Source organism: Notamacropus eugenii, chromosome 1 (assembly GCF_028372415.1).
Source record: "Notamacropus eugenii isolate mMacEug1 chromosome 1, mMacEug1.pri_v2, whole genome shotgun sequence".
Taxonomy (NCBI): domain Eukaryota; kingdom Metazoa; phylum Chordata; class Mammalia; order Diprotodontia; family Macropodidae; genus Notamacropus; species Notamacropus eugenii.
The window spans coordinates 472,727,480-472,871,658 of record NC_092872.1 but is presented as its reverse complement, the minus strand read 5'-3'; the positions used below and the strand labels follow the sequence as shown (position 1 = coordinate 472,871,658).

Here is a 144,179-nt window from a genome sequence, read left to right as displayed (position 1 = left end):
ATAATTTTCTATGGTCAGATTCTTTTGCTGCTGTTGTTTTTGTTTGCTCATCTTTTTTTTTTTTTTTTTTTTTTTTTTTTGGCCTTTGCCCTTCCTTTTGAATTTGAACCCTATACCCAGGGTACAAATGGCACTATTTCACTCTTTTTGTGACAATGGTGGCAGGTTCTGGCTGTTCACCTGGAGTTTCCCTGTAGACTTTGTACTCTCATATTGAGTAAAGAACTGAGGATCGAGTTGGGGGTAACTGAAACTGCTGGAGGATCTGGTAGCTTACCTGGTGCTGAGCCAGAGTTCTGATGATTTTGCCTGGTATGTGCTGAGGTTGGTTGGGTGTTTCTGTTTTTCTCTGGTGCTATACTGAAGCACATGATGGTCTGCTCGTGGCTACCTGTTTGCTAAGGCACCCATGGGGTTGGCATCTACCTGTTTGCCTGGGGCTACATTGAAGCACGTGGAATCTGTATCCTTGAGGTTGCCTCTTTCCCTGGGCATATACTAAAGTACTGAGATTCTAGTCACTGGAGGTTGCCTCTTTGACCTGGGCTCTGCTGCAGCACTTGGCACTTCTCAAAATTGGAATTTTCCCATTCCCCTGACTATGCTGAGGCACCTGGAAGGTTGTGGTCTTGATATTTGCCTGCTCCACTGCACTGAGACTCTGAATCTCCTGGTGGTTTGCTGACATGGATTTGTTGCTGACTTGTTGGGATGCCTCTTGTCCTAGAGTATGCTCCCCTTTGATGTGAGTGACACAGATCTTTTTTGGTTATATTTCAAGTTTCTTGGGCTAAAAGTTTGTTTCCCCTATCTTTTTTCTGTTTCTCTATTCCAGGATTTGTTCTAGGGAACTATTTCATAGTCACTTAGTGGTGAATATGGGAAAGCTATGGAGATTTACCACTTACTCTACAATCTTGGGTCCTGGAAGTGTTTTTCTTCAACATCGTTTATTACAATATTTCATCATTTTTGCTGATTAGCAGAGTATTAAGTTAAACTTCAGAGGTGTTTTGATTTCAAATTCTTTTATTTGGAGCTTTCCTTCATATTATTGTTAATAATGTTCAATCCTTCTTTTGAGAAATATTTATTCATCTCATTTGACCAACAATTTTGGGTAAATTTTATTATTTATTTTAAGCTTAAATACAAAATGAGAAAAGAAAAGAATATTGCATTGCATACAGGAGATCATATGAGTTAATTCAATATAATACAATAATTAATTCAATATATGTATGCAATTCAACAAAAACAATAAATTTCCATGACAAAAAAACCTATGTAATAAATACTACACATTATTTTTAAAGCTACCCAGCTTTTCTTTGCTTCTTTGTAGATTTGTTTGTTATTCTCTTCTGTGCATTTTTTATTTTATTTTTTCTCTTCCTTTCCCCCTCCCCCTCCAACTTCCCCAAAGAAGGCTACAATTAAGCATGGATACACACATATGCATATACATGTTAGCATATATATGTGTATATATATACACACACACACAGATATATGCATACATATTTCTATGCACACACACACACATATACACACACACATATACACTCATACACATATAGACAAGATCATTCCATACTGATTTCCACTTGTCATCTGTGTATCTGAAGGTGGACAGTATCTTCCTTCATAAGAACAAATTTTCCCATATTTTTCAAAATCAACCATCTCATCTTTTCCTACAGATAGCTATAGGCCCACCCTAATGCATTCTATTTAAGATTGCCTGTGAAAGTCCCCCAGTGCAGTTTTTTGCACTCTTTCTGTTCTTGGCTTCATGGGTTTATACAAGAACATTTTAATTTAGAATAATCAAAGTTATACTTTTTATTCTTCAACAATTCTCTCTCCTTACAATACAGTTTAAGATATGATACTGCTGAATCTCTTCCATTACATCTTTTTTCTCTTGTTTCTTTGAAAGTCCTTACCATTTTTTCTTCCATATGAACTTTGTTATTGCCTTTTCTAGTTCCATAAGACTTTTTTAGGTATTTAATTGAAATGATATTGAATAAATAGATTACTCCTTTGACCACCATTGAAGAATAACTTTTAATTTTTTGTGTATGTCTGTAATAGAAAGAATATTTTTCCCTACTTGTCCTCTTCTTATGCTAGATGCATTATTTTCTGATAATTTAATTCATAGTGAAATTTTAATTTTTCCATAAGATTGGCCAGAAATTGCTGAATTTTTGCTGAAGATACTACCAAAATATCTCAGTAGTTTTTTATGGCTGGGATTTTCTGTTTTTTGTTTGTTTGCTTCTGAAAGAAGAAAAAAAATTCCCATATCTTACCCTGAATTGTGAATGCAATAAAGGGGCAAAAAATCAGGAAAATCAGCTACATCTTTTGGGGGGCACTTCTTTGCCACATGTCAAGTATGGCAATCTGAGCAATGTTTAAGGGATAAGGTTGCTTCTGTGCAAGAGAGGAGTAGATTGGTTGAGTGACTCATCCTTGGACTGAATCAGAGAAAGCTAAATTCAATCAAAAACAATCTCTCATTTTTCATCTCTTTTCTGATGAGAGCTAGATTTAATGTGCTGACACTCCATCCAAAATTTACTCAGATAATTTTTTTTTGCAGAAATCTAATAAGTATACATTCTTATACAAAATTGAGTATTCATATCAGTAAACAGGGCCAAGGTTACTGATGGTACACTTTATATTTAAAGCACACTGAATTTCTCTCTCTCTCCAAGGCACCAAACGTTAGTTCCAAAATGTGGTGCAATTAGAGCCTTTGGGGTCTTCTGGGCAAATTATGATCTTCTGGTTTTACCATTATCTTACTGGTAGTCCTTAAAGAACTCCCCCAATTTCTTGTTATATCTGTTTTATCATCAGCGCAAAATAAATCAAAAGTCTATTATTTTTTATTTTTCACTTTTAACACCATTTGTAGCACATAATACAATTCCAACTTTTGGTCAGGTGATATTCCTTTTGAAGCATTTGCAATAGAGACCACAGAGGGATTTTTTTTTTAACATTAACCAACTGAGATACACACAATAAGTATGTATGCTAACTTCATAAGCCCTTGACATAATTGTCTCCACACTATTAATAAGAATTAAGGGACCCTAACTTATTGTTATTGGTCTAAAGTCCTAAACCCAATAGCTTAATTTTAGACTTGACCTCAGATGTTCCCCTACCAACAGTTTATAATTAAATAGATCTGGTATCAAGCTTACACACCTTTTGACTATAGGAAATTGCCACTAAGAGGAGGGACATTGCAGGGAAACAATATCTCCCTAACTTCATGTCAGTTCCAGGCAGGAGTAGATTGTCAACTTGCGTTCAGTGAGGCTTAGAGTCTCAGGTGTCATTGGAGAAATTGAGTCAAGAGAATCCTACCTCAGCCAGAGCTGAACAGCTGCTCTCCTACCCTTCCCATGAGATCACCTTTTTCAGTTCATACCAGCATCTCACAGGTTTACTGGCATCATAGATTGGAGACTCAGACCACCTTTCTTGCTATCCGTACCTGGAGTTAGACTCAGAAGAACAGTCAGTTAATAGTCCCATAGTGTCTTAAAATAGCAAGTTGCAATAACCAGGTTTCAGATATGACTATAATTTCACATTGACTAAGGAACATCTTTTGAGGCAAGTCTTAAGTCGATTACATGTCTTTCTATACCTGTTCTAGTTCCTGCTTAAATAACAATCATAAAATCAAATTTATCATTAAAACCTTAACTTTTACATCAATGCCAAATTTTACCTGAAGTTACCTGCCTCTAGGAGATTTAAACTAAAATTCATTTCCCCAAACTAAAGATGTCTCTGATTTAGTCTCAGGAATTAATTCACCCAATTGTTTTAATACTAATTGCTTTTACATTACTTTGTAACATGTCCAATTTTTCTCCCCGTCTCTCCCCTCCCCCCACCCCCTAATGCCTTGCATTCCTTCCTTCCCTCAGTGAGCCCTCCCTTCTATCACACTCCACCCTTCCCTTATTCTCATCTTCTCTCTTTTCTTGTAGGTCAACATACATTTCTATACCCCATTTCCTGTGTTTCTTATTTCCTGGTTATATGCAATAATAATTCTTAACATTAATATCTAATCCTTTGAATTTCAACTTCTTTTCCTCCCTCGCTCCATACCTAACCCCACTGAGAAGAGAAGCAATTCAATATAGGGTGTATATGTGTCATTTTTCAAAAGAACTCCACAAAAATCATGTTGTGTAATACTAACTATATTGCCCTCTATCCTACTCTATTCCTCCTTATGTTTTTATTCCCTCATTTGACTTTATCCCTTCCCAAGAGTGTTTCTTTCTAGTTACTCTCTTCTCCCATTTGCCTTCCCTTCTATCATTTCCCTCACCCCACTTGCCACCTCCTCCCCTACTTTCCTGTAGTACAAGATAGATTTTCAAAGCAAATATAGTGAGCATGTTATTCCCTCCTTAAGCCATATGAGGAGAGACTAGCTTCACTTTTTCTCTCTCCCCTTCTCTCTTTTGTCCTCCATTGAACAAGATTTTTCTTTATCTCTTTTATGAGTTATAGCCTGTCCCATTCCATTTCTCCCTTTCTCCTCCCAGTATTTTCTTCCCTCACCTCTTAATTGTATTTTATATCTTTTTTTGTGGATATCATCTCTTCTGATTCAATACAGCCTGTACTCTCTGTCTATTTGTGTGTGTGTGTGTGTGTGTGTGTGTGTTCTTCTCCTCACTGGCTTTTTTTTTTTGCCAATTGCGTTAGAGTCTTTTTAAAGATGCTATTTTCCTCAGCATTTTTTTGGTTCTCCTTTAGCAAGCTGCTAACTTGAACTTTTCAAGCTCTTCTATTACCTGAGTCCAATTTAATTTCACTTTGGAGGCCCTGGAGGCAGGGGTCTTAACTTCCTGTCACAGTAAGTTTTGTTGTTCCTCATCTGAAAGGATGGGAAGAGATATATATTCACCAAGAAAGCAACCTTCTACGGTCTTGTTTTTTTTCCCCTGTTTTGAGCATTTTCCCAGCCAGTTACTTGACTTCTGTTTGGGTGGGAGAAGGGCCATCACTCAGGACTGGGGTTTAGATCAGCTGCTCCCTACCACCAGTGGCTTTAAGCTGAGCTGCCTGAACAATGGATCCAGGTTGCTTTCTGGCTTCTGTAGCTGCCTGTACTCTGCTACCCTGGCCTCTGCTGTCACCTGGGGCTATTGCTGAAGAAACCAACCCCCCCCCCCCCCCCCCCCCCCCCCCCGGTTCCCTCTTGCCCAGCTGGGAAAGCCCTCCCCCACTGACCTTTGGAGTTTTCTTTGTCACTTGTGGGTTGAGGTATCTGGACCTTCCCTGCCAGGAGCTCTGCCTGGAGGTCTGTTCAGCTCGTGCTCCTTCCAGTGCCACGTGGCCAGGGCTATGCTCTGCTCTGCTCAGTATCCCATGAGATAGACCTTTCCTGTTGGCCTTCCGTGTTACCTTTGGCTGGAAACCTCTTTTGCTCTGTTGTTCTGTCACTTCTGTTGCTCCAAATTTTGTTGAGAGTCCTTTTAACAGGTATTTTGTAGGCTGTGGGGGAAACACTAGAGTATATGCATCTTTCTACTCTGCCATCTTGGCTCTGCCAGAAGTCTATTCTTTAGAGAAAAAGAAACCCTCTCATTTATCAAAGAATACTAAGTTCCAATTGGAAGTTCAGTATATATTATATAAGAAGATTGGAAGGAAAGAGAAGATGAAGTGCCTAAACTAAAGAAAGGTAAAATTTACTGATAAAAAGACAGAGTCACTTTGGGAAACAAATAGAAATAATGACAGCATAATAGAAATTACAAGTCATATTTCGCTAGCACTGCAAGGTTCACAAACAAGCTACTTTTGATACCACTCTTTAATAAAGGTGAGGAAAATATTATTACACCTATTACATTGATGAAGAAAGTGCTTATTAGAAAGATTTTAATCATTTATTCACACACATAGAAAATATCAGGGCCAAGATTTGAGTTCAACAAGAAGACTTCAGAGAGGCCTGGAAGGACTTATATGACCTGATGCTGAGTGAAAGGAGCAAAACCAGGAGAACTTTGTGCACAGCAACGACCACAGTGTGTGAGAGTTTTTTCTGGTAGACTTGGATTTTTGTAATAACGCAAGAACTTCTTATAAAAAAAAAAAATCCCAAAGGTGGTTCTCAAGGCAAAATGCCTTCCACACTCAGAGAAAGAAATATGGAAGTCACTCACAAAATGTAGCAGATCATGTTTGTGTATGTGTATGTGTTTGTGTATCATGTTCTGATTTGTTATACGATTTCTTTCATTTATTTTAGTCTGACTACATAGCATGACTATAGTGAAAATATACTCAATAGGAAAGTATATGTAGAATCTATACAGAATTGTATGCAGTCGTGGGGAGGGAGGGGGGTAGTGGGGGATAGGTGGGGGGGATAAAATCTCAATTGTATGGCAGTGATTGTTAAACATTAAAAAATAAAAAAAAAATTAAAAAATAAAATAAAATACAAAAAAAAGATTTGAGTTCAAATCTCTTGATGTGAATCAAAAACTTTGTATTCTCTCTCAATGTATAGTCAGCCTAAAGGAGGAATGATGAAATGGATTTGAACGTCAATTCTGTACCCTTTGTCTTTCTTATGGCATATTCTCACCCCAACAGCCTATTTTTTCATCCTACTCACCATACCTTTCCCAACAAACCTGCATTCTCCAGGTAGTGGTGGCTCAAATATTTTTATGGGGAACTCTGTTTGGCACAGGAAAGATGATGAGTAGAACAAAATAGTCTCCAGTCTTATTCCCCATTTCCTCACAGACCTCAGTTATTCTCCCTAGCTTCCCTCTTGCAGAGGTTGTTTCTTCACCCTCCAGGTTCTTAATATTCTACTCTTCTTGAAATTGATATTGTCTAACACATGTTTAGGTGCTTACTTGCCTATAAACATGATTCACCATTTGGAGAAGCAGGATTTGAATACTAGCTCTGCTGCTACTCCTGGGCTACTGTTGTTATTGTTTGGTCCTTCTTCCTACAAGGGAATAAGACAGCAAGTAGTTTAACCTGTCTAGTTTCCTTATCTATTAAATGAAAAGATTAGACAAGATAGCTAATGAAACTCCTGCTGCTTCAAGACTGATAATTTCATGATGATAATAATAACAATAAATAATAATAAATCTTAATTTATATTTAAGCTCTACTTTTATGTTTGTTTTTGCATGGAATTTGTGATATTTTTACACAATAAAGTGAATTCACTAGTAAAAGAAATTTTAGATGCCTTAAATGAGGAAGTAGGAGAAACTGTAAGCTTTGTAGTTTGTGCTGAATGAACTGTATTCAGTTTATTTGAGAATTACTTATAAAAATCAATGTGATTATGACCAATTTTTAATAGTCCAAAAGGCCTCAAAGGAATTGGAGTGAAAGATAAAATTGTAATCCTCTAAGAATCCAGAAATGTGACAATATTTGAGTTAACTGGTTGTGTGTAATAAATACTCATATTAAAAGTGTGAAAAAAAAATTCACTGGAACGAAATTTAAATTTGTAGGACAGTCCTTGGACACAATTGGGTAAAAAGGGTTAGGGGAATTAAGCAAGAAGGTTTTTGATTTCACTGAAAAAGAAAAAGAATAAAGATGTTGTAGAGAAATGGCTCTGATAAGTGGTATGTCTCCTTTCCCAATCAAAATAAAATCACACAAGAAAGGTAAGACTTTGAAGGGTTAAGTGAAATTCTAACAAATACATATTAAACAAATGATTCATGGAGAAAATATTGTGGTTTCTGTTAGTGTGGTTTAAATAGTTATTCTAAAGACCTTTTAAAGGTTTAAACACCTCTTAAAACATTTAGTAAGTAACTTTTCCTACAGAGTTGCAAATCTCGAAAACTCTGGGTAATAAGAGATTTACCCTTTTTCTGCCCCTTAAAGTACACTAGTGGGGGTTAAAAAACTCATTGACAAATCCTGTCTTGCTTGTCTAGAATAAAATAGTAGCAGCAACAACCAAGCTTAGCACCCAGTTTAAAAAAAGTAGTAAAAATAGAGACAGACGTCTTGGTATAGTACACAGAAGACCAGCCTTTAAGTCAGAAAAGTGTGATTCTTGTTCTTCCCATGACATCCACTGGTTGTGTGACCCTGGGCAAGTGACAACTTATTAGTAATCTTATTGCATTCTCAACTGAAAGTTACTGGATAATTGCTGATTTGCATTTTTCTCATCAGAAGATCCCTATTCTAATTAAATCACAGATTTGTACGAAAGAGTTAAAAGAAGAAACCATCAGAGGGCATATTTCCTCCTTTTGCCTAGCACACTCATCTCCAGTCCTCCTGATGAACATCAGGGCATGGGACCCAGATGGCTCTGGAGAATAAAGTGAGGCTGGTGACCTTGTACGGCTCTTCCTCACTCAAATCAAAGTCAACTGCAAGTCATGTCATCTTCTTGACCTTATGGTTCTCTTTGAGAATGAGGGACAAACACAACCTGTGAGTAGCAGCTCCTCTCCTTGTCTCTCCTTTTTCCTCTCCTCTCCTCTCCTCTTCTCTCCTTCTTTGAATGGGATTCTGTACCCAAGGAAAAGTACACTTACATGGCCAAAAGCTGCCTTCTTCCATTAGTTGCTAGATTTCTTGCTCAAAGACCAAGCCTTAAGCCCAGTTCACTCTGGAGTTCATGGACTGAACATAGATTGTGCCCACCTAGCACAGAATAAATGTAAATTAAAATAGTGAGTGCTTGTCTTTTACCCAGAAACCCTGAGGTCTTCCCCTCATGGTTTGATTTTTTAAAGGGGCCATCTCTTGAGTAACTACTTAAAGAGGCCTACTCATTGAAGTGAGCTGGTGATAAGACTTTAGCCAAAAATGGCAAGGGTCTCCATTGCATCCTGGGACACCTCCAGTCATCTTGAAGAATATCTGGTCACTGAACCCAGATGACTTTGGAGGAGAAAGTGAGGCTGGCAACCTTGCACAGCCCTCCTTCATTCAAATTAAAATCCACTGCAAGTCATGTCATCTCTTGATGTCATGGTCTTCTTTGAGAATGAAGGACAAACAGAACAACACCCCATCTTAGCTCTGCCATGTTTCCCCACCCCTCTCAATGGAGGCTATCTCATCAGTAGTTTCTCATATATCTGTGTATATTTTTTTCCCTTCAGTAGAATGAAAACTTGAAGACTGGGACTGTTTCTTTTTCTCTTCGTATTCCAGGAGCAAGCATAGTGCCTTGTACATAGGTATGGTACCTGTGTATGTAGATACGTAATAAATGCTTGTAGAATGAAGACATGAATGTGCCAGGTTGTGTCCCTTCACTGGGACTTTTACCCCTAGGGTTTCTCCTTCTCTCAATTTGTTCTTAAAATATTAATTTGAGGACATATTTTATGGTACTTACTCCAGGTGACAAAATGGTTCTTTACAGCATAGCTTAAAGAGAAAACCCATTCAGGCTCAGGAAATACCACACAAAGACCAGCTAATGAGATTATAATAAATAAATTTAGAATTCTTTTGAAATCCTTGGTGAGATATTTTCAGTGTTGTTTGTGTACAATCCTGGAATTTAACTTATCAATGAGATCCTCAAATATGTGAAGTCAGTAACATAAGAATCATGAGTTTAGTCAGAAATATGTAGCACACTAGATTATAAAAATCTTGGGAAAACTATAAAGATGGATTATTTTCACCTAGTACCCATCAACTCCCCTGTCTATTCCCTTTCTCTTTGCTCATTTATTTGCATTCTTTTCTTTTCCAAAATCCAGTTTTCTCAGGATCTCCCTCTTTCACCCTATCAAAATCGCCTCTTAGGAAAGCTTATGATAAACATATTCACATGCAAATATTGTCCAAGGAATCTTAGTTTGGGCCTTGCCATGGTCAATAAGGCACACCCAGGAAATTAGATGAAGCCTGATGTCTTGAATCCAGCCAGTGCTGATTGCAAACTTTGGCACAGCTTTTGTTGAGAAGAGTAAATGTCTTCCACAAAAAAGGCAAAAACTGCTGATTAGTACAAGTATGAGGAAATGGGTTTTAGTTGCTTCAAATTTTCCCATGTCTAAGTATGAATGAGTAAAGGTGTTTATAGATTACTATTTCCCACAGGCTGGTTTCACAACTACCCAAAAATCAGGGAAGGTTTGAACATATAGTCACTCAGGATAATTTATACAATGTCAGTGGCCAATCAGATTTAATATATTACTCCTCCAAGGAAAATTTGCATTTTAAATGGGCAACAAATCTTAAGGTAATGAAATATTAATGCTAGAACAACAGAAATTAAATGGTTGGAACCCTTTTGGACTATTCCACAAAAGCCTGGAAATCATGAAGTCCTAGGAACTGTGACTGCATATAGGTCTATATCAGCAGTGTACCCAGATGGTGCTAAGTAAGCTATGGTTGTAATTATAAGATGCTTGGATTAAAGTCAATAGTAAGTCAAATAAGTTCTAGCTAATTCACTGAGTGGTTCAAAATTTAGCCAAAATGGGGAAGCCCACAAGCAACATAGCCATTTCTCACACATTCCCTTTTCATTCCTCTGACACAGCACCTATTGTGGTGTAAGCCCTCATTTCCTTTCACCTAGACTGTTGCAATAGTCTGCTGATTAATTCCCCTGCCACAAGTCTGTCAAAGTGAGTCCTAAAGTACAAGTCTGACCACGTTATACCCTCTCCCTTCCAACTCAATAAACTCCAGTGTCTCTCTGTCACTTTTAGTACAAAATGTAAAATTACTGTTTGGCTGATAAAACCCTCCATTACTAGCCTCACCCCTTTCATTATTTTCTTGCATCTTATAAATCCATTCCTCAAACACTCAGTGAGTCAGGGACAATAGCCTTGCTCTTTATTCCTTGAACAAGATTCTCTGTCATTCAATTCTAGGTATTTTCACTGGCTGTCTCCAATTCCTGGAATGTTATCTCTTTTCATTCCCGCTTCCTGGTTTCCCTGGCTTTGCTCAAGTCCCAGCAAAATTTCAATCTTTCAGAGGAAACCTTCCTATTTATCCTTAATTCTAGTGCCATCCTTTTCTGTATTATTTCTAAGTTATACTATTTATTGCTAATTTCTACATAGTTGTTTTAATATTGTCTCTTCTATTAGACTGCAAGCTTCTGGAGAGCAAAAACTTTGCGTCTTATGTCTTTATTATATCACCAATATAAGCACAGAACTTAATAAATGTATAACAACTGACTGACTGGAGTCATCTTTTTTCAGGAATTGTAAGCCCTCATTATTTTGTCTATTCATTCTCATTCTTTTTGGGGGTCATATAAACCTATTAAATGTGCACTAGATCATTCTGTTTCTGCTTTGTTCACTTTCCATCATTTCATAATGATCTTTCAAGATTTCAATCTACTCCTTAGATTTGTCAATATTAATTGTATTGTAGAATTCCGTTGTATCCCAAGTAATTTTGCATTTACTTGACATACATCTTGAACATATTTTTATGTGTTCAGTCAGTCAGTAGAATTTATTAAGCAGTTATTATATGCCAGGCTCCTTCGGGGTAGGCCCTGTTTTATTTTTGTCTGTGTCCACAGCACCTGACCCATAGAAGGAACTTCATACATTCTAGCTGATTTCCTCATTGACCTCAATTTATTTAATAATATTCCTCTTTCTATTTATCATTTGGTTGTTTCCAGTTTCTTGAAATGTCTAACAATACCATAAAACCTCTGAAAAGTTCTTCTTGTTTGCTTTTGACAATATTTTTAGGGAATATTTTAATAAGAATTATTTGAGTCAAATGCTAGAATTCTATTTGTAACTTGCTACCTACTACCAGATTGTCCTCAAAAACATGTTCCAAAGCACTTATTATAAGATAGATGCAAGGTAAAAGTGTTATGAGATTTCTCCTCAAGTCAAATGAATTCACAAAGATGATGAAAGGAGACAAAAATTTTGAAGGACTGTGTGAAAAAAGGTACATAATGCATTGTTTGTAGAGCTGTGAAGTGATAATTTGGAATAACAGAAGTGACTAAACTGTTCAGTGTCTTTGACCTAGTACTCGCACTCCACTGTATATACACAAAATAAATAAAAATCATGAAAAAGTGTCCAATATATACCAAAATATTAAGAGCAACAATGAATACCTCGAACGAAAATGAGAGACCATCAATTAAAGAATGGCTAAAACAAAATGCTATGTATGCATATGTGCATGAATGCATGTGCATTTATATACACATATGTCTTTATGTATATGTGTATATGTGTGTATATACATATATATGCATACTTATGCATATAACATTATTTGTGAGTGAATATATAGATGTGTGAAATATATAGATGTGTGAAATATATGTGTTTCATACAAATTATCTGAGCCCTCTATGGGGTGAAGGGTTTGTTCAGGGAGGATCAGTTCCTTTGGTGTGATGGCTGTGTAGTGCTTTTGGGGACTCTTTCCACCTTTAGTGTTGACCTGTTCAACCTAACTCTCACCTGTGGCTCCAAGAAGTTACAGCATGTGCAGTGGCCACACCCTGGTAAACTGTTTTGGCAGGCAGGCCAAACCAGGTTGAGGGAAACCAAGGATTCTCAAACTCATTGGTGGGTTAGGGGTTGTCTATCCCAAGCATGTGAAGACTTCCTCTGGTGGATAGGGTGGATAAGAACAATGTGTTCCAAAGGCCATGAAGACAGATTAAGCGGGTGACATAGAGTGCTTAGAGCTTGGTTAGAAACCGAAGACGCCAAGGTCATCTACTGCACCCTGAGCCATCGCCAGCTGTCTTGACTTTGTCCTGCCACTGGACTATGATGACTCTGGAGGAGACAGTGAGGCTGAAGACTTCGTGCAACTCTACGTCACTTAAATCCAATTTATGCATGAATCAAAAGACATCACCCAAAGATATCATATTATTTCACTATTATGCCTCAATGTCCTGTGGTGACAGGCAAGTGATGAAGGAGCAGGTGTGAATACACTGGGAACTGTAGTCACAACCCTGAACACAGGCCGCCCAGGCCATAGATTAATTTCTCACTGGAAGCAGCAGTGGGACTCAGCAGCTCCCTGGGTGTCAGAGCAGCCTTTTAAGGATCGCACTGCTCACCTCCTGTTGTGAGGAAGGGGGCTAGTAAAGGTGCCCTAAACACTGTCTGCTTATCCAACCCTGGTTTGATTACCATGGCAGGTGGGGAATCCCACTATATGGTTGAAACATAAAACAATGTACAAAATGTACAAAAACATCTGCAAAGATGATTCCACTCACCATTGGTACATGAAACGTGCACACAATAATAGATTACACAAAATCCAAGACCTGAAAGAAGAACTGCTCTTTTTGCAAGAGAGCTTAACAGGTATTGCACCCAAATAGGAGCCCTGAGTGAAACAAGATTGGCAAATGAAGGCCAGCTTACTGAAGTTGGAGCTTCATACACCTTTTTCTGGAGTGGGTGTGGTGAAAGGGAGTGCCATGAAGCTCCTGTGGGTTTTGCAATCAAAACTAATCTAATCAATGAGCTGGTATGCCTGCCAAAAGGAGAGAATGACCTACTCATGACAATGTGATTGCCATTCACAGCAAAGTGCCACCAACATCAGTACCTATGCTCCTACCATGACAAACCCTGATGAAGTCAAAGAAAAATTTTATGAAGACCTAGAGACCCTTATCGTCAATGTGCCAAAAGAGGACAAGTTTGTAATTCTGGGCTACTTTAATGCTAGAATAGGCTCACACTACTGGACTTGGCAAGGAGTCCTATGAGGGAGGAATGGAGTTGGAAACAGCAACAGCAATTGTCATTTACTGCTGAAGACTTGTGCATCATCTGATCTTCTCATCATAACACTGTCTTCTGTTTACCTAAATGCAATAAAACTTCAAGGATGCACCCTCCCTGCAAGCATTGGCATCTAATAGACTATGTGATTGTAAGGAGAAGAGACAGATAAGATGTGAGAGTGACAAATGCAATGTGTGGTTCAGAGTGCTGGACTGATCATAGACTTAATGTTTCCAAGTTAAATATTCACATTCATCAAAAGCGATGCCTCCAACACAAAAAGTCTAAGAGAAGAATTAATGTCAACAAATTAGAGCTCTTCTCTGAGTGTTAACAATTTGTTGCTAACTTGGAGGGAAAGTTGAGCCAACACATAGTTGGCAAGAGTGGAGCAGAAAAGGAATGGGCAGTGTTCAGAGATTTGGTGTACAGCACTGCATTTGCTTATCTGGGTCAGAACACTGCAAACACCAAGATTGGTTTGATGAAAATAATGGGGAAATTCAGAAGCTGCTAAATGAAAAATGAAATTCTACAGGATTTACCAGCAGGATAGTTCTTCCACCCCTAAGAAAGCAACATTTAATTCCATCAAAAGCAAAGTACAAGCAAAACTTAGAGAGATGCAGGATTTCTGGCTCAGTAAGAAGATAGATGAAATTCAGTTTTATGCTAGTAGTAACAATCCAAAGCACTTTTACAATTCCCTAAAAGCTATTGATGGACCAAAAACCTATGGTGCATCACAACTACTCAGTGCTGATGGAGGCACATTAATTAGTGCCATAGGACCACACTCTCATCAATCAATACTTGGCCATTGACTGTTTACCTGAAGTTGAAATCCATCCCCTCTTAGCTGAAGTTCCAACTGATGAAGAGGTTTTGAAGGCTATTAGGCTCCTTTCATGTGGCAAAGCACCTAATACTGATTCTATTCCAGCTGAAATTTGTAAGGTAGGGGTACAATTGTTCATACAAAAGCTGACTGAAATTATCCAGGTTATATAACAAGAAGAAGTTATACCCCAGGATTTCAAGGATGCCTCCATTGCCTATCTGCATAAAGGTAAAGGGAATAGATTGTGACAGTCACTGGGGGAATCTCTCTCTTAGTCATTGCTGGCAAAATTCTTGCTAGAGTAATCTTTAATAGGCATCAGCTTATTAAATTAAATTATTAATACTATTGCTTCACCTGGAAGACAGTTATATACCTGAGAGTCAACGTGGCTTCAAGGGGTAGTCATATGGTATTTGCTGCCTGACAACTCCAGGAAAAATATCAATAATAGAACAGAGGTCTGCACACAATGTTTGTAGATCTGACCAAGGCCTTTGACACTATTAGTTGTGAGGCCTTATGGAAAATTATGTCAAAATTTTGTTGCCTGGAGAAGTTCATCAATATTGTAGGCCAATTTCACGATGGGATGTTTGCCCAGATTCTGGATAATGGACAATGGTCTCGTGCTTTCCCAGTCACCAGTGGAGTGAAACAGGGCTGTGTGCTTTTTAACACGATGTTTTCAGCCATGTTGAGAAATGCTTTCAATGAGAATGAACGTGGCATCAAGGTCAACTACCATACCGATTGTAAGTTCTTCAATTTGAAAAGGCTACAAGCCAAGAGCAAAGTGGAGGGAGTGTTGCTGCATGATTTTCTGTTTGCAGATGTTTTTCCACTCAATGCAACTTCTGAAGCTGAGATACAACAAAATATGGATCATTTCTCTGTTGTCTGTGCTAATTTTGGTCAAATAATTAACACCAAAAAACACAGGTGCTCCATCAGCCACCAAAACACCATTCATACATGGAACTATCAGTTAGAACAAATGGAGAAGTTTTGAATGCTGTGGATAAGTTCACTTACCTTGGTAGTGTACTTTCCATGGACATACACGTGGACAATGAGGCTGACATATGTTGCCAGAGCTAGCTCAACGTTTGGGAGGCTCCGAAGAAAAGTTTGAGAGAGAATAGGTATCAGACTGATTACCAAACTGAAGGTCTACAAAGCCATTGTGCTGACCTCATTGTTATATGCTTGTAAAACATGGATAGTCTACCAGCACCATGCCTGAAAAATGAATCACTTCCATTTGAACTGTCTTAGGTAGATTCTGAGGATCACTTGGCAGGATAAGGTACCAGACACTGAAGTCCTTGCACAAGCTGAACCATAGAGTATTCAAACTATATTTCAGAGAGTGCAACTCCAATGGCTTGGCCACGTTGTTCAAATGCAAAATGTGCGCTTGCCAAAAAGACTATTTTATGAAGAACTCGTATGAGGCAGGCGATCACATGGTGGCCAGAAGAAGCGACAAAAAGATACTCTTATGGTCTTTTTCAAGAACTTTGGATTTGACTGTGCAACATGGGAGACACTGGCACAAGACTGCTCAGCATGATGTGCCCACATCAGAAAGGGTGCAGTGCTCTTTCAGCAAAGCAGAATTGAAACAGCACAAAGTAAATGCAAGAGGTGCTAATTAATAAATCCACTGCAAATATTCACTCAGACTATCTGTGACCAACCTGCAGTAGAGCATTCTGAGCTCATATTGGTCTGATTAGCCAGTCAGACACACTGAAGTTTCATGTTATCATGGTGATGTCATTTTGGTCCTATTTGAAGACAAAGGACAACAACCATGCCATCTTAGCCCTCTTGCGAGAGTGCTATGTGAACCTAGGGTCAAAGATTCTAATTTTTCTAAAGGTTTTAAAATTGTTTTTCAGTCATTTTCCATCAGGAATGATTCTTTCTGACCTCATTTTAGTTTTTCTTGACAACCATACTGGAGTGATTTGCAATTTCCTTCTCCAGCCCATTGTAAAGATAAGAAAACTGAGGGAAACAGGGTTAAGTGATTTGCCTGGGGTCACACAGCTACTAAGTGTCTGAAGCCGAATTTGAACTCAGGAAGAGGAGTCTTCCTGATGCCAGGCCCAGAACACTGTCAACTGTGCCACCTAACTGTCCTCTTTCTGAAATGCTATATATACATTTTCTAAAATACTTTACATCTTGAAAGTGATTTATGATAGTCTGTGCAATAACTTTAATCATTTCATCTCAATTTTGCTTAATATTCATTTATAAACAGAAAAGTATACATATATATAGACATATGTATATGTAAGGGAATGTTATTAAGAAATATAAATTCATTAGTATTTGGAGCTCAAAGAAATACAAAGATTGTATATGAACTAATATAGAATGAAATAAGCAGAAATCAGAAAATAATGTGTACAATGTCTGTTATATAAATGGCAAGATTACTAATGAAGTTTGTCTCAGAGTAATAGAAACAGCAGTGGAGGTCCTTGAGAACAGGTGATGAAACATAGCTCCTCCCTCACAGCAATGAGGTAGAAGAGGATAGAGCAGTCTATTGTTTGCATTATCTAATGTATTCACTTGTGCTAATGTTTTTATTTCTCTTTCTAATTTACAGAGGAGGTTGGGGGCAATATGGATGGGAGCATTGAAATGGATAATAAAACTAATAAAACACCTATGAAAAGAAAGTGAAATTATAACACTGCAGGTGTGCCCCAGCACCCCAGTAAAATCATGAAGACACTAGGGAAGAAAGCTGAGCTTGTCTATGGTCTAGCTCAGCAAAGGAGCCTCTGGGGTCTAGACTACTCCTCCCCCACACTTAACAGGCTACCTCTAAGGTAGCTACAGGGAAACCCCAAAATACCTAGCTGGCCTCTGCTTTCAAACACCAGCTACTTCAGCACGATGTAAGCTGCAGCATTTAATTTCTAGCTGAAAGAACCAGAGGCCACAACACACAAAGCCTCAAGTTTTAGGCACAAGAACCATGGGACACAGCTGCCTGTGCCATAGACATAGAGATCCAGCTTAAAAGTCAGGAAATGGGTAATTATCATGAGTAAAAAGCATAACAGACTAGAAAAGACCATAGAATCTTTCTATGGGAACAAGGATCAAAACATAAATACCAAACAAGTCAGCATTGAGACTGTATTCCAATCTGAATCTTCAGAAGGGAATATGAACTGTTTGGAAGAACAAAGAACCTTTTTGGAAGAGCTCTGGAAGGACTTTAAAACTCAAGTTAGAGAAATAGAAGGAAACTGACCAATGTTTTTTTTTAAAAAATATGAAAAAAAAATTCAGTGAAGAGAATAACTCCTTAAAAAGGAAAAATTGGACAAATGGAAAAGGAAGTACAAAACCTAACTGGTGAAAATAAGTCCTTAAAAGGAACAACTGGACAGATGGAAAAGGAGTTGCAAGTTAACTGAAGAAAACAATTTGATAAAAAGTAGAATTGGGCAAGTAGAAGCTAATGAATCTACGAGACATCAAGAATCAGTTAAACAGAATATAAAGAATGAAAAGATAGAAGAAAATGTAAAATATCTAATTGGAAAAACAACTGACCTGAAAAATAGTTCAAGAAGAGAAAATCTAAGGATTATTGATCTACCAGAAATCCATGATAAAAAAATAGCCTGGACAATATCATCCAAGAAATCATCAAGGAAAATTGCCTAGAAGTTCTAGATCCAGGGGGCAAAATAGTCTTTGAAGGAATCCACTATTCACCTCCTGAAAGGGACCCCAAACTAAAAACACCAAGGAATATCATTGCCAAATTCTACAGCTATCAAGTAAAGGAGAAAATACTGCAGGCAGCCAAAAGGAAACAATTCAAATATCGAGGAGGCAGAGTCAGGATCAGACAGGACCTTGCAGCTTCTACATTAAAAGATCAAAGGAATTGAAATATGATATTCCATAAGCGAAAGGAGCTGAGACTACAACCAAGGATTAATTATCCAGCAAAAGTGAGCATAATATTTCAGGCAAGAAGATATACATTCAATGAAAAAAGGGATTTTCAGATCTTTCTGATGAAAAGACCAGAACTCACCAGAAAATTTGATCTTCAAATGAAGATCTCAAGAGAGGCATAAAAAGATAAACTGGAGGAAAAAACTTACACAATATGGACAAACTGTTTACATTCCTACAAGTGAAGGTAATTCTTTTTAACCTTGAGAATTGTATATTTATTATGAAATGCAAAAGGGATATACATAGATAGAGGGAGTGAGCACAAATTAATGATGTGATGATAACAAATGTAATTTAAGGGTGCAAAGCGATTGAAATGGGACATGTGAAAAGAAGGGTGCAGGGAAAAAAATAAACTCCATCACAGGAAGAGGCACAAAAATATGCTATAGTAGAGTGAAAGAGGGGAGAGAGATGAGTATTGTTTGAGATGTACTCTCATCTGATTCGATAAAAGGAACACACAACAAACTCAGTTAAGTATAGAAATACAACTAGCTCTATAGGCAGTAGGAGGGAAAGGGGGAAATGAAAGGGAGGTGAGGATAAAATGAAGGGAAAAAAGTAGTAAGGGAAAAAGGGAATTAAAAGGGAGAGGGAGTGAAAGAAGGGAGGGAAGACTGAGGGAGGAGGTGGTCAAAAATTAAAACTCTATTGAGGAGGGAAAGGGAGAACCAAAAGCACAAAAAAGGTGAATGGGGATGAAGGGAAAGACACAGTAATCATAACTGTGAATGTGAATGGGATGAACTGTCTCATAAAACGGAGATGTATAGCAGCATGGATTAAAAACCATAAACAAATTTGTGGAGCAAGGAATTGTGTATTTATCAGATTTATGGAGAAGGGAACAATTTTTGACTAAAGAAGAGACAGAAAACATTATGAAGTGTAAAATGCATAATTTTGATTACTTTAAATAGAAAAGTTTTTGCACAAACAAACCAAATGCATTCAAGATTAGGAGGGAAGCAGAAAACTGGAAAAGAATTTTTGTAACTAGTGTCTGTGATAAAGGTGTCATTTCTAAAATATATAGAGAACTGAGTCAAGTGTACCAGAATACAAGTCATTCCCCAATTGATAAATGGTCAAATGATATTAACAGGCAGTTTTCAGAGGAAGAAACCAAAGCTATCTATAGTCATATGAAAAAATGCTTTAAATCACTATTGATTAGAGAGATGAAAATCAAAAGAACTCTGAGATACCACATCCTACCTATCAGAATGGCTAACATGACAAAACAGGATAATGAAAAATATTGGAGAAGATGTGGGAGAGTTAGAACTCTAACTTATTGTTGGTGGAGCTGTGAGCTGATCCAGTTATTCTGGAGAGCAATTTGGACCTATGCCTAAAGGGCTACAAAAATGTGCATACCTTTTGACCCAGTGATACCTCTTCTAGGACTGTATACCCAAGAGATCATAAAAATGGTAAATGTCCGACATGCACAAAAATCTTTATAACAGCACTCTTTGTGGTGGCCAAAACCTGGAAATCAAGGGGATGCCAAGCAATTGGAGAATGGCTGAATAAATTGTGATATATAAATGTAATGGAATACTATTATGCTGTAAGAAATAATGAACAGAAAGACTTCAGAGAGACCTGGAAAGACTTATATGAACTGATGCTGAGTGAAAGGAGGAGAACCAGGAGAAATTTATACACAGCAACAACTACAGTGTGCAAAGATTTTTTTCTTGTAGACATAACTTCCTTGCAATGCAAAGACTTCAGCAATTCCCAATGGTTTCTTAAGGTAAAATGCCTTCCACATCCAGAGAAAGAACTATGGAATTCGTTCGCAAATGTAGCAGACCATTTGCTTTTGTATTACGTTTTGATTTGTTTTATGATTTCTCTCTTTAATTTTAATTCTTCTATGCAACATGACTAAAGTGAAAATATATTTAATAGGAATGTATGTGTAGAACCTATACAAAATTGTATGCCAACTTGGGAAAAGAGAGGGGGAGAGAAGAAGGGGAAGGAGGGCAGGGGAAAGAAATCTAAGATATATGGAAGTGATTATAGAACACTGATAACAAATAAAATATTAACAATAAAAATATAGAAAAAATTATATAACTGTAGTCAAACGCTTGTGAGTCTACTTGCCCTGACAAATTTGGGGATTATATTAATACAATTTCTTTTAATCAATTAAACACAGTTTTAAACAATTAAACAAATATTAATTGTTCAGGGACAGACCAAACCAATATAATCCAAATGAAAATTCCACCCAAACTAATTTGCTTATTCAATGGCATACTACTTAAACTAAAAAAAGTATTTTATAGACCTAGAAAAAAATAATAAAATTCATCTGGAATAATAAAAGGCAAAGAATATAAAGAGAATTAATGAAAAAGAAATATGAAGGAAGGTAGCCTACCATTACCAGATGTCAAACTGTATTGCAAAGTGATAACCATGCAAACAATCTGGTAATGTCTAAGAAGTAGAACAGTGAAACAATAGAATAGATAAGGTACATAATACACAGTGGTAAATGATCAGAGTACTATAGTACTCTGTGTTTATCAACTTTGTGTTGATAAACACAAAGATCCAAGTGTTTGGAAAGAAGAACTCACTTTTTGATAAAAACTTCTAGTAAACTTGGACAACAGTTTGCAAAATCTCATACCATATACCAAGGAAATGTCAAAAAGGATATATGATTAAAACATGAAGGGAGATGCCATAAGCAAATTAAGTTATCACAGAATATCTGTCATATCCATGTATAAAGGAAAAATTTGATACAAAGTAGGACATAGAGAGCATTGAAATAGGAAATATAATGGATAATTTTTATTACATTAAATTACAAAAAGATTTTGTACAAAGAAATCCAGTGCAGAGAAGTTGGGAAGTTAAGAAGAAAACTGTTTGTGTGTGTGTGTGTGGGGGGGAGCAGTGCAGGGCTGATTTCAGCAAGTTTCTTTAATAAAAGTCTCATTTCTCAAAAATGTAGAGAACTGAATTAAATCAAAAAGAATAGGAGTCATTCCCAAATTGGCATGGTCAAAGGATATGGACAGTGAGTTTTCAGAAGAAGAAATCAAAGCTATTTATAGTCTTATGAAAAAAATACTCTAACTCACTATTGATTAGAGAAATAGAAATTAAAACAACTCTGAAGTACCTAATATGTCAGAAAAAAGAAATGACAATTGTTGCAGTGGACGTGGAAAAGTTGGGACACTAATGTACTGGTGGAAGAGTTGGGAATTTTATCCAACCATTCTGGAAAGCAATTTTAAACTGTGCCCAAAGGGCTATAAAACTACCCATACACTTTGATCCAGCAACGCCGCTATTAGATCTGTATACCAAAGAGATCATAAAAGGAAAAGTATGCATATGTACTTAAATATTTATAGCAGCTCTCTTTGTGGTGGCAAAGAATTAGAAATTGAGAGGATGCCCGTCAATTGGGGAATGGTTGAACAAATTGTGGCATATGATTGTGATGGAATGCTATTGCTTTATTAGGAATGACAAGCAGGTGGGTTTCAGAAAAACCTGGAAAGACTTCTATGAACTGATACAAACTGAAGTGAACAGAAGGAGAACATTGTACACAGTAAGAGCAATAATGTATGATCAATTGTAAATGACTTAGCTATCCTAAGAAATACTATGACCCAAGGCAGTTCCAAAAGAGTTATGATGAAAAGGTTTATCTATCTCCTGAGAATAAATTGACAGTGTCTGAATGTAGAAGCATACTTCTTTAAACTTCTTTTCTTTTTGTTCAGAGGGGGCTATTTTGATCTGTTTTCTTTTACAACATGGCTTATATGGAAATATGTTTTGCATGACTGCACATGTGTAACCTACATCAAATTGCTTACCTTCTCAAAGAAGGGGAGTAGGGGAAGGGAGAGAGAGAATTTGGAACTCAAATTCTTTTTAAGAATGTTAAAAATTGCTTTTATATGTCACTGGAAAAATATTATTTAAAAAAACCCGAATATGCCCTTACCTGGAGGAGAATTCCTTTTTATCAGGGAGAGAACTTCATAAGTAGGTAGCAACAGAGAGACCAATGGATGACACTGAAGAAACAAAGCTTAGCAAATGATAGCACAGTATATACAGTTCAGCAACCACAAATATGCTGGTAATTCCAGGAAGAGACAACCCTAAGTCCAGCAAAGAGTGGAAACATGATATCCAATACAAACAACGCAGCACCCAACAGACATGCATCATCAAAGAATAAGTTTCTGTCTATCACGTATTGGACATCAGAAACAAATAGTTGATATTCCCAAAGAGATTATGTTGTTTTGGGGAAAGCCATATGTGCACTAAAACCACATGTACACATGTACACTAAATATATACAAAGCAAATAAAATTTTATTTTTGAGTGGTGAAGAGGCATTAGCTGCTCAGGAGATCAAGAAATGTCCGATGTAGGGTGTAGTTTGAGATTTGAAGGAAGCTATATATTGCCTTCATTAAATACTGGCATTCGAGACTCGACAGATTGATTCCATCTGGTCAGGCTTTTCTCAAATTATTCTCATTTATATACTCTCAGTTAAACTCATATGTACTATGTTCTACTTTCTCATCCTGCTTTCTCCTATCTCTATGAAATTACTCATGTCATCCCCCATACCAGGAAAGGATTTTACCACACCCCTTAAATATCTAGTTAAGTGTATCTTTTTCTTTAAGGATCAAAGGAGATGCTAATTTCTTCATAAGTCTTCCCTGTATACTCTTTCCTCTTAGATTCAAAAGGATCTTTCCCTGCTCAAATTTCTCATAGGATATTTACCTACACTTCCCTTTTGTACTTATCTTGTTCTCCCTTGAATCATATTTGTTGCTTTTATTGTTTAGTTGTGTCTTCACAATTCCATTTGTGATTTTCTTGGCAAAGATACTGGAGTGGTTTGCCATTTCCTTCTCTGGCTCATTTTACAGATGAGGAAACTGAAGCAAACATTATTAAGTGACTTACCTGGAGTCAAACCAACTGGATCTGGACTTAGGTCTTACTGATGCTACACCAGGTACTCTATCCATTGCACCACCAGCTGCCCATATATAATAGCTATGTTTTTTTTAGTTTCTCCCACTCCAATTAGATTGTAAACTGCTTGAAAGCAAGATGACTGCCATTTCAACCTTTGTCTACCCCTCCCATCCTGAATCATGCAAATATTAGGTACTTCATTAAATGTTTGTTTATTTGAATTGCATAATTTGTACATATAAAATACTCAATATTTACATTATACTCAAGATTACATTATAGAAGCATCCTGATAGACCCATACACATGCCTGATTCTAGGAAATCAAAGCAGAAAATAGAAATATTCTCTGATAGAGTAAGACCATTACATGCTTTCAGAGCCTCTTAAGAACAGGTGCCCTAAGAATCACTGAATTTCAGAAATGGGGTGTACCAATGACTCTGCTAGTAAGACAAGATTCACATTTCTTGTTGTGTGTTGGTTGAATTACCAGATTCCAAATCTTACTTAAATAACACAAGGATTCCCAGGTTGTATTAAATGGATACCACTAACATGCTTTCAAGGGCCGAGAGGGCCAGTCGATCATGGGTTGAAGCATCACCTATCGTGAACCCCGCTCCATGGATTCATATCATCACCTGAGGAATGAGAAGAAAAAAATGTTTTGGCCAAAGGAATCCAGAGTGGAAAGGAACTTTAGAAAGTGAATTTCTAAATAATTCAGGCCATGTGATCAGTGATCTTTAGGAATGTCGTGAGGTCTCGCTTCCTCTCCAAGAGGCATTGTTAATATCTTTTTGGGACTTACTCTTCCAAGCCTTATAAATTTCAGTATTCTGGAAGCTTACCCTGCCCTAAGACTACTTTTCACATTGGAAGTATGCTACCTGAAGCCTCTCCCACTGATTGGCTTGTTTCTCCTAGGACCTCTACTTTAAGAAGGCTCATACCAACAATGCCTTCTTCTCTTTGCTAAATAACTGACTCATCTTCATAATACTTTTCATACAATGCTCCTCATTGGCACTCCTCACCCTTTTCAGGTGCTTTTGTGTATTGTCATCCTCCCTTGGGATGTAAGTTCCTTGAGGTCAGGGACTACCTTTTTTTCAGTTAGTATTTGTATTCCCTGTAGTTAGTACAATACCTGGCACTTAGTGAACGTGCTTATTCACTTGATTTGCTGATTTGGTATAGTAGAAAGGGAATCAAATGTGGAATTAGGAGTCCTGGGTTATGGATCTAGCTGTACTACTAACTTCTTCTCTGACTTGAAATAAGTTACTTGCTTTCCAAAGCTCTATCTATCTGAAATTGAAAGATTTGGTTTAAATGATACCTGTGATCCATTTCAGCTCTGATTTGTTGATTCTATGATTCCTTTGAGGGAGGTAGGCCCAGAATGAGTAAGAGGAGAAGGAAGGATGATTCAGGTAAATTAAAAGTAGTCATTGTGTTCTCCCTTCAGTCTTTATCCACAACAAATACCTCTGTTCATCATGATAGTATACAACATATTCTCCCCTGATGCATGATCCAGAAATGGTCCTAATTGGCAATTCAGTTAGTCAATCAATTAGAATTTATTTAGTACCACTATGTACCAAGCATTTGGCAACTCACTAGGAATACAGATTTTGTTGTTGTTCAGTTATTTCAGCCATGACTGACTCTTCATGAATTAATTTGAGGTTTTCTTTACAAACATATTGGAGTGATTCATCATTTCCATCTCCAGTTCATGTTACAGATAAGGAAACTGAGGCAAACAAGGTTGTATAATTTGTCCAAAGTCACACATCTATTAAGTGCTTGAGGCCCGATTTGAACTCAGTATTCCTGACTCTAGGCCCTGCACTCTATCCACTGTGTGAACTAGGTGCCCTAGGAATACAAGTAGAAATAAAGGATACCTTGCCTGCAAGGAGCTTACATTTTAATGGGGGAGCGTGCATGAAAATACTAGAATTTTGGACTATCAGAGTCAAGAGGGATCCCAGAAGACATTTAATGTAAATCTTGTACCTGAGCAGGAATCCCTTCAGCAGTATCCCTGATAAGTGGTCACATGTATGACTATTGTTGGTATGAGTATCTATGAATGTGTTCATACAAACACAGCTCATTGAACACTGGCATCACTTAATATTGAATGTATGTGTTTAGATGTAGTTTACAAGAATCAGCCCTATCAGACTCCAGATCACTTCTGTGGCCACCCTGAAAGCTCTTTAGTCTCCATTTTGGACATGTACCCTCTCTCCAGTCTCCCAGAACCTTCTTCAGCTTTAACAAGCCAAGGTTTTGTGTACAATAAAAACTCTGACTTCTGATGTGAAGACTGGTACTGGAGGAAAGGACAATATGTAAAACATGTTCTTCTTTGATTTGTTCAAAGTACACTTCAATGGGGAAAAGGTCCATTCCTTCCAGGAAAACCTGTTACAAAGAACTAGTTAGAAAGCAAATTCAGTGAAAAGCAAAGGCTAATTTGGTCCCATGTTTCATTATCCACTAACCAGCAATTAGGAAAGAAAAGAGAAGAGATGATTGAAGGGTACAGACAGGGCACTATGTTACTCTCAGAGAAGGTGCATATGACTGTGATCTCCTTACTGTCCTTGGGACATTCATCCAGTTTTTGAGTATTAGAGACGCAGAATAAGCAAAAGTGTAAACAAACAAATACTAGCTTTAAAATAAGAAAATCTGGGTTTAAATGTCAGCTTAGGCATTTACTATCTGTGTGACCTTGGGCAACTCACATTCTTCCTCTTGGCCTCAGTTTTCTCATCAGTAAAATCAGGGGATTAGAATGATCTGGATTCTAGTATTACCAGAGTGTGAGCCCAATACTGAAGGATATTAGAGATTTCTCAGGAGATGGATTGGACCATATAGGCCCTAGAGTAAAATAAATCTGTTCCCTCTTAACATATGAAAGAAAGGTGAAAAGTAGATGGGATAGGGAGAAGAAAACTACCAATCTATGGTGGGGAAAGGTAGAGAAAGTCCTGAGTGCAGCATGAAAAGGAATGAGATATGGCTCGTGTGGTATCCTCAAATGAGGCTCTGGGAGAAGCTTTCCAATCACAGGCTGAAAATTCAGGCATAGAGGATACTTCTGATGCATGAATTCCAAGGAAAAAAGGCTTCAAGATGAAAAGCTGGGACAAATGATGCTGCAGGATGGTAGTGGAAGTCTCGAGAGCAGCCCAATTGCTTCTCTGTGCCAATTCTTTTCCTTTATATCACCACTTAGTGGTGTTATAGTTCAAGACTGTTCATTTGAATACTGAGGGGCTGCACCTGGCTTCCAAAACTCCTGAGTGTGGCCCAAACCAGATTAAAATGTAATTGGAAAATGTTTAACAAAATAACAAACTCTAATACAATGTAGTGTTAAGTTGTGGTTGGCTAAATCAATTGGCAGTTGCCACCCCTTTTAATTTAAGTTTGACATCACTGATTTAAAACATCAAAAAGGAAAAAAAGTAACACAGATCTAAATGCTCTCTCAATCCATCTGGCTGATTTGAAGAAGGCAATCTTAATGGTAAGAGAAAATTGTAAGTAATTAAATTTCCCACATTTCTATCAATTGAAGAAGCTAAGGATCTGAAAAGGGTAGGATGGGACATGATAGCTGAATTTGTGTATTAGAAAAGTTGTCATGGAGAAGAGGGATCAGACTTGTTATCTTCAGCCTACAGGGCTACAATAAGAACGAAAAAAGAAGTTTTCAGAAAAATAAATTCCAGATCTATGGAAGAAAACGTTTCCTAACAAATAGAGTTGTTTCTCTGTAAAATGCCCTTGGTTGGTACTGACTTCCCACTCTCTAGAGGTCTTCAAGGAGAAGATGGATGACTATTTTTCTAGTACATTATAGAGAGGATTCTGATGTAGCTATGGGTTAGCTTAGATGACTTCTAAAATCCTTCCAATTTGGCAATAAAGTAGTTAGATTAAATGAGAGAAAACTGGGTCATTAGAGGACTCAACATTCTCCACTTGAGGATTTGTTAAAGGTATGAGATGATTAGCTTAGCAAAGCAGACAGGTGGACCATGGTCACTCTCTTCAGATATCTCCTGGGTTGTCCACAGCTGCTTGGTCCTGATGAACAGAACTGGACACAAAGAAATCTTGAAAGGAGACAGATAGAGGAAGTAATGTTCTTATTTAATAACCTACAGTGGACCAAGTACTGTATAAACAGGCTCAGTAGGCAAAACTAAAAGACTTTCTGAAGTCATATAGTCTGACCCCTGGAGACAAGGGAGGATATCAACCCATTGCTAACCCCTCTAAACCATGGGCTGCTTCCCTGTTGTCTTCTGATATAGATAGAGGAAGGAATCATGACTTATTCACCAGTTCTAAAGTCATAGCCTTAGGCTTCTTACTGGTTAACTTGGTCTTCATTGCCAGGTCAGATGGGGCATAAATATTTAGGTACAAGCAGGCTCCTGAAGATGTCATTGAAAAGCTTTCTTTCCAGACAGAGAAAAGGCTAGAGAATTGTTGTGAAACAATTATATGGGAGGGGGGCACCTGGCCAATAAAACATGTGAAAGTTATTTCTTTTCCCCAGCATCTTAGGAAAGAGTATTTGGGGCCAAATATTCAGCAGTTTTAATCCTGGTACAGCCCTTAGAAATCACCTAGTCAAAGATGTGCATTTTAGAAATAAGGAAACTGAAGTTCAGAGAGGGAAAATATCCTACCAATGGTCATAGAGGAAATAAATACTAGAAACAAAATTACATCTCAGGTCTTATTCCTCTACCCAAGTCACCACCTCACCTTTCCTTGAAGTTTAACTAATTTTTTTCATTTTCTTTCATTTCCTAAATGACCCACTAACTTTTTGTTTGACTTTGCACTTACCCAACCTGGGCCTCAATTTTCTCACCTGTCAAAAATGATATTTATAGTCCCTTTGGGTTCTGTCTCACGGTGAATAAAATACTCATTGGTCTTGGGAACACTGGGGCAGAATTTAAACAGAGAGTCTAAAACATTCATTCTGTCCTGTGAAACATTGCAGTACCTGAAGGGCCATTCAGATTCAGAATTGAGTCTCTAGAGATGCTTGCTCCTTCAGACCTCAAAGAGAATTTGCTTGGCCCTCACTCTCAGTGCCTCCACTCTACCAAAATGCATGTTTCTGGTGTCCCAAACATTTTGTTATAGGTATTAGCTGTGCTACAACAAGAAGCCAGTACCTCATCTCATTTACACACCAAGATTGTGGGGCAAGTAGAGTAGTTTTGTCATCCCCGTGACAGAAATAAGAAAGCAGAGAGGTTGAGTCACAGGCCCAAGATCGCACAGTTCTGAAGTAGCAGAGTTATACTTAGAGCCCTAATTAGAATTCCATGGTTCTTTCCTCCAAATCACCTGCTTTATATGCACCAAACCTTTAATGGCACTAGAGAGCCTACTTTATGACTATGGATGGCCCTGGCATGACTGAGAAATGAAAGCAAAGGGAACTTGCTATCCTTCCAGGTAACGTGTGCCAAGGGATTTATTTAAATAAAAGGAAGTAAAGAAAGTAGTTCAAGCAGCATCTATCCAGGTTTGGTGATGACAGCAGGTCAATTATTTATTAATGGTGCTTGAAGTTCTCCGAATAGCTGAATCACTTCATAGTTCAGGAGCAGCCCACTGTGAAAATCTGAGAGGTTCTGCAACAAATCCTCCAACTTCTGAGAGGGTTTAAGCTAGGGAAATAGAAATATTTTCCAGGGTGGTAGGCATAAAGTGACAGATTCTCAGAGTTTAACTAGAAACTAATCCAAGAACAAGAAGATGCTTCTTCATGTTCTCCATCTTAACCCCCTCCCCCTTTCCAAGAAGAATTTAAGGACTGATTCCTTGCAAGGGTGGGTATGTAGTGGTGTTCTTCATATACTCCCAGGGCTCCAGAGGCTGTGGTCAGGCTACTCTCAAGGGTGCAAGAAGAGATTTGACAAAAGGAATACCCAGAAAAACATGGACAGGTATGCCACATTTTTGCAGTCTCATTTGCCTTGGAGTTTCTCATATTCAGTGTCCTCTACTGGCATTAAAGGCTACTGCTGATGTGTGCCACAATGAGAGAGGGGAACAATGGAGAGTCATCAGAAACAAGTTGAATCACTGTTCTAGGAGTCAGGAGCCCTAAACATCTCTACCCACCTCTACCAAGTTCTAGCAGGACCATCCTGGGCAAATGACTTCAATTCTCTGATCCTCAGGTTTCTTACCTATAAGCTAAGGATAATAATGGAACCATACCAGATTATTTTGTATTTCAAAGGAGAAAATGCACATTAGCAGATAAAACAACAGTAGCAAATAATATTCCTATAAAACTTATCAGTTTACAAGGGACAGCTAGGTGGTGCAGTGGATAGAGCGCTAGTACAAGAGTCAGGAGGACATAAGTTCAAATCTCACCTTAGACACTTAGAACTCACTAGCTGTGTGACCTTGGGCAAGTCACTTAACCCCAATTGCCTCATCCTGGGTCATCTCCAGTCATCCTAATGAATATCTAGTCACTGTATTCAGATGGCTCTGGAGAAGAAGTGAGGCTGGTGACCTGCACAGCCCTCCCTCACTCAAAACAAAGTCAAGTGCAAGTCATGTTATCATTTCTCTGATGGCATGGTCTTCTTCAGCAATGAAGGATGAACACACATCTGTTAATAAAACACTATTCACAGTCCTATAGGGTAATAATATTATTCCAGTTTTACAGAGGGAGAAACCTGGACTCACAGGAGTCAAGCAATCTGTTCAAGGTCACACAAATGTCTTATAAAGACAGATTCTATATATTTTACATCATTCCACTGTTCCTGGCCAAAAAAAATAGTTTCATACTAATACACATATTTCTTTTTCCCTTCTATAGCAAACTTATGCATTTCCCATTTAGTCAACAAGCGTTTATAGAGCATCTACTATAGAGAGTATGTTGTGTTTGGTATTGATGGATACCAGACAAATGGGACTTAGAGACAGATGTCTCTGAACTTTAGGAATGCTGCATTAGACATTCCCAATTGGGGTGATTGGGCCATGTTGGGGCAGGGAGGTAAGAAGCATGAATCCCTATCTGTATAGCTATGTGATACCTTCATTGATACTAAAGCCTGACAAAACTGCTCCTGGGCAGCATATTTTTGTTAAACTAAATTGAAGTGGAATTATATAATAGAAAAGAGGCCATGACCAGTTCTAATAAAGATCATCATGACTGCCTTTAGTCTGTTTTCCCAAACAGATTCTCTGAAGCATGAATTTTATTTCTTCACAGATAACCAATCTCCTGTGTCGTGTTAATGTTAAAACATTAAGGAATGTTCCAAGGGAGAGATGCAAAGTCCACAGAGAGCCCAGGGGGTGACTGTAAAGGGTGTTGTAGATTGTGCTAAAAAGTTCCAGCACTACAAATTATAATACTAAGTTACTTACATCTTCCTCCTGGAACTTTCCTACATACCCTGAAATTATTTGATGCACTTTAGCCTCCCTAGCTTCCTTTTTAAAGATCTGAGGACAGTTTGGTAATAGGAATATTTTGGTGGTCACTTAAGTATCCAGAATGCAGTTTCTGTGCTCTCCTTGGTATCCCAAAACAGGATGACATTGGGCCCAAACATGTGAGTAGGGGTTAAAGGATGTTGGACAGACTCATGTCTTTCCCAGAGGAAATTTATTTCATTCTGAAAAAGTTAAGCACCCACAATGTGTAAGGTATTATTCTGAACACTGGGGATATAAAGACAAAATTAAAACCATCATACCTTGCCCTCAGTACATTGCCTTTCTATTGAGATACAACATACCCACATATAAGTAAATAAATACAATTCATCTATAAAGTTATTGGAGGGAGAGATGTTAATGAGAGTGAATAAAGAAAAAGAACACAAAATAAGACAAGACAGCTATTTGGGATCCAGATCATTTAAGAGTTTTAAATAACAGGATGAAAGTTTTATAACTTATCCTAGTTGCAATATGGAGCCACTAAAGTATTTTGAATGCATCACTGACTATCAGATCAGTGTTTCAAGCATATCAATTTATCAACTACATGGAGGAGATCCATTAGGAGGAAATTTCTGTAGCCTAAGTGAGGGGTAATGAAGGCCCAAACCTGGAAAGGGGTAGCTTATACAGTGAAAGGGGGTAGATGCTAGAAATATCATAAAGACAGATTAGAAAAAAACTTGGAGACCTAGTAGATTTGGATCATGGGTTAATAATGTTAGCAAGGAGTCAAAAATGTTTCCTAGGTTTTGTACTAAGGTGACTAGAAAAGGGTAGCACCCTCAACAAAAATGGGGTTGTTTGGTAGAAGGAGAGATTTTCTGGGGCATAATCTGCTCTCTTTGAACATTTCTCATCTATACTCAGTTATAGATGCTTGTGCAACAACGAAGTAATGATGTGCAATAGGCAAGTATGTCATCGGACTGTGGTTTGGGAGCAAGATAAAGATGAGAGAGAAGAGACAGAGGAAAAAGAGAGAGACAGAGACAGAGAAAAGCAGAGACAGAGACAGAAAGAGAGAAAGAGCAAGAACGAGACAGAGACAGACAGAGACACAGAGAGATACAGAGAGACAGAGACATCCAAGTCTTCTTAATAGACATGAGAATTGAAGGTTGAAACACAAGTATGGGCCCTAGGATAGATTCTTGAAGAATGTTCATGCTTATTACATCGAATGATGATGGGGCAGGAAACTCTAACAAAGGAAACTGAGAAGAAAAGTTATGAAGTTAAGAGAGCTAAAATAATGTGTACAACACACTGTAAAGTTTGAAGGATGATTTAAATGGAATGTATTATTTATTATCTCTTTCTCATCTTTTTTTCCCAATGGAATTCAGGTATAAACAGTACTAAGGAAATCACTATCATACTATTATTTAACTGTATTGAATTTTATGAGGATTATTCCAAAGGTGGATAATTATGACTGCTTCATGTACTTTAAAGGTGTTGGGACATAAGCTCATCTTCTATAGACCCACTGGAAAAATCTTTGGGACATCTTCAAATAGCAAACAGGGTGACAGAGATGATATGTACTTCATTATGTTCCAACACGATTTTGATTTATTCTATGTATTTTATTTCTTTTCTCAATTTTGAACATTTAAATTTGGCAACTTGGAGGTTATGAGTATTTGATATGGTGACATTTATTAAATCATTGTCCTTGATTTTTTATGGATCAGTGTTATGTCCTGGCTAACACTGGCAATAGATTTATGTGTGATAGTGCTTCTTTCTGCACTTTATTTGATTACTTCTCAAGGATATTTTGGTTCTTGTAATTGTAATGAAGGGATGACAATTAGGAGGTCCAAAAGAAATCAGTGTGATTGTGAGCAGGGGATTAACAGTTTCAATGGTGAAGAGTTTAAGTAGGCCTGAAAAAAGGCCAATTGTTAACCTTGGAGAGAGAGATTTCAGTTTAAAGGTGAAATTCACAGATTACAAAGAATTTTTTAAAAGTAGGATAAATAATGGGTACAAAATCATGACACAACCTTGATCCTGGTATCCAGAATGGCTTGTACACCACATGAACATAAAAGGGTCAGTATGTCCCTACACAGAACCACATTGAGAGAAAAGAGAACAATAACCCTTATTATACTGACATAAATGGATATGGCACTTGGCTAACACTATTAAGGTCTCCCAATTGGGGAGATAGCAATGCACTTCATTGTTTGCTGAGGCAGAGACCTTACCAGGGCTCCAGGGTACCTGCCTTTAGATATATGCTTCAATTAGACTCCCAAGCAGTAGCTCCCATTCTTATCAGAACCCTAGTGCATTAGAAGATTAAATAGCCAATAAGCTCTGACAAACACATTAAATAAAGGCAAATCATAAGTATTCAGCAATGGACTAAGGATTAATTATTTGAAAGGAACTTAATATGAAGGAATATCATATAAATAAGTTATGTGTATTGACTGTTTAGAAACCACATTAGTTTCATATTTTCTGCGTGTCTAATAGCAACAAAACAAATATTGTATAGAGGAACAATAGATTCATTGCCCTCATCCAGTGTTTCAAAGGGCAGGTCATCAATGCTTGCTGTTTTCAAAGGAATCAGATTTGTCTGATATTCCATTAGTTTGTGAACCACTGGGACTTAGAGGTTCTTTCAATCATGAGCCACTAGATAGCTACCCAAAGTTAGTTATTTTGTGCGTCATAAAAGTCTTCAAACCATCTAGTTCTGGGGAGTCAAGATGGCAGAGTGATTGGTAGTTACTATCTCCCTCCCTTGACCTTGACAACCCCAGAGAATATGTCCCCCTCACAAACCCTGGAACAGTGGAAGCAGTGGAAGAGCTAAACAGACTCTTAGCCTGTGAGTCTTGGAACATTGCTAAGGTGGGTCCCTCTTGCTGTGGCTGAAGGGGAACAGTGCAGGATCAGAGCTGTCCCAAACAGCCTGACCTTAGGAAACTGGGAGAAGATCCTGAGCTCCAGGGGGGTGAAGCCAGCAACCATCAATCATCAATGCCAGGACCCCAGGCTTGCCTCTGCACCCCAGGGGAATCAGGAAGACGCTACCACAGACAGGATCATCAACTGCTGAGCTTGCCTATACTCTAGCTCAGCAGAGGAGACCTCTTATGGCCAGTTCACCCCTCCCCCACACTTAAAGAGCTAGCTCCAGGGTAACTGCATGGAAACACCAAAAGGACTCACCTAGCTTTGGTTTTTCAACACCAGCCAGCTTAACACCAGGTAAGCTGCAGCATTTTAGTTTCTACAGGAAAGAACTAGAGGCCACAACACACAAAGCCTCAAGTTCTAGTCACAACAACTGTGGGACAGAGCTCCATGTGTCCCAGATGCAGTGATCTACTTTAAAAGACAGGAAAAGGGTGACTATCATGAATAAGAAGCAAAACAGAAAAGAAAAGACCATAGAATCTTTCTATGGTGACAAGGACCAAAACAAAAATACCAAAGAGCTAAGCATTGAGACTGTACTCTCATCTGAAACTTCAAAAAGGAACATGAACTGGTCTGAAACACAAAGAGCCTTTGTGGAAGAGCTCAGTAAGGATGTTAAAAGCCAAATTAGAAAAATAGAAGGAAAACTGACCAATGACTTTAAAAATATGAAAAAAGAAATCCCATAAAAATTTAAAAGGAAAACTGGACAAATGGAAAAGGAAGCACAAAACCTAACAGGAGACAATAACTCCTTAAAAAGAATACTTAGACAGATGGAAAAGGAGATGCAAAAGTTAACCGAAGAAAACAATTTGACAAAAATTAGAATCTGCCAAGTAGAAGTCTCTATGAGACATCATCAATCAGTCAAACAGAATATAATGAATGAAACCATAGAAGAAAATGAAAAATATCTAATTGGAAAAAAACAACTTATCTGGAAAATAGATTCAGGAAAGAAAATGTAAGGATTTTTGGTCCACCAAAAAGCCATGATGAAAAAGAGAGCCCGGATAATATCATCCAAGAAATCATCAAAGAAAATTGCCCCAAATTCCTAGATCCAGAGGAGCAAATAGGCATCGAAAGAATTTACCGTTCACCCCCTGAAAGGGATTCCAAACTAAAAACATCAAAGAATATCTTTGCCAAACTCCAAAACTTTGAAGAGAAGGAGAAAATACTGCAGGCAGACAGAAACAATTGAAATATAGAGGAGCTATAGTCAAGAACACATAAGACCTTGCAGCTTCTACATTTAAAGATCGGAGGAATTAGAATACTATATTCCACAAGGCAAAGGAGCTAGGTTACAACCAAAGATTAATTACCCAGCAAAGTTGAGCACAATAATTCCAGGAAGGGGATTGGACATTCAATGAAATAAGGGATTTCCTGACCATACTGATTAAAAGGCCAGAACTCAATAGAAAATACAATCTTTAAATGCAACTCTCAAGAGAGGCATTAAAAGGTAAATGGGGGGAGGGAGAAACTTGCTACTCAATATAGGCAAACTACGTACATTCTGATAAGGTAAGATGATACTTGTTAATGTTGAGAAATGCATATTTATTATGAAATATAAAAGGGATATACATAGATAGAGGGAGTGGGTATAAATTAAATGATGTGATGACAACAAATGTGATTTAAGGGTGCAAAGGGATTGTAATGGGAGGTGCAAAAGGGAGGAGGAAGAAAAAAAAGAAATTACATCACCAGAAGAGGCACAAAACTATGTCATAGTAGAGGGAAAGAGAGGAGGGAGATGAGCATTGTTTGAGATATACTCTCACCTGATTGGATTCAAGGAGGGTACTGCAAACTCAGTTAAATGTAAAAACACAACTAACTCTATAGGCAGTAGGAGGGGAGGGGGGAAAGAAAAGAGAAGGGGGGTTAAAAGGGAAGCAAATAAGGGGAAAAGGGATTATAAAGGGAAGGGGGTGAAAGAAAGGAGGGAAGACTGAAAGAGGCAATGGTCAAAAATGAAAACTCTGCTGTGGAGGGGAAGAGAGAAGGGAGTTAAATCATAAACAAGGGGAAAGGGAATGGATGGAAAGAAACAGATATTAATCATAACTCTCAACTTGAATTGATGAACTCTTCCATAAAATGCAGATGGATAGCAGAATAGACTGAACCATAATCCAACAATATGTTGTTTTCAAGAAAAACATTTGCAACAGGGGAATACACAAATGGTAAAGGTAAAAAATTGGAGCACAATATTTTTTACTTCAGCTGATGTAAAAAAAGCAGGGTGGCAATCTTAATATCAGACAAAGCAAAAGCATTAATAGATCTTATCAAAACAGATAAGGAAGTAAACTATGTCCTGCTAAAAGGCACCATAGATAACGAAGCAGTTTCATTACTAAACATATATGCTCCAAGTAGTATAGCATCCAAGTCTTAGAGGAGAAGTCAGGGCAGTAACACGAAGAAATAGACAGCAAAACAATACTAGTAGGGGACCTCAACCTCCTCCTCTCCGAACCCGATAAATCTAATCTCAAAATAAACTAGAAAGAAGTTAAGGAGGTGAATAAAACTCTGAATAAGGTAGATATGATAGATCTCTGGAGAAAACTGAATGGGAATAGAAAGGAATATACCTTTTTCACAGTGGTGTATGGCACATGTACAAAAATTGACTGCATACTAGGGCATAAAAACCTCAGAATTCAATGCAGAAAGGCAGAGATATGCATTGAATCCTTCTCAGATCATAATGCAATAAAACTTGTATGTAATCAAGGTCATAAAAATATAAAACAAAAATTAATTGGAAACTAAACAATCTAATTCTAAAGAATGAGTAGGTTAAGTAGCAAAGTATAGAAACAATTGACAATTTCATTTAAGAGAATGACAATAATGAGACAACCTACCAAACCTTATGGAATACTGCAAAAACAGTTCTTTGGGGAAGTTTTATATCTTTGAATGCCTACATGAATAAAATAGAGGAAGATGAGATCAATGAATTGGGCATGCACCTGAAAAAGCTCGAAAATAACAAATTGAAAATCCTCAAATAAATACCAAGTTAGAAATACTGAAAACCAAAGGGGGGATTAATAAAACTGAAATTAAGAAAACTATTGAACTAATAAAACTAAGAGTTGGCTTTATGAAAAAAACCAATAAAAGTAACAAACTTTTGGTCAATTTGATTTTAAAAAGGGAAGAATAAAGCTTAGTTATCCATATCAAAAATGAAGAGGGTGAACTAACCTCCAGTGAGGAGAAAATTTAAACTATAATTAGAAATTACTTTGCCCAACTGTATGCCCATAAATTAGACAATCTAAATGACATGGATGGCTATGTTAAGAAATACAAATTGCCCCGATTAACAGAAGAAGAAGTTAAATACTTAACCCCACCTCAGAAAAGAAATTTCAACAATCCATCAATGAAATCCCTAGTAAAATTCTCCAGGACCAGATGGATTTACAAGTGAATTATAACAATTAAAGAACAGTTAATTCCAATACTACATAGACTATTTGGGAAAATTATAAAAGAAGGAATTCCACCAAATTCTTTTTATGATACAAATATGTTTGTGATACCTAAACCAGGAAGAGCCAGAAGAGAGAAACAAAATTATAGACCTATTACTCTTATGCACACAGATGCAAATATTTTAAATAAGATATTAGCAATAGAATATAGCAACTTCTCACGAGAATAATACATTAAAATCAGGTAGGATTTATACCAGGATTGTTGGACTGGTTTAATATTAGAAAAGCAGGGGCCAGAGCCAAGATGGCGGAGTGAAAGCAATGACTCACCTAAGCTCCTGGAAAAACTCCTCTGGATATCTCCGGGGGCAGAGTCTGACCAGACTTTGGAGGTGTAGAATCCAGTGGGTGACGGACTTTGATGGATTCGGAGCCCAGGCTGGACCGGAGGGTCCACGGGAGGGATCTGTTCCGCGGGGGTAAGACCCCGGCGCACAGCGCAGCGCGGTCAGCGCGGCAGGGCGGAGGGGACCAGAGGAGCCCGAGAGTGGCGGGCGAGACCAGCGGAGCAGGAGATAAGCCAGGCCGAGCCTGTGAGAGCTGCTGAGTGCCAGACATCAGCGCAGCAGCCCTTGAAATCTTCAGCCTGAAGACGGACTTCGGTGGGTCACTACTTGAACTTCCAGGAACTGGGATGGCAGAGTGATCAGTAAGTGCTCTCTCCTCCCCCCTGATGACCGTGAGGGAACCATAAAATTCTTCCCCAGATTAATCCTGGATCAGCGGGAACAGCAGAAGGGGGCGGGTGGTCTCATAACACCAGAGGCTGGAAAAGTGGCAAAGGGGGATTCTTCCTACGGTAGCGGAGACGGCTGGAGGGACAGACGACCCAGGGCAGAGAAAATTCGCACTGAGACCCAGGCAAGCCTCAGAGCCGGGAGACGAGCCCAAGGAGGGGCGGGAACACGCGTTAGCTTCTAGGCGTGCCCCAGCCCTCCAGGGGAAAAGGGAAGACAATAGGGAAGCTGGGATCACCATCCCCTGACCTTGCCTTTGCCTCAAGTCAGCTGAGGAGATATCCTGAGGACAGAACACCCCTCCCACATACCTAACAAGCTAACCCCAGGGTTGATCGGGGAAACAAAAAAAAAGAGCCTGCTTTTAGCCTAGACACACATCAGCTCAACTTAAAGATCTGTACCTTCTGACTGAAAGAACCAAAAGCTACAACACTCAGCCAACATCATGAATCGGAAAAAGCAGATGAAAAGTGAAAAAACCATAGAATCTTTCTATGGGGATAAGGACCAAAACACAAACACCAAAGAGGTTAGAGCTGAGACTGTACTTCCATCTGAAACCTCAGATGGGACTATGAATTTCTCGCAAGCACAACTAGATTACCTGGAACGTCTGAAGAAGGATATAAAAGAAAAACTGGCCAATGATTTTAAAACTACAAAAAAAGAATTCACTGATGAGAACATCACCCTGAAAAAGAAAATGGAAGAAATGGAAAAGGAAGTTCAAAAATTAACTGGAGAGAATAATTCCCTAAAAGGAAGAGCTAATCAAATGGAAAAGGAAACCCAAAACCTAATTGGGAAAATTGATCAGATGGAAAAGGAAACCCAAAACCTTACTGGGAAAATTGGTCGAATGGAAAAAGAAGTACAAAAATTAAATGGAGAAAATAGCTCCTTAAAGGGAAAAATTGGTCAGATGGAAAAGGAGATGGAAAAGCTAACTGAAGAAAACACTACGATGAAGATTAGAATTGGGCAAGTAGAAACTAATGACTCAATGAGGCAACAAGAATCAGTCAAACAAAATCTAAAGAATGAAAAGATAGAAGAAAATGTAAAATATTTAATTGGAAAAACAACTGACCTGGAAAATAGATCCAGGAGAGAAAATTTAAGAATTATTGGCCTGCCAGAAACCCATGATGAAGAAAAGAGTCTGGACAATATCTTCCAGGAAATCATCAAGGAAAACTGTCCAGAAGTACTGGACTCAGAGGGCAAAATAGTCATCGAAAGAATCCACCATTCCCCTCCCGAAAGGGATCCCAAACTCAAAACCCCAAGAAATATCGTTGCCAAATTCCAGAGCTATCAAGTGAAGGAGAAAATACTACAAGCAGCCAGAAAGAAACAATTCAAATATCAAGGACACACAGTCAGGATCACACAGGACCTTGCAGCTTCTACATTAAAAGATCGAAAGAATTGGAACCCAATATTCTGTAAGGCAAAGGAGTTGGGACATCAACCAAGGATCAACTACCCAGCAAAGTTCAGCATAACATTTCAGGCAAGGAGAAAGTCATTCAACGAAATAAGGGATTTCCAGAGCTTCCTGACCAAAACACCAGAACTCAATAGACAATTTGATCTTCAAATGCAGGTCTGCAGAGAATCATAAAAAGGTAAACAGAGGGGAAAAAACAAAAACAAAAACTTGCTACTCAATTAGGGCAAACTGTTTACCTCCCTATAAGAGAAGATGATACCTGTTAATCTTGAGAACTGTGCAGCTATTATGATAAAAGGGATATATGTAGAGGGAATGGGCATAAAGTAAATGATGTCATGTCAAAAATATGATTTAAGTATGAGAAGGGAATGTAATAGGAGGTGTGGAAAGGGGGAAGCAGAAAATGGCAAATTATATCACAGGAAGAAGTAGAAAACTATAATAGAGGGAAGGAGGGGAGGGAGATGAGCATTGTTTGAGAGGTACTCTCATCTGATTTGTTCAAAGGAGGGAACAATAATCTTAAGTAGATAATCCTAACTAGCTCTATAGGTAGTAGGAGGGGAAGGGGGAAGAAAGGGGAGGGTGGCTAAAAGGGAGGAAAGAAGCAATAAGAGTAAAGGGGAGTAAAAGGGAGGGGGGGGCTAAAAGAAGGAGGGGAAGGCTGCAGGAGGAGGGGGAGAAAAGTGAATACTATTGAGGAGGGGAAGGGAGACGGGAGAGCTAAAAGCACAAATGGTGGGAAAGAGGATGGAGGGAAATACACAGATTGTAATCATAACGGTGAATGTGAATGGAATGAACTCTCCCATAAAACGGAGACGGATAGCAGAATGGATTAAAAGCCATAAACCAACAATATGCTGCTTACAAGAAACACATTTGAAACGGGGGGACACACATAGGATAAAGGTCAAAGGATGGAGCAGAATATATTGTGCCTCAGCTCATGTAAGAAAGGCAGGAGTAGCAATCCTAATCTCAGACAAAGCAAAAGCAGAAATAGATCTAATCAAAAGGGATAGGGATGGAAACTATATCCTGCTAAAAGGCACCATAGACAATGAAGCAATATCATTACTAAACATGTATGCTCCAAGTGGTATAGCATCCAGATTCTTAGAGGAGAGGTTGGGGGAGTTGAACGAAGAAATTGATAGCAAAACTATACTAGTGGGGGACCTCAACCTCCCCCTCTCTGAACTCGATAAATCCAACCTCAAAACAAACAAGAAAGAGGTTAAGGAGGTAAATAAAACTCTGGATAAGGTAGATATGATAGATCTTTGGAGAAAATTAAATGGGAATAGAAAGGAATATACTTTTTTCTCAGCGGTACATGGAACATATACAAAAATTGACCATGTACTAGGACATAAAAATCTCACAATCCAGTGCAGAAAGGTAGAGATAATCAATGCATCCTTTTCAGATCATAATGCATTAAAAATTACATGTAATAAAAGGCCATGGAAAGAGAAACCAAAAATCAATTGGAAACTAAATAATCTAATTCTAAAGAAGGGTTGGGTTAAAGAAGAAATCATAGAAACAATCAACAATTTCATTCAAGAGAATGACAATAGTGAGACAACATACCAAATCTCATGGGATACTGCAAAAGCAGTTATTAGGGGAAGTTTTATATCTCTGAATGCTTACATAAATAAAATAGAGAAAGAGGAGATCAATGACTTAGGCTTGCAGTTGAAAAAGCTAGAAAAAGAACAAATTGAAAATCCCCAAGTAAATACCAAATTAGAAATACTGAAAACCAAAGGAGAGATTAATAAAATTGAAATTAAGAAAACTATTGAATTAATAAATAAAACCAATAGTTGGTTTTATGAAAAAACTAATAAAATTGATAAACCTTTGGTCAATCTGATTTAAAAAAAGAAAGAAGAAAACCAAATTACTAATATTAAAAATGAAAGGGGTGAACTCACCTCCAATGAGGAGGAAATTAAAACAATAATTAGAAACTACTTTGCCCAACTTTATGCCCACAAATTCGATAATCTAAATGAGATGGATGAATATTTTAAAAAATACAAATTGCCCAGATTAACAGAAGAGGAAGTTGAATACTTAAACAACCCCATCTCAGAAAAAGAAATTGAACAAGCCATCAATGAACTCCCTAGGAAAAAATCTCCAGGGCCAGATGGATTCACAAGTGAATTCTATCAAACATTTAAAGAACAGTTAATTCCAATACTACATACACTATTCTTGAAAATTGGGGAAGAAGGAGTCCTCCCAAATTCTTTCTATGATACAAATATGGTTTTGATACCCAAACCAGGAAGAGACAAAACAGAGAAAGAAAATTATAGACCAATTTCCCTAATGAATATAGATGCAAAAATTTTAAATAAGATTCTAGCAAAACGAATACAGCATCTTATCACGAGATTAATACAATATGATCAGGTAGGATTCATACCAGGACTACAGGGCTGGTTCAATATTAGGAAAACTATTAGCATTATCGATCACATCAACAACAAAGCTAACAAAAACGACATGATTATCTCAATAGATGCAGAAAAAGCTTTTGACCAAATACAACATCCATTCCTACTAAAAACATTGAAGAATGTAGGAATAAAGGGAACTTTCCATAAAATAATAAGCAGTATCTATCTAAACCCTTCAGCAAGCATTATATGCAATGGGGATAAGCTAGATGCATTCCCAATAAGATCAGGGGTGAAATAAGGTTGTCCATTATCACCACTATTATTTAATATGGTACTAGAAATGTTAGCTGTAGCAATTAGACAAGATAAAGATATCCAAGGAATTAAAATAGCCAAAGAAGAAACTAAGTTATCACTCTTTGCAGATGATATGATGATTTACCTAGAGAATCCCAGAGACTCAAGTAAAAAATTACTAGAATTAATAAACAACTTTGGCAAAGTTGCAGGGTACAAAATAAACCCACACAAATCTTCTGCATTCCTATATATTAGCAACAAAGTCCAACAGCAAGAGATAGAAAGAGAAATCCCATTTAAAGTTAGGGTAGACAGTATAAAATACTTAGGAGTCTACCTGCCAAAACAAACCCAGGGATTATATGAACACAATTACAAGACACTTTTTGCACAAATAAAGTCAGATTTAAGTAAGTGGAAAAACATTAGTTGCTCATGGATAGGCCGTGCTAATATAATAAAAATGACAATTCTACCCAAATTAATATACTTATTTAGTGCCATACCAATTAAACTATCAGACAATTACTTTCTAGAGCTGGTCAAAATAATATCAGAATTCATTTGGAAAAACAAAAGGTCCAGAATATCAAAGGGACTAATGAAAAGAAATGCTTGGGAAGGTGGCCTAGCGCTACCAGACCTCAAACTGTACTATAAAGCAGCAATTATCAAAACCACTTGGTATTGGCCAAGAAACAGAGAGGTAGACAAGTGGAATAGACTTGGCACTCAAGATGCAGTAGACAAGGAATATAGCAACCTTCTGTTTGATAAACCCAAGGACCCCAGCTTCTGGGATAAGAACTCATTGTTTGACAAAAATTGCTGGGAAAACTGGATAACAGTGTGGTGGAAATTAGGCATAGACCCATACCTGACACCGTACACAAGAATAACGTCCAAATGGGTACATGATTTAGCTATAAAGATTGATACCATGAATAAAGTGGAGAAGCAAGGAATAGTGTATTTTTCAGATCTATGGAGAAGGGAAGAATTTTTTACGAAAGGAGAGAGAGAAAGCATTATGAAATGCAAAATGGATAACTTTGATTACATTAAACTGAGAAGTTTTTGCACAACCAAACCCAATGCAACCAAAATCCGGAGGGATGTAGTAAATTGGGAAAGAATTTTTACAGCTAAGCTCGGGGATAAAGGCCTCATTTCTAGAATATATAGAGAACTGATCCAAATGTATAATCATACAAGTCATTCCCCAATTGATAAATGGTCAAAGGATATGAACAGGCAATTTTCAGAGGAAGAGGTTAAGGCTATCTATAATCATATGAAAAAATGCTCTAAATCACTATTGGTTAGAGAGATGCAAACCAAAACAACTCTGAGGTACCACATCACACCTATAAGATTGGCAAACATGACAGAACAAGAAAATGATAAATGCTGGAGAGGATGTGGGAGAGTTGGAACACTAATTCATTGTTGGTGGAGCTGCGAGCGCATCCAACCATTCTGGAGAGCAATATGGAACTATGCCCAAAGGGCTACAAAAAAGTGCATACCCTTTGACCCAGCAATATCGCTACTAGGACTGTATCCCCAAGAGATCATAAAAATGGGAAAGGGTCCCACATGTACAAAAATATTTATAGCAGCACTCTATGTAGTTGTCAAAAACTGGAAGTCAAGGAGATGTCCATCAATTGGGGAATGGCTGAATAAATTATGGTATATGAATGTAATGGAGTACTATTGTGCCATAAGAAATGATGAACAAGAAGACTTCAGAGAGGCCTGGAAGGACTTATATGACCTGATGCTGAGTGAAAGGAGCAGAACCAGGAGAACTTTATGCACAGCAACAACCACAGTGTGTGAGAGTTTTTTCTGGTAGACTTAGATTTTTGTAATAACACAAGAACTTCCTACCAAAAAAAAAAATCCCAGTGGAGGATCTCAAGGCAAAATGCCTGCCACACTCAGAGAGAGAAATATGGAAGTCATTCGCAAAATGTAGCAGATCATGTTTGTGTACGTGTATGTGTTTGTGTATCATGTTCTGATTTGTTATACGATTTCTTTCATTTATCTTAGTCTGACTACATAGCATGACTATAGTGAAAATATACTCAATAGGAAAGTATATGTAGAATCTATACAGAATTGTATGCAGTCGTGGGGAGGGAGGGGTGGGAGCGGGGGGCAGATGGGGGGGATAAAATCACAATTGTATGGCAGTGATTGTTAAACATTACAAAATAAAAAAAAAATTAAAAAAAAAAAGAAAAGCAATTAACATTATTGATCATATCGACAACACAACCAAAAGAAAGCACATGATTATCTCAATAGATGCAGAAAAAGCTTTTGAGAAAAGACAACACCAGTTCTGACTGAAAACACTTGGAAGCATAGCAGTAAATGAAACTTTCCATAAAATAATAAGAAGTATCTACCCAAAACCATCAGCAAGCATTACATGGAAAGGGGACAAGCTAGATGCATTTCCAATAAGATCGGGGTGCAACCATGATGTCCATTATCAGCACTGTTATGCAATATGGTATTAGAAATGCTAGCCAAGAAAAGGGAAGCAGAAGACGGGGAAAGAATTTTGGCAACTGGTGTCTATGATAAAAGCCTCATTTATAAAATTTATAGAGAACTGAGTCAAATGTACAAGAATACAAGTCATTCCCCAACTGATTAATGAACAAAGGATATGAACAGGGAATTTTCAGAGGCAGAGATTAAAGTTATCTCTAATCATAAGAAAAAAATTCTCGAAATCACTATTGATTAGAGAGATGTAAATCAAACCAACTCTGAGGTACCACATCACACCTATCAGTTGGCTGGCATGACAAATCAGGAAGATCATAAATGTTGGAGAAGATGTGGTTATGTTGGAACACTAATTCATTGCTGGTAGACTGCGAGCTGATCCAAACATTCTGGAGAGCAATTTGGAACTATGTTCAAAGGGCTACAAAAATATGCATACACTTTAACCCAGAAATATCTCTTCTGGGACTCTATCCCAAAGAGATCATAGAAATGGGAAAGGGTCCCATGTGTAGAAAAATATTAATAGCAGCTCTCTTTGTGGTTGCCAAAACTGGAAATCAATGGGATGTCCATCAGATGGGAAATAGCTGAACACTTTGTGGTATATGAATGCAATGGAATACTATTGTGCCATGAGAAACAATGAACAGGAGGACTTCAGAGAGTCCTGGAACTGATGCTGAGTGAAGGGAGCAGAACCAGACGAAATTTGTACACAGCAACAACCACAGTGTGTGAGGAATTTTTCTGTTATGCTTAGTACTTCATTGAAATGAAAAGACATAAAACATTTCCAAAGGACTCTTGAGGCAAAATGCCTTCCACATACAGAGGAAGAACTATGGAACTGAATCTCAGATACAAACAGATCGTTTTCTTTTGTATTACGTTTTGTTTTGTTTTATGGTTTTTCCTATTCTTTTTAATTCTTCTATGCAACATGCCTTTAATAGAAATGTATGTGTAGAACCTATACAAGATTGTATGCCATCTCAGAGAGGGCGTGGGGTGGCAGTGGAAAAAAAAAACTAAGATAAATGGAAGTCATTGTAGAACCCTGAAAACAAACAAAATAATTCATGTAAAAAATGTGGACTATGAGTCCAGATTAATCAAATTAATTCTTGAACAAAGAATTCTCCAGTGTACAATAATTAAAAAATTATCATCTATCTTTCTCATGAAGACCTCTAAGTGGGGGGAAAGTATAACTTCACTAAGCAATTCATTTGAATTTGTGGTAGCTCTAATTGATGGTAAGTTATTTGTTTGTTTGTTTTTCTTGATATCAAGCTTAATGCTTATTCTTTTGAATTTTTGCTCACTGCTCCTTCATCTGTTCTCTTGAGGCTAGACTAAGTACATTCTAATTCTTCCATAAAACAATCTTTCATAACACTTGAATATATTTATCATGTTCCTTACAGAATCACCTCTTTTCCAGGTTAAACATCACCAATTCCTTCAATAAATACTCATATGATACAGGAAAAAATAAAAATTAAAAAAAATCTTCATACTTCATGAGTCCCTAAATACATCCATAAACACACACACACACACACACACACACACACACACACACACGCTTTACTCATCAGTCAAAAGATATAATTATTTGGAACTAAAGGCTTTTAATGAAATGACAATAATGAAAAGAACAGAAGAATATGTCTGCCATGAACATAAGACTTATGTCTCTAATGACACATCTCCACTGATGCATCTGGTGACATTGTTCCACAACTCTGTTGAGCCTATTCTCCATGGGAGAAAATCTTCCCCATTGCTAATGTTCTTCATTTATACAAATAATTTTGGGGCCAAATGATAGTTTGCTTATTATCTACTAGGGATCCTTGGTTTAGTAATGTCTCCATTTCCAGGAGCCACAGCTCTGACAATGAATTCTTTCAGCCACCTTGACCTTCCACTGTATCTTTGAAAGTTAGTAAGCCCCTCCACTTCAGGGAAGGGCTTCAGTTCTCTTTAGTCATCAGTTTGAGACCATCACAATAAAGTTCTTAGGTAGGTTGTTCAAAGAAGTTAGGCAGCTGCATGGTCTGAGATCAAATTTATTGTTACTGTTTTGACACTCCTCTTCTATCTTCATTCATTCCCACAGTTCAATTTTCATCTGATATGATGAGAAGCCAATGTTGGTGTTTATTTCTTGTCACATTCCCTTTACTGAAAAAATTATTTCTAGAACTTGCCTTCGATAAATTGAAAGTAATCTGAGTGAAATTGTGGTAAAGCAACTGTTTTTGACCTTTCTATACATTGCTCCTCTATTTTATGTAGATAACATAGGCACAGCTGTTTGGAGAAGGATGAAAACACTGGGAATCTCGACTCTGCTTTCAACAACAAGAAATCATAGCCTAGCCTGTCAATGCATGTACACTAATGATAATAATTTGCAAGTATTACTTTTCATTACTTCCCCTCCCCTCATAGGTGATATTATTTGGAAATCATACAGATATGGTGAGAGGGGCTATCTTCTTTAATATTTTTTGTTTAAATTTGGAGATAAGTTGGATACAGAAGTAAAATTTATAACTTGCTTCTAAAATCATCTCAAGGAAATTTCACTTTCTAAAGCCCTTTTAAAGTCTTTTGTAGTTTTACTTATATTTTATTTATTATTTAAAAGTCATTTTTTTCAAAATTTTTACTGTATTAAAAAGCTATTGTTTGGAACAAAGGAAATTCAAGCCAAATGAGCATTTATAACCAGTGCCCCTTTAATGTGAATGGAAATGAGTCCAAGAACAGGGCAGGTCAGTGACAAAAGATGACATCCATACCACTACAATTTGAAGCCTAGTATATTAGTTCTACTGACCCCTGTTCACATTCTATTGAGGAGCCTTCTCCTGAAACATCATGGCAAGTTGATTTCAGGTGTTTCTAGACTTTTTCATATATATCCTCATAATCATCAATATTAATACCAGTGATGACTTGTGCTGAACTCAATCTCCACCAATAAGGGCCTTGATACAAGGTACAAATGGATTTTTGTGCTAGGGCAATATTTAAGAAAGAAGTATCCGTCTTTCCCAAAATCATTACTATGCCCAGACCTCCTCATTTATGGTCTTTCTCATATATGAAATCACCTCTGGATTGCCAAGCCCAGAGTCACAGACTGCTTTTTCTGAGCCTGTCTTCAATCTCAAATAGATTTGGAACTAAAAATCAAACTCTGTGCAGGACAGATATCATAACTATACATATGGTTGAACTGTCTTTGGCACCACTATCCCCACTGCAATTCCTTGAACAATTGTTTGATGAGACATTATTTTTTTTTCCACATGAGTGCTAGTGTGGTTTGCCTCATGGTAAGCAGATTCTACTCAGGAAAATCAATACTGAGGCCATAGTTTGAGCATTGTCTGGGCAAAAATATTAACATTACTTTCACATTCCAAATTATGCTACTTTCTGCCCTTGCCACTTCCTGGAAAACTACAAGTGCTTATTTCAAGAAAGCAGTCTACCACTTTAGCTGATGACCTCTTTATGACATCAATGTTATTAATCAGCTTCAAGGTGAAAAGGATGCAGAGAAAGGCAAGGAAACAGTATAGATGGTGGGATTTAGGATATTGATAATGCATTTTTTGCTAATTGTTAATGTAATTTTGGTTGTCTTTTATTTGTTTTCAGTGTTCTGTAATCACTTCCATACAACTTAGATTTTTTTCTCCTCCCTCCTCCTTCTTTCCCCCTCTTTCCCTTCTCCTTCCCCACACCCTCCCTTAAGTGGCATACAATTTTATGTAGGTTCTACACATACACTCCTCTTAAATACATTTTCACCTTAGTCATATTGCATAGAAGAATTAAAATAACTGGAAGTAATCATAACACAAACCAAAACATAACACAAATGAAAATAATCTGTTACATTCTGTGATCAAATTCCATAGTTCTTTCTCTGCATGTGGAAGGTATTTTGGCTTAAGAGACCATTAAGAATTTTTTAAGTCCTTGCATTGCAATGAAGTGCTAAGTCTACCAGAAGAAATCCTTGCACACTGTGGTTTTTGCTTTGTAAAAAGTCTCATGGTTATGCTCCTTTCACTCAGGATCAATTCATATAAGTTTTCCAGGCCTCTCTGAAGTCTTCCTGTTTATTATTTCTTACAACACAATAGTATTCCATTATATTCACATAGCACAATTTTTTCATCAGTTCCCCAACTGATGGGCATTCATTTGATTTCCAGTTTTTGGCAACCACAAAGAGAGCTGTTATAAAAAATTTTGTATATGTGGAACCCTTTCCCATTTTTATGATGTCTTGGGGATACAGTCCTAGAAGCAATATTGCTGGGCCAAAGTATGCACATTTTTGTAGCCCTTTGTGTATAGTTCCAAATTGCTCTCCAGAATGGTTGGATCAGCTCAAAGTTACACCAACAACGAATGTATTCCAATTCTTCCACATCTTCTCCACCATTTATCATCATCCCATTTTGTCGTGTTAGCCAATCTGATAGGTGTGGTGTGATATCTCAGAGCTGTTTTGATTTGCATCTCTTTAACCAATAGTGATTTAGAGTATTTTTTCATGTGAGTATAGATAGCTTTAATTTCCTCCTCTGAAAAGTATCTATTCATATCCTTTGACTGCTTATCAGTTGGGGAATGACTGGTATTCTTGTACATTTGACTCACTTTTCTATATATTTTAGAAATGAGGCCTTTATCATAGACACCAGTTGTAAAATTTCTTTCTCAGTTTCCTGCTTCCTTCTCTTATTTTTGTTCTATTGGATACAGTTGTGCAAAAACTTTTCAATTTAATGTAATCATAATTTTCAATTTTGCACTTCATAAGGTTTTCTATATCTTGTTTAGTCAAAAATTCTTTTCTCCATAAATCTGATAAATACACTATTTCTTGTTCCACTAATTTGTTTGCAGAATCAATCTTTACACCTAGATCATGTACCCATTTGGACTTTATTCTTGGGTAAGGCATCAGACCTAGTTTCTGTCACAATGTTACCAAGCTTTCACAGCAATTTTTGTCAAACCATGAGTTCTTATTCCAAAAGCTGGGATCCTTGGGTTTAACTATATATGGCTATATTCATTGACTACTGTGTCTTGAGTATCTAAGCTATTCCACTGGTCTACCCTTCTGTTTCTTAGCCAGTACCAAGTGGCTTTGTTAATTGCTGCTTTATAATCCAATTTGAAACATGGTAGAACTAGGCGACCTTCCCTAGCATTTCTTTTCATTAGTTCCCTTGATATTCTGGACCTTTTGTTTTTCCAGATGAATTTTGATATTATTTTTTCTAGAAGTACAAAATAATTATCTGATAATATGATTGGTATGGCACTGAATAAGTACATTAATTTAAGTAGAATTGTCATTTTTATTATATTGGCTCAACCCACTCATGAGCAACTGATGTTTTTCCACTTACTTAGATCTGACTTTATTTGTGTGAAAAGTGTTTTTTAATTGTGCTCATATAGTCACTGGGTTTGTTTTGCTAGGTAGACTCCCAAATATTTTATAGTGTCCACCTTGGGTTTAAATGGGATTGCTCTTTTTGTCTCTTACTATTGGGCTTTGTTAGTAATCTGTAGAAATGCAGAAGATTTGTGTGGGTTTACTTTGTAAACTTAAACTTTGCCAAAGTTGTTTATTATTTCAAGTAGTTTTTTTTACATGACTGTCTGGGATTCTCTAAGTATATCATCATATCATTTGCAAAGAGTGATAACAGTTTCTTCTTTGCCTCTTCTAATCCTTCAATTTCTTTTCCTTCTCTTGTTTCTGTAGCTAGCATTTCTAATAACATATTGAGTAACAGTGGTGATAATGGACAACCTTGTTTCACCCATGATTGTATTGGGAATGCATCTAGCTTGTCCTCATTGCATATAACGTTTGCTAAAGGTTTTAGGTAGATAATGCTTATATTTTTTTTGAAAGTTCCCTTTATTTCTCTTCTCCTCTGTGTTTTAAATAGGAATGCATGTTGTATTTTGTCAAAAGCTTTTTCAGAATCACTTGAGATAATCACGTGTTTTCTGCTAGTTTTTTTGTTGATGTGATCAATAATGTCAAGAGATTTCTTAATATTGAACCAGTCCTGCATTCCTAGTATAAATCTTACCTGATCATAATGTATTATTGTTTTTTATTTTATTTTATTTTTTGTATTTAAATTTATTTATTTAAGTTTTCAACGTTCATGTCCACAAAATTTTGGATTCCAAATTTTCTCCCCATTTCTTCCCTCCCCCCACCTCAAAACGCCTAGCATTCTAATTGCCCCTATCACTAATCTATCCTTCCCTCTAACATCCCTCCCTTCCCTGATCCCTATCTTCTCTTTTGTCCTGAAGGGCAAGATAAATTTCTATACCCCATTACCTGTATTTCCTATTTCCTAGTTGAAAGAACAATACTCAACAGTTGTTCCTAAAACTTTGAGTTCCAGTTTCTCTTCATCCCTCCCTCCCAACCCATTCCCTTTGGGAAGGCAAGCAATTCAATATAGGCCATACCTGTGTAGTTTTGCAAATGATTTCCATAAGAGTCATGTTGTGTAAGACTAACTATATTTCCCTCCATTTTATCCTGTCCCCCATTTCTCTTATTCTCTCTTTTGATCCTATCCCTCCCCAAGAGTGCTCCCTCCTCCCATTGCCCTCCCTTCCATCATCCCCCCCACCCTGCTTATCCCCTTTTCCCCCACTATTCTGTATTGTAAGATAGCTTTTCATACCAAAATGAGTGTGCATTTTATTCCTTCCTTTACTCAAATGTGATGAGAGTAAGCTTCTGTTTTTTCTCTCACCTCCCCCCTTTTTCCCTCCACTGAAAAGTCTTTTACTTGCCTCTTTTATGAGAGAATTTGCCCCATTCCATTTCTCCCTTTCTTCTCTCAGTATATTTCTCTCTCACTGCTTAATTTCATTATTTTAAGATATGATCCCATCCTATCCAATTCACCCTGTGCTCTCTGTCTCTGTGTGTGTGTGTGTGTGTGTGTGTGTCTGTGTGTCTGTGTATCTCTGTGTGTGTGTAAGCCCATCAACTACCCAGATACTGAAAAAAGTTTCAAGGGTTACAAATATTGTCTTTCCCTGTAGGAATGCAAATAGTTCAACTTTAGTAAGACCCTTATGACTTCTTTTTGCTGTTTACCTTTTCATGCTTCTGATCATTCTAGTGTTTGAAAGTCAAATTTTCTTTTCAATTCTGGTCTTTCCATCAAGAATGCTTGAAAATCCTCTATTTCATTGAAAGACCATTTTTTCCCCTGAAGTAATATACTCAGTTTTGCTGGGTAAGTGATTCTTGGTTTTAATCCTAGTTCCTTTGACTTCTGGAATATCCTTTGATCCCTTAATGTAGAAGCTGCTAGATCTTGTGTTATCCTGATTGTATTTCCACAGTACTTGAATTGTTTCTTTCTAGTTGCTTGCAATATTTTCTCCTTGACCAGGGAACTCTGGAATTTGGCCACAATGTTCCTAGGAGTTTCTCCTTTTGGATCTCTTTCAGGAAGGGATCGATGGATTCTTTGAATATTTATTTTGCCCTCTGGTTCTAGAATATCAGGGAAGTTTTCCTTGATAATTTCGTGAAAGATAATGTCTAGCCTCTTTTTTTGATCAAGGCTTTCTGGTAGTCCCATAATTTTTAAATTGTCTCTCCTGGATCTGTTTTCCAGGTGCGTTGTTTTTCCAGTGAGATATTTCACATTATCTTCAATTTTTTCATTCTTTTGGTTTTGTTTTGTGATTTCTTGGTTTCTCATAAAGTCATTAGCTTCCATCTGTTCCATTCTAATTTTTGAAGAACTATTTTCTTCAGTGAGCTTTGAACCTCCTTTTCCATTTGGCTAATTCTGCTTTTGAAAGCATTCTTCTCCTCATTGGCTTTTTGAACCTCTTTTGCCAATTGAGTTAGCCTATTTTTAAAGGTGTTATTTTCTTCAACATTTTTTTGGGGTCTCCTTTAGCAAGGTGTTGACCTACTTTTCATGCGTTTCTTGCATCTCTCTCATTTCTCTTCCCAATTTTTCCTCCACTTCTCTTACTTGATTTTTGAAATCCTTTTTGAACTCTTCCATGCCCTGAGCCCATTGAATATTTATTTTGGATGTTTAGGATACAGAAGCCTTGACTTTTATGTCTTTCCCTGATGGTAATTATTGTTCTTCCTCATCTGAAAGGATGGAAGAAGATATCTCTTCACCAAAAAGTAACCTTGTATCATCTTATTTTTTTCCCTTTTTTTATTTATTTTTTTCATTTTATTTTTTATTATTTTTTAATGTTTAACAATCACTGCCATACAATTGAGATTTTATGCCCCCCACACCTACCCCCCACTACCCCCCTCCCTCCCCACGACTGCATACAATTCTGTATAGGTTCTACATATACTTTCCTATTGAGTGTATTTTCACTATAGTCATGCTATGTAGTCAGACTAAAATAAATGAAAGAAATCATATAACAAATCAAAACATGATACACAAAAACTTACACATACACAAACATGATCTGCTACATTTTGCGAATGACTTCCATATTTCTTTCTCTGAGTGTGGAAGGCATTTTGCCTTGAGAACCACCATTGGGATGTTTTTTTTTAAGAAGTTCTTGCGTTATTACGAAATTCCAAGTCTACCAGAAAAAAACTCTCGCACACTGTGGTCGTTGCTGTGCACAAAGTTCTCCTGGTTCTGCTCCTTTCACTCAGCATCAGGTCATATAAGTCCTTCCAGGCCTCTCTGACGTCTCCTTCTTCATCATTTCTTATGGCACAATAGTACTCCATTACATTCATATACCATAATTTATTCAGCCATTCCCCAATTGATGGACATCCCCTTGACTTCCAGTTTTTGGCAACTACAAAAAGTGCTGCTATAAATATTTTTGTACATGTGGGACCCTTTCCCATTTTTATGATCTCTTGGGGATACAGTCCTAGTAGCGATATTGCTGGGTCAAAGGGTATGCACTTTTTTGTAGCCCTTTGGGCATAGTTCCTAATTGCTCTCCAGAATGGTTGGATGCGCTCGCAGCTCCACCAACAATAAATTAGTGTTCCAACTCTCCCACATCCTCTCCAGCATTTACCATTTTCTTGTTCTGTCATGTTTGCCAATCTTATAGGTGTGATGTGGTACCTCAGAGTTGTTTTGGTTTGCATCTCTCTAACCAATAGTGATTTAGAGCATTTTTTCATATGATTATAGATAGCCTTAACCTCTTCCTCTGAAAATTGCCTCTTCATATCCTTTGACCATTTATCAATTGGGGAATGACTTGTATGATTATACATTTGGATCAGTTCTCTATATATTCTAGAAATGAGGCCTTTATCCCCGAGCTTAGCTGTAAAAATTCTTTCCCAATTTACTACATCCCTCCGGATTTTGGTTGCATTGGGTTTGGTTGTGCAAAAACTTCTCAGTTTAATGTAATCAAAGTTATCCATTTTGCATTTCATAATGCTTTCTCTCTCTCCTTTCGTAAAAAATTCTTCCCTTCTCCATAGATCTGAAAAATACACTATTCCTTGCTTCTCCACTTTATTCATGGTATCAATCTTTATAGCTAAATCATGTACCCATTTGGACGTTATTCTTGTGTACGGTGTCAGGTATGGGTCTATGCCTAATTTCCGCCACACTGTTATCCAGTTTTCCCAGCAACTTTTGTTAAACAGTGAGTTCTTGTCCCAGAAGCTGGGGTCTTTGGGTTTATCAAACAGAAGGTTGCTATATTCCTTGCCTACTGTTTCTTGAGTGCCAAGTCTATTCCACTTGTCTACCTCTCTGTTTCTTAGCCAATACCAAGTGGTTTTGATAATTGCTGCTTTATAGTACAGTTTGAGGTCTGGTAGCGCTAGGCCACCTTCCCAAGCATTTCTTTTCATTAGTCCCTTTGATATTCTGGACCTTTTGTTTTTCCAAATGAATTCTGATATAATTTTATCCAGCTCAAGAAAGTAATTGTCTGATAGTTTAATTGGTATGGCACTAAATAAGTATATTAATTTAGGTAGAATTGTCATTTTTATTATATTAGCACAGCCTACCCATGAGCAACTACTGTTTTTCCACTTACTTAAATCTGACTTTATTTGCGAAAAAGGTATCTTGTAATTGTGTTCATATAATCCCTGGGTTTGTTTTGGCAGGTAGACTCCTATGTATTTTATACTGTCTACCCTAGCTTTAAATGGGATTTCTCTTTCTATCTCTTGCTGTTGGACTTTGTTGCTAATATGTAGGAATGCAGAAGATTTGTGTGGGTTTATTTTGTACCCTGCAACTTTGCCAAAGTTGTTTATTAATTCAAGTAAATTTTTACTTGAATCTCTGGGATTCTCTAGGTAAATCATCATATCATCTGCAAAGAGTGATAACTTAGTTTCTTCTTTGGTTGTTCTTATTCCTTGAATATCTTTATCTTGTCTAATTGCTACAGCTAACATTTCTAGTACCATATTGAATAATAGTGGTGATAATGGACAACCTTGTTTCTCCCCTGATCTTATTGGGAATGCATCTAGCTTGTCCCCATTGCATATAATGTTTGCTAAAAGTTTTAGGTAGATAATGCTTATATTTTTTTTTGAAAGTTCCCTTTATTTCTCTGCTCCTCTGTGTTTTAAATAGGAATGCGTGTTGTATTTTGTCAAAAGCTTTTTCAGAATCACTTGAGATAATCACGTGTTTTCTGCTAGTTTTTTTGTTGATGTGATCAATAATGTCAAGAGATTTCTTAATATTGAACCAGTCCTGCATTCCTAGTATAAATCTTACCTGATCATAATGTATTATTGTTTTTTATTTTATTTTATTTTTTGTATTTAAATTTATTTATTTAAGTTTTCAACATTCATGTCCACAAAATTTTGGATTCCAAATTTTCTCCCCATTTCTTCCCTCCCCCCACCTCAAAACACCTAGCATTCTAATTGCCCCTATCACTAATCTATCCTTCCCTCTAACATCCCTCCCTTCCCTGATCCCTATCTTCTCTTTTGTCCTGAAGGGCAAGATAAATTTCTATACCCCATTACCTGTATTTCCTATTTCCTAGTTGAAAGAACAATACTCAACAGTTGTTCCTAAAACTTTGAGTTCCAGTTTCTCTTCATCCCTCCCTCCCAACCCATTCCCTTTGGGAAGGCAAGCAATTCAATATAGGCCATACCTGTGTAGTTTTGCAAATGATTTCCATAAGAGTCATGTTGTGTAAGACTAACTATATTTCCCTCCATTTTATCCTGTCCCCCATTTCTCTTATTCTCTCTTTTGATCCTATCCCTCCCCAAGAGTGCTCCCTCCTCCCATTGCCCTCCCTTCCATCATCCCCCCCACCCTGCTTATCCCCTTTTCCCCCACTATTCTGTATTGTAAGATAGCTTTTCATACCAAAATGAGTGTGCATTTTATTCCTTCCTTTACTCAAATGTGATGAGAGTAAGCTTCTGTTTTTTCTCTCACCTCCCCCCTTTTTCCCTCCACTGAAAAGTCTTTTACTTGCCTCTTTTATGAGAGAATTTGCCCCATTCCATTTCTCCCTTTCTTCTCTCAGTATATTTCTCTCTCACTGCTTAATTTCATTATTTTAAGATATGATCCCATCCTATCCAATTCACCCTGTGCTCTCTGTCTCTGTGTGTGTGTGTGTGTGTGTGTGTGTGTCTGTGTGTCTGTGTATCTCTGTGTGTGTGTAAGCCCATCAACTACCCAGATACTGAAAAAAGTTTCAAGGGTTACAAATATTGTCTTTCCCTGTAGGAATGCAAATAGTTCAACTTTAGTAAGACCCTTATGACTTCTTTTTGCTGTTTACCTTTTCATGCTTCTGATCATTCTAGTGTTTGAAAGTCAAATTTTCTTTTCAATTCTGGTCTTTCCATCAAGAATGCTTGAAAATCCTCTATTTCATTGAAAGACCATTTTTTCCCCTGAAGTAATATACTCAGTTTTGCTGGGTAAGTGATTCTTGGTTTTAATCCTAGTTCCTTTGACTTCTGGAATATCCTTTGATCCCTTAATGTAGAAGCTGCTAGATCTTGTGTTATCCTGATTGTATTTCCACAGTACTTGAATTGTTTCTTTCTAGTTGCTTGCAATATTTTCTCCTTGACCAGGGAACTCTGGAATTTGGCCACAATGTTCCTAGGAGTTTCTCCTTTTGGATCTCTTTCAGGAAGGGATCGATGGATTCTTTGAATATTTATTTTGCCCTCTGGTTCTAGAATATCAGGGAAGTTTTCCTTGATAATTTCGTGAAAGATAATGTCTAGCCTCTTTTTTTGATCAAGGCTTTCTGGTAGTCCCATAATTTTTAAATTGTCTCTCCTGGATCTGTTTTCCAGGTGCGTTGTTTTTCCAGTGAGATATTTCACATTATCTTCAATTTTTTCATTCTTTTGGTTTTGTTTTGTGATTTCTTGGTTTCTCATAAAGTCATTAGCTTCCATCTGTTCCATTCTAATTTTTGAAGAACTATTTTCTTCAGTGAGCTTTGAACCTCCTTTTCCATTTGGCTAATTCTGCTTTTGAAAGCATTCTTCTCCTCATTGGCTTTTTGAACCTCTTTTGCCAATTGAGTTAGCCTATTTTTAAAGGTGTTATTTTCTTCAACATTTTTTTGGGGTCTCCTTTAGCAAGGTGTTGACCTACTTTTCATGCGTTTCTTGCATCTCTCTCATTTCTCTTCCCAATTTTTCCTCCACTTCTCTTACTTGATTTTTGAAATCCTTTTTGAACTCTTCCATGCCCTGAGCCCATTGAATATTTATTTTGGATGTTTAGGATACAGAAGCCTTGACTTTTATGTCTTTCCCTGATGGTAATTATTGTTCTTCCTCATCTGAAAGGATGGAAGAAGATATCTCTTCACCAAAAAGTAACCTTGTATCATCTTATTTTTTTCCCTTTTTTTATTTATTTTTTTCATTTTATTTTTTATTATTTTTTAATGTTTAACAATCACTGCCATACAATTGAGATTTTATGCCCCCCACACCTACCCCCCACTACCCCCCTCCCTCCCCACGACTGCATACAATTCTGTATAGGTTCTACATATACTTTCCTATTGAGTGTATTTTCACTATAGTCATGCTATGTAGTCAGACTAAAATAAATGAAAGAAATCATATAACAAATCAAAACATGATACACAAAAACTTACACATACACAAACATGATCTGCTACATTTTGCGAATGACTTCCATATTTCTTTCTCTGAGTGTGGAAGGCATTTTGCCTTGAGAACCACCATTGGGATGTTTTTTTTTAAGAAGTTCTTGCGTTATTACGAAATTCCAAGTCTACCAGAAAAAAACTCTCGCACACTGTGGTCGTTGCTGTGCACAAAGTTCTCCTGGTTCTGCTCCTTTCACTCAGCATCAGGTCATATAAGTCCTTCCAGGCCTCTCTGACGTCTCCTTCTTCATCATTTCTTATGGCACAATAGTACTCCATTACATTCATATACCATAATTTATTCAGCCATTCCCCAATTGATGGACATCCCCTTGACTTCCAGTTTTTGGCAACTACAAAAAGTGCTGCTATAAATATTTTTGTACATGTGGGACCCTTTCCCATTTTTATGATCTCTTGGGGATACAGTCCTAGTAGCGATATTGCTGGGTCAAAGGGTATGCACTTTTTTGTAGCCCTTTGGGCATAGTTCCTAATTGCTCTCCAGAATGGTTGGATGCGCTCGCAGCTCCACCAACAATAAATTAGTGTTCCAACTCTCCCACATCCTCTCCAGCATTTACCATTTTCTTGTTCTGTCATGTTTGCCAATCTTATAGGTGTGATGTGGTACCTCAGAGTTGTTTTGGTTTGCATCTCTCTAACCAATAGTGATTTAGAGCATTTTTTCATATGATTATAGATAGCCTTAACCTCTTCCTCTGAAAATTGCCTCTTCATATCCTTTGACCATTTATCAATTGGGGAATGACTTGTATGATTATACATTTGGATCAGTTCTCTATATATTCTAGAAATGAGGCCTTTATCCCCGAGCTTAGCTGTAAAAATTCTTTCCCAATTTACTACATCCCTCCGGATTTTGGTTGCATTGGGTTTGGTTGTGCAAAAACTTCTCAGTTTAATGTAATCAAAGTTATCCATTTTGCATTTCATAATGCTTTCTCTCTCTCCTTTCGTAAAAAATTCTTCCCTTCTCCATAGATCTGAAAAATACACTATTCCTTGCTTCTCCACTTTATTCATGGTATCAATCTTTATAGCTAAATCATGTACCCATTTGGACGTTATTCTTGTGTACGGTGTCAGGTATGGGTCTATGCCTAATTTCCGCCACACTGTTATCCAGTTTTCCCAGCAACTTTTGTTAAACAGTGAGTTCTTGTCCCAGAAGCTGGGGTCTTTGGGTTTATCAAACAGAAGGTTGCTATATTCCTTGCCTACTGTTTCTTGAGTGCCAAGTCTATTCCACTTGTCTACCTCTCTGTTTCTTAGCCAATACCAAGTGGTTTTGATAATTGCTGCTTTATAGTACAGTTTGAGGTCTGGTAGCGCTAGGCCACCTTCCCAAGCATTTCTTTTCATTAGTCCCTTTGATATTCTGGACCTTTTGTTTTTCCAAATGAATTCTGATATAATTTTATCCAGCTCAAGAAAGTAATTGTCTGATAGTTTAATTGGTATGGCACTAAATAAGTATATTAATTTAGGTAGAATTGTCATTTTTATTATATTAGCACAGCCTACCCATGAGCAACTACTGTTTTTCCACTTACTTAAATCTGACTTTATTTGCGAAAAAGGTATCTTGTAATTGTGTTCATATAATCCCTGGGTTTGTTTTGGCAGGTAGACTCCTATGTATTTTATACTGTCTACCCTAGCTTTAAATGGGATTTCTCTTTCTATCTCTTGCTGTTGGACTTTGTTGCTAATATGTAGGAATGCAGAAGATTTGTGTGGGTTTATTTTGTACCCTGCAACTTTGCCAAAGTTGTTTATTAATTCAAGTAAATTTTTACTTGAATCTCTGGGATTCTCTAGGTAAATCATCATATCATCTGCAAAGAGTGATAACTTAGTTTCTTCTTTGGTTGTTCTTATTCCTTGAATATCTTTATCTTGTCTAATTGCTACAGCTAACATTTCTAGTACCATATTGAATAATAGTGGTGATAATGGACAACCTTGTTTCTCCCCTGATCTTATTGGGAATGCATCTAGCTTGTCCCCATTGCATATAATGTTTGCTAAAAGTGTTAGGTAGATAATGCTTATATTTTTTTTTGAAAGTTCCCTTTATTTCTCTGCTCCTCTGTGTTTTAAATAGGAATGCGTGTTGTATTTTGTCAAAAGCTTTTTCAGAATCACTTGAGATAATCACGTGTTTTCTGCTAGTTTTTTTGTTGATGTGATCAATAATGTCAAGAGATTTCTTAATATTGAACCAGTCCTGCATTCCTAGTATAAATCTTACCTGATCATAATGTATTATTGTTTTTTATTTTATTTTATTTTTTGTATTTAAATTTATTTATTTAAGTTTTCAACATTCATGTCCACAAAATTTTGGATTCCAAATTTTCTCCCCATTTCTTCCCTCCCCCCACCTCAAAACACCTAGCATTCTAATTGCCCCTATCACTAATCTATCCTTCCCTCTAACATCCCTCCCTTCCCTGATCCCTATCTTCTCTTTTGTCCTGAAGGGCAAGATAAATTTCTATACCCCATTACCTGTATTTCCTATTTCCTAGTTGAAAGAACAATACTCAACAGTTGTTCCTAAAACTTTGAGTTCCAGTTTCTCTTCATCCCTCCCTCCCAACCCATTCCCTTTGGGAAGGCAAGCAATTCAATATAGGCCATACCTGTGTAGTTTTGCAAATGATTTCCATAAGAGTCATGTTGTGTAAGACTAACTATATTTCCCTCCATTTTATCCTGTCCCCCATTTCTCTTATTCTCTCTTTTGATCCTATCCCTCCCCAAGAGTGCTCCCTCCTCCCATTGCCCTCCCTTCCATCATCCCCCCCCACCCTGCTTATCCCCTTTTCCCCCACTATTCTGTATTGTAAGATAGCTTTTCATACCAAAATGAGTGTGCATTTTATTCCTTCCTTTACTCAAATGTGATGAGAGTAAGCTTCTGTTTTTTCTCTCACCTCCCCCCTTTTTCCCTCCACTGAAAAGTCTTTTACTTGCCTCTTTTATGAGAGAATTTGCCCCATTCCATTTCTCCCTTTCTTCTCTCAGTATATTTCTCTCTCACTGCTTAATTTCATTATTTTAAGATATGATCCCATCCTATCCAATTCACCCTGTGCTCTCTGTCTCTGTGTGTGTGTGTGTGTGTGTGTGTGTCTGTGTGTCTGTGTATCTCTGTGTGTGTGTAAGCCCATCAACTACCCAGATACTGAAAAAAGTTTCAAGGGTTACAAATATTGTCTTTCCCTGTAGGAATGCAAATAGTTCAACTTTAGTAAGACCCTTATGACTTCTTTTTGCTGTTTACCTTTTCATGCTTCTGATCATTCTAGTGTTTGAAAGTCAAATTTTCTTTTCAATTCTGGTCTTTCCATCAAGAATGCTTGAAAATCCTCTATTTCATTGAAAGACCATTTTTTCCCCTGAAGTAATATACTCAGTTTTGCTGGGTAAGTGATTCTTGGTTTTAATCCTAGTTCCTTTGACTTCTGGAATATCCTTTGATCCCTTAATGTAGAAGCTGCTAGATCTTGTGTTATCCTGATTGTATTTCCACAGTACTTGAATTGTTTCTTTCTAGTTGCTTGCAATATTTTCTCCTTGACCAGGGAACTCTGGAATTTGGCCACAATGTTCCTAGGAGTTTCTCCTTTTGGATCTCTTTCAGGAAGGGATCGATGGATTCTTTGAATATTTATTTTGCCCTCTGGTTCTAGAATATCAGGGAAGTTTTCCTTGATAATTTCATGAAAGATAATGTCTAGCCTCTTTTTTTGATCAAGGCTTTCTGGTAGTCCCATAATTTTTAAATTGTCTCTCCTGGATCTGTTTTCCAGGTGCGTTGTTTTTCCAGTGAGATATTTCACATTATCTTCAATTTTTTCATTCTTTTGGTTTTGTTTTGTGATTTCTTGGTTTCTCATAAAGTCATTAGCTTCCATCTGTTCCATTCTAATTTTTGAAGAACTATTTTCTTCAGTGAGCTTTGAACCTCCTTTTCCATTTGGCTAATTCTGCTTTTGAAAGCATTCTTCTCCTCATTGGCTTTTTGAACCTCTTTTGCCAATTGAGTTAGCCTATTTTTAAAGGTGTTATTTTCTTCAACATTTTTTTGGGGTCTCCTTTAGCAAGGTGTTGACCTACTTTTCATGCGTTTCTTGCATCTCTCTCATTTCTCTTCCCAATTTTTCCTCCACTTCTCTTACTTGATTTTTGAAATCCTTTTTGAACTCTTCCATGCCCTGAGCCCATTGAATATTTATTTTGGATGTTTAGGATACAGAAGCCTTGACTTTTATGTCTTTCCCTGATGGTAATTATTGTTCTTCCTCATCTGAAAGGATGGAAGAAGATATCTCTTCACCAAAAAGTAACCTTGTATCATCTTATTTTTTTCCCTTTTTTTATTTATTTTTTTCATTTTATTTTTTATTATTTTTTAATGTTTAACAATCACTGCCATACAATTGAGATTTTATGCCCCCCACACCTACCCCCCACTACCCCCCCTCCCTCCCCACGACTGCATACAATTCTGTATAGGTTCTACATATACTTTCCTATTGAGTGTATTTTCACTATAGTCATGCTATGTAGTCAGACTAAAATAAATGAAAGAAATCATATAACAAATCAAAACATGATACACAAAAACTTACACATACACAAACATGATCTGCTACATTTTGCGAATGACTTCCATATTTCTTTCTCTGAGTGTGGAAGGCATTTTGCCTTGAGAACCACCATTGGGATGTTTTTTTTTAAGAAGTTCTTGCGTTATTACGAAATTCCAAGTCTACCAGAAAAAAACTCTCGCACACTGTGGTCGTTGCTGTGCACAAAGTTCTCCTGGTTCTGCTCCTTTCACTCAGCATCAGGTCATATAAGTCCTTCCAGGCCTCTCTGACGTCTCCTTCTTCATCATTTCTTATGGCACAATAGTACTCCATTACATTCATATACCATAATTTATTCAGCCATTCCCCAATTGATGGACATCCCCTTGACTTCCAGTTTTTGGCAACTACAAAAAGTGCTGCTATAAATATTTTTGTACATGTGGGACCCTTTCCCATTTTTATGATCTCTTGGGGATACAGTCCTAGTAGCGATATTGCTGGGTCAAAGGGTATGCACTTTTTTGTAGCCCTTTGGGCATAGTTCCTAATTGCTCTCCAGAATGGTTGGATGCGCTCGCAGCTCCACCAACAATAAATTAGTGTTCCAACTCTCCCACATCCTCTCCAGCATTTACCATTTTCTTGTTCTGTCATGTTTGCCAATCTTATAGGTGTGATGTGGTACCTCAGAGTTGTTTTGGTTTGCATCTCTCTAACCAATAGTGATTTAGAGCATTTTTTCATATGATTATAGATAGCCTTAACCTCTTCCTCTGAAAATTGCCTCTTCATATCCTTTGACCATTTATCAATTGGGGAATGACTTGTATGATTATACATTTGGATCAGTTCTCTATATATTCTAGAAATGAGGCCTTTATCCCCGAGCTTAGCTGTAAAAATTCTTTCCCAATTTACTACATCCCTCCGGATTTTGGTTGCATTGGGTTTGGTTGTGCAAAAACTTCTCAGTTTAATGTAATCAAAGTTATCCATTTTGCATTTCATAATGCTTTCTCTCTCTCCTTTCGTAAAAAATTCTTCCCTTCTCCATAGATCTGAAAAATACACTATTCCTTGCTTCTCCACTTTATTCATGGTATCAATCTTTATAGCTAAATCATGTACCCATTTGGACGTTATTCTTGTGTACGGTGTCAGGTATGGGTCTATGCCTAATTTCCGCCACACTGTTATCCAGTTTTCCCAGCAACTTTTGTTAAACAGTGAGTTCTTGTCCCAGAAGCTGGGGTCTTTGGGTTTATCAAACAGAAGGTTGCTATATTCCTTGCCTACTGTTTCTTGAGTGCCAAGTCTATTCCACTTGTCTACCTCTCTGTTTCTTAGCCAATACCAAGTGGTTTTGGTAATTGCTGCTTTATAGTACAGTTTGAGGTCTGGTAGCGCTAGGCCACCTTCCCAAGCATTTCTTTTCATTAGTCCCTTTGATATTCTGGACCTTTTGTTTTTCCAAATGAATTCTGATATAATTTTATCCAGCTCAAGAAAGTAATTGTCTGATAGTTTAATTGGTATGGCACTAAATAAGTATATTAATTTAGGTAGAATTGTCATTTTTATTATATTAGCACAGCCTACCCATGAGCAACTACTGTTTTTCCACTTACTTAAATCTGACTTTATTTGCGAAAAAGGTATCTTGTAATTGTGTTCATATAATCCCTGGGTTTGTTTTGGCAGGTAGACTCCTATGTATTTTATACTGTCTACCCTAGCTTTAAATGGGATTTCTCTTTCTATCTCTTGCTGTTGGACTTTGTTGCTAATATGTAGGAATGCAGAAGATTTGTGTGGGTTTATTTTGTACCCTGCAACTTTGCCAAAGTTGTTTATTAATTCAAGTAAATTTTTACTTGAATCTCTGGGATTCTCTAGGTAAATCATCATATCATCTGCAAAGAGTGATAACTTAGTTTCTTCTTTGGTTGTTCTTATTCCTTGAATATCTTTATCTTGTCTAATTGCTACAGCTAACATTTCTAGTACCATATTGAATAATAGTGGTGATAATGGACAACCTTGTTTCACCCCTGATCTTATTGGGAATGCATCTAGCTTATCCCCATTGCATATAATGCTTGCTGAAGGGTTTAGATAGATACTGCTTATTATTTTATGGAAAGTTCCCTTTATTCCTACGTTCTCCAGTGTTTTCAGTAGGAATGGGTGTTGTATTTTGTCAAAAGCTTTTTCTGCATCTATTGAAATAAACATGTGGTTTTTGTTAGCGTTGTTGTTGATGTGATCGATAATGCTAATAGTTTTCCTAATATTGAACCAGCCCTGTAATCCTGGTATGAATCCTACCTGATCATAATGTATTAATCTCGTGATAAGATGCTGTATTCGTTTTGCTAAAATCTTATTTAAAATGTTTGCATCTATATTCATTAGGGAAATTGGTCTATAATTTTCTTTCTCTGTTTTGTCTCTTCCTGGTTTGGGTATCAAAACCATATTTGTATCATAGAAAGAATTTGGGAGGACTCTTTCTTCCCCAGTTTTCAAAAATACTATATGTAGTATTGGAATTAACTGTTCTTGAAATGTTTGCTAGAATTCACTTGTGAATCCATCTGGCCCTTGAGATTTTTTCCTAGGGAGTTCATTGACGGCTTGTTCAATTTCTTTTTCTGAGATGGGGTTGTTTAAGTATTCAACTTCCTCTTCTGTTAATCTGGGCAATTTGCATTTTTTAAAATATTCATCCATCTCCTTTAGATTATCGAATTTGTGCTCATAAAGTTGAGCAAAGTAGTTTCTAATTATTGTTTTAATTTCCTCCTCATTGGAGGTGAGTTCACCCCTTTCATTTTTAATATTAGTAATTCGATTTTCTTCTTTCTTTTTTTAATCAGATTCACCAAAGTTTTATCAATTTTATTAGTTTTTTCATAAAACCAACTATTGGTTTTATTTATTAATTCAATAGTTTTCCTAATTTCAATTTTATTAATCTCTCCTTTGGTTTTCAGTATTTCTAATTTGGTATTTACTTGGGGATTTTCAATTTGTTCTTTTTCTACCTTTTTCAACTGCAAGCCCAAGTCATTGGTCTCCTCTCTCTATATTTTATTTATGCAAGCATTCAAAGATATAAAACTTCCCCTAATAACTGCTTTTGCAGTATCCCATAAGATTTGGTATGTTGTCTCACTATTGTCATTCTCTTTAATGAAATTGTTGATTGTTTCTATGATTTCTTCTTTAACCCAACCCTTCTTTAGAATTAGATTATTTAGTTTCCAATTGATTTTTTGTTTATCTTTCCATGGCCTTTTATTACATGTAATTTTTAATGCATTATGATCTGAGAAGGATGCATTGATTATCTGTACCTTTCTGCACTGGATTGTGAGATATTTATGTCCTAGTACATGGTCAATTTTTGTAAATGTTCCATGTACCGCTTAGAAAAAGGTGTATCCCTTTCTATTCCCATTTAATTTTCTCCAAAGATCTATCATATCTACCTTATCCAGAGTTTTATTTACCTCCTTAACCTCTTTCTTGTTTATTTTGAGGTTAGATTTATTGAGTTCAGAGAGGGGGAGTTTGAGGTCCCCCACTAGTATAGTTTTGTTGTCAATTTCTTCCTTCAACTCCCCCAACCTCTCCTCTAAGAATGTGAATGCTATACCCCTTGGAGCATACATGTTTAGTAATGATATTGCTTCATTTTCTATGGTGCCTTTTAGCAGAATATAGTTTCCATCTTTATCCCTTTTGATTAGATCTATTTTTGCTTTTGCTTTGTCTGAGATTAGGATTGCTACTCCTGCATTTATTACATGAGCTGAGGCACAATATATTCTGCTCCATCCTTTGACCTTTATCCTATGTGTATCCCCCGTTTCAAATGTGTTTCTTGTAAGCAGCATATTGTTGGATTATGGCTTTTAATCCATTCTGCTATCCGTCTCCGTTTTATGGGAGAGTTCATTCCATTCACATTCACCGTTATGATTACAATCTGTGTATTTCCCTCCATCCTCTTTCCCACCATTTGTGCTTTTAGCTCTCCCGTCTCCCTTCCCCTCCTCAATAGTATTCACTTTTCTCCCCCTCCTCCTGCAGCCTTCCCCTCCTTCTTTTAGCCCCCCCTCCCTTTTACTCCCCTTTACTCTTATTGCTTCTTCCCTCCCTTTTAGCCTCCCTCCCCTTTATTCCCCCTTCCCCTCCTACTACCTTACATAGCTAGTTAGGATTATCTACTTAAGATTATTGTTCCCTCCTTTAAACAAATCAGATGAGACTACCTCTCAAACAATGCTCATCTCCCTCCCCTCCTTCCCTCTACTATAATTTTGTACTTCTTCCTGTGATGTAATTTGCCATTTTTCTGCTTCCTCCTTTTCACACCTCCTATTACAATCCCTTCTCATAGTTAAATCATATTTTTGACATGACATCATTTAGTTTATACCTATTCCCTCTACGTATATCCCTTTTATCATAATAGCTGCACAGTTCTCAAGATTAACAGGTATCATCTTCCCTTATAGGGAGGTAAGCAGTTTGCCCTAATTGAGTAGCAAATTTTTGTTTTTGTTTGTTCCCCCCTGTTTACCTTTTTATGATTATCTTGAGACTTGCATTTGAAGATCAAATTGTCTATTGAGTTCTGGTGTTTTGGTCAGGAAGCTCTGGAATTCCCTTATTTCGTTGAGTGACTTTCTCCTTACCTGAAATGTTATGGTGAACTTTGCTGGGTAGTTGATCCTTGGTTGCAGTCCCATCTCCTTTGCCTTACAGAATATTGGGTTCCAGTTCTTTCGATCTTTTAATGTAGAAGCTGCAAGGTCCTGTGTGATCTTGACTGTATGTCCTCGATATTTGAATTGTTTCTTTCTGGCTGCTTGTAGTATTTTCTCCTTCACTTGATAGCTCTGGAATTTGGCAACGATATTTCTTGGGGTTTTGAGTTTGGGATCCCTTTCGGGAGGGGAACCGTGGATTCTTTCGATGACTATTTTGCCCTCTGAGTCTAGTACTTCTGGGCAGTTTTCCTTGATGATTTCCTGGAAGATATTGTCCAGACTCTTTTCTTCATCATGGGTTTCTGGCAGGCCAATAATTCTTAAATTTTCTCTCCTGGATCTATTTTCCAGGTCAGTTGTTTTTCCAATGAAATATTTTACATTTTCTTCTATCTTTTCATTCTTTAGATTTTCTTTGACTGATTCTTGTTGCCTCATTGAGTCATTAGTTTCTACTTGCCCAATTCTAATCTTCATTGTATTGTTTTCTTCAGTTAACTTTTGCATCTCCTTTTCCATCTGACCAATTTTTCCCTTTAAGGAGCTATTTTCTCCATTTAATTTTTGTACTTCTTTTTCCATTCGACCAATTTTCCCAGTTAGGTTTTGTGTTTCCTTTTCCATTTGATTAATTTTCCCAATTAGATTTTGTGTTTCCTTTTCCGTTTGATTAACTCTTCCTTTTAGGGAATTATTTTCTCCAGTTAATTTTTGAACTTCCTTTTCCATTTTTTCAATTTTCCTTTTCAAAGTGATGTTCTCATCAGTGAATTCTTTTTTTATAATTTCAAAATCATTGGCCAGTTTTTCTTCTATTCCCTTCTTCAGCTGTTCCAGGTAAGCTAGTTGTGCTTGCGAGAAATTCATAGTCCCTTCTGAAGTTTCAGATGAAAGTACAGTCTCAGCTCTGACCTCTTTGGTGTTTGTGTTTTGGTCCTTATCCCCATAGAAAGATTCTATGGTTTTTTCACTTTTTGTCTGCTTTTTCCTATTCATGATGTTGGCTGAGTGTTGTAGCTTCTGGTTCTTTCAGTCAGAAGGTACAGAACTTTGTGTTGAGCTGATGTGTGAAGAAGCTAAAAGCAGGTTTTTGTTTTTTGTTTCCCAGATCAACCCTGGGGTTAGCTTGTTAAGTGTGTGGGAGGTGTGGTCTGGTCACAGGAGATCTCCTCAGCTGAACTGAGGCAAAGGCAAGGTCAGGGGATGGTGATCCCAGCTTCCCTATTGTCTTCCCTTTTCCCTTGGAGGGCTGAGGCACGCCTAGATGCTAAGGTGTGTTCCCACCCCTCCTGGAGCTTGTCTCCTGGCGCTGAGGCTTGCCTGGGTCTCAGTGCAAATTTTCTCTGCCGTGGTTCCTCTGTCTTTCCGGATTGCCTCCACCACAGTAGGAAGAATCCCTCTTTGCTATTTTCCTAGCCTCTGGTGTTATGAGACTATTTGCCTCCTTCTGCTCTTCCTGCTCATCCAGGATTTTTCTGGGGAAATATTTTATGGTTCTTTCACGGTCATCAGGGGGGAGGAGAGAGAATTTACTGATCACTCTGCCATCCTGGCTCCCGGAAGTTCAAGTAGGTGACTTACTGAAGTTTAGTCTTCAGGCTGAAGGTTTCAAGGTCTGCTGCGCTGATATCTGGCGCTCAGCAGCTCTCACCAGTTCAGTTTGGCTTGTCTCCTGGTCCGCTGGTTTCGCCCACCACTCTCGGACTTCTCAGGTCCCTTCCGCCCTGCTGCGCTGACCACGCTGTGCTGTGTGCTGGGGCTCACCCTGCAGAACAGATGCTTCCCGCGGACCTTCCAGTCTAACCTGGGCTCTGAATCTGTCAAAGTCTGTCACCCACTGGATTCCACACCTCCAAAGTTTGGTCAGATTCTCCTTTCAGAGATATCCAGAGGAATTTGTCCAGGAGCTTAGGTGAGTCGTTGCTTTCACTCCACCCTTTTTTTCCCTTTTTTGAGCATTTTTCCCAACCAGTTACTTGACTTCTGGGTCCTTTGTGAAGAGTAAGGTATACTCTTGGAATCTGTAAGATCTCAGTTCCTCCAAGGTGGCACATTCAAACATGTACTGGTCTGGGTGCAGAGAGGGAATTTTTGCCCAAAATCTTAGCAGTTACCTCTCCACAGCCACCTGGCCTCCAGTTCCTCCAAGTCAGCACTGGGGGCTGATTTTCAGATAAGATGGATGGGCAGTGCCACCATTCAGTGTGAGACAAAACCAGCTCCCCCAGGGCTTCCACATAGGACCAAGGAAAGAATCAGCTCCTCAGTGCTCCCAGGGTTTTTATGCTCCCACAATGGATCTGGCTGCCCATGTGGCCTCTGCAGTGGCTGCCTAAGGCCAGAGCTATGGAAGGCCCTTCTCCCTTCCTGGCCAGCTGAAAAAATCCCGTCACTGACCTTTGGTGCCTGTGGGTTGAGGGATCTGCGAACCCACTGCTGCTGGGACTGGGGCTTCCACGACTGGAGATTCCACCCCCAAGGGCTAGTCACGAGCTGGGAGCCACTGTGTGGCCAAGACTGGACTGGGCTCTGCTCTGTGTCTGGTGCAACAGATGTTTCCTGAAGACGTTTCAGGTCACCCTGGGCTGGAAATCTCCTCCACTCTGTTGTTCTCCACTTCTGCTGCTCCAGAATTTGTTGAGAGTCCTTTTCTACAGGTATTTTATGGGCTGTGTGTGGAGACCCTGAATGTGTGTGTCTTTCTACTCCTCCATCTTGGCTCTGCCCCTCGTAATGTATTATTGTTATGATTTGTTGCTGTATTCTTTTTGCTACAATCTTATTTCTCCAATGAGCATAGATGCAAAAATTTTAACATTATTGATCACATCAACAGGAAAACTAACAGACTACTTGAAATAAGAAGCTAATGACTTTATGAGAAACCAAGAAATTATGAAAGAAAAGGAAAAAAATGAAAAAGTAAAAGACAATGTGAAATATCTCATTGGAAAAGAACTGACCTGGAAAATAGGTTCAGGAAAGATAGTTTTAAAATTATTGGCCTACCTGAAAAACATGATAAAAAAAAAGAGCTTAGACATCATCAGGAAAATTGCACTAATATTCTAGAATCAGGGGGTGAAATAGAAATGGAAAGAATTCACTGGTCACTTCCTGAAATAAATCTCAAAAGGAAAACTCCTAGAAATACTGTCCTCAAATTCCAGAGTTCCCACATCAAGGAGAAAATATTGCAAGTAGCCAGAAAGAAACAATTCAAGTGTTGTAGAAACACAATCAGGATAACACAGGATTTAGCAGCTTCTACATTAAGGGAAGAGAAGGCTTTGAGTATGATATTCAAAGTTTTAAGGAGATTGAATTAAAACAAAGAATCACCTAGTCAGCAAAATTGAGTATAATAGTTCAGAGGAAGCAATGGAAGTTCAATGAAATAGAGTACTTCCAAACATTCTTGTTGAAAAGAGCAGAGCTGAATAGAAATTTGACTTTCAAGTACAAGAATCAAGAGAAGCATGAAAAAGTAAAGAGGAAAGAGAAACCATGATGCACTTATTGAAGCTGAACTGTTAATACTTGTACAGAGAAAGATGATATTTGTAACTCATGATACCTTTCACAGTATTAGGATTGTTGGAGGGAAAATATATGTATACATGTATGTATATATACATGTACATTTGTGCATGTATATGTTTGTATTTGTTCATGTGTATGTGTGTATGTATGTATATGCATACATACATACATACACACACACATAGAGAGAGAGACTGAGGCAGAAAGACACACACACAGAGACAGAGGGAGACAGGCAAGAGAGTTAGAGAGAGGAGGAGGGAGAGAGAGAGAGAGAGAGAGAGAGAGAGAGAGAGAGAGAGAGAGAGAGAGAGAGAGAGAGCGCACAGGGTGAGCTGAATTATGAAGAGATGTTATCTAAAAAAGAATATTAAACTTTGAGAGAAATGTACTAGGAGAAAGAGAAAGGGAGAGGTACAATGCAGTAAAAAATTTCACATAAAAGAGGCAAGAATAAGCTTTTATAATGGAGGAGAAGAAGGTGAAGGGGAGAGCAAATAAGTGAGCCTTCTTTTCATTGGATTTGGCTTCAGGAGGAATAACATACACACTCAACTGGGTTTGGAAGTCTATCTTATCCTATAGGAAAGCATGGAGGAACCAGATAAGATAGGGTGGAATATAAAAGGGGTAGTAGATTAGGGGAACACATAATCAGAAGGAAAAACTTTGATGGAGGGCCCGGGTGAAAGGAGAGAATAGAATAAATGGAGGGTGGGACAGGATAGAGGAAAATATAGTTGGTCTTTCATAACATAACTGTTATTGAATTGTTTTACATGACTACACATGTATAACTTTTATGGAATTGTTTGCCTTCTCAATGAAGGTGGGTGGAGAAAGGGCAAGGGAGTTATTGTGGAACTCAGAGCTTTAGAAATGAGTGTTGTTGGTTGTTGTACATGTAACTAGGAAATAGGATATACAGGCAATGGAGTGTAGAAATCTATCTTGCCCCACATTAAAAAGATGGGAAAGGAATAGGGGGGAGATAGAAGAGAGTGCAGATTAGAGGAAAGGGCAATCACAATACATGCTGTCATGAGGTGGGGGTTGGGGTGAGATAGGAAGAGAATTTGAACTTCAATATCTTGTGGAAGTGAATTTTGAAAACTGAAAATAAATAAATATATATGAAAGAAAAAAGGGGAGCCAAGATGGCAGAGTCATTGGTAACTGCTATCTCTCTCCCCTTGATGACCTTGCCTGGCCCAGTGATTTTTTCCCCAGAAAACACACTGAAACAGTGGAAGTAAAAGAAAGGGTAAACAGACTCTCAGCACAGGAGGCTAGAAAGATCACTAAGGAGGGTTCCTCTTGCTGTGGCCAAAGGTGACCAGTGCAGGATCAGAACTGGCCCAGGTGAAGATCCTGAATCCCAGGGGGGTGAAGCCAGCAGCTGCTAACATCAGGACTGCTGGTGTGCCTCAGCAATCCAGTGGAATCTGAAAGACACTAGCTCAGAAAGTGAGCTTGCCTCTGCTGTAGTTCAACAGAGGAGCCTGCTGTGTGCAGACTACCCCTTCCCAACACTTATTGGGCTAACTACACGGTAACTTCAGGGAAACCCAAAAAGACCTAACCAGCCACTGCTTTTAAACACTAGCCAGCTCATCAGCAGGTAAGCTGCACCTTTTAATTTCTAGCCGAAAGAACCAGAGGCCACAACAGAAAAAGCCTCGAATTTTAGGCGCAAGACTGTGGGACAGAGCTGCCTGTGCCACAGATGTGGAGACCTACCTAAAAGCCAGGAAAAGGGTTATTATCATGAGTACAAAGCAAAGCATAAAAGAAAAGACCATAGAATCTTTCTGTGGGGAAAAGGATCAAAACATACATACCTAAGACGTCAACATTGAGACTGTACTCCTATCTGAAACTTCAGTAGGTGATATGAATTGGTCAGAAGAACAAAGAGCCTTCTTGGAAGAGCTCTGGAAGGATTTTAAAACCCATATTGGAGAAACACAATAAAAACTGACCAACGATTTTAAAAATTTGAAAAAAGAATTCGCTGAAGAGAACGTCCTTAAAAAAGAAAACTGGAGAAATAGAAAAGGAAAATCTAACTGATGAAAATATCTCCTTAAAAGGAACAATTGGACAGATGGAAAAGGAGATGCAAAAGTTAACTGAACAAAACAATTTGATAAAAAAATAGAACTGGGCAAATAAAAGTTAATGAATCTATGAGATATCAAGAGTTAATCAAACAGAACCTAAAGATTGAAAAGACAGAAGAAAATGTAAAATATCTAATTGGAAAATAAAAAAAAAAGATGCACTTAGTTTCATTCATAGAGCCATAGGATTTATGCTGAGAAGAGACATTAGAGGCATGTGATTTTTAAAGTGGAGAGGATAATAAAGGTGAGGGTTGTGACTTGGCACACAGGAATTAACAAGAGATAGGATTCAGACTGGAAAAGGACAATAGAGGGCACTTATATCATTAAAAAATATAACAAAAGGGATGCAAGAGTAATTGGGCACACAGAAAGTATGAGGGAGTATTAGGATTTCAGGTTAGGTCTTCTAAGTCTCAATTCAGCATTTTTTTTTTTTTCGGAATTCAATGCATTATTTTACGATCAAGAATATGGAGATTTAGTTGTAGCTCTTTTGCCAGGATAGCAGATAGCAGATAACCTCCTTTTTAATTCGTTACAGAAAATCAAAGGTTTTGCTGGCTGCAAAACAACTATTTCAGTCATTATGATGCATTGTGTTCAGCCAAAACCAAAATCCCCAAAAAACAAAACAAAGGAGGAACTCACAGACATTGTCCTAAAAATCATATGTAGCCTTAGTGTTCTTCTACAGCATGCCTTTAGTTGTTTATTTTTCCTTCATTTTCTCTACTTCCCTCTAGCAATCCAGGTAGTCTTCCATAGCTGAATAGCTTCAATCAGGAAAAAAATTATTAATGCTTTTCAGGATAAAACAGAGGTATTACTAGTAGTTGTTGCACCTGGGACAATAAGTATTAAATGATCTCTCAAATATCAACAAACAACATTTAATAATCAAGATGCATAGAATATCAGTATGTATGTGTACATATGTACATGTACATGTAAACCATGTAGACAACATATAAATAATTAAGATCTGCTTATATTTCCTCTTCTATAAAATGGGGATAGTAATACCTATAACACAGGGCTGAAGATCAAATGAGATCACTGGTAAAGCACTTAGCACATAGTAAGTACTGTATGAAATAAGTAATTATTATTCTTACTAAATTAAAAGACACTTGTAATGTGCTCTGTAAATCATGTAAGTTAGCAACCAGATTACCAACTCCTAAGAAAACTTATTTCTTAAGGGATTGACAATAGCTATGATTTAATGAGTAAGTGAAACTCCTAGTTTCATAAAAATCAACAAGCGCTTAACGAAGTGCCTATTATTAGGTTTTTGGCAGAGGTGGTGGTAATAATGGATAAGGCCAACTTTGACTGAATTGTGGTCCTGGGTAAATGACTTAACCTCTCAAAGCTCTAGGTTAGTGACTCAAAAGGAACTGGGCCACTCAACTATAGATAGTGGGCACCTATATACTTAGAAAACCACATTATCTGTGTTTTATTGTATTTTCATTTATTCTTGTCAAATATTTCCCAGTTACATTTTAATCTACTTTGGCTCAAATTTGTATTCAGTTGTTTTTTTTCAGGAAAGATTGTTTTGAACACATTCCTCTCTGGCTAATCTGAGGTTAGAACTGAACCACTATTTAGTCTTGATGACTTCCTAAAATTTAACATTAAAAAAAGCCCCATGATTCACTAAAAAACCCTTCCTCCATTCTATCTTCCAAGTAGCTGTGAAAACATGGATATAGCATCTTTGACTCAGAGTTTCTTCATCTATAAAATTAATTTTCATATATTAAATATATACACACATTACAAACACACACACACACACACACACACACACACACACACACACACACACACACACATATATATATATATATATATATATATATATATATATATATATATATATATATATATGAATGTGTGTATATACACACATGTGTACCAAATGTGCGGTGTAGTGTGTGTTCAGGGAGGACTAGTACCTTTGGTGTGATGGCTGCCAGGCCCTTTTTGGGGCGCTTTCCACCTTTGTTGACCACCTGTTTCACCCAACTCTCACCTGTGGCTCTAAGAAGCTACAGTATGTGCAGTGGTCCCAACCCAGTAAATCTTTTGGCCAGATAGACCAAACAAGGTTAAGAGTAACCAAGGGGTCTCAAACCCATTGGGGAGTTAGGGGTATGTCTGCCCCAAGGGTGTGAAGACTTCATCTGGTGGGATGGGTAGATGAGAACAATTTTTTTCCAATGGCCACGAAGGCAGATGAAGCAGGTGATGTGGAGTGCTTAGAGCTTGGTTATATACCAAAGACGCCAAGGCAATCCACTGCATACTGAGCCATCACCAGCAATCTTGACTCTGTCCTTCCACTGTACTATGATGAATCCAGAGGAGAGAGGAATGCCAGGAGCAGAACAGTGGTCTGTACACAAGGTTTGTAGATCTGACCATGGCCTTTGACATTGTTAGTTGTGAGAGCTTATGGAAAATTATGTCAAAATTTGGTTGCTCAGAGAAGTTCATCAGTATTGCACGTCAATTTCATGATGATGTGTTCGCCTGGGTTCTGGATAGTGGACAATGCTCTCGTGCCTTCCCAGTCACTAATGAAGTGAAACATGCTTTTTAGCATAATGTTTTCACCCATGCTGTCAAATGCTTAAAATGGAGATGAACATGTTATCAAGGTCATCTACCATACTGGTGATAAGTTCTTCAATTTGAAAAGGCTAAAAGCCAAGACCAAAGTGGAAGCAGTGTTGATGTTTGATTTTCTGTTTGCAGATGATCATGCACTCAATGCAGCCTCTGAAACTGAAAAGCAAAAAAGAATGGATCAATCCTTTGCTGCCTATACTAATTTTAACCTAATAACTAACGCTAAGAAAACATAGATGCTCCATCAGCCACCACCACATCATCCATATGTGGAACCATCGGTTACAACAAATGGAGTTTTGAATGCTGTGGATAAGTTCACTTACCTTGGTGAATTTGGTACTTTCCAAGGACGTACACATTGAAAATGAGGTTGATGCATGCATTGCTAGAGCTTGCTAAGTGTTTGGGAGGCTCTGAAGAAAAGTTTGGGAGAAAAGAGGCATTAGACTGACTAGCAAACTGAAGGTCTACAGACCCATTGTGTTGACCTCATTGTTGTATGCCTGTGAAACATGGACAGTCTACCAGTGCCATGCCAGGAAACCCAACTGTTTCCATTTGAACTGTCTTAAGAAGATTCTGAGGATCATCTGACAGGATAAGTTACCAGACACTGAAGTCTTTGCTCAAACTGAACTTCAAATTATGTTTCAGTGAGGGCAACTCCCACGGGCTGGCCACGTTGTTCAAATGCAAAATGTATACTTGCCAAAAAGACTATTTTATGGAGAAGTCACATGGCGCAAGCAATCACATGATGGTCAGAAGAAGCAAAACAAGGTCAATCTCAAGGCCTCTCTCAAGAACTTTGGATTTGACTATGCAACATGGGAGACACTGACACAAGACCACTCAGCATAGTGTGCCCACATCAGAAAGAGTGCTGTGCTCTATAAGCAAAACAGAATTGAGACAGCACAAAGGAAACATAGAATCCACAAATTTAGAGTATCCACCCCAAATATTCACGTAGTCTATCTGTGCCCAGCCTGTGGTAGAGCATTCTGAGTTCATATTGTTCTGATCAGCCATAGCCAGATACACTGAATTTTCACATTATCATGGCAATGTTATTTTGGTCCTCTTCTAGAATGAAGGACAACAACCAACCATAGACAACATATTAACATTAAATTGTGCATGTAAATATATGTAAGCACACTATTAATTACTAAATATTTTCATCACTAAAATACATACATGTATATATTTATATACCTGTGATAATTATATGCACATGATATGATAATTATAAGCACATGTATGTGTGATTACATTAAATATGTATTATATGATACATAATATACATAAACACATATACAAATATATAACATATATTTTGCATAATATGTCATCTATCTATAACCCTATCTATAAACATATGTGTGTGTGTGTGTGTGTGTGTGTGTGTGTGTGTGTGTACAACCAGGAGCCTTTCCCTACTACATAAGTTGTCAAAATAAAAAATATTATATATGAACAAAATGATTACCAAAAAATTAAAAGTTCTTGTCAATCTTTTGAGAGAATCCTCAAATTATTAATGATAAAAGAGACACAAATCAAAGTAGCTCAAGAGTTTCATCTTATCCTTCCAAACTGCTAAGGATGACAAAAAATGAAGGAATAAACAATGTTGGAGAGGCTGTGGAAAGATAGAGTAGTATATTGGAGTTGCGGTTGGAGGTATTCGTTATTTAAAATATTGATTGAAAAGATATAGAAAGCAGGCAAATAAAATGACTGAAATGTCTATGATCTTTTATTCAGTCAATAACTATTTATCAAGCCCAATTTAACTTGTGCTAAGCAGACATCATACTGTTTAATGCATATATAGCAAGAAAGTTGGTTTATATGTGTCAATAAAAGTGAAGTCTTCATAAACAGAAAAATACTTATGATTTTTCTTTGAAAAGTAGCAAAAAAACTAAAAGAAAATTGTGATACATAATAATAACCATAATATTAGTGTGCTGGAAGAAATGCCGAATAAGATTAATGCAGGGAAGGACTTAGATGAACTGATGGAAAATAAAATAAGTAGAGTAAAAAAAAAATGCAATGACTAAAACATAAATGGAAAGAAACATGACAATTAAAAGCAATGTCACAAAATTATACACAGTGATTTTGAACTCAGTCTATATGCATATATATACACATATAAATGTGTGTGTGTGTTTGTGGTGTGTGTATGTGTGTGTGTCTTTATGTGTGTGTATATATGTAGCCATGATTTAGCCAAGATAAGAAGTCTATAGGTGTAGAATATTGAATACATTTCTGGTTCAATCTTATCGATATTTTTTCTTCTTCTTTATCTTTAGTCTATCTTCATTTCTGGAAAAAAAATAACACCTCTCCCCACAAATATTTTGTACTGGTATTTATATAGCTACTGTGTGTCTTATTAGTTAGACTCCCTAATATTTTACATATTTGTGTAGCTGTTTTAAATGGAATTTCTCTTGGTTTTTTTTCTGTTGGGTTTTGTTGGAAATATGCGGAAATGGTAATGATGTGTGTGGATTTGTTTTGCTTCCTACAACTTTGCTAAAATTTTCAAATATAATTAAATTGTATTTGACTCTAGGATTCTCTATGATTTCATTTCCTACTTGCCTGTGTTTATTCCCTGTCATTATTATAACAAGCATTTCTAGAACCATATCACAATAGTCGAAATAGCGAACATCCTTGTTTTTACCTTTCATCTTAATGGAAAGGGTTGTATTTATTTGCATTTCATTTAATTCTGTACTTACATACTACTTAGTATATTAAATAAATGTTTGTTTATTCATCTTTTATGGTGTTTATGGTAGGAGTAAGCATTATGTCTTCTCTGAAACTGTTAATATGGTAATATGATTTTTCTTATTCTTGTTTCTGATATACGCTTTTGGTATAAAACTCAAGTAAAGCATACTGCATAATCTTTTTGGATATATTGTGGTATTCTTTTTGCTAACATGTCTAAAATTTGTGAATAAATATTTGTTAGTTATATTGTCCTATAATTGTACTAAGTTTTGATTCTCTCTGGTTTAAGTATGAAGGCCATATTTGTATTACTGAAAGAATTAGGTAGCATTTTTTTTCTTCCTATTTTTCAAATTCCTTATGAAATACTAGAATTAATTATTTTTGAATGATATTAGAATATACTTGTTAATCTATCTGATTCTAGGGGTTGCTTATCTTTAATAGTTCATTTATTCATTTTTCTATTACAAAAATCTATTTTCCCTTCTTCATCTCTTCCCCCACAAAGCAACAGCAGCAACTATGGCCACTACCAACAAAACAATACAAAACAAAACCCGTGGAATAAATGTGCATATTGAAAGAAAATAAAGTACTGCAGTGTCCAAACCCAATATGTGTATGACTCATTTCATACTCTGAGGGAATTAGGAGGTGGGTAGCATACTTCCTCATCTGTTTCTCCAGAATCATGGATAATGATTGCATTAGTCACATTTCTTAAATCTTTCAATTTTTAAAATGTTTTTGTTATTGCATAAGCACTTCTGCTTTGCCCTTATTTTCTTTCTGTATGTGTTTATCTCAAGAATAAAAGATTTTGAGCAGTGAGAGATAAAAAGAGCAATTCCATTTAAAGTAACTATAGACAATATAAATTATTTGGGAGTTTACCTGCCAAGATAAACCCTGAAACTATATGAACACAACAACAAAAATCTTTTCACACAAATGATGTCAGATCTAAATAATTGGAAAAATATGTAAGTTGCTCATGGGTGGTCCAAGCTAATACAATAAAATGACAACATTACCAAAATTAATTTACTTATTCAGTGATGTACCAATCAAACTACCAAACAATAACTTTATAGAGGTAGAAAAATAATAACAAAATTAATCTGGAAGAACAAAAAGTCTAGAATATCAAGGGAATTAATGAAAAGAAATGCAAGGTAAGGTAGCCTAGCAATAACAGATGTAAAACCGTATTATAAAGCAGCAATCACCAAAACCACTTTGTATTGGCTAAGAAAATTGAACGGTGGATCACTGGAATGGGATAGGTATACATGACACAGTAGTCAATGACTATAGTAATTTACTATTTTGTAAACCCCCAAATTCCTGCTTCTGGAATAAGAACTCACAATATGACTGACAAAATATTCTGAGAAAGCTGGAAAATAGTATGGTAAAAACTAGGCATAGACCAACATCTTACACCATATACCAAGACAAGTTCTTATTCTAGAACTCGCTATTTGGCAAAATCTTCTGGGAAAACTGGAAAATAGTATGGTAAAACTAGGTATAGGCCAGTATCTTACACCATATACCAAGATAAGTACTTATTCCAGAACTCATGATTTGATAAAAACTTCTGGGAAAACTGGAAAATAGTATGGTAAAACTAGGTATAGGCTAGTATCTTACACCATATACCAAGATAAGGTCAAAATGGATACATGACTTAGACATAAAGGGAGAGAGCATAAGCAAATTAGTTGATCAAAGAATAGTTTACCTGTCAGATCTATGGAGAATGTAAAAATTTATGACCAAACAAAATGTAGAGAACATTATGAAATGCAATATGGATAACTTTGATTACGTTAAATTAAAAAGGTTTTATAAAAACAATGCCAGTGGAGCCAAGATGAGAAGAGAAGCACAATGCTCTGAAACAATTTCTACAGTTAGTATGTCTCAGCCACATCTCTAAAATATATAGAAAACTGACTCAAATGTATAAGAATACAATTCATTCTCAAATTGGTAAATGGTCAAAGGATATGACCACACAGTTTTCAGTAAAAGAAATTAAACTACCTATAGTCATGTACAAATACTTCAAATCACTATTGATTTGTTAAAAAAATAAAGTTAAAAAAACTCCGGTGTACCACATGACATCTATAAAATTCACTAACGTCACAAAACAGGGAAATGATCCATGCTGAAAAAACATGGAAAAATTGGAACACTCATGCATTATTGGTGGCATTGTAAATTGATCTTACCATTCTGGAGAGCAATTTGGAACTCTGCCCAAAGGGCTATAAAACTGTGCATACCCTTTGACCCAGCAACACCACTTCTAGGTCTGTATCCCAAAGAGATCATAAAAACAGAAAAAAGATCCACATGTACAAAAATACTATTTATATGGTCACCAAAAATTGGAAATTGAGGAAAACTCATCAAGCAGGAAATGGCTGAACCAACTGCAGTGCACGAATGTAATACAATACTATTGTGCTATAAGAGATGATGAACAGATGGATTTCAGAAAAATCTGGAAGGCTGGCATGAACCGATGCTGAATGGAATGAGCAGAATGAGAAGAACACTATATACAATAACAAAAATTTTCCATCACGACCAAGTTTGATAGACTTAGCTCTTCTCAGCATTGCACGTATCTAAGGCAACTCCAAAAGACTCATGATGCAAAATGCTATGCACATTTAGAGAAACAATTATGGGAGTCTGAAAGCAGATCAACATACACTGTTCTCTCCCTCTCTCTCTTTTTTTCTTCCTAACAGTTTCCCTCTTTTATTCTGATTCTTTGTCCACAACAGGATTAATGCAGAAATATTTAATATAAAAAAAGAAAGAAAACTCTTTAAATTCCATGGTCCTGTACTATAAAGGTTTTGTTGAAAGTTATGATACAGAAATACAGAGCCAAATAAAAAAACAGAGAAGGGCATTCAAAAATATTTATATAGCTTAATTTTTAAGCTCCAATAACTATATGTCTATATTTATTATTTAAATATGAGCATAATAAATTTAAAAAATAATATTAATGTCACCTTAGAATAATAATTCCTACATTTCCTAGGAGTAAGAATCACAGATATCATATTTAGATTGAGACTTTCAATGCTGCATGCATAAAACTTTTATTATATCAGAAAGCATGACTTAGTCTAGTACTTAACATATTGCTCTTAACTTTATAGTTGTTTCCTAAAGTAGTTTTGAATGTTTAATAGGTTTATTTTTAAATCAGTCTGTATAATTATTAATAAGTACAGGTTCCATAAGTATCAGAGAAATGAGCAAATTAGCTATATGCTTTTAACTCAGACTTGTCCAATATTCCTCTTCTCTGTTTTAAGTGGTCTCTTGGGGAAGTACAATGAAACTTTCTTTTTTTCTTTTATCTTTGGAGGAGGGAGTCAAGAAAATTGGGGTTAAGTGACCTGCTCACATATGTCACACAGCTAGTAAGTGTCAATTATCTGAGGCCAGATTTGAACTCAGGTCCTCTTGAGTCCAGGGTTGATGGTCTTAACAATAAAGCTTTCAATCCCTGATCACATGGGTTAATTTTGGAGGTAATTGTATGCTCAGTGTCTCTCTTTAGACAAGCTTTATATTCTCTGTTCCTACCCTTCCTTACAGTTTAATAGGATTTAGAGCTGGAAGTGACCTTGGAGATTCTATAGAACAGTTCTCTTCATTTTAAAAATGAGGTTGTTGAGGCTTAAAGACGTAAAAAAACAAAAACAAACAAACAAAAAAAACTTCCCTATTGTCAAATTGAAAGGAAGTAGCAGAGCCCCGATTCAAATTTGGGACCTACGAGTCCAGAACAAGTGCCCTTCACCACACTATAGCACTTGAATTGGGACAATAGCAAATGAACTCCAATTGTTGAAGCACAGAAGTGCATTCCTGAGATCTTCAATGCTCAGGAAAACCCTGTTCCCCTTTCCAGAGTTCATCAACTACTTCTCCCTTTTAGTGTTCCTATATTCCCTTCCTTCCCTAAAACAGTTTCCTTTGGATATATAGTCAGGGGTCCAGAAAGGAAATATACAGTTTTGTTTTGTTTTGTTTTTTACTTTTTGAAGCATGTGGTCCCCTATAGTGCTGATTTTTCTTCCTTTTGTGTCAATACAGATAATGGAGCTTGTCAGACTCTCTTTAAATCCTGGTGGAGTTAGTTGTCTCCTTCCTTCAATCAATCAAATTTCTTCTTTCTTCCTCCAACTGAGGATATGCCTATCCTTACATGTGTCTATATGAGAACAGAGCCTAGATGCATGTAATTTCCTGTACAGCGTATGTATAGGGCTATACAAGCTGCTCTCTAGGCACTCAAACACATATAACCCAACATTTCTGTGTCCTTATCCATCTCTCAGTCTAGATCTACTTTGTGTATGTGCGTGTGTATGTGTGTGTGTGTGTGTGTGTGTGTGTGTTGTGTACATATGTATATGTTTCTGATTTTCTTATATATCTACCTGAAACGTCTGTGTTTGCCTTTTGGTGGATCATACCTTTTTATTTTTAAATCAGAATCCAGAACATATGACCAGTCAGATGGAAAAGCTGCTTCTTTCAGCAACTTGAAAAGTCAGAAAAATAATTTTTCTGCTAGATATAGGGAAATTGAATGGAATCTACAAAACAAAAGGCAGAAACACCACCTAAGGTGAAAACCACATGAAACCACATCAGTGAACTTAAAATACTTAAATCTCCCACTCAGGCATCTCTACCTCCAGCTCATTCTATATGTCCAGTACATGAATTCAAGGAAACTCTCAAGCTCATGATTTATTCATTCCTCCCTGCTCTCCTCATGGATGTGACTCAGGCTGAAATTCATTCTCTTATTTTATAAGAGTTGGTGGACACTTATTCTGCCCAGTCACAGGAAGAAAATATAAAGCAACGGGAAAAGGAGGGCTAGAGGAAGGCCAGAAGATGTAATCTGCATGGAACACAGAATCATCCAAAGGGGACAAAAAGATAAAAAAAACCTGAAGGGAAGGAGTGGAAACTCAGCTGGAGACAGTCTTCTTCTTCCTGAACTTACTCCACAAAGTTACCTGGCCAGAACCTCCCTTGCGCACCGCGCACCGCCCCCCCTTCTGCCCCACATTCTACAACTCACAAAGGATAAAGACAAAAAGCAAACTCTGCCTATGGGGTGCATACAGTAGGAGAAGGGAAGTGGGTATCAATGAATGAGGTGGAAAAATCAAAGACAAGTGCCTGGGAATACAAGAAAAAAGTGAAAAATCAAAAGCTTAAGAGAATGTGTAGTAAAGTCTAGCTCATAAGCACATTAACAGAAAGGATATACAGAAGGATGCCTAAGTAAAACATAAAGATACTCCAAAACACCATGAAAATGTTATCTCATGAAGGAAAATGAACCAAAATTATTTGATGGAAAAGAATCCTGTAGACACCTCAGAGCCATGCAACAGAAGTAGGACTTGTGGTTTGTTCCAGCCATACTGGAAACCAATTTGGAGTATGCCCAAAGCCTCTGAACTGTATATATCTTTTGATCCAATCAGGGAAGCTAAGTGGTACAGTGGATAGAGCACCAGTGCAGGAGTCAGGAGGTCCTGAGTCCAAATCTCACCTCAGACACTTGACACTCACTAGCTGTCTGACCTTGGCAAGTCACTTAACCCCAATTGCCTCATCCTGGGTCATTTCCAGTCATTCTGATGAATATCTGGTCACTGGATTCAGGTGGCTCTGGAGGAGAAGTGAGGCTGGTGACCTATGCAGTCCTCACTCACTCAAAACAAAGTCAAGGGCAAGTCATGTAATTACTTCTCTGGTGGCATGGTCTTCTTCAGCAATGAAGGACGAACACACCTTTTGATCCAGGGTTAAGCTCTACTAAGCTTATACCTCAAAAAAATGAAGTGGTCAAGGTTTCATATATACAAAAAATATTTATATTAATGTATTCTTTGGCATATAAGATTCAAAACTAATGGGTATCCCTTAATTGAGGAATGGCTGAAGAAATCATGATATATGAATGTAACAGAGTAATACTGTACTGAAAGAAACATACAAGAAACACTTTCAGATAGAAAAGGGGGACATTTGAGTGTAGTCAGGGGAATAATTTATACAATTAAAACAATATTGTAAGTAATGACTTAAAAGCTAATCAATGTAATGACATGATTATTCCAGAACAGTGAGGAAATATACTAACCACTTCCTGAGAGTAAGGGAATGAACTCAAAGTATATAATGAAATATATTTTTCAAAATAGCCAATGTAGATTTGTTTTCTTTAACTGTGTATTTGATACAGGCATTTGTTTTCTTCTTTTCCATTTGGGGATTGGGGACCTACAGAGTAAGGGTATTAACGATGGAGTTAGCAAAATGGGGGACAAAGAAGAAAAGAAGCTCATTGATGCATTTTCAAAATCATAGAGGAGAATATAAGTACAGGGAGAAGGGATCATTTGAACCATTCTGGGAACTTTGAAGATGCTTATTAAATTTACTGTATACCTTAAAATTTACAACAAGTTATGGATGGAGGTTGCATGTGCAATTTTTTTTTTCTATCCTGCTTTCTAGATCAAATGCTCATCTTATTTGGTATTTGTTAAGTTCAGTTTAATGGAACTTTGGTGCATGTGCATGTTACCTAAAATGGCATTGCCTGCATGGGAAGTGCTGGAGACATGTTTCCAGGAGTTTGGAGGATTGAAGTGAGTATGGACATTCTGTAGTAACCTACGATATGGTTGTGTGATTTTTCCTATTGTCCACATAACTGGAAAAGTTATCATTTTTAATGTGGCCTAAGTTAGCAGTTCAGATGGCTAATTCTGAATTCCCATTTGAAGGTGAAGGACTCCTCCACTCTTATCATAGGTTAACATTATATGATACCGTAATGTCATATGAGGAGGTTCTGGGGGCTATTTTCTTCTTATTCATCCCATTTATTCCAAGTGGCTCAAAGAAATTATTAGAGGGTTTTATTCTTTCCTGCATCCTTTTCCATTATGTGTACAAGGAGTGGAATCTCCAACCCAGGAGCTAGAGTCATGGGTTTATAAGAATACAAGTTTTGTGTTACAGCCATCCCAAAAGGAATTGGTAAGAACTAAGGGTACTAGCACAACAAAACTTTGAACATGAATTTGGTGGAATTAATACTGTGAAGGAATTCATTTAAAATACACATACTCTCTCTTCCACAGAAACTTAGTGGAAAGCCTAGGAAGCATTATGTCTCCAAGGTTTTGAGGAAAATGTTTGTACATTATTGCTATACTTTTGCAGTAAATATTCCTTTAAAAATGAATATAATGTTGAATAGCTAAATGAAACTGAGATGATAGTCACTTAACTTCTAAAAGTGTGTATGGGGATACAATCAGTAGAATTTGATATAATGGCAGAGAAAAGATTCTCCAACTACCTTCAGGCTATCAGAGAACATTAGGGAGGGGTAATAAAGGGAGTGTCCGCACAATATAGAAGGCCCATCCCTCAAAAAAGATAGCCAGAATTAACCACAAAAACATGGCTAATAATAAAAATTATTTATAAGCATTACTTTAGAGAAATGTAAATTATTATTCTTTTTATGTTGTATTTTTATTTTCTTTTACAGATGTGACTGTCTTTCCCCTATACATTTTAACTACCTTGAGGACAGCGGTATGTCCTTTTTGTCTTTACTGTTTACCCATAATTTACTCAGCCTTTTCATTACAAATATCAGTATTTCCCCAAAGGACTCTTATTCTTTGAAGAGAAAAGAAAAGTGAGAAATTAGGAAAATTCTTAAAGGTCACTTGGCCAGGAAGAAGGAGTGGAATTTTTTTTCATGAAGATAAGTTTTTGAGACAGTTAAAAATATATAATCATTTTCCTGTGACTTTCCATGGGAAGATGTGTGTGTGTGTGTATGTGTGTGTGTGTGTGTGTGTGTGCGCGTGCATGTGCATGCACGCGTGTGTGTGTGTTTTAATGCAGGACCAGCAGGAAACTGACCCAAGCTGACAGATAACCTACTTGCAACAATCTCAAGTGATTCTGTTTCTTTGTTTTGTTTGGTTTTAAGTGTAGTGAAGAGGTGCTTAAATGCAAGTCTGTAAACTGTTTTTTAAAATATTTCAATAATTTTGTTTCAGTATATTTGACTTTCTTTGCAATTCTGTACATTTTATTTGTACATTTAAAAACATTCTTATTAGAACAGTTTCACCTTTACCAGATTGCCTAAGTGGTCCAGGACATGAAACACTTAATATCCCATAGTCTATAAAATACCCTGCGTAATGAATCGCTCAAAATAACACAATAGTCCTTATTTACCATAAACATAATGAGATCCTGGTGGCAAAAAACAAGTTGAAACAACTACCTACGAAATGCAAGACAAACAGAAAACAAAAACACCTTTATTTCACTTAAATTGCATAGTCCATGTTCTGTTATGTCAGAGTTTGATGGAACATTAGAAAAACTTTTTTTCAATACTCCCATTCTGCAGTGCAAGCTGAGGTCAGAGAGAAGGACAATTCAGTTGCAGAGACTGGACTGGAAACCAGGTGGTTTGTCTCATAGTCTTTTCATTGTTCTTCCATGCTACCTCTCAGCAGAAGCTATTTTAAAGTTATACCTTTTGGCTGTCCTCCTAATGGAGTTGTAATGCTCAACTAGTAAAGAAATAGTGAGCTGAAAGACATGGAGTCCTGCTGACTTAGGCCAAAGAGTCCAGAGCAAAGAGAGAATAGGTCTTAGCAGAAAGGAGGGGAGGAGTTTGTGAAAGACCTGGAGGAGGTTTCTTCTGCTAAACAATACATGCTGTCTCATGGGCAAAATGACTGGCTTAGAGTCAGAATTGTATGGGAACAGAAAATTTAGGAAGTGAGTGCAGACAACTTGTAGAACTAAAACTTCCTGGATGCATTAATCATGTGGGAAAGTAACAAAATGAAGCAACTTCCTATTATTAAAAATAAGTCTGCAATTTGCTTACCTGGGTATTATTGTTTTTGCATTATCTAATTAATTCAGTTCTTATTAGAGGTTTCAATTCCCTGTTAATTATGTCCCTTCATCTTTTCCAATCTGAGGATCATTGTTGTGGGCAGAGAAATCAAGAAAAATTTAAGAATTTAGTAGTTTTACCTTCTTCATATAGTCTATGATTGTCATTACACCCACACTGAGCAATACACCTATCTCTGCTTTCATATAAATCTTTTTTCCAGTATCACTCAAAAAGTCCTTTGTGCTCTTGAATGTGTACTTTATTATTTAATTGGACATTTAGCACAAATCCAGGGATAGAGTTATTATAATATTTTTACCTACAGACAAATAGTCCTAGAAATGTCAAATGATTTAATAAGTCAAATAACTACTTAGAGGAAGAGCAGACCATGAGCTATGGTATCCTTACAATTAGTTATTTAATTTTTTCCCACTTCATCACCACTAGTTTGAAGCAAGATTCCTCTTCCTTCTCAAAAGGCCAGTCTTACCCTGCTAAGCTGTATTTGATTACTTTTATCATTTTTGGTTTTTGCTTCTACATGCGTATTACTAATTGACTGGCTCCATTAGACATTTTTGTTATGTAATCTAAAATAAGTCCTTACTGCAGTGAAGCTCTCTTTTTAAATCTAGTCTAGCTCTGTAGCTTCTTGGTAGAGAAGAAAAACCTAAAGTGAAGGTCTCCTTATATTTAAGTATTATTTTCCCTCAACTAGTGCACCACTCATCTGAAGCAAGACACCTCTCCCCACATAAATGTAGGAAGACATACTAGTAGTATGCATAGAATGTCAAACATATAGTCAAAACTACCTGGGTTCAGAGTTTGGGGCTAACATTTTATAGCTGTGTGACCATAAGCAAATCATTTAACCCCCTTGAGACTTAGGAAGCATTCCAAAAGTGCAAATTAAAAATTGTATTGATTTACTATGCATTTGGGGGAGAAATATTCCAAACAGGAGAAATATGCCACAGGACAGCAGATAGGTGGAGAGTGGGACAGAAGAAGAAGAAGAAGATGAAGAAGAAGATGATGATGATGATGAAGAAAGAGGAGGAGGAAGGGGAGGAGTGGGAGGTGGAGGAGGAGGATAGGGAGGGGAAGTGGGGGAGGAGGAGAAGAAAGAAAGAAAAAAGAAAGGAAGAAAGGAAAAAGGAGGGGAAAGAAAATGGCAGAAGAAGTATCAGAGGAAGAGAAGAGGAGAGAAGAGAAGAGAAGAGAAGAGAAGAGAAGAGAAGAGAAGAGAAGAGAAGAGAAGAGAAGAGAAGAGAAGAGAAGGGAAGAGAAGAGAGGAGAAGACAAGAGAGGAGAAGACAAGAGAGGAGAAGAGAGAAGAGAGGGAAGAAAGAGACAGAAGAAGGGAGACAGATGAGAAAGGGGGAGAGTGAGAGTGAAAGATCAAGATGAAGGAACAGGTGAGGGAGAGATAGAGAAAGGCAGAAAGAGAAGCAAAGCCTCCTTAATATTAGGTAACCCAATACTTATATTTTTCTACTCATTCATTGCCAAACTATCTTCTCACCAGTGCTCAATTACTAGCTCACTATATTTTGCTCCTTTCATTCACTTGATGGAAATACAGAAAGGCAATGTTATGTTTCCTGTCAAGAAATCTGTAAAAGTGGACTAGATTGTGATGGAGCAGATTCTACTCCAATGGAGCTCTTCAAGCTGTACTTGAGTGAACACATTTCAGCTAGGTAGTGGGGATTCCTTTTAGAGATATAGATTGAGCTGTATAGTTTCTGGAGCCCTTCAAACACTGAACTAATATGCTTCTAGTATTTCTCAGTGTCTTTCATGAATATGGAGAGAAGAGGGAGGAAAGAAGATATATAAGAGAGATAATGGTAAAAGTACAATCCTCAAGGAAATATAAAAATAATGTGATAGTTAGGCTAAAATCCTCCAAAAGATGACCAAATGGGATCCCATCTTCTTTTTTTTTTTCATTCAGTCATCTGTCCATTGATTCAGTCAGTCAACATTCATGAGCCAGACATTTTGCTAAGTACCAGGGATAAAGACCAAAGTGAAACAGTCTTTGTCCTCAAGAATCCTTCAATATTGTCTGGGTAGATAAATGTAAGTATGTAAATATCACATACATGTATGCCAGGTGGCAAAGTCCAAGTCTGGAATGAGGAAGACACATCTTCTTGAGTTTAAATCTGGTCTCAGACACTTAACTGTGTGTTCCTGGGAAGCATACATAATCTTGTTGGTCTCAGTTCCCTCATCTCTAAAATGAACTGGAGAATACAACAGCAAACCTCTTCAGTATCTTTGTCAAAAATATTCAGATTGGGTCATGAAGAGTCAGACATGACTAAAATGACTGAAAAACAGCAATGATAACTGGAGGAGACAGGAAAAGCCTTCATGTATAAGGTGGCACTTGAATTCAGTCTTAAAAGAAACTAGGGATTCTTAGAGGTTGAGGTTAGGAAGGTGTTCATTCCAGTCATGAGAGGAATAGTCAGTGCAAAGATGTGGGGAAAGACTATGAAGAATGAGAAGGCTTAACTCTAAAGTGTTTCTATTGTAATCCCAGAAAATTAGGTTGGGTGCAGGCTTTAAACGCCAAAGAGACAAATTAATATTTGATTATAGAGGCAATGGTCATTGAATCATTCTTTCAATAATTATGCATATATAAAATTCCAAATACATGCAAGGCATTATGCTAACTAGGGGTGATGATAACATAAAGAAGACGTAGCCCCATTCTTGGGAACTTAGGGTCCAGGAGTAGAAAAATAATTTTTTTAAAAGTCAGAGTATAAGAAACACATAGGAAAGGAACTTGGTGGTCATCTAGTTCAACTCATAACTGAGAATGAATTCCCTCTTCAATATATACAACAACTGGTTAGGAAGTAGAAGAGAGAAGGAATCATATTAATTTTAGCCCAATGCCAAAGAATTCATGACTATATCCATAAGTAGTGAAATATTTGAGAATCTTGGATAGTATGTATTCTAATACTCCTTGTTCCCTGACGTCTACTTCCACTTTTTGAGAGAATTCCTGAGTCCTCAAAATTGGGGTCATGTCCTATTCAAAGGTAATTATTCTTTCCCTATACTAGGCCAGATCTACTTAAAAAAACAGGTGACTTCTGAAAGCTAGGGTAGTGACTGTTCATTCCATTCCTGTTGGATTTGTGTCTCTCTTGTCTTAGGGTTATTTCATTCTCCTAATCAAGAAATCTAATATTACTTCTCTTTTGTATTGCAAGTAGCTACTAATATAGCAACAATTTTAATAGTTAATTGAATGATACATTTTTAAAAAATGTTAATAAAACTAAAATAGAGTACAATGGCTTTAGAAACTAAAATCTCCCTAAGATGATTTGTAGAAATAAACTACATTCACAATTTGTACTTACATCTGAAATATGTCATGAACTTCCAAAACGGCATGTTAGAGAGGAGAGATTAGTGTAGCTCACATATGACAGGGGTTTCTAAATAAATGACTCATGAATGAGCTTTATGAAAAGTTACACTTGGGAATTATTATTCATATTGTATGTGTTTAAAGACTAGACTCTGACTCCTTGCTTTGTAAAGTAAAGTAACAATTACTAGGCTTTTTGTCTTCTCTAAACAGCCTTGCTTGAGTTATTTACAAAAGGAAAACAAAAGAAAACAACAGAGGAACGTAGTAGAGGGAGTTTGAAATCAGTTTCTTCCTTATAGTTTAATTCACATCTTTTTCAATTTGAGGAAATTGAAATAATTGGAAATAATGTGTAAATAATTTCTATAGCTGGAACAGGATGATAAAAAGTAAACAGTAAATAAATTTCTAGTCATGAATCAGATGAAAAATAAAATTACTGACTAAAGGAAACAAGCGTGAAATGAAAAGACTCACTAACCACAATACTCAGTGTCTAGTCAAGGTTTATAGATTTGGATGACATTGGTTGTTTGAACCAATGCTGAATGACGTGAGGAGATATATTTATTCTATAATAATGTTATTGACAGATGAATAACTTTGAAAGACTTTATAACTCTGATTAAAACAGTGACCAACCACAATTCCAGAGGACTAGGGATAAAACTTGTTGCTCACCTCATCACAAAGAAGTGATACACTCCAAGAGTAGATTGAATCAAGGCCAAAAGAGAAATGTTTTTCCTTCTACATATACATATTTACAATGGATTTTGGTGTTTTTTTCAGTCTCAATCAGAGCAGAGAAAGGAGGTGGAAGAGAGAGAGGGCAGATTTATAATAATTAAAAATTTAAATTTTATTAGAAACTTCTACTGATTACCATGACTTTTTAAAAAAGAATTGGTTGTTAGAGCTGTTGCCTTCTGTTGCAGTGAAGAGACTTATGAAGCACTGCAATAGATAACAAAGTACCAGATGACTCAAGATATCTGCCCAAATAAAGACTAGTTGCAGCTGACCCTTCTTGGTGAACAGCCTCAGCGGAGCAGCATGATGATACCAACAAAATCATCACTAGCTTTGTATCATTAGGAATCTAAGTTGCCCCTCCATATTTACGCTCTTTCCAAGTGTATTTTCTTTTTTGTTTTTCTTTTTTTTAAATTAATTAATTTATTTAACTTTTAACATTCATTTTAACAAAATTTTGGGTTCCAAATTTTCTCCCCTTTTGTCCCCTCCCCCCTCAAACACCAAGCATTCTAATTGCCCCTATGGCCAATCTGCTCTCTCTTCTATCATCCCTCTCTGCCCTTGTCTCCATCTTCTCTTTTGTCCTGTAGGGCCAGATAGCTTTCTATACCCCTTTACCTGTATGTCTTATTTCCTAGTGGCAAGAACATTACTCGACAGTTGTTCCTAACACTTTGAGTTCCAACTTCTTTACCTCCCTCCCTTCCCAACCCTTCCCTTTGGAAGGCAAGCAATTCAATATAGGCCAAATCTGTGTAGTTTTGCAAATGACTTCCATAATAGTTCTGTTGTATAAGACTAACTATATTTCCCTCCATCCTATCCTGTCCCCCATTACATCTATTTTCTTTTGATCCTGTCCCTCCCCATGAGTGTTGACCTCAAAATGCTCCCTCCTCCCCATGTCCTCCCTTCCATCATCGCCCCCACCCTGCTTATCCTCTTCTCCCCCACTTTCCTGTATTGTAAGATAGGTTTTCATACCAAAATAAGTGTGCATTTTATTCCTTCCTTTAGTGGAATGTGATGAGAGCAAGCTTCATGTTTTTCTCTCACCTCTCCTCTTTATCCCTCCACTAATAAGTCTTTTGCTTGCCTCTTTTATGAGAGATAATTTGCCCCATTCCATTTCTCCCTTTCTCCTCCCAATATATTTCTCTCTCACTGCTTGATTTCATTTTTTTAAGATATGAGCCCATCCTCTTCAATTTACTCTGTGCACTCTGTCTCTGTGTGTGTGCATGTGTGCATGTGTGTGTGTGTAATCCCACCCAGTACTCATATACTGAAAAGTTTCAAGAGTTACAAATATTGTCTTTCCATGTAGGAATGTAAACAGTTCAACTTTAGTAAGTCCCTTATGAGTTCTCTTTGCTGTTCACCTTTTCATGCTTCTCTTCATTCTTGTGTTTGAAAGTCAGATTTTCTTTTCAGCTCTGGTCTTTTCATCAAGAATGCTTGAAAGTCCTCTATTTCATTGAAAGACCAATTTTTCCCTGGAAGTATTATACTCAGCTCTGCTGGGTAGGTGATTCTTGGTTTCAGTCCTAGTTCCTTTGACTTCTGGAATATCCTATTCCATGCCCTTCGATACCTTAATGTAGAAGCTGCTAGATCTTGTGTTATCCAGATTGTATTTCCACAATACTTGAATTGTTTCTTGCTAGCTGCTTGCAATATTTTCTCCTTGACCTGGGGACTCTGGAATTTGGCCACAATGTTCCTAGGAGTTTCTCCTTTTGGATCTCTTTCAGGTGGTGTTCTGTGGATTCCTTGAATATTTATTTTGCCCTCTGGTTCTAGAATCTCAGAGCAGTTTTCCTTGATAATTTCATGAAAGATGATGTCTAGGCTCTTTTTTTGATCATGGCTTTCAGGTAGTCCCATAATTTTTAAATTGTCTCTCCTGGATCTATTCTCCAGGTCAGTTGTTTGTCCAATGAGATATTTCACATTATCTTCCATTTTTTCATTCTTTTGGTTTTGTTTTGTGTTTTCTTGGTTTCTCCTAAAGTCATTAGCCTCTATCTGTTCCATTCTAATTTTGAAAGAACTATTTTCTTCAGTGAGCTTTTGAATCTTCTTTTCCATTTGGCTAATTCTGCTTTTGAAAGCATTCTTCTCCTCATTGGCTTTTTGAACCTCTTTTGCCAATTGAGTTAGCCTATTTTTCAAGGTGTTATTTTCTTCAGCATTTTTTTGGGTCTCCTTTAGCAGGGTGCTGATCTGCTGTTCATGCTTTGACTGCATATCTCTCATTTCTCTTCCCAGCTTTTCCTCCACCTCTCTAACTTGATTTTCGAAATCCTTTTTGAGCTCTTCCATGGCCTGAGCCCATTGAGTGGGCTGGGATATAGAAGCCTTGACTTCTGTGTCTTTGCCTGATGGTAAGCATTGTTCTTCCTCATCAGAAAGGAAGGGAGGAAATGCCTGTTCACCAAGAAAGTAACCTTCTATGGTCTTATTTCTTTTCCCTCTTCTGTGCATTTTCCCAGCCAGTGACTTGCCTTCTGAATATTCTCTTCACACCCACTTTGCCTCCAGATCCTCCCAGCCAGCGCTTGGGGTCTGAGATTCAAATGCTGCTTTCAAACCTCAGGGCTTTTGGCTGGGGCATGGCTGCTATTCAATGTGAGATTAAGTTCAGGTGCTCAGGTTGGGGCAGGGTCACCTCAAGGGCTCAGTTCCCTCAGGGGGTTTATGCAGAGACCTTCAACAATGGATCCAGGCTCCTGCCTGCTTTGGGAGCCTCTGTGTGCTCCCACCTCCACTTCTGCCGCCCGAGGGGGCCTGAGTTATGGGGGCACCCCACTCCCCTCTCAACCCGCCAAAGAGACCCTCTCACCAACCCCCATCACCTGTGGGTGGAGGGACCTGCGCTGCTGCTGGAGATCCCGTCCCTGAAGCCCACTTGGATCTGCTCATCTCGGTGCCGCAGCTGGGGCCGGGCTGTACTTGGCTCCTAGTCCACGGCACAAAGGACCTTTTACGAGAGGTTTGCAGGTCTCTCTGGAACAGAAATCTCCTTCGCTCCAATGTTCTGTGGCCTCTGGTGCTGCAGAATTCGCTGTCAGTTGCTATTTACAGATGTTCTATGGATTGTGGGTTCGGAGCTATGTGTATGTGCGTCTTTCTACTCCGCCATCTTGGCTCCGCCCCCCAAGTGTATTTTCTATGCACAATTCTTACACTTTCTATGGAGAACATGTGCATTTTGGGGGGAATGAATTCTAGGTTTACAGTGCAAAAAATTCTTGTGTTACTTTTCTTACTACATCTTTTCATTAAATATATTTACTGTGAACTAAGCATGTTTTCTGGGTGACAAATGTAAGTTATACATAAGTACCTAAACCCTGGAGCAGCTTCCTAAGGCCTCATGTTTGAGAGGGGCCATCAATCCCATACATGGTGCATAAGATAGTGGAGAATCAGACAGCTGTTTTAAAAAAAATTTTTAAACATTGAGCTCGTTAATTGCCTGGCCTTCTAAACACTGGAAAAATACAAAAAATTCATTCTTCCTCTATGCTGCATTTGTTTTACCCCAGTTACCCAGCCAAAGCCAGTCTCATGTGTTTTCCATCCAATCACTACACATGATGGATCTGCATGACACACTTCAAAGTTCTTTTGCATCCTTCAGTCAATGTTACCACAAACAAGGACTTCTTAGATCATTAGTGTATGCTCCTTCTCTATTGACTTCATTCAATTTATCTGTCCATAAAGAGTTGACAGGGAGGTTGGCACTTTTATTTTTCAGACATAAATTGGAATGTGGTTTTGGGAACCTAATCATGAGTCCTCTGGAACCCTGGGGAGATCTCAGCCAGTATACTCAGCCAGTATCAATCAAAGTGCATTTTTATCTCCTCAGTTAGAAAATACTAGTAAACAATGATATCCAAGTGTTACACTCTTTTAGTTCCCTAAAATAAAGAAATTGTATTGCTTTTTGATAGACAAATAAACCTCATTCTTCTTTTATCCTCAATTGCAGTTCCTGATAGGGGCATACCCACACTTGCATATCACATGGGGCTACATCATCCTAAATACCAGGACCTAGATTCTCCCATGATATTGCATCCATCATTTCTTTCAGTTTCTTCCTGATTCCCTGTAATCTATCTTTCTGTCTCACTTTTAAACTGAAACTGCTGTTTGTGGGATTGCAAATCAACTGTTAATTGGTAAATTACTGACCTTTTGTCAGTCATTAGATTGCCTAAATCTCCTGTACCTTTGAAATGTCAAACCCTTGATTGCGGACGTCTCCTCCCTTGGCTTCCATCACACTGATTTTTCTTGCTTCTCATGATTATCCCTGTGTTATAACTATAGATCCCAAAAGAGCCTTGAGTATTCTTCAACTAAATCATGAGACTTACTGAAACTGAAGAATTTTCACAGAAAAATCCATTGTCCATGATCACACAGATTCAAAATTTTTTAAGAATAACATTTTGTCACTGTATGACATACTCATAGCTTAATAACTGTTACATTTTTAACTTTCAAAACGTAGCAGAAAAATTTACATAAATGTACATACATATATGTGCATGTCTATGTATCTGTGCCTACACATACAAACACACAACAATCATATGTGAATAGAATAAGGGACATATCATCTCTGTTATTCTGTCTGCTACTGGGAGAGATGCCATAGATGTTTCCAGTGAACCTTTAGAAGGTCTTATATCTTCTATCTCCAATATTTTTATGCAAATGCAAAAAAAAATCATTATGCTCTACCTTTGGAATAATCCTTCTGACATTAGAGATAGATGAATAATAACAAAATATTACTATATCCCAGTTGAATCTGAATTTTATTGGAAAAGATGAGAATGATATAATGATAACTTTCATTATTTTTGTTATAATTAGTACATTTGTATGGTCCTTTCATGTTTGCAAGACGCTTTCATTATCTCAGCTCTTGTCTTAGTTTTCTTTGCTAGGTCATTACCCTACTTACTAAGGTTGAAAATTCCCTGTGATTTTGTCTTACACCCTCTACTCTTTTCTCTACCCTCATCAATAGCTATGTATTAAATTTTCTCCTCTATTAAAAAGACTTTCCTATTTGTCTCACCAGTCCTAACTTCAGTGTTGAACCTTGGTCCTATAATAACAATTACTGATTGAACATCTCTAAATGGGTATCCTATAAGCATTTATAATTCTATATGTCCTAAACGGACCTTGACTATCCCTCAACAAACACCCTCTATTTCCAAATTTCCATGTTACTGTTGAGGAACCCCCCCATCTTTAAAGTGCTAACATCCCTAGACCCAGAATTGAAACCATGCTTTCAGTGTCTGCACCTAGAATTTAATGGGTAAAATGACAGACCCAAACTCTAGCCTACTTCTTTGGGGCGCAGGGCTTAAAAGGAGGGAAGCCAAGGTAGTCTTTCCCCTTACTAGCTGTGTAAATGTAGATGAATTTGAACTTTCATGTTTTCTGGATGCAGCTGTAAAACAGACTTAAAATGTCTCAGTATGGTTGTTTAAAAGAAGTATACTCCTTTAGCTATGCAGTCAATAGAGGTTCTTCCTATGTATGTAGTACGGGAAGGCAGAATCTCTTCTCTAAGAATAAGATCCTTGCCATCTCTTATGTACTTGCCTCCATATTAGACCATCTGGACATGCTGCAAAACATTGTTACACCAGAAAAGGAAGCTAAGTGTCATACAACGGATCAGGCAAATACAGTATGTACATTATAGTTCTAGTAAGGATTTAGGTGACATAGTACTGTGGCCACTAGATGTCTTTTGTGAGAAGTTTGTGAACCTCATAGCCCAATCTAATATAATTTTTTTCAGCCAGCATCTGAGCTGTCCACAGATTGTGCTTCTTCTCTTCTCCACACCTCCTCAAAGTCTCTGGCTGTATCTGGACATGGGAGACTGATCATCTATAAACAGAAATAGCATGGTTCAGGAAAGCTATTTGGGAAAGCTGACCAAAACAAGTCACAGTGATCTCTAATGGAATTTGAATTTGTTTGGTCATGGCATATTTTTTTTCAATTATATAACTAATTCTACTTTAGTTGGACCAAATCTGCTACCCTGGAGTGGTTTCAGAGGATTTGGCATCAATGAAGATATCAAGTGACTACATAATTGGAGGCTTATACCTCTTGGTGCCATGCCACATCATAGTCTAAGTTTCCTGATTTGGAGTGCATAATTCAGAATTCCAAAGCTAGAGTAAAATCCATTTCAAAGTCTCATTCATCTGGCACCCACCAGTTCCAAGCATAATACACTAATGGTTACAAACAGAGTGTTTTGAAAACAGTAAAGTCTTATAGAAATATGATGTACTTTTATTGCTCCACTTTCTGAGCAATCTCATGTTCATTTACTCTACTGAAATATGAATCAATCCAGCAGATTGCCATCATTAACCTTAACCTATAGGTGAGAAACCTGAATTATAGAGAACTGAAGTCATTTTTCCAAGATTGAAATGCTAGAAGTGGGTAGTTGACTGGGGCTCCTGAAACCCAATGATACTACTCAGTTCTGTCGCTTCTCTCATGAAACTAACTTCCCCTCTCCCATTGTGACACAGGGCAGCAGCAGCAGCCTTCAATACCTGTAGTGGACATTGAATATGAGAAAGACCAAGGCAAACAAGGAATAGTGCTGGGAATTGACACACCTGTCCATATTTTCCTGGATGTTCCTTTTGCCAAACCTTCTCTTGGTCCTCTGAGATTCAGACTGCCCCAGCCTCCTGAGCCCTGGAACTATGTGAAGGGCACCACTACAGTCCCATTTGCATAAGCATCAGTCTTCAGCCTCTTTTGGGGGGAAAGGAGAGATAAAAATGCAGAATAACATGAAAAATTATGTTCTTTTTCTTGGATTAGTTTCTAGTCAAACCATTTGAGATCCTACATTTTGCACTACCCCTGGGAAAATTTCAGCCCCCTACCTTAATCCTTATCAGAAGCTGAAAGGTTTGTTGAAGAGCCTCTCAGTTTTTCACATTGTGCTGCTCCTGAGATTAGAAGTGATTCACCTACTCGGGAAATTTCAGTCAGAATGAAAAAATGATGAAATATCTACAGTTTAAAAACCCAGATAGAGAGGCTGTGCACATAGATTTCTTTGCTCATTTATAGTCAAATAAAGTTCTGGGCACATATTACCTGACCAAATGCGAAATGCCCTTTCCTTCCATTGTTCAGTCATGCCAGGACCATCCCTAGTTACAAAAACATCTCTTCATTACCCTCAGAGGGACAGTGAATGCAGTGGAACAAAAAAACCTTCAAATAAAGGTGGAAATTCTGACCCTGGCTCTGCTATTTTATAGCTCTGACCCAGAATCAATGACTGAAATTCTCTGTTTTTCAATTCTACATTAGATATGAGAGGACTACTCCACTTATCCTATAAGCTCACTGGGTAGATGAATTGAGACACTGGATTTTTCTTGTTATAGTATAGATAATAGATACAATAATTTGTATAAGAAGAAGAAAATATACATTTTGGAACAGTAGGGAGAATCCACAGAGTGAGAGGCAGGCAGTCTAAACTAACAATGTTTAAATAGAACTCTATCCATTACTAGCATTGAAGGCTGCTACTTCCCTATGCCACAATGAGAGAGTGGAGGTTATATACAACAATTATAGCTAGATTTTACATCTGACTGTCTCTGGAATTACCCTCATTTGAAAGAGCACAATAATTTCTACACTACCTCTGCTTTAATATAAGCCTCCTCCTCCTCTTTTTCCACTCTTGTTTTAACACCAATAAATATTTCATCCATAATGATCAGACTTGAAAGAGATCTTAGATATGATCCATTTCTACTCTCTCATTTTGCTGAAGAGAAAACTGAGGTTCAAGGTAGCAATGTGACATGTTCAACTTCTAATAGAAAGTTAGTGGAACATTAAATGCACCAACCAAGGGAAAGTCAAACATTCAGTGATTTACCTTCAGTACTGCTGAGGGGAAGCTACAGTTGGAGAGAGGACCTGAGCTGTCTTTTGTCTCTATTACTTATTTCCTCATATGACCTTGAACAAACTATTTTCATTCTAAGCATCTCAGTTTCCTCATTTGTAAAGTAAAGATGTTTGACTAGGTAATCTCCAAGCTTTACAGCCTCTGACAAGTGAGTCACCAAAACGGGGAAAAAGAAAAAGAGGGTCATTGATGCATTTTCAAGATGCACAAGAGGACAATAGAAGTACAGATAGTAGGGATCATATGAACCATTTGAGAAGCTTTAAAGTAGTTTATTAAATTTGTTGTATACTTGAAAGTATGCAACAAGCTGCGAATGGATGTGGTATGTTCAATCTTTTTTTTCTATTCTGCTTTTTACACTAAATACTTATCTTATTTGATGTTGGTTAAATTCAGTGTAATGGAACTTTAGTGCATATGCACATCACCTAAAATGGCATTGACTACACAGAAGACACCAAAGACATATTTCCAGGAGACTGGAGGACTGAAGTGTGTGTGTAGACATTCTGCAGTGACCTACCACATCATTGAGAGTGATCTTTTCTGTTGTTCAAATAGCTGTTAAAGTTAACATGTTTAATGTGGCCTGAGTCAGCAGTTCAGATGGCTTTTTCTGAATTCCCATTTGAAGGTGAAGGGCTTCTCCATTTATGTTATATAAGGGAGGATGTCCTAGGGGCTATTTCCTTCTTATCCTTCCCCTTTGGTCCAAGTGGCTCAAAGAAATTAGTATAGGGTTTTATTCTTTTCTGCATCCTTTTCCATTCTGTGTGTAAAAAGTGGAATTTGAAACCCAGGATCTGCAGTCATGCCATCCCAAAAGGAATTTCTAAGAAACAAAGGCCCTGGAATGCTGGAACAATGAAACTTTGGACTTGAAACTGGTGGAAATAGCTCTGTGAAGAAACTCAGTTAAAATACAAACCCTCTCTCTTCCCTAGAAACTAAGGAGTCAAAGGAATGGGAGGCATTATGTCACCAAGGTTTTGAGGGAAATGTTTGTACATTATTTCTATATCTTTGAAGTAAATATTCTTTTATAAAATTGAATGTAATGTTAAATAGATAAATGAAACTGACGTGCTAGTCATTTAAAACTGGCATGGGGGAGGGGACACACAATCAATGGAATCTGATATAATGGCAGAGAAAAGAATCTCCTATTTCCCTCGGGCTATCAGAGAACATCAGGGAGGGGAAAAAAGTTGGAGGTGTGGGTAAAATGTAGAAGGGCTATCCCTCAGAAAGTACAGCCAGAATTAACCATGTTATAGTACAACAAAAAAATGATTTATAAGCATAACGTTTCAAGAAATGTAAATTATTATTCTTTTTGTGTTGTAATTTTTATCTTTTAACAGATGTGACTGTCTTTTCTCCATAAATTTTGACTACCTAGAGGACAGCTGCATGTCCTTTTTCTCTCCTGTTACCCCATACTTTACTCAGGCTTTTTTTTTTTTTTTTTTACAAATATCAGTCTTCCCCAAAGGACTCGGATTCTCTGAAGAGGAAAGAGAAGTGAGAAATTAGTAAAGTGTTTAAAGACCACTTGACCAGGAAGAAGGGGTGGGTTTTCTAAGCTTTGTGACATTCAGGTAGATTCTATAACTTTGGCCTTGCCTACTGACATGGGTGCTGAGTTTTCATTTTAGAATTAAAGTTATCAAAATTAAGAATATGAGTTATAAAGGGGTGTAGCTTTAACTAACATCACTAGCACATTCTTTCCAAGATTATCATTGGAAAGGGGACAATTTCTTTCTTGACCTTATGAGATTTAATTTTTCACCTTTTGGTCAGTCATTTAGCCAGCTAACCTTTGAGCATTATAAAAGTAACAGCACCTCTGAAGGACAGATCAGATCAATGAACCAGCCATGTGGGAAACCCCTGTTCCCAACAAGATGTGGCTGCTTTCATTGATCCTATGCTCCATCACTGCTTTCCCAGTTGAAGGTAATGTATTTTGTTCTCCTTTCAAAGAAATAATAGACGTGAAAAAGGTTCTTCTTAGTATCTCAGGAGAAAACTAGTTTTTTTTTATTATGATTTTAATTTTAAATGACCAAAAATATTTCGAATAACAAAGAACAAACCCAAACAAAAAAGATTTTGTGTAGAATTAGGAACTTCTGTTTTATGAAGATAGTCTTTGTGATAGAGTTCAAAATATATATCAGTTTTCCATGAAAAGGTGTGTGAATGTGTGTGTGTGTGTGTGTGTGTGTGTGTGTGTGTGTGTGTGTGTGTGTGTGTTTCAAGGCAGGATCAGGAGAAACTTGACTCAGGCTGATAGTTGGCTTACTTAGAACAATCTCAAGTCATTCTTTTTTTGTTTGTTTGTTTGAAGTCTAGTGAAGAGATTCTTAACTAGAAGTTAGTAAACTGACTGGTTTTTAAAAATATTTAAATAATTGTACTTCAGTATATTTGACTCCCTTTGCAATCCTGTGCATTTTATTTGTACATTTAAAAACATTATTCTGAGAAGGGTTTCAGCTTTAACTGGTCTACAGAGCAGTACAGAACACAAAACAGGCTAAGACCTCAGAGTCTAGAAAATACCCTGGGGAATGAATCACTTAAAAGAACACAGTAGTCCCTACATAAGGTAAATACAATGGGATCCTGGTGGGAAAAAAAGTTGGAACAACCATCTAGATAATAGAAGACAAAAAAGAAACAACACCTCTAATTCACTAAAATTGGATAGTTTGGGTACTGGAATGTGAGTTTAATGGAACCTTAAAGATAATTTATTTCAATATTACCATTCTGCAGTGGAAACTGAGGTCAAGAGAGAACAGTTGCAGAGACTGGACTAGATTCCATACTGACTCTCTGCAGATGCTATTTAAAATGACACCTTTGACCTATCTTCCCAATGGATTATAATACTCAACTGTCATAAAGAAGTAGTGACCTGCTCCTCCTCTTCCTCCTCCTACTTTTTCTTCTTCAGTTGGATTTGTGCCTCTCTTGTCTTAGGGTTGTCTGATTCTCCTAATCAGGAAGTCTAATACTACTTCTCCATTGTATTGCAAATAGCTCCTAATGTAATAACAATTATAATAGTTCATTGAACCATAAGTTTAAAAAAAAATTAGCAAAACGATAATGGAATGCAAAGGTTTTCGAAACTAAAGTCTCCCTAAGATGATTTGTAGAAGTAAGCTACAATCACAATTTAAACTTACACCTAAAATGTGTCATGGACTTCCTTAGAGAGGATAGATTAGCATTGCTCACATACTAATGAGATTTCTAAATAAATGACTCATGAATGAGCTTTGTGAAAAGTTACATTTGGGAATTATTATTCATAATATACATATGTTGAAAGGCTAGGCTCTGATTCCTTGCAGGGTAAAATAAGGTAACAATTACCAGGCTTTTTGTCCTTCTCTAAACAGCCTGGGCTGTGTTATTTACAAAAACAAAATAAAACAAAACAACAGAGTAATATAGTAGAGGGTGGTTGCAATCAGTTTCTTCCCTATAGCTTCATTCAGGTTCGTTTCAGTTTGAGGAAATTGAAATAATTGGAAACAATCTGTAAATAATTGCTATAGCAGGGACAGGATAATAAAAAGAAAAAAATGAATTGGTTTCAAATCATAAAATCAAATGAGAGCTAAACTGGGAATCAGAGGAGACAGTACTAGAGAATGAGTTCAAGGACATGATCTTAACATAGAAAGTTCACTACTTTCTGTGAGCAGTCTAGCCAAGTAATTGATTAAAAATTAAATTTAAAAAATTAAAATTACTACTAAAGAAAACTGAAATCCCAAGGTAAAAGGTTCGCTAACGACAATACCTGCAGTGTCTGGTCAAGGTTTATAAATTTGCTGACATTGGTTGTTTGAACCAATGCTGAATGATGTGAGAATTATTTATGCTACAGCAATGTTATTGGCAGATTAGTAAATTTGAAAGACTTTATAATTCTGATTAAAACAGCGACTAACCAAAATTACAAAGTATTAGGGAAAAAACTTATTGATCACCTCCTCACAGAGAGCTGATTAAACTCAAAGAGTAGATTGAGTCAAGGCCAATAGGGGTATTTTTCCCCTGACATATATGTTTATAATGAATTTTGTTTTTCTTTCAGTCTCAATCAGGGCAGAGAGAGGAGATGGAAGAAAGGGAAAGCAGATTCATACTGATTTAAAATAAAAATTTAATTAAAACATTCTAGTGATTAGGATAAAAATTTATATATTAATTTTATTTATTTTTACTTCTCTGCAATCACTACCATATAACTTAGGTTTTTCCCCATACCTACCATCCCCAAGAAGGCATACTATTCTATACAGAATCTACACACACACACACATTCCTATTAAATATATTTTCACTATAGTCCTGCTGTGTAGAAGAACTAAAATGAATGGGAGAAATCATAACACACACAAAAAAATGTTCTACTACATTCTAAAGGGAATTTTTTTATGTTCTTGCATTACTATGAAGATCCAAGTCTACCAGGAAAAACTCTCGCACACTGTAGTCATTGCTGTGCACAAAGTTCTCCTGGTTCTGCTCCTTTCACTCAGCATCAGATCTTATAACTCTTTCCAGTTCTTTCTGAAGTGTTCTTGTTCCTCATTTCTTCTAGCACAATAGTATTCCATTATATTCATATACCATAATTTATTCACCCATTCCCCAACTGATGGGCATCGCCTTGATTTCCAGTTTTTGGCCACCACAAAGAGTGCTGCTATAAATATTTTTGTACATGTGGGACCCTTTACCATTTTTGTGATCTCTTGGGGATACAGTCCTAGAAGTGATATTTCTGGGTAAAAGGGTATGCACATTTTTGTAGCCCTTTGGGCATAGTTCCAAATTGCTCTCCAGAAGGGTTGGATGAGCTCACAGCTCCACTAACAATGAATTAGTGTTCCAACTCTCCAACATCCTCTCCAACATTTATCATCTTCCTGTTCTGTCGTGTTTGCCAATCTGATAGGTGTGATGTGGTACCTCAGAGTTGTTTTGAGTTGCATTTATCTAATCAAAAGTGATTGAGAACACCTTTTCATATGATTATAGATATCTTTAAGTCTTTCTTCTGAAAATTGCCTGAAAATTTGACTACTTATTAATTGGGGAATGACTTGTATTGTTGTACATTTGACTCAGTTCTCTATATAATCTAGAAATGAGAACTTTATCCTCAAGATTAGCTGTAAAATATTCTTTCCCAATATACTACTTACCTCCATATTTTGGTTGTATTGCATTGAATTGAAGAAACAGAAGAACTGAGGAACTCTCTTTTCTCACCCAGGCCACCTTTTTCTTCTCCTGTTCTAATCATCTTAAACTTTTTTCATTAATTAGCTTCTCTTTGCTCATCCACTTTGCCACCAAGCTCTCCTCCAGCCATCTAGTCTCCTGTTCATTGTCTGTCACCTCTCCAGTTACTTCATCGGGATTGTAAACTCATTGGATAATCCATTTAGAGATGTGAGGGACTTTAGAAATCATCTAGTCTAACCCTTTCACTTTATAGGTGAGGATTGAATGTGATGAAAATTATCCATCGTGCACTTCATAATGCTTTCTATCTCTTTTTTAGTCAAAAATTCTTTCCTTCTCCATAAATCTCATAAATATGCTGTTCCTTGCTCCTCCAATTTGTATATGGTATCAATCTTTATACCTCAATCATGTACCCATTTGGACTTTATTCTTGTGTATAGTGTCAGGCATTGTTCTATGCCTAGTTCCTGCCACACCGTTATTGAGTTTTCCCAGCAAATTTTGTCGAACAGTGAGTTCTTATTCCAGAAGCTGGGGTCCTTGCAGTTATCAAACAGGAGATTGCTGTATTCATTGTCTACTGTGTCTTGTGTACCTAGCATATTCCACTTGTCTACCCTTCTGTTATTTAGCCAGTACCAAGTGGTTTTGATTATTGCTGTTTTACAATACAATTTGAGATCTGGTAGTGCTTGCCTAACATTTCTTTTCATTCATCCCTTTGATATTCTGTACCTTTTGTTCTTCCAGATGAATTTTGATATTATTTTATCCAGCTCTGGAAAATAATTATCTGATAGTTTAATTGGTATGGCATTAAATAAGTAAATTAATTTAGGTAGAATTGTCATTTTTATTATATTGGTTCGGCCTACCCATGAGTAACTGATGTTTTTCCACTTACTTAGATCTGACTCTATTTGTGCAAAAACTGTCTTGTAATTGTGTTCATATAGTCCCTGGGTTTGTTTTGCAGGTAAACTCCCAAATTTTTATAGTGTCTACTGTAGCTTTTAATGGGATTTCTCTTTCTATCTCTTGTTGTTGGACTTTGTTACTAACATATAGGAATGCAGAAGATTTGTGTAGGTTTATTTTGTAACCTGCAACTTTGCCAGAGTTCTTTATTATTTCAAGTACTTTTTTACTTGAATTTCTGGGATTCTTTATGTATATCAACATATCATCTGGAAAGAGTGATAACTTAGTTTCTTCTTTGCCTATTCTTATTCCTTCAATTGCTTTATTTTGTCTAATTGCTACAGCTAACATTTCTAGTGCCGTATTGAATAATAGTGGAGATAATGGACATCCTTGTTTCAAGGAAATAATTTTTAAAGATTTGGCTTTTGAAGCTGTTGCCTTCTGCTTTAGTGGAGAGGTTCGTGAACCACAGCAGCAGATAACAACGTATCAAGGGACTCTACAGATATCTGCTCAAGTGAAGACCAGTTGCAGTGGAGAAGCTGCCCCTTGTTGGCAAAAAGCCTCAGCAGAGCAGCATGTTGATACCACCAGCATTATCAATACCTTTGTATCAGTAGGAGTCTGAGTTGCCCCTCTATATGTGCTTTTTCCATGTGTATCTTCTATGCAAAATCCCTGCACTTTCCATGGAGAACATGTGCATTTGTTTGAGAATGAATTCTAGGTTTATGGTAGAAAATATTTCCCTGTTACTTTTTTTGTCACACTATTTCATTAAATGCGCTTATTTTGAACTAAGCACATGTTCTGGCTGACTATTGAAAGTCATGCACAGGTACCTAAAACCTGGAGCAGGTTTTTGGCATTCATATTTGTGAAGGGCCATCAATCCCATAGATGGGACATAAACTAGTGGAAAATTAGACAGCTCTTTTAAAAAACATTTTAACCATTGAACTCATTGACTACCTGGCTTTCAAATCACTGGACAAGTGTAAAATCCATTCTTCCTCTATACTGTATTTGTTTTACCACAGTTATCCATCCAAAAACAAACTGATGTGGTTTCCAGTCAATGAGTACACATGGTCGATCTATATGACACACCTCAAACTTCTCTTGGGTAGCCTTCATTGAAGGTCCCCACAGACAAGGACTTCTTAGATCATTACTGTATACTCCTTCACTATTAACTTTGGTGAATTTATTCATCCATGAAGAGCTAATAGGCAGGTTATCACTTTTACACTTCAGAGTTCTAACATAAATTGGAACCTGGTGTTAGGAATCCAATCTTGAGTAAAGTGACTATATGACTAGAGGGTTATACCTCTTGGCTCCATACCACAGCATAGTCTAGGGTTCCTGATTTGGAGCACATAATTCAGAATTCCAAAGCTAGAGTAAAATTAATCTCTAAGTCTCTTTCATCTGGCACAAACCAGTGCCAAGCCCAATACACTGCTAATAATAGGTCCTCAATAAATGACTGCTGACTAAATGAACAAATCCCTAGGCTTTCCACAGAAGAAATAGAGGGTATGTGTATTAATATCAAACTACTTTCTTGCATAAAATTTAAATGCTCCTTCTACTTATTTACCTTAATAAAGGTTATGGATAGAGTGTTTTGAAAACTGTAAAGTCTTACAGAAATATGATGTGCTTTTATTGTTTTATCTTGTGAGCATTTTCATGTCCATTTCTTACACTGAAATATGAATCAATTCAGTCAAATGCTATTATTAACCTTAACTTAGAGGTGAGAAACCTGAAGTCTAGAGAAGTGAAGTAACTTTCCCAGAGTTGAAATACTAGAAGTGGATAGAGTTGCCCAGGGCTCCTGACTCTCAGCAATTCTACTTGATAATGTCACTTCCCCAGTGAAACTAACTTCCCTGCTCTCATTGTGATGCAGGGCAGAAGCAACAGCCTTCAATGCCAGTAGTGAACACTGAATATGGGAAAGTCCAAGGCAAACAAATAACAGTTCCAGGAATTGACACACCTGTCCATGTTTTCCTGGGTATTCCTTTCGCCAAACCTCCTCTTGGACCTCTGAGATTCAGACCACCCCAGCCTCCTGAGCCCTGGAACTATGTGAAGGACACCACTGCACTTCCACCCAGGTAAACACCATGACCTCTTTTTGAGAAGGGAACAATAAAAATGGAAAAAAAAAAACATGAAGAATTGTGTTTTTATTCTTGGATTAATTTCTAATTAAACCATTTGAGAATCCTCCATTTTGCCTTCCCCCTGGGAAATATTAGCTTGTTTTCTTATTTTTAACCCTCTACTTTAATCCTTATCAGAAGACAGAGAGTTTGTTGGAGAAGAGCCTCTCAGATTTTCACATTGTGCTGCTCCTGAGATAGGATGTGACTCACTTACTCTGGGAACTTAAGTGAAAATGAATAAATGATGGACTAACTACAGTATGCAAACCCAGATAGAGGCTGGGCGCACAGGGTTCTTTGCTCATTTATAGTCAAATAAAGTTCTGTGCACATATTACCTGGCAGAGTAGCAAATTCCTTTTCTTTCCACTGTTCAGGAATTCTAGCACTATCTCTAGTTATAAAACAGTCTCTGCATTACCCTTTGGGGTTCAGTGGATACAGTGGAACAAAAAGCTTTCAAATAAAATGAAAATTCTAGTCCTGGCTCTGCTACTTCATAGCTGTGACCCAAGGCCAATGACTGGTACTGTCTTTTTTTTGTTTGTTTCTATATTAGACTTGAGAAGACTACTCCACTTATCCTACTAGCTCACCGTGTAGATGATATGAGGCACTGGTTTTTTTTTTTTTTGTTATAGTATAGTTAATAGTTAAAATAAAGTGTATAAGATGAAGGAAATATACATTTTCATATAGTTGGAAGTCCAGAATGTGAGGGGCAGTCCACCCTAATTGGACTGGGTCCCTGATTTTTCATGTGGCTGCCCCTGAACTTACCTCAATGTTTCAAAGAGCAAATTAATTTCTGTAGTACGTCTGATTTAATATAAATCTCCTCCACCTTTTCTACCCTTGTTCTTAACACCAGTCAATATTTCATCCATATATAATCAGAGTTGAAAGAGAGCTTGGATATCATCTATTTCTACTCCCTATTTTGCTGAAGAGAGAACTGAAGCTCAAAATAGTTATGTGATCTATTCAAAGCCTAATAGAAAGCTAATGGGGCATTAAATACACCCAAAGAAAACCAAAGCAACATTCAATTATTTGTCAAACCTTCAGTAGCTAGGAATGGAGGATGGCCTAAATTGTGTCTTGTCTCTATTACTTATTTCATATATGACCTTGGACAAGCTATTTTCCTTCTAAGGGTCTCAGTTTCCACATTTATAAAGTAAGGGTTTTTGACTAGGTGATCTTCAAGCTTTAAAATATCTGACAAGTGATCTCATGATCCAAATGTGCTTTACTGGGATGCTGCTGAGAAGAAATGATTTTCTCATGTTTGCTTACACAGGTGTTCCCAGAAACTTGGATTTAGGTTCTTTACAAACATTTTCTCCTTTTGGAATACAAGTACTTTTCAGTTTAATCAGAAGCCATCTTCTGAAGATTGTTTGTACCTAAATATTTTCACTCCAGCTAACCTGACAAAGAAATCCAACTTACCGGTAAGAAGCCTATGGCAAGGTATGACCATGATTTGAAATCAAAAGATGAGTCATGATTACCTCTTGTTTATACAGCACAGAACAAGGAAACAGCCCTTGGTCTGGAGGGAGTAAGAATAGATGAAAACGTCCATTTGGTCAGATCTCCAATGGTCAGATTTCATGACTTTAAAAAGGTCATTTAGTTTTGTCTGCTTCACCTCACTTTTACTCAACTATAGCCCTAGACGGGGGGGGGGCGGGGGGGAGGAGGGAAGGGGGGAATACATATGTCTGCCTGGGAACAGGGAATAAAAAGTAAAGTAATAAAACAATAAAAAAATACAACAGAATTTTAAATGGTCTCTCTAGGTCTCTCCCTTCTCAAATCCTTCCATCCCATACTGTTAATGTCATCATATTGCTGTAACCCAGATATGACCCTGTCACTTTTTTGTTATTATTATTAAGTATTAGAAAAATAATAACATCTACCTCACAGACTTGTGTGGATATAATGAGAGAATATTTGTAAACCTATCCTTCCATCTTTATTCTAAATTATTCCCATTTAGTTACTCTTCAGATTAGTCAAAGTCCCCTTACACAAGACCTGCCATCTTCCATCTCAGTGCCTTTGTACAGATTTTCCCTGATGCCTGGAACACATTCTTTTCCCATGTCTACCTCTTAGAGACCCTAGTTCCCTCCCGAGGTCCATTTAATGCCATCTCCTCCAATATGAGGTTGTTTCTGATTCCCCAGTTTCTATTTCTCTTCCAAATGATTGTCTTCAATCTATTTTATACATATTTACACATACTTCTACTTACATGTATACATGTGATCTTGCCTTTCAGAATGTGAGCCCCTTAAGGATGGAAGCTGGTTTTGTCTCTGTTTCTTCACCACAAGGGGTGGTGTCTGATACATAGTATATGCTTAATAAATGTTTGTTGATTGGTTGATTGCCTTATAGACAAAGCATCTACACATATATTCTTCCATTTATTAAATAAATGAATGCATGCAAGCATGTAAAAATATTTCCATGGAGGAACATGGGATTAAAATGTCAGAGGTAGACATAAAATGTAGAGGTAAGTTTGAGGATCATAACCATTGTACCGATGGATAATATAGGAATGTATATATATATATATATATATATATATATATATATATATGAATATAGGGATAATATATGGATAATTTAGAAAAGGGAAATAATTTTCCTTGGGTCACAGAACAAGATAGTGGTAAACTGAGACCTAGAATACAGGTGTCTTGTTTCCTATTCCAGGATGCTTTCTACCATATTACACCTCTTCCCTGAAAAAAGAAATGGGGGTCTTTTTAAATCATATGAACTGGACAATTTAGGCATTCACTTTCTGAGATGCTTTTTAATTCTGCACTCTTTGATACAAACAATTTTCCCCCTTATTTCCCAGGTGATGGTGTATATCCATGGTGGGATGCTTTTGTTAGATGGGTCTTCATCATATAGTGGACTGGCTCTCTCAACCCTTGAGAATGTGGTGATGGTGTCCATTCAGTACCGCCTGGGAATCTTTGGGCTTTTCAGGTAAGATCTGGTGTCCAGGAACTCAAATGGCACCAAACAATGAGTGTGACATCACTGCTGGTGCTACTGCCCTACCCTTGGAAACATCCTTCTCTGAAATTCTTTCATTCAGATGGAAACTAATGATTGAAAAGCATGAATATAGTTAACTGTACAGAGAGTATTTCTATTTGCTACATTTACTTTCCTAGAACCTGGTATATATGTGGGCCTGTTGCACTTCTGTAGTGCCCATGCAAAATTCACAATGCCCATGGCAACCACGAATACAGCAGTGCAATTCAGAATCACTAAATACAACAGATTCTCCAAGTGGAAGGCAGAACCAAAACATTTATTCAGACTCAAATCCGTTACAGCAAGATAAATCTTTACATAATAACAATGTAGAGAACAATACCAAACCCAAGCCTTCCCACTGATAGACTTCCCACAAACCAGTTCCATTAAATAAATTACAAGCAGGCTACCTTAAAGAAAATGACAAACAATTACAAAGTCTTTCACACTAGCCAGCAACCTGCATCCTTCCTTGCTCTGACTTCCTCTCAAGACTAACTTCCTCTCAGCTCTACTCTACCTCTGCCTCTTCCTGTTCCACACTTTCTGTTGAGCCCATTCAACAAACTTCTCCCACCACAGGCTCCATATGACTCAGACTCATGTAACTCAGTCTTCCATGTGATCCAGTCAGGTTACATGGGCCTATTAATGAATATGAATGATCTCTACATTTAAGAAACCATTAGAACTTTTTCTATAATGAAATTTTCTCAAGGTCACAGGACCTATGGTAAATCTGGGCATATAACTCATTTCAATGTCACTGTCACCCTTACTTGGCCATATGTAGCCAGGGAGTGATATCTGTTCATTTCATTAAGACTAGGTTGAAGACCCTTTATATGTTCACTCATTCCTTTTTTTACATATTGAGTACCTTCTACATGCAAACCATAAATTTCAGATTAACAGTTATTAAAAATACCTACTATGTTCATGAATCAGCCTAGGGTGTGGGATTGGACAAAGCTAGTCTTGGCAGTGAACTTGCTTTCAAGAAGCTTCCAATCTAATGGGAAGAAGGCTAAATAGACACATAGATGTGATACAAGGCAGAGTAAGATTAAATATAAAGGAGGGAGGGTATAGTTAAACATCTTCTGAGCAATTTGAGTAGGGAAAGTGTCTTTTCATCTCTGAGGGAAGAATATCCAGGGAAGGTTTATGGAGGAGGTAGCACCTGCTTTGAGTCTTAAAGGAAAAGAAAGACTTGGGCATATGTTTAAGGGGGAAAGAAACAGAATCCATTCCAGTTATGGAGGATGTGTGAGTAAAGTTATGGAGACAGGAGAAGCCAGGATGTGAAAGTGAAATACAGTACAATCAAGTAGGACTGAATCAGAGATTATTGAAGGGGAATAATTTGAGAAAAACTTGACTTGGTAGGTCTGAGTCAGCATGTCCAGAGTCTTGAATGCCAGAATTAGGAGTAAATTTGTTAAGAAAAAGGGGAAATTTTTGGAAGAGAAGAGGTGTAACCTTAGGGTATCATTGGAAATATTAATCTGGCAGTGATGCAGGAGATGGAGGAAGAAAGTAGATTGTCTGGAGTCAGGAAAAGTTTTGCATTTCATAAAATGGCCTTTATAAAAAGCCTTGAATATTAAAAAAAAAATGAATGCAGTGGAATGCAAGACCTGGAAGTTTTGGCAAAGAATGGCTTTGAATATAGGCCTGAATGTGTTGTCTTTCCTTCATGATCCAGCCTGGCTAAATTTGGATTGACTCATCAACAGGTTGTTAGCCAGCTGGTGAACTATAGTTCAGAGAGCTTATAATCCATGTTTATGGGAAAAGTACCAACATCTTTGGAAATCATGGCTCTTTTGAAATGTGGCTCCTCAGAGTACCACATAACTTGTATTTGAATGCTTCTGAGTCTACTTGAAATTCAATATAGGAACAGAAATTGTTATAGAAATTATCATGGATTTGGGGTCAGAAGAGATGATTTCAAACAGTTTCTGTATTCAAGTACGAACTCATTTACTTACTTTTGGTGTAGCTTTGGGGAAAACAATTCATCTGTCTTTTTCTCAGTTTCCTCAAGGATAAGTTGAACAGTTGAACTAGTTGAGCTCTGAGGCTATTTCTAACTCTAAATCAATAATTTAATTATCTTATTCTAGATTTGCATTTGTTCAAACACATGGCTAATGAGCTCCCATCAATATATTTATGTTTACTATTCAGAGGACAGTTAGTCTAAAAGAAAGGCATTTAATAAACAGAATATTTTGCTTCTTTCAAAGCTCATTCCAATTACCACCTCCTACACAGGTATTTTCTTGATGTTGTCAATGGCTAATGTCTCTTCACCTCTCCAAAATAAATTTTCATTTGATTTATATATCTTTTGAAATTCTATTTTACACATAGGTTTGACTAATACAATTTAACCTTTTTGTGATAGGAAATGTTTGTTTCTGGTGCCTGGTACATAGTATATAGTTAACTACTGCTTGTTGAATTATTAGATGATGCATCTCTGTCAGGTGCTACATTGCCTCTGTTGAGTGTTGTGTCTCTACTCCTTGGTGCACTTAATATTGTCTCTTCTTGACATCCCTTCTATTCTTGTGGTCGCTGAATTAGATGTATTTTGCTATCATATACTGGGCTTCATCTCTTCAGTGTCATCTGCTGGGCTCCTCCCATCTACTAAGATTAAGTGGCTAGAAACTCTCTCCTTGACAAGGATATAATCACCTTCCATATACATATATATTATATATATATACATAGATATACATATATACACATATGTACATATACACATATATACATGCATGCATATATATGTATATATGTATTAGCAGTCAACAAAAGGCAGCAAAATATGCCCGGGATAACATTAATGCTACGATTATGTGTTAGTCAATTACCTCCCTTCTTTCTTTTTTTGCAGCAGACTTACATGTAGACTATGACTCTAGATCTACAGAGAAGTTTACAAGTTCTCTGTAATATATTTCACTGTATCCCAGATTGGAATACTGTTTCCCCCAAACAAATCCCAAGAACTCTTTCAAAAATAATGCCATAAGAGTAATGTTGAGGTTTAATGGATGAAGACTCAGTGCTCTCAAGATCCTATTTGATTGAAGAGGAGCTATCCAAAGGAAATAAATAAAAGTTTTTTAAAAACCAAGATAAATAAAATAAAAGGTGAAGGAAAGCACTTGGGTCACATTCCTTTCAGGCAAAAATAATGCTAGTTCTATTTTATTTTTCTCTTTCCAGTCCAAATAGGCTGCCCATTCTACATTGAATACTAACAACAACGTTTATGCTAATTGAAGATGAAGAGTAGAAGTGATAATAGGTCTTAGCTATTAGAAAGAAGAAGAGGGAACAATGACTCATAATCTGAGGGTCTAGGTTTTCTGTAACAGATAGTATATGAAGTAAGCATTTTCAAATTAGCATAGACAATGGAAAAAAATATTTAACTCCCACACATCACAAGAAAACAAAAAAGAACTAACATGGTTATGATTGGGAACAGGGAGAATTTGTATACCAAAAAACCTGGGGATTTCTTCCGGGGCAAAGGAATTTGTCGAAGTAGTTGCCTTTAACTGAGTATCCAAGGAATGAGGTAGGTCATGGACTTAGAAGAAGTAGAAGACCTGATTGCTGCTTTCATAATACATCTAATGCAGGAAGAAGAACCAATTTATAAAATATAAAAATAACAAAGTTTAAAGTTAAACTGAATTGGCTGGAGGTCTAAAGGCTCATCATTGCGCCCTGTTTTCCCATATACCTAGTTATTCCTACTATACTACCTCTCATTTCTTAACACTAACTTCTGTCAGAAGGCCCACCCTTTGACAGCCATTTCCCCTTTTCCATTCATCTATCCATCCTTCTATCCCTTCATCCATCCATCCATTCTTCTATCCACTCATCTATCTGTCTTCTCTCCTCTTCTTTGCAGCACTGGAGATGAACATGCTTTGGGGAACTGGGGTTGCTTAGACCAAGTGGCAGCACTCCATTGGATCCAGAATAATATTGCCAACTTTGGAGGAAACCCAAACTCAGTGACCATCTTTGGTGAAGATTCAGGAGGTTTTAGTGTCTCAGCACTGGTGAGATTTTAGAGTGCCATCCTTTGATTCAGAGGGTTCTGCCAATGTTGTAGAACTCAGGGTGTGAAGCCCCTGTAACACATAAATTTCTGGTATAAAAAGAACCTTCGGTTCTTGAAACAGTATGAAATGACCAAATGTGATTCAAGACAGTGAATTTGTTCACTGACCACATAGTAGAATATCTTTGACTTAAGTATACAACTGGCCATGCCCCAGTAATGATTTTAGACAGCCAATAATAAAGATCTATGGATGCTTAGAATGTGTTCATTTTTTTTTTTCAAAATAGTATTCTTTTATAAGAAGAATAGCAACAAGTTATGTTCATATAGTACTTTAAAATCACTTTCCTCACGGAAAATATAAAGTAGTGTAATGTTAAGGTAATTTGAAGATCTTCCCTGCCCCTTAATAGATCCATGTGACCTATTTTGAAGTTTGGCTCAGCCCACTACTTGAGTCATATGAAGCCCATGGTGGGAGGAGCTTGTTGAATTGCTGGGGCAGGAAGGGTGAAACAGGAAGGGAGAGTGAGACAGAGCTGAGAGAGATAGCAGGCAGAGCAGAGCAGATCAGCTAGCCTAGGTGAGAGAAGGGCATTTTGCTTAAGGGAGCTTATTTGGGGGGAAACCTGACAGAGTGAAGGCTTGGGGACTGCTCTCCTCCCTGTATTGGTAATACATAGAAACTTTGTTGTTACTATGGCAAAATTGTCTTTCTGGTATCTGAATTAATATCTTGGTTTCATCTTTGAGAATAGATCTTATTTTGTGTATTTACCCTGGAAATATACCTGCATATCCATAGGGGCTTCTGTGGGTATGTCAATGATGCTAAAAGTAGGCAATACACACATTATTATTCTTATTCTAAAGATGAAAATCTGACGATCAGCTAGGTGTAGCGTTTGTAATATATGAACTGGGAGTCAATCTCATGTCTCTAGATGCAAAATATAGTTTTCTTTCCATGTGCACACAGTAGTTCAAAGTATCATGAAAGTGTTCATAATTTCTCCTTAAGGTAGCCAAAACCAGCTTTCTGAAACTAGTACACTCTTGACTATATTTTGCTTGTCATCACATCATAGAGGTAGGGCTGGTCTTGATCTACAGGCAGCCAAACAATACCTCCACAGTGATTTCCCTGCCAATATGTATCCCATCCTACAGAATTTCTTGCTTTTTAACATTAGAATTTCATTGCCTTAAAGGCTATTCTCCACTTGTAATTCAAATTTCCCTTGTAAGGGGAGTATATTATATCAAATTGTCCTGTGGTCCCTCCATGTGAATATATTAATCATTGATAGGAAAAGAGAAGAAGTCCTGGGAAAATGAGATTTTAGATGAAAAAGTCTGGAATTTAATGAGTGAGAAGAAAGGGAATAAACAGGGTGTCTAAGACACCAAGGGGAAAAAGATTAATAGTTTAAAATAGTTTTATAATAGATTAAAAATTCATAGTTTTGCCCAACACCTTTTATAAATTAACCTGCTACACATTTCTCATTCAAGTAACTCATTATTTTCTTAACATCTTCATCTTTTAGAAGTTTGTATTGAGAAACTAAATTCCAGATTTATGCATAATCATCATTGGCATTATCACTTCATAAGGCCTAAGAAGCAAAATAATAATAATAATAATAATAATAATAATAATAATAATAATAATGCATTTATTACAGTCCCAGTCTAGTAAGGTGGTCATCCCATGATATTTCCTGAATAAGTGAAATTTTCATAAGTGAACTTGTCCTGACCAATCTTACAAAGACTCTTGAACCATACTGTAAAGAGCTTTTTTTGGCATTTGAGACAACATGAAACACATCTGTTAATCAATATTTAAAGACAAATTGGAAGGAAGAGAAGAAGACTCTTGGAACAAAGAAAACATTTTGGATGAAAAGATCCTAGTACACTTAAGCTTCCATGCTACAAGCATTTATTAAATTTAGGTGAACATATGTAGAAGACCCTGTGATAAACTGTTGTATGCAAAGGCAAAAATGAAACCTGATTTCAAAAACTCTCTGTTATATTGGAGGAAAACAAAATGAATACAGATGAGTCAAAGGCTACTGTCAGGAAGGCCTCCATTCAGTGAAGTAGGAATATATGTCAGAGCTAAAAGTGTGAGAGCCAAGGGGAGGAAGTGTGCCCTTTGCTGGTTTCTTATTTTGTCTTTATTTTAGGTAGATTCTAGGGAGAGTTAAAACCTATGATTTAATTAGTGATGGGAACTCCTAAGGAATAAAAAAAGAATGTAAAATCTTATTTGTTCAGCAATCTAGTCACATAACAAGTGGGTGTAAAGGAAAGAATTTGATCCAGTTTTTGTGACTCCAGATCTGTCCTTGCATACAATACATCACTCCCTCTATCTCTATTTTATACAATTATTTCAGTAACTGAGTGCTAAGGTCATAGTTCTCGTCTTTTTTTTTTTTAATTCTAGTGTTAGAAACAGGGTATGCCAGAATCTTCTACATTTCTTGCCCTACTGTAAAGTCATGGTTGTCCTACCCTAGTTACAATTTTGCTCTTGAATGGTAATTTCATTTTCATAATTGTTCTCCCAGGTTCTATCTCCTTTGGCCAAGAATCTCTTCCACCGAGCCATTTTTCAGAGTGGAGTTGTCCTTGTGAAACCTCTGTTCAGTAAAAATGTCAGACCAATTACTGAGGTAGGTCCTTATGTCGTATGCCATTCCAAAACTTGACTGCATTTATATACTTAAAGTGGTTAAAGATGGAGCAAGATATGCAAATTTAGAGAATCCACTCCAAATCTTCACATGGTCTATTTGTGCCCAACTTGTGGTAGAGCATTCTGAGATTGTTTTGGTATGATCAACCACAGTTGGATGCTCTGTGACTTAACTCTAACAAAGTGATTTCATTTTGTTCCTCTTTGAGAGTGAAGGACAATAAAACAAGGTGAAAGCAGGTAGGGACAGTAAAGCTCTTGTATTTAAACTAGTTCATTTTTTTTTTTCAAAATGGACGTCCTGAGTGAGGAAGTGACTTATCCATGTCACATATAAAGCAAGGGGAAGAAACAGGATTTGAACCCAATTTCTCTGATATCAGATATAACACCTCCTTCTCTATACTGCTCTAGCACACATCCAGGGACATAGTGGTTTGGGTACAACTATTCTACCTCATAGGAGAAAGTGTTCCCTGTTATATTTTGTTACAGAAAATTGCAGCTCTTGCTGGATGTAAGACAACCACGTCAGCCATCATTGTTCAGTGTATGAGGCAGAAGACAGAGGATGAGATCATGAACATAAGTGTGAAGATGGTAGGTGATCTTGGAGTCCTTACCACTTGCCCCTTTAACAAATTTCATTGTATATGGTCACTTAAGCCTCTCAAGTTCCCCTATGAACTGTAGGTGATTTCACATGTACAGTATGCTTTAATTTTTGAAATGGTAAGTAGCCATGTTTTCTTAGGGAAAATATTTTTTGCCCTAGACATAGCTGCATTATTTGGAACAATTGACATGTTGGTAAGAAGGCCAAGAAAGAATTCATCTCCTATTCCACAACGAGTATATCACCTGGAAACTTTGTACTTTTACTACCTGGATACTGGGACTTGGTTGCTTCATTGCCAAGGACTGAAAGCACTACAGACAGTATCTATATTTTGGCACAGGGTGAAAAAAATCTTTCTTATTCTTTCCTAGTTATAACTCCAATTTTCACAAAGGTCCCACATACAGACCCTAGTTAACTTGACAGTCACCTAAGTCAAGATCTGGGAAATGGATTTCTGGTTTTTGTTTCTGAGGTCCACATGTCTGAGTATAAGAGTTTAGGCCAGAAAAGCCGTGTGAGGTTTCTCCCCCAACAATCCAAAAATGTTAGAGAATCTGTTCTTTTAAAGAAGTCTAAGTTATGGGTACAGTGGCTTGTAGTATACAGAACCTGAAGTATTGAGGCCTTTCCTGAAGAGAGGGATATTTGCCATATGAGCTCTCTGCTTTCTCAGTGATGTCAACCTGACCCTTGCCTAAGACTGTCCACTCATGAGGTGCAAAATACAGCCTTCGAAAGGTCATTTAGATCCATTCAAGCCCCAAGCACATTGGAAGGATCACTCAGACAAATGAAGCCAAAGCAGTTTGTTAGGCCTAGAATGACTTGTATTTTTCCTACAGTTTTCTACTTTGCATATGTGGTATCAGTTAAGCAGTAACAACTGAGGAATCTTGGGAGAATTCAGAGATTGCAGAGATGAAGGGAACAAGGGTCAGGCATGTTTAAAATGCAGTGTTAGAACTCTTGCTTCATGAGTTTCAACAATATTGGCATAATTTGCACCAAAAACAATCTTTTTTTAATTCTTATTAAATACATAATGCTGTCCTCTTTCCTTCACTTTATTCCTTCTCCTTTATTCTTATTAAATACATAATGCTGTCCTCTTTCCTTCACTTTCTTTCTTAAAATGGAAGTCAAGTATTGTGGGCTGTGAAAGATCTGACTTGTTCAACAAATTGAGAAAAGAGTGCCACTACTCATTTCTAGTAGAGTTTACCTCATCTGTATTTTCTTCCAGGGGCCTATGATGTGCAAGGGCTAAGAAGGAGGGAGAAACACTCGAGCCAGTGGTTTTTAGCATGATTTCCTAGAAACCTTGTTACTCTCTTTGTGGCTCTCATAGTTTGATTTGGCCAGGAGGTGTGGGAGACCAGAAGCCCTGTGTATTGTTTTCCATGAGTACTTTCTTGAAAACAATGTGAGAATAAAACTAATTTTCAATGGAATTAACAAAATCATCTCTTTCTGGGAAATTTCTTTCAACCATTCTGTTTCTTTTTGGCTTCACAGAATTTCTACCAGTTGAATTTCACAGGAGATCCCACAGAGGCAAGTTATTTTTGTTATTTTAATTTTTAACTCTTTGTTCCTTTAAGTTGGTCAATCAGTCAGTTAATAAACATTTTATAAGCATCTACTATGTGAGAGATGTGATAAATGGGAGAATTCTAGCTGCTAAGTTCTGGTGAAGTACAGAAAAGGCAATGGTCTCTGAATGGAATAATTCAGTGCCATATTCTTTAATAGGACCTTATCACACTCTTGGACACAATCACCAATACCTGAAAACTCCCCTTAGGTAATCAGGGACTAACCTTTTCAGTTTCCAAGTAGCTTCTAGACCAAGGATTTTTGATGTGATGTGATGTGATGTGATGTATGAGTGTGTGTGTGTTATGGACTACTAAGGATGTTATAAGGGGTTTCAATATTTTAAAATTATAAAATAAAATGCATAAAATTGCAAGTGAAATCAATTTTATCGAAAAACATTTATCAAAATAAAAAAAAATAACCCTTAAGTTCATAGATACATGGTTAAGAATTCCTAGTGAGGCTTTTATAACTTTTCCCCTATCATCCTAAAATCTATGTCAAAATAGTTCTACAGATGATTATGTCAGAGGTAAACATTTTTCATTCATGTCAGGCAATTTGAAGTAAAAAAAAAAAACAACAATGTTCTAGCCTAGAGAAAAATTTTAAGCGCGTTCGTGATGCCACTCATGCTCTCAGAGATGAAACCAGTGCTCTAGGCAATTAAAGCTATCCTTATCAATCTCTAGCAAACCTTGTAAAATCTATAAAAAAGGATTGTAATTGCAATAGGAGGCTTTTGCTTTGGGCTAATTATTAAGTGGCTAATAATTAAGATGCAATAGATGTCTATGTGATTATAAATGAGAAAGTGTTATATTTATAGCATAGGCTCTTTTATTCATAGATTCATGGAATCATATAATTTAAGCATAGGAAGGACTCTTATTTTCACTCTTCTAGGTCAACTCATACCTGAAAGAACTCCCCACTGTAACATACCTGACAAGTGATCATCTAATCACTTCGTGAGGATGTTCATTAAGAGGGAAATCACTACCACCCAAGAAGGTCCAGTCCAGTTTTTGTTGTTGTTATTGCTATTCAGTTGTTTCAGTTGAGTTTGATTCTTTGTGTCCTGGTCTTGAGCCCTTTCTACTGTGCCATCTAGTTGCACATATACCAATCTTAGATTGCTCTAATAGAGAGATTTTTTCCTTACATGAAACCTAAATGATTTCTTTGCAAACTCTACTCATTGTTCCTTGTTTTACCTTCTGGAATTAGTCCCAAACTTCTACCTGACAGTCATTCTCTCTTCTGAAATTGACTGATATTAGCTTATGCCTTCCCACTAGTCTTAGGTTTCACAGTATCTTCAACAAATCTTTATATGCCATGGATTTCAATCCCTTTACCTTTTGAACTGCACTCTTCTGGGTGTCCTTCAGCTTATCAATGTTTTCTGTAAATTAAGGCATTCACAATTGAACAAAATACTTTGAATGATGACTGATGAGGGCAAAGTACAGTGGGACTTTCATCTTATTCCTGGAAGTTATGTTTCTCTTAATTCAACTTAAGCCAGCAGTAGCTTTTTTTAGCTTCTACATTCAAAGATTCATACGGTCTTTGTAAAAAGTTGCCAGAACTTCTTCAGATAAGTTGCTATCTAATCATACTGTCCCCATATTTTACTTAATGAGATATATTTTTGAATTCAAGTGTAAGATTTACCATTGATTCTCATAAATTTGGCTTTTTCAGATTGAGCCAAATGCTCTTTAATTTTTTAAAATTAATTTATTAGCTTTCAGTTTTCAACAATCACTTCCCTAAATTTTCAATTTTCTCTCCCTCCCTTTCCTTTCACTCCCTAAGATGGCATGCAAATTTTATATGGGTTCTACACATACATTCTTATTAAACACAGTTTCATATTTGTCATGTTGCATGTAATTAAAACAAATGGGAGAAACAATGAGAAAAACCAAAACAAAACAAAACACAAAAAGGAGAAAATGGTACTGTTTCATTCTGCGATTTGGCTCTACAATTTTTTTTCTCAGGATGTGGATGGCATTATGCATCATGAGTCCCTTGAAAATCTTTTAGGTCCTTGCATTTCTGTGAAGGGTCTATCAAAAATAGTCCTCTTACACTGTGGCACATACTGTGTATAATGTTCTCTTGGCTCTGCTCGTTTTGTTCAACATCAGTTCATGTTAGTATTTGCAGGTTTTCCCAAATCCACCTCCTCATCATTTCTGACAGCAAAATCTTACTCCATTACACATTCATATACCACAACTTATTCAGCAATTCCCCAATTGATGGGCATCTCCCCAATTTCCAGTTCTTGCCCACCACAAAAAGAGCTGCTATAAATATTATTGTACATGTGGGTTCTTTTCCCATTTTTTAATGATCTCTTTGGGATGCAATCCTAGAAGAAATATTGCTAAGTCAAAGAATATGCCCATTTTTATAACACTTTGGTCATAGTTTCTAATTGTTCTCCAGAAGTTGGATCAGATCACAGCTTCAAAAACAATGAATTAATGTTCCAACTCTCCTACATCTCCATCACGTATCACTTTCCTGTTTTACCATGCTAGTCATTCTGATAGGTGTGATGTAGTACCTCAGAGTTGTTTTGATTTGCGTCTCTCTAATCAACAGTAATTGAGAACATTTTTTCATTTAACTAACAGATAGCTGTGATTTCTTCCTCTGAAAAAACTGTCTGTTCATATTCTTTGACTGTTTATTAATTGGGAAATGACTTGTATTCTTCTAAATTTGACTCAGTTCTCTATGTATTTTAGAATTAATCCTTTATCAGAGACACTAGTTGGAAAAAAAAATCTTTCCTAGTTTTCTTCTTCCCTCCTAATCTTGGTTGTATTGGCCTTTTTTGTGCAAAAATTTTTCAATTTAATGTAATCAAAATTATCCATTTTGCATTTCATAATATTCTCGCTCTGCGTTGGACATAAATTCCTCCATTCTCCATAAATCTGACAAATAAACTATTCCTTGGTCTCCTAATTTATATCAGCCTTTATACCTAGATCTTGTAACCATTTGGACTTCATTCTGGTATGAGGTGCCAGGCATTGTTCTATGCCCAATTTCTGCCACACTGTTTTCCAGTTTTCCCAGTAGTTTTTGTCAAACAGTGAGTTCTTACTGCAGAATCTGGAGACCCTGGGTTTGTCAGACAGTATACTGCTATAATCCTTGACTACAGTGTCTTGAGTACCTAACCTATTCCACTGATCTATCCCTCTATTTCTTCACCAGTAATGAGTGGTTTTGATAACAACTGCTTTATAATACAATTTAAGATGTGATATTGCTAGGCCACCTTCCCTAGCATTTCTTTTCATTAATTTCCTTGATATGCTAGGCCTTTTGTTTTTCCAGATGAATTTTGGTATTATTTTTTCTAGTCTTTAAAGTGAATTTTGGTAGTTTGGTTGGTATGACACTGAATAAGTTGATTAATTTAGACAGAATTGCCATTTTTATTGTGTTAGTTCAGCCTACCTACGAGCATCTGATTTTTTTTCATTTATTTAAATCTGACTTTATTTGTATGAAAAGTGTTATGTAATTATGTTCACAAAGTCCATGAGTTTGATTTGGACTCCCAAATATTTTATAGTGTTTACACTAATTTTAAATGGCATTTCTCTTTCTCTGACTGTTGAGCTCTGTTAGTAATACATAGAAATGCAGATCATTTTTGTGGGTTTATTTTGTATCTTGCAATGTTGCCAAAGTTGTTTCTTATTTCAAGTGGTTTTTACTTGATTATCTAGGATTCTCTAAGTATATCATCATATTGTCTACGAAGAGTGATAGCTTATTTTCTTCTTTGCTTATTCTAATTCTTTCTATTTCTTTTTATTCTCTTATTATTAAAGCTAACATTTCTAGTGCCATTTAGAGTAACAGTGGTGATAATGGACATCCTTGTTTTATCCTCAATCTTATTGGAAATGCATCTAGTTTATTCCTATTACGTATAATGCTTGCTAATGGTTTTAGGTTGATGCTACTTATTATTTTAAGGAAGAGTCCATTTATTTTTATTCCCTCCACCCTTTCAGTAGAAATGGATATTGTATTTTGTCAAAACTTTTTCTGCATGTATTGAGATATTCATATGGTTTCTCTTAGTTTTGTTGTTGATACAATCTATTATGTTGATAGTTTTCCTAATATTGAAGCAGGCCTACATTCCTCATATAATGTCTATCTGATCAAAGTATATTATTCTCATGATAAGTTACTGTAATCTTTTTGCTAATATCTTATGCAAAATTTTTACATCTGTACCTTTAGGGTAATTAGTTTATAAGTTTTTTTTTCTCTGCTTTGGCTCTTCTCACTTTAGATATCAGAACCATATTTGTATCATAAAAAGCATTTGGTATGACTCTCTCTTCACCAATTTTCCCAAATAGTATTGGAATTGACTGTTCTTGAAATGTTTGTTAGAATTTGCTATTAAATCCATGGCCCTGAAGAATTTTTTTCTTACAACTCAATGATCACTTGTTCAATTATCCCAAAGCTCTTTCAAGACATTTTTGCATCCTGACTATCTTTCAGTGTGTTAGCTTGCCTTTCTATCTTTGGGTCATGTGAAAATTTGATATTCATGTAATATATGCCTTTATCAAAATCAGTGATAAAAATATTCAATAACACACTTCCAGGGATGTTTCACTCCAATGAGGACTTCTTGTGAATCTGATACTGAACTACCGAGTATGAAGGTCACTTAGCATGTAACAAAAGAGGATGAGAGTAAGGAATGATGTGTATTTAACCTAGGGAAGGGAAAACTGAGGAAGAATATGTTTGCAGTGTTGAGGTAGCTAAAGAGTTGTCACAAAGGAAAGCAACTTGATTTTTTCAGTTTGACTCTAAAGAGCACCTCTTAGAGCAATAGTCGAAGCTACAGATGCTTGGTATAAAGGAAAACTTCAGAAGAGTTAGAACTACTTAAAAACACAGTAAGTTTCCTGAGAAGGTATGGTATAGAGGGAATTCTAGTTCAGTTTTAGGTTGGAAGAAACAGCCTCTGAGCTCTCATGACTCTGACTCTAAGATTTTGAAATCTATGACAGGAGATTAAAAACAATCAAGTAAAATATGAGTGCTAGTTAGTCAATTGAATTTAAGGTGATATCTGTGTATATGTGTGTAGGTATGTGTGTGTGTATATATATATATATGCATATATATACATGCATGTATATATGTAGGTATAAACATACATCCATAAATATACACATTTGCATACTATACATATACTTGTATAACTGTGTTTTTCTATGTGTGTATTTGCATACATATATATGAGTGTGTGTTTCTATATACTTTTATACACCTTTTTGTATAATTTATGTATTTCTATATTCCTGAGTTCACAGTTCTGTTTTTTATTGCTTCATAGTTCTGTGAGATACCTATTACAAGGATCATCCCATCTTACAGTGAAAGAAATTGTTATTTAGAGATGCTAAGAGGTTTATTCGGTCAGTTCATTAGAAATATTAGAGCTATGGATCAAACGTTAGCCTAATGGTACATTTTTCTGTGCTTTTTTTGTTGTTGTTTCTTCATGATTAAATAAATCCCAATTTATTTTCAAAAAGGGGAAGAAATTTATATGTTAGAATAATCTAGGGAAGCCTGCATGAGGAAGTGGCACTTAAGCTTGGCTTTGCGAATGAGGAAACAACATATTCGCATTCAAAAATTTCTCCCCAGGATAATCCTTTACATTGGACTTGTTTTTATACAGTAGTTTTGGACCATATAGCAGTTAAATATGTTTTTTTTTTTCTGATTTTGCAAACTGTTGTGCTGAAATCAGTTGAAAGGAAGTCAAAAATAATTGATTCAAAAGTAGCAATTCAGTGGTGAGATAAGAACAATGCCCCCAGCTGTACTTGCAATTCAGACACCCAGAGTAAGAGTTTCAGGTCCTTTACTTTGCTGACCTAACCAAAGGATGAGGTAATGGTATCCCTGAATATTTTATTGCTATAAAAATGAATTCATTCTAAATTGGGGAAAAACACCCCAGATACATTGCTAATTTTTTTTTCTTCCAGAAATATGTGTTCCTACCAACAGTTGTGGATGGAGTGTTTTTCCCCAAAAGTCCTCAAGAGCTCCTGGAGGAAAAGCAATTTGGAGGTATTTCCCTCATGATGGGAATCACCAAAGAAGAATTTGGCTGGCTTCTTCCAACTGTAAGAGCATTGTGTTTCTTGTGGAATCTTGTGTTCTTCACCTTTTCTGTTGAGGACCAGAAATATCCCATTGATTAAGTTGAGAAAATATTTCATTCAGCGTGTTGGGACTCCTCTAGTGCTGATCCTGAGTTAACAACGCTACACTTCTCTCCCCCAATACAACACTCCATTTGTAAGGAATTGCTTAAGGTAGTTGTTAAGTTTGTTGAAAGGGTGAAACTAGTGTTTAGCACTCTTGTATTCAAGGAATCTGAGAACTTTGGAGATGGAAGGCATAAAGTTCAGACCTCTCATTCTCAGGTGAGAAAACTAAGGCCCATGAAAGGGAAAAGATTACCTCAGGTTAATGCATTGTGTTAAATGTCAGAACAAGAACCAGAATCCAGATTTTCTCCCATTTTGTATTTTATCCCATGATCCATAAAGTGTATACTGTGCTTGTTCTCCCTAGAGATTCAATCCTATTAAAATTGCAAGTGTTTTCTGTGAAATCCTAGCTCTCTCAATGTGAAAACAATATGATAGATAATGTGGGAAGAATACTAGATTTGAGATCTGCAGACATGAGTTTGAATGCTGGTTCTATGACTAGCTTTTATGTAGCCTTGTGTAGATCACTTAATGCTCTTCAGTTTCTGAATCTGTAAAATGAATTAGTTGGACTACATCACAGAGTTATTCAGCTCTAAATCTCTTGACAAATTAACTCACTGGGACAAAAATGGTTGCACTGCATGTGTAAATGGATCAAGGTTACCTCTGCTAGAGGGATCTACATTCTGAAAGGCGATAGTCAACTACAGTAATTGAATGTTGGTCCTCCTCTCAGTTAGCTCCCATTCAGACCTTATTTTTATGCCAGGTGGCTAGAAGCTGCCCATTGACAAGTCCTCTGAGCACCATGGGAGTCAGTTTTGTCTTTCTGGAAGAAATAATGCAAATGCTACTTTTAAGAGTTGAAAAAAAAAATCTACTTTTCTCATTTATTTACTTGTATAGTTTCCTGGGATATATAGTGAACCATCTTAATGCATTTAACTAACCATGTTAAACAGTTTAATTCAAATTTGAAGATAAAATCATTTTCCTCATTTGTGTTATATAGACAGTTTTAATTTCTGTCATTGAACATTAATGCTTTCTGAGGATCTTGTTTCCTTTCTGTTTTTAGGTGATGGGATACCCTCTTTCAGAGGATGAATTGGACCAAGAGACAGCAACAGCACTATTATGGGACTCTTATCCACTTGTTGTAAGGAATTTAGAGAGACAGAATATAAGATCTGGAAGGAACTTGAAGCCAAGATGGCTAAAGTTAAAAAAAGAGCTTGAAACATAGAATGTTGGAACATAAGGGACATCAAAGCCCACTGACCACAAAGGTCTCATTTGATAGATGGAGAACCTGAGACCAATAGGAAGGAAGCAGTTTCCCAAAGGTCACACATCTAGCCTGTGACCAAACTGCGACTTTTATAGCCAGGTCTTTTGAGGGCCATTCTATCACAATTCCTACAGCACCATTATTCTTTCAACCACAGGGCAGACACCAAGTATTCAAAGTAGTTTAACTGACAGATGTCCCTTTAAAAAACTGAAATTTTTTGTTTTGTATTGTATTTTTTAAAAATTATTTAATTTTAGTTTTCAACATTCATTTGCTTTTTTCTTTTTTTATATTAATTTAATTTATTTTCAGTGTTCTACAATCACTACGATATAAATTAGATTTTTTCCCCCTACCTCCTTCCTCCCTCCCTGAGATGGCATACAATTTTGTATATGTTCTACACATACATTCCCATTAAATACATTTTCACCTTACTCATGTTGCATAGAAGAATTAAAAGGAATGGAAGAAATCATATAATAAACCAAAACATAATACACAGAAAAAAAAGGTGATCTGCTATATTCTGATTGAATTCCATAGTTCTTTTTCTGGATGTTGAAGCTATTTTGCCTTAAAAGACCATTGGGAATTTTTTTAAGTCCCTACATTGCTATGAAGATCCAAGTCTACCAGAAAAAGCTCTCATACACTTAGCTCATTGCTGTGCACAAGGTTTTCCTAGCTCTGTTCCTTTCACTCAGCATCAGATCATATAAGTCTTTCCAGGCCTCCCTGAAGTCTTCCTGTTCATCAGTTCTTATAGCACAATAGTACTCCATTACATTCATATATCATAATTTATTCAGTCCTTCCCCATTTGATGGGCATCCCCTTCATTTCTAGTTTTTAGCTCCCACAAAGAGTGTTGCTATAAATATTTTTGCAAATGTGGATCCTTTTCCATTTTTTATTATCTCTTGGGGATACAGTCCTAGAAACAATATTGCTGGGTCAAAGGGTACGCATATTTTTGCAGTCCTTTAGGTATAGTTCTAAGTTGCTCTCCAGAATGGCTGGATAAACTCACAGCTCCACCAACAATGTATTAGTGTTCCAACTCTCTCACATCCCCGCGAACATTTATCATATTCCTGTTCTGTCATGTTTGCCAGTTTGATAGGTGTGATGTGGTACCTCAGAGTTGTTTTGATTTGCATCTCCCTAATCAAAAGTGATTTTGAGCATTTTTTCTTATGATTATAGGTACCTTTAATTTCTTCCTTTGAAAATTGCCTGTTCACATCCTTTTACCATTTATCAGTAGGGGAGTGACTTGTATTTTTGTACAGTTGACTCACTTCTCTATGTATTCTGGAAATGAGGCCTTTATCACAAACGTAAACATTAGCTATAAAAATTCTTTCCCAGTTTTCTACATCCCTCCAAATCTTGGTTGCATTGGGTTTGGTTGTTCAAAAACTTTCCAGTTTAATGTAATCAAAATTATCCATCTTGCCCTTCATAATGCTTTCTATCTCTTCTTTGGTCAAAAATTCTTCCCTTCTCCATAAATCTGATCAATACAGTTTTATTTGCTCCCCCAATTTGACCATAGCATCAGTCTTTATACATAGATGGTGTACGATTTGGATTTTATTCTTGTGTATGGTGTCAGGCATTGGTCTGTGTGGAGTTTCTGCCACATTGTTTTTCAGTTTTCCCATCAATTTTTTTCGAACAGTGAATTCGTACCCCAGAAGCTGGGATCCTTGGGTTTATCAAACAGGAGATTGCTGTATTCATTGTCTACTGTGGCTTGAGTACCTAGCATATTCCACTTGTCTACCCTTCTGTTTCTTAGCCAGTACCAAGTGGTTTTGATAACTGCTGCTTTATAATACCATTTGAGATCTGGTAGCACTAGGCCTCCTTCCCTAGAATTTCTTCTCATTTGTCCCCTTGTATTCTGGACCTTTTGTTCTTCCAGATGAATTTTAACACTAATTTTTCCAGGTCTAGAAAATAATTATCTGATAGTTTAATTGGTATGGTACTAAATAAGTAAATCGATTTAGGTAAAATTATCATTTTTATTATATTGGTTCAGCCTACCCATAAGCAACTGATATTTTTCCACTTATTTTGATCTGACTTAATTTATGTGAAAAGATAGTAGTTGTAATTGTGTTCATGTAACCCCTAAGTTTGTTTTGGCAGGTAAACTTCCAAGCATTTTATTCTGTCTACCTAGCTTTAAATGGGATTTCTCTTCGTAACTCTTGCTGTTGGCCTTTGTTACTAATATATAGAAGTGCAGAACATTTGTGTGGGTTTATTTTGTAACCTGAAACTTTGCCAAAGTTGTTTATTATTTCAAGTAGTTTTTGACTTGAATCTCTTGAGGACCATTCCATTGAAATTCCTACAGTACCATTATTCTTTCCACTTCAGGCAGACACCAAGTATTCAAAGTAGTATAACTGACAGATGTCCCTTTAGGTTACAAAATTGAAACTTTGTGTTTTGTATTGTATTTTTTTAAAAATTATTTAATTAATTTTAGTTTTCAACATTCATTTCCACAAGATTTGGACTTCCAAATTTTCTTCCCATCTCTCCCCACCCAAACCAATGCACCATGCATTCTGATTCCCTCAATATGGCCTCCCTTCCTTCATATCCCTCCTTTCCCTTATCTTTTCTCTTTTGTATCTTCTCTCTTTTCTTGTAGGGCAAGGTAGATTTCTATACCCCATTACATGTATTTCTTATTTTCCAATTACATGTAAAAACAGTTCTCAACAGTCATTCCTAAAACTTTGAGTTCCAGCTTCTCACCCTTCCTTCCTCCTCACCCATCCCCATTGAGAAGGAAACCAATTCAATATAGGCTATATTTGTCTAGTTTTATAAAAGACTTCCATAATAGCCATGTTGTAAAAGACTAACTATATTTCTCTCCAACCTCTCCTGCCCCTATTTATTCTATTTTCTCTTTTGACCTTGTCCCTCCTCTAATGTGTTTACTTCTAATTACTCCCTCCTCCCATTTGTCCTTCCTTGTATCATCCCTCACCCCAACCCACTTATCCTCTTCTCCCATACTTTCCTGTAGGTAAGATAAATTTTCATACCAAATGGAGTGTGCATATTGTTCCCTCCTGAAGCCAAATGTGATGAGAGTAAGCGTCGCTTTTTGCCTCTTACTGCTCTCCTTTCCCGCTCCATTGAAAAAGCTTTTTCTTGCCTCTTTTATGAGAGATAATTTGCCCCATTCCACTACTCCCTTTCTCCTCCCAATATATTCCTCTCTCACCCCTTAATTTTATTGTTTTAGATATCATCCCTTCCTATTCAACTCACCTTATTCCATCTTTCTCTCTCTCTCTCTCTCTCTCTCTCTCTCTCTCTCTCTCTCTCTCTCTCTCTCTCTCTCTGTGTGTGTGTGTGTGTGTGTGTGTGTAATCCCTTCAACTATCCACATACTGAGAAAAGTTTCAAGAGTTACAAATATCCATGTAGGAATGTAAACAGTACAACTTTAATACATCCATTATGATTTCTCTTTACTATTTACCTTTTCATGCTGCTCTTGATTCTTGTGTTTGAAAGTCAAATTTTCTATTCAGCTGTGGTCTTTTCATCAAGACTGCTTGAAAGTTCTCCATTTCATTGAATGGTCATGACTTTTTCTGGTGGACTTAGAACTTCATTGCAATGGATGGAGTTAAAAAATTCACAAAGGTCTTTTAAGGCAAAATGCCTTCCACATCCAGAGAAAGAACTATGGAACTCGATCACAGATTGGAGCAGATCATTTTCTTTTGTATTACGTTTTGGTTTGTTATACGATTTCTCCCATTTATTTTAGTTCTTCCATACAATATAACTATGGTAACAATGTACTTAATGGGAATTTATGTGTAAAACCTACTGTGTGCCCTGTCTGGGAGGAAGAGGGAGGTGGCAGGAAAGAGGGAGAGGGAGGGAAAGAAAAGGTCTGGGTTGTTTGGTAGTGATTGTGGAAGACTGAAAATAAGTAAATTAACAAACAAACAAACAAATAAATGAATGAATGAATGAATGATTGAATGAATGAATGTGTGCGTGTGTACGTGTGTGTGTATAACAAAAAAGAATGCTTCAAAGTCTTCTATTTCATTGAATGACCATTTTTCCCCTGAAGCATTATACTCATTTTTGCTGGGTAGGTGATTCTTGGTTTTAATCCTAGTTCTTTTGACTTTTTAAAATACCATATTCCAAGCCCTCTGACCCCTTAATGTAGAAGCTTCTAGATCTTATGTTATCCTGATTGTGTTTCCACAATACTCAAATTGTTTCTTTCCAGCTGCCTGCAATATTTTCTCCTTGACCTGCGAACTCCGAAATTTAACTGCAGTATTGCTAGGAGTTTGGTTTTGTTTTTTTTTTTAGATCTCTTTCAGGAGGTGATAGGTGTATTCTTTCAATATTTATTTTGTCTTTTGGTTCTGGAATGTCATGGCAGTTTTCTTTGATAATTTTCTTGAAAGATGATTTCTAGGCTTTTTTCAATCATGGCTTTCAGGTAGTTCCATAATTTTTAAATTGTCTTTCCTGGATCTGTTTTCCTTGTCAGTTGTTTATCCAATGAAATATTTATCATTATCTTCTGTTTCTTCATGCTTTTTGTTTTATTTTATAACTTCTTGATTTCTCATAAAGTCATTAGCTTCCATCTGCTTCATTCTAATTTTTAAAGAACTGTTTTCTTCAGGGAGCTTTTGAACCTCCTTTTCTATTTGGCTATTTCCACTTTTTAAAGCATTCTTCTCCTCATTTGCTTTTTGGTCCTCTTCTGCCATTTGAGTTTGTCTGTTTTTTAAAGGTGTTATTTTCTTCAGCATTTTTTGGGTCTCCTTTAGCAAGCTGTTGACTTGCTTTTGATGATGTTCTTACATCCTTCTCATTTCTTTTCCCAATTTTTCCTCCACCTCTCTTACTTGCTTTTCAAAATTCTTTTTGAGCTTTTCCATGGCCTGAGATCATTGCATATTTATTTGGGAGATTTTGGATGCAGAAGCCATTTTTATGTATTCCTCTGATGGTATGCACTGTTCTTGTTTATCTGAAAGGATTCAAGAAAATACCTGTTCACCAGGAAAGTAACCTTCTACAGTCTTATTTCTTTTCCCTTTTGGGGGGCATTTTCCCAGCCAGTTACTTGACTTTTGAGCCCTTTGTCAAGAGAATGGTCTAGGCTAGGGACCTGCAAGTTGACAGTTACTCCTAGGTGGCACAATCAAGGTAAAGGAGTTTACTCCTCTCCAGACCTGTGGTGTGGTCTCGGAGCAACCACTAACTTTTCTGCCCAGGATGTGTGAGTAGAATTCCTTCTCTAGAGCCTCCACTAGCTCCACCATGCCAATGCTCCTCCTGACTCAAGGACTGCCACTCAGGGCTGAGATCCATATCAACTGCTCAATTTACTCAGGGTCTTTAGGAGGAGGGCTGCAAAAATGAACATCATGCTACTTGGGGCCTCCTGGGGACATCTGGGGCCAGGGCTATGGTAGGATCCTGTTCCCTTCTAACCCAGGTGAAAGTGCTTTCTCTCTGACTTTTGAAGCTCTTTGGCATTTTGGGGGATTTAGGAACCGCAGCTGCTGGTTGTGATTCCATTCCCTAGCCTTCTCCAGTTCTGTCCCTGATGTTCATTGAAGGCAAGGCTTCTCTGTGCTCCACAGGGACCCAGCACAAAGTAATAGCCCTTAAAAGAGGAATCTTCCTTCAAATGTCAATAACAAATTCCACAAAAATAATATATCAAATGAAACAGCATGTCAGGTTAAGTTCATGTAATAAACAGTGTAACAAATAAGTTATTGGCTTGAACAATTTATGACCGGATTTTGTAACATTATGAATGAGCTTGTCTATAATGCATTCACAATGTTATAAAAGATGTCAGTTGGAGCAATTTAAGACATCAAGTCAATGGAGACATGAAATGATGGATAATTAGTAGAAATGAATCAATGTATTCAAAATCATATTTCACTCCTTGCTTCATTGACTATTTTAGGAAATCCCGAAAACCCTTACTTCTTTGGTAACTCAGGAGTATCTTGGAGTCACAGATGATCTTGTCAGAAAGAAAAGACTTTTTCTGGACATGCTCGGAGACTTGATTTTTGGAATCCCAACTGTAATTTTGGCTCGGCATTATAGGGGTAAGTTTCTGAGGAATATGAATGAGGAGGGTGGTGATACAGCATGGTATATCCCTTCCAACTTTTAGTCCAATACATTATTTCACTCCATAGTTACTTGGGACACACCATACTCAGAGTTATTGCAGACATTTGCCTATTTTAGAAAAAGGAGTTTAGGGATTTGAAGAATTGAATTCAATACTTGAATGTTTCCTCAGAAAAATGCATGGTACAAAAACATGAAGTTTATTATAGAGGAGATAGAAACAGATTGTGGGAAAGAAATATTACTTAACCTAGATTAGGGACATTGGTCACCTGAGGAGGAAAAGCACTCTGCACAGCATCTCGACCTTAACCATGGTTGATAAATATTTACTCTATGATATACAGTTATCTCTTTCACATCACAGCTTTCCTTTCCATTAATTTGATGCATCATGGGTTGGAATAAGAAACTAAATGCGAATTTTTGGGGAGTTGTGCAGAAGCCACAGATGATACAGGAAAAGTTTAGAAACTCAGAATTGCATAAAATATATGTATAATATTGTCAAATATCAATCCAAATTTTATAATATGGTACTATAAACACCTCATAAAAGAAAAAAATCAGACTTCTTTTCTGGTGTGAAGGGAATGTCCAACAATTTTATGCAGATTACACAGGTCAAAGGGAAGTCATACCCATAACTTCCATGATACGTATGGGATAACTATATAAGATTTTATAACTGATACGACTTATCTAGTTGAGCCCATGAAACAGCAAGAACCCCAGTATAAATAGGAGGGCCTGCTGCAAATCTTCTTAAATCTGCTTTTCTAAAAAGAAAGCAACATTTGAGGGGTCAACAATCTACTTTAATCAAGCACATAAATTGCTCACTCAGTTAAGGGGAAAAAGTCAGTAGCCTGAACTTCAGAGAAAAAACAGAGAAATGAAGATCAACTGACAAGACTTCCAACTGCCTGATCATAAGAATACATACGTCATAGATCAAGAGATAGATCCAACTGTCAGACCATTACATGAATACATTGTTACCAAAGAGAGAAGCACTAACATGTGGGCTATCGAAGGTGAGGGATTCCTTAGCAGCTACCCAGAGCCTTGTCTTGCCAAACAAATACTTTCAGTGAGTAAAACCAAAAACAAAACCTCAACTCAGAGTACATATACACTTTTCAGAGTTGAAGGGCAGCACCCTTTGATGCAGTGCCTCAATAGAAATTAACAAAAGATATTGAGGCTTATTAATGAGTGGAGAAGATCTTTAACTCTCCCCCCACTATTAACTTTAAATTACCATTACGGTCCATTCCCTTTACAATTTAGCAAGCTAAATGTCCAAGAGGAGGCTGCATGACCTTCCCAAAACTGTACCTCTTGTGTAAAAAAATTAAATCAAACTGCCTTTTTCAATCACTGGCTAGGTGACTGTGATGGGATGATACCAAGGAGATTTCTATAGGATATAAAAATCTGAAAAAGATGGCCTCAATGCTTACAGCCAAATCTAAGATTCTATATCAAATTAGGGCAGGGCTCAATTATTTAATGAATTACTCTGGTGTAAATAATGACTTTACAAATAACATATTCAATGTGGGTCATTATGGCTTAATGTCCCAAAGCATGAACCTTTTTTTAACTTTCTAAAGAAAGGGGGGCGGAGCCAAGATGGCGGAGTAGAAAGACGCACATACACATAGCTCTGAACCCACAACCCACAGAACGGCTAAAGGGGACCAACCCATGGTGAATTCTGCACCCAGAGGCCACGGAATATTGGAGCGAGGGAGATTTCTGTTCCAGAGAGACCTGCAAACCTCTCGCGGGGGGTCCTTCGCGCTGTGGACTGGGTGCAGGGACTGGGAGCTGAGTACAGCCCTGCAGCGGCCACGACACCGTGAGGAAAAGATCCAAGCAGGCTACGGGGACGAGATATCCTGCGGCCACGTGGGTCCCCCTACCCACAGAGGGGCCTGCAAATCTCTCGCAAAAGGTCCGTCGCGCTGCAGACGCGGAGCCCAGCCCAGACCTGCGGCGGCCTCGGCTCCGAGAGGTACAGATCTGAGCAGGCTTTAGGGACGGGATATCCAGTGGCGGCACAAGCCCCCCCACCCACAGGTGACGAGGGTCAGTGAGAGAGTCTCTTTGGTGGGTCGAGAGGGGAGTGGGGTGCCCCCATGGCTTGGGCCCCCCTGGGAGATAGAAGCTGAGAGGCGGCTGCAGACAAGGGCTCCCCAAGCAGGCGGGAGCCTGGATCCATTGTGGAAGGTCTGTGCATAAACCCCCTGAGGGAACTGGGCCTGAGAGAAGGCCCTGCCCCGACCTGACCATCTGAACTTAATTCTCACACTGAATAGCAGCCCTGCCCCCCAAAAGCCCTAAGGCGGGAAGCAGCATTTGAATCTCAGTCCCCAAACGCTGGCTGGGAGGACCAGGAGGCGAGGTGGGTGTGAGGAGAATATTCAGAGGTCAAGCCACTGGCTGGGGAGAATGCCCAGAAAAGGGAAAAGAAATAAAACTATTAAAGGGTATTTTCTCCGAGAAAAAACACTTCCTCCCTTCCTTTCTGACGAGGAAGAACAATGCTTACCATCAGGCAAAGACACAAAAATCAAGGATTCTGTGTCCCAGCCCACCCAATGGGCTCAGGCCATGGAAGAGCTCAAAAAGAATTTTGAAAATCAAGTTAGAGAGGTGGAGGAAAAACTGGGAAGAGAAATGAGAGGGATGAAAGAGAAGCATGAAAAGCTGATCAGCTCCCTGCTAAAGGAGAACCAAAAAAATGTTGAAGAAATTAACACCTTGAAAACTAGCCTAACTCAATTGGCAAAAGAGGTTCAAAAGGCCAATGAGGAGAAGAATGCTTTCAAAAGCAGAATTAGCCAAATGGAAAAAGAGATTCAAAAGCTCTCTGAAGAAAATAGATTCTTCAAAACTGGAATGGTACAGATGGACGCTAAGGACTTTATGAGAAAGACAGATATCACAGAACATAGCGTGAAGATTTGAAAAATGGAAGATAATGTGAAATATCTTATTGGAAAAACAACTGACCTGGAAAATAGAATCAGGAGAGACAATGTAAAAATTCTGGGACTACCTGAAAACCATGATCAAAAGAAGAGCCTAGACATCATCTTCCATGAAATTATCAAGGAAAACTGCCCTGAGATTCTAGAACCAGAGGGCAAAATAAATATTCAAGGAATCCACAGAACACCGCATGAAAGAGATCCAAGAAGAGAAACTCCTAGGAGCATTGTGGCCAAATTCCAGAACTCCCAGGTGAAAGAGAAAATATTGCAAGCAGCTAGAAAGAAACAATTCAAGTATTGTGGAAATACAATCAGGATAACGCAAGATCTAGCACCCTCTACATTAAGAGATTGAAGGGAATGGAATAGGATATTCCAGAAGTCAAAGGAATTAGGACTAAAACCAAGAATCACCTACCCAGCAAAACTGAGTATAATACTTCAGGAGAAAAAATGGTCTTTCAATGAAATAGAGGATTTTCAAATTTTCTTGATGAAAAGACCAGAGCTGGAAAGAAAATTTGACTTTGTAACACAAGAATGAAGAGAACCATGAAAAGGTGAACAGCAAAGAGAAGTCATAAGGGACTTACAAAAGTTGAACTGTTTACATTCCTACATGGAAAGACAATATTTGTAACTCTTGAAACATTTCAGTATCTGGGTACTGGGTGGGAGTACACACACACACACACACATGCACACACGCACACATACATAGAGACAGAGTGCACAGAGTGAATTGAAGAGGATGGGATCATATCTTAAAAAAAAAATGAAATCAAGCAGTGAGAGAGAAATATTGGGAGGAGAAAGGGAGAAGTTGAATGGGGCAAATTATCTCTCATAAAAGAGGCAAGAAAAAGACTTATTAGTGGAGGGATAAAGAGGGGAGGCAAGAGAAAAATATGAGGTCTACTCTCATCACATTCCACTAAAGGAAAGAATAAAATGCACACTCATTTTGATAGGAAAACCTATCTCATAATACAGGAGAGTGGCGGACAGGGGCACAAGCAGGGTGGGGGGGAGGATGGAGGGGAGGGCATGGGGAGGAGAATGCAATCCGAGACTCATGGGGAGGGAAAAGATCATAAGAGAATAGAAGTAATGGGGGTCAGGATAGGATGGAGGGAAATATAATTAATCCTATACAACACAACTAGTATGGTAATCATTTGCAAAACTGCACAGATTTGGCCTATATTGAATTGCTTGCCTTCCAAAGGGAAGGGGTGGGGAGGGAGGGAGCTAAAGAAGTTGGAACTCAAAGTGTTAGGATCAAATGTAATGTTCTTACCACTGGGAAATAAGAAATACAGGTTAAGGGGTCAAGAAAGCTATCTGGTCTTACAGGACAAAAGAGAAGATGGAGACAAGGGCAGGGAGGAAGGATAGAGGAGAGAGCAGATTGGTCACAGGGGCAATTAGAATGTTTGGGTTTGGGGGGGGGAGGGGATAAAAGGGGAGAAAATTTGTAACCCAAAATTTTGTGAAAATAAATGTTAAAAGTTAAATAAAAAAAATAAATAAAATAAAAAAAAAACTTTCTAAAGAGAGTTTCAGGTGTTCCATCTATGATAAAATACTCTACAATTTAACATCACTTTCTCTCCTTTCAGATTCAGGTGTACCCACCTACCTGTATGAATTTCAGCATCGGCCAAGTATTTGGAAAAATGTGAAACCAACTACAGTCAAAGCAGATCATGGGGATGACATCTACTTTATGCTTGGATCTCCATTTTTAAGAGGTGATGGATCTTTGTTTGCTACATAAGTTTCATAAAAATTTTACCTACTGCCATTTACTGGAAAAATGACCTTAAGTCCTTACATCTGTTTGTAGTACCAATGTGGTATTCATAACACTTATGCCAGCCATGAACATGCTGGTACAATTCCCAATTGTGAAGTACAACAGACTTACACATTCGAGACAGAGTCAGTCAAAACGTGTATTCAGACACCAGAAAGTCAAATCCCAACATCAGAAATGCAAATCAATCATAGTAAAAAAGAACTGTAAAAAGTCTATACACATTATCAGGCCTTCCCACAAACAAACACTCACTAGCCAGTTATCTGCCTTCTTCTCCCTCAGTTCTGAGTTCTCTCTGCCCAATTTCCCCTCAGCTCTGCTGTAGCTCTACTTCTTCCTGTTCCACTTATCCTTCTCCACCCTTTCCTGTAACATGTAACTTGACTCATGTGACTCAGGCTTCCAGGTGATACAGGCAGGTCACATGGGACTATTAATTAATGGGAAAGACCTTCCTATTTAAATTATCATTACAGTGTTCAGACATTTTAGGTTACCAAACTACCTTCCTATCCTATATCTCATTTGATCCTTACAGCAATTTGTGAGGTAGAAAGGATGATTTTTTATTTCAGAACTATAGATGAGAGAACTGAAGGGAAGAGCTTGAATTGACTTGAGTAAGTGTTACAGGTTAGTATTAGAACTGGAACTAGAACAAACATCTGGCTCATCACTAAAAGTCTTCAAACAGAGGCTAGATGAACACTTGTCAGAAAGGTGGATGGTGTTCTTTTGCTATGTGGATTGTATTACAGGATATATGAGATCCCTTCTGGCTCTGAGATTCTCTGATTTTGAGCAAAAAGCAGTAAACATTCAAGACAGCTGGGTTCCAGGAGTCTGAGTTAATGGTTGCCCTCCTTAAGGAGATGAGTGAGGGAGAGCAAAGAGTCTCTATGTTTCAAAATCAAAGAACAGGTCAGTGCTCTTGAGATTCATTCTGTGGCCATGTGGCTCTACCTCAATTCATTTTAGAGTTTTGATCTCTTGGTCTCTACACTCTTCTTCAATTTTCTGTTCAAATGTGGTAGATTCTAATTGACTTCATGGGACTAACTAAGGTTTCTTAAGTATTTTCCACTCAGAAAAAAATACCTATGCCCATTTTTCTTTTGATTTTACTTTTCCATTGTGAGTACCAAGAACAGCATTCAGGTAGAATGCTAATACTATTGATATCCACATTTCAGATGATAGCAACAATGGATTAAAAGTCTTAGAATTTGGCTTCAAATCCTTGCTCTGTTACATGTATCATCTTAAGAAGTTCACATAACCTACTATTTAGCTCTCAGCTTCTCAAAGTGTAAAGGGATGAGACTCAACTAGATTAATCCTCCCAGCTTTAAATTCTTATCTGTCATTAATCCTTATTTGCCTACCGAGGTTAAGGTTAAGCTGCTTTCCAGGAAGAGCACATAGGAGAGAGGCACTGTGTAAAGAGGAGGTCTAGAAATTTGGGAAGAGGAGAGCTCTCCCAGGAGGCAATAAGATATGAAAGCAAAGAAAGTAGAATGAGCACTGAAGATAAATTTGTTGTGCTCATCGACAGCTTCTAGTCCCATTTTAATACTTATGATTCTCACTTTCAGATGGTTTCTCAGAAGAAGAGGAGCATCTTAGCAGGAGGATGATGAAATATTGGTGCAACTTTGCTCGTAATGGGTGAGATTTATAGCACAGAAAAGGGAACCATTTAAAAATTTTCTTGATATTTTTTGTTTTTATGTCACCTGTTCTATCCAATATATCCCTCCTTCCTTGCCTTCCCAAAGAACTTTCTGGATAATAAGGAATCAAAGAAGAGGGGAAAGCACAGTTCAGCAAAATTAACCAACTCATGAAACTTATCTGACATTAAATGATGAAATGCCTATTTGTGGCCTTCTATATCTGCAAAATAAGGAGACAGTAAATTCTCAGATCTCTTCTTTAAAATCAAACTTGGTCATTACAATGTCAGAGCATTCATTATAATTAGTCATTAACATTCTTTCCATTTACATTTTTGTAGTCACCATATTTTTTATGGCTCCACTTTCTCCACTTATATGAATTAATGTCTTCTCATGTTTCTGTGTATACATTATATTCATTATTTCTTACAACTCAAGACTCCTCCATTGCATTAATCTACCACAGCATATTTAGTTATTCCTAAGTCATGTTGCAACATGGACTTTCCTCATCATTTCTGTGCTACCACAAAAAGTCTTACTATAAAAATTTCTATGCTTTTTAGATCTCTATTTTTGTCATTAACTTGAAGCAAATAACTAACAATGACCTCTTTGGGTGATAAAATGTCAACTTTTGCTCCCTTTTCTGGTGTATTTGTAAATTGTTTTCCAGAATGGTTGGAGTAAGCAATAGTTTCAGCAATAATGTATTAGTTTGCCTGTCCTTCTGCAACCTCTCTAACGTTGACTATTTTCTCCTTTTGCCATATTTTTCAATTTTTTTTTTTTGGCAAAGTGAAACATAGGGATTATTGTGATTTGCATTTCTCTTATCATATGACATTTACTGTCCTTTCATTTCATAACTTCCAACCTTTTTTGAGCACCGTTCATATTCTTTGACAACTAATCTATTAGTGAATAACTTTAGCTTTGAAAATTTGTGTTAGATCCCTATGTGTCAAATTTTTATCTTAGGTATTTGAGAAAAAAAAATATTATTTCCACAAATTTGTCATGTACTCACTCACAAGTGCAAAGGACTTTTATATGGAGAATCAACACAAATTTATATGTGACAGTAGAAAAATAGGGAAATCTATGGCCAAAGATAATCTTACCCTAGTATTGTCAGGCCTCATTTTCCTTTTACTCACTTGGAGTCCTCATAAATCTCCCACCCTAGACACTGTATCTCTGCTAGGTATATTGCTCAATTGGGGTCCCAGGGTAGATACTTCCCTACTGAATGAGTCTTGATTGCCAGAGCTAGTTCTCCCTTCATTCCCTAGGTAGTGATTTTTTTTTATTTACCTCTCAGATATACTAACATATGAGTGTCTGTTGCTCTGGATCTGCTTACATATGGATACTGCATGCATTTGCTCCCTCAGTTGGGCCTCAAACTCTCTTCAAGTAACTTTACAACTGCTGCACTGGTTTCTACTTCTGGGAAAGCAGTCCTCCTGTTAGATACAATGTCCCAAAGAGGAAGAAGGGAGAAATCTCTTCCTGTCCCCAGGCAATGCTTCTCAAGGACTAGTTTCTTCCTTAAAGGTCTACAGAGCTAGACCCTTAACTTTAATGAGCCCTAACAATATTTGCCCTGTAAAATGATTGCTTCTTCAAATTCAATCAAAGATCCATGTTCACACTTCCTAAAGGGATCACCCAGGTGTTTCCATTTTATTAAGATATTAACAGCTTGTCTTCTGTGATTCTATCTTCTTCTTGAGTTATCTGAAGTGGAGATCGAAAAAAGAGGCAACCTCTTCCTTCCCCCCACCCTATGTCAAATATGCTTAATCAAGTATTTTATGTTCTTGAGTTGATCAAACACTGGATAACTGAGTATATTTGCTTATCATTCTTTCTTATCCAGTGTGTTCCACTGATTTGTAACTCTATTTTAACCAATACTAGATATTTTAAGAACTGTTGCTTTATTATATTATATGAAGTCTTGAAGTGCTATTGAATAGGGGAAATTTAATAATGAATGCCCAAATATTAGAAAATTTATATCTGCATATTTAATGGATTCCTCACTCCTTCCTCCCTTTTATCATGACTTTCATGAGCAATGAAATGATGTTCATTAAAAAAAATATATTTGTTACATTTCCAGAAACCCCAATGGTGAAGGGTTGCTAAAGTGGCCTCAGTATGATCAAAATGAAGAGTATCTCCAAATTAACATCACCTCCAAAATAGCAAGGAAGCTGAAGGACAAGGAAGTGGCATTTTTCACTGAGCTCTTAGCAAAGGAACCAGGTGAAGAGTAGATAGATCAAATTAGGCATCATCTGGATAGGTCAACTGTCTGGCCTTGAAAAAAAGTCTTGGTGGACATGGACAAGAAGAATTTTTTTCCTTGGAATCAGTATCTACCTTTGGTGGCAGGGAATTTCTCATTATGAAAATAGAGTGGCACTATGATATTAGGAAGAAATGCAAAAAGCCATACATCAACACCATGGGTGTGAGGGTGAGATGTACCCTAGCTTTGGCATCCTGGTTCATGAGAAGTTCAAAGTCTGTAACATTTTCTTCATCTCATAATTCTCCAAAGAATCAGCTTTCAATGGGTGTGTTTGGCTCAGGTTGTATTAAATAAAAATCTCTCTTTTGTGATTATTGCTACTTAAACCAGAGTTTTAGTCTTTTTTTTGATGGGGATAAATCAACCTTTGAAATAACCACTATTAACTCTTGCATTTCAATTACATCAAATTTTCACTGTAATCTTCCCTAGAAGTTAAAGGTTACAGTACAAAATGAGACATTTAAGTGTTACCTTGAAGAAGCTTTATTTCCCCATGTGGTTTGCTTACTAAAAAGAGCAGGGAATCCCATTTGGTCACAATCTAACCAATATCCATACAGGCCATTCTCCTACCCTTCTTGTATCATCTGTCTGTCCTTCCCTCTGAAACCTCTTTCCTGCAGAGTCAGACCCACTATATTACAATCTATATCAATTCCTACAGTAACTGGAGCAGGATTTATACTCAAAAGTTGTCTCTTTCTTGTTCTTTCTTTCTTTCTTTCTTTCTTTCTTTCTTTCTTTCTTTCTTTCTTTCTTTCTTTCTTTCTTTCTTCCTTTCTTTCTTCCTTCCTTTCTTCCTTCCTTCCTTCCCTTCTTTCTTCCTTCCTTTCTTTCTTTCTTTCTTCCTTCCTTC

General features: G+C 37.1%; 1 protein-coding gene across 6 annotated transcripts; it reads left to right on the top strand.

Moving 5' to 3' along the window:
- The first annotated feature begins 27,184 nt into the window (after positions 1 to 27,184).
- On the top strand, positions 27,185 to 143,646 carry LOC140519359 (carboxylesterase 1D-like). Of its 6 annotated transcripts, none has more exons than XM_072632269.1 (16): positions 27,185 to 27,251; positions 85,533 to 85,666; positions 86,581 to 86,627; positions 108,304 to 108,514; positions 109,869 to 110,022; positions 111,456 to 111,589; positions 115,596 to 115,749; positions 118,340 to 118,444; positions 118,963 to 119,067; positions 120,605 to 120,643; positions 126,769 to 126,909; positions 128,084 to 128,164; positions 134,313 to 134,460; positions 139,116 to 139,247; positions 140,911 to 140,983; positions 143,126 to 143,646. In XM_072632269.1, the coding sequence occupies exons 1-16, from the start codon at positions 27,249 to 27,251 to the stop codon at positions 143,280 to 143,282; spliced, it is 1,818 nt and encodes a 605-aa protein (XP_072488370.1). In that variant the 5' UTR covers positions 27,185 to 27,248; the 3' UTR covers positions 143,283 to 143,646. The 6 variants fall into 6 exon arrangements, with proteins under 6 accessions (XP_072488370.1, XP_072488375.1, XP_072488372.1 ...); XM_072632270.1 differs by having other exon boundaries at positions 27,249 to 27,264; XM_072632271.1 differs by lacking the exons at positions 85,533 to 85,666; positions 86,581 to 86,627 and adding an exon at positions 29,625 to 29,706 and having other exon boundaries at positions 27,234 to 27,251.
- The last annotated feature ends 533 nt before the right edge of the window (positions 143,647 to 144,179 follow it).

Coding starts and splice junctions, on each gene's coding strand:
- LOC140519359 (XM_072632269.1), top strand. Junction 86,628..108,303: donor TAACTACCTTGAGGACAGCG/GTATGTCCTTTT, acceptor ATTGTGATGCAG/GGCAGAAGCAACAGCCTTCA. Junction 140,984..143,125: donor TGCAACTTTGCTCGTAATGG/GTGAGATTTATA, acceptor TTACATTTCCAG/AAACCCCAATGGTGAAGGGT.